We start from the raw sequence: 144,179 nt of genomic DNA on the forward strand, positions 1-144,179 counted from the left end.
CTATATTTCAAAATACAAGAGACAAGGCAGAAGATTAAAGGTCATAAAAAAGGTACTAAGAGATAAAGTAGGAGTGAAGGATACAGAAAGAGAAACAAAGGAATACTGAAGGACAGAGAGAGGGAAAAAGAAATAGAGGGAGAGCAAATTACTAAGAGGATAATGAGGAGGATAGATTCAGTGACAGAGAGCAAGAGAGGGAGAGAGAAATGAACTGAAGGTGAGTAAGATACTAAAGGAATGTGAGTTTTCAGAACTAATGGAGGAAAGGGAAGTAAGGAAAGGGGAGTTAGTGACAGGGAAGGGGGAGTGAGTGAGGGAGCATTCACGACAATGAGGAATGGAAGGTGAGTGAGAGTGAGTGAAGGGGCGTGAGAGAGTGAGGGGATAGAGGGAGTGAGGGTAACAGAGAGGGAGTGAGGGAAGAGGAGTGAGGAAGTGAGAGGTCAGAGGGAGTGAGAGAAGGAGTGAGTAAAGTGGAGTAAGGTGAGTGAGAGAAGGGGAATTACTGAGGGAGCAAAGGAAGGAAAGAAGGGGAAGGGGAGTGAAGCAGAGGAACTGGGAAAAGGTGACTGTAGGAGGAGAGTGAGGGTAAGGGGAGTTAAGGATGGGGAATGAGGATAAGTGAGGGAAGTGGAATAAGGGAAGGGAGGAGAGGGAGGGTGAGAGAATGGGAGTGAGGTTGAGGAAAGAGGAGTGATAGAGGGTGGATAAAGACGAGTGAGCATAAGACAAGGGGAGTGAGGGAGTGAGGACATCGAGGTAGTAAAGGAAGGAATGAGAGAAGGAGACTAAGTAAGGGAGCATAGAAAGGTAAATGAGTGTTCGTGAGTTAAAGGGAGTGAGTTTGAGGGAAGGGGGAGTGACACAGTGAGGGGATGGAGGGAGTGAGGGTAAGAGTGAGAGAGTGAGGGAAGGGGAGTGAGGATGTGAGAGGACAGTGGGAGGGAGAGAAGGAGTGAATGAAGTGGAGTAAGGTGACTGAGGGAAGGTGAATTACTGAGGGAGCAAAAGATAGAAAGAAGGGGAAGGGGACTGAAGTAGAGTGACTGAGAGCTGGAGAGTGGTGGAGGGGAGAGAGGGAAAGGAGAGTGAAGGAATGGGGAATGAGAGGTAGTGAGGGAAGTGGAGTAAGGGAACGGGGGTGAAGGAGAGTGAGAGAAGGGCAGTGAGGCTGAGTAAAGAGGGGTGATAGAGGGTGGAAAAAGGTGAGTGAGCGTGAGACAAGGGGAGTATAATACATATTACACAATACAAAATACAAAATAACTTGTACAACATGTTATATGGTTTATTTTTGCTGTTCTCAGAATATATTGAATTTCACTTAAAACAGTGAGTTCAATACTACTCATCATATGACAGCGGGCAAAAAAAACCACAATCAAAAAGATTGTGTTTAAAAAACCCATACAACGTTTCAATAAATAATGTAAAATTTAGAAAAAACATATCTTAACTCACTTTTGATCCACGTACTTCTCCATGAGGCCAAATAGTATATGGAAAGTGCTTTTCTTTGGAAATTACTCAATAGTATTTTTAAACTTCCATTTACCCGAGTTTCTGAAAGAAAAGCTCCAACATCTTTTACATCATGAAACAATAGTTATATTTCCACCTCTGGCTTACTCATGATTAACATTTCCTATAATACTGATATCACTCACTATGTGATACACTTACACTACCTCTGTGACAACTACAAGTTTTTTATTATCTTGATCAATCTCACTCACAAAGTAATTTTGAATAGAAGACTACGTTTTATTAACTGCTCCAATCTTCATAGGCCAATTACCTTTCCTAAAATTTTGGTTTTAAGAACACTAGGTAAGAATTTTGTAAGTCAGAAGGCAAACATTGTTTGAAAGTCAATTGAGTATCATTACAATTAGTCCAGCCTTTTGGACATTTTAAATAAGCTGTGTAATGTCCCGATGTTGTCGAAGGACCATCATGGTAAATAATTGCTGCAGTTGCAAAGGTTCTTCCTGAAATTGATAATTGAGAAGCCACAACATTTTTAATTAAAGTTGTCAATTTAGTTCCATCAGGTCTACATCGTTGGAACATTAAAATTACATACTGTCCATATCTTTGTATAAATAATGTTGATAGCATTGCAGATTTACATGGAGTACAGACCATGTTTTGATTTGCTTCTCTAACTAGATTATTAAAAGACACTGATTTGCAGTCTGGTAAAGCCAAATATATAAATCTTTCAGTGTCTATTGTAGTAGTACTTGAAAAGGAACAATTGTCGCAGTTATGCTGCCATTTATAAGAAAGGCCAAAATTATTTTCTACATCTATACCTTCATCTTGCAATACAACAAGCATATACATTAGAAATTCCTGACAATCTTGCTGAATTTTCTGTGAAAATTGATTTAGACCAGAACATATGTCTAATACATGCCAAATTTCAGAAACACTTTCTATTTTTGTTCTATCACTGCTACATTTCTGAAACACAGAATTCAACAAACAACAAAATCTTTGATCCTGATTTTCAACAATCTGTTCTTGTAAAGTTTGGAGAAAAAAACCGAACCCTGGGTGAAGCACTAAGCTACGCTCGCGTAGTTCGCGAAGTTTGCGCAATTTCGCACTACGCAAGCTGCACGTAGCACAGTGCGAACACACGTAGTGCAGCGCAGCAGTCATTTCTTTGCTTGTTCGCGTTCCTCAACGTCATGTTTGCGACCGTGAGCAAGCAAAATGACATCCCGGCGAGACTCTCAACGCGGGGAGGTCAGGTTTCTCATTGCGAGTGGTCATGCATGCTCGCGACCGCTCTCGATGAGAAACTACAAGTTCGCGTTGAGAAAGCTGCCGCTCGAGTAAAAATCTACTCGAGCGGCAGAAAACTACAGCTCGCACTGTGCAAGATGCCGTTTTCAATGATTGCACAGTGCCGGATGCTTGTTCGCACTGTGCAATCATTGAAAATGCTTCTTGCACAGTGCGAACATGCAACTACGCAGCTCGCGTAGTGCTACGTGAAGTTCACGTAGTGCGAAGTGCACTTCGCGTAGCTTTGCTTAGCGCTACTTCACGAACTACGCCCACCCTTACAAAAAACAACATTAACCACTACATTAGCATAGCAGTTGACACCAGAACTATTTTCAAATTGAAATCCAACAACATCTTTAACTGAATCCTTTTCCTTTCTGCTTACAATTACTGCTTCATCTACTTTTTTTCTTTTTGCTACAACTTCACTAGAATTTTTCTCATTTTTTCTTTTTCGGCCTACCACACGCTTTTCAAATAGAGGATATTGAGGTAAATTTGGAGCATACTCTCTTCTTAACCTATTATATTCTTTTACACAATTTAGATCTGCACTAATCTTTGTCTCATCAAATTCAATCAAGTACAATCCAGATAAAGTTCTGACTCGAGATAAAGCAACATATGCCATACCCTCCTTGAACACAGAACTTCCAATATTCACCAAAGCACCATCTACACTTAAACCTTGAGATTTATGAATAGTCACCGCATATGCCAAAGAAACAGGAAACTGTTTTCGGTGGACATATAAATCTTTCACAAGCAAAAATCGAGCAGAACAACGACTGATTTGTTGTACTTCTTCAATACCATCAAATTTAATTTTCATAAATTCAATTCCATCTCTATTTCGGTAATTCACAAAATCAACAACATGACCCATTGCTCCATTTACTAAACCTCTTTCCACATGTAAATTTCGTCGTAAAATTATACGATAATTTAAAGATGCACACAGAGTCTTTTCCAAACCAGCAGTTTTAGATATTGTCTTCTCTAAAGAATCCAATTTTGATTTAAACTTTTCTGACAAAATAATAGTTGCTTCTTGTTGGACCTGGGATCTCCAAGTCACATAGGGTAGCTTGGCACTAAATGGGAAGGCGTAATCCAAAGGCACATGCGTTAAGTTTGCGTCACACCCTGCAGCAACTCAGCGTCCATCCACTCAAAAACAACACTACACCAATTTTTAGGAAAATACGGGTTGCTTTATAAAATATTCTTTAGCAGATTCTTTTAACTTTTAGCATAGTCTCCCTGCAATACAGTACATATCTCCGTTGTCAATTTATGGGCTAAGCACATTTACACAAAGCAGCATTAATTCTTTTCGCCCTTCTTCAATACAATAACTCTGGGATAATTCTTGCAACTGGAGCATTGAATATGGATTCTTCAGCTTCAATTAAGGTGTACAGAATAAGTTTACTCCCCCGTGTGACAAGTTCGTACATTACCCTTGATGCTCCAAAGCTACTACAAGCAGCTGGCTTTCTGGATAAAGACAGGCAATAAAAGTTACATTTATCATATACCCATTTACGTTGTTCTTAAGTTACAAGACAATATTTGTCTCTCACAGAATCAGTTTCAGGCTCTAGTACTTTGATTAAAAGGGGACAACCTTCTCATCTGCTTCCCTCTTAATTTCAATACAGCCCTTTGACCTCGGCTTTCATGTACAGTGCATCACTTCCGTCAGTCAACCCTCCATTTTCTTTATGCTGCTATCTACCCTTCTACCCTTCCCACAGTATGAGCTCTCCTCCAGGAAGCCTCCCCTAGAGGGAACGACAGGTTATTTTAGGTGTCACTCACTCGTGGCGTCTGGACAGTCTAATTGCTACACAGTTCGAAGAGGAGCTGCCCCCAAAACCTGTTGTTGTCTGTCTGGCCCCTTTTTCATCTACCGACAGCCTGCCCGGCAGTCTTTGAGGACAGGTTCAGTGGGCTCTCCCCTCCCTCCTTTCACACCGAAGCCCTCACAGACTCAGGGGCTCCACTCTCCCCTCTCACGGTCTTACCGCGTTGTGTGGAACTCGACCTTCCTCCACTCACGCTCCTGCTGGAGCCTCGATACCCGGAAATCCCGGCTCTGGGTTGATCCCGACCCCCGTGCTGCAAGAGGCAAAGCAGCTTGCGGGGCCGGAACTATGCCGTGACTCCCTCGGTGCTCCTCGCAGTTCTGTGACCCGCCCTCCTCTCGTCCATCAGAGGGGGAGGGAACTTCGCAGGCCGGCCTCCTTCAAGGAATTCACTCGCCCGCGCTCACTGATCTCCGCAACGCTGTCTTCTCAGCTTACTGCCCCGCTGACCCCGGACAGGTCCGCCCAGCCAACTTCCCACCACAGGGGGGGGAGCCCAGGAAATCAGCGGCAGTAATCCGGTGACGGCGTCGCCACACGCCAATCGCTACCGGGTAAGTTTAAGTTCTTTTGGCCAAGGAGTCTTCTCGAGGAAGGGGCGAGGAAGGGTTTAACCTCACTACCTCCAAGCAGACAATTCAGGCGAGGTCACATACGGCAAGGGGGAGAGTAGGCGGAACAATCTCCTACTGAATTAGGACCTGCTCCCACTGACTTCCCCAGCCAATTAACTACGTTTTCATGAGGGAAGGTAAATGGCTTCAGGAGTCTATAAATAAAGTAGAGCTGCCAGGGCTCAGTCAATAGGCAGGGGGCTACGTCAGCACGGTAGGGCAGCTGACCCAAAGGACAGTCTATCTCCTAACAGTGCGCTTGCCTCCCCACACTAAAGCTTCACTCCTCGCTAGGCTCTCCTTGGTTCTCTGGTCACTACTCACCAACAGCTAAAATGGCCGCCCTGGTTCTGGCCTTATATAGGCTGGCCTCAGAAGGTCCAGAAGGGACCGGAAGGTTATGGAAGGTCCCTATTCTAAGCTATGGGTCCTGTCCTGAGGTGACCGTTATGGCAGTTAATAGCCACCATTTTGTGTAGCTTGTAACTCTAGTCAGGCAGGCGCCTAGGCCTCAGGAAAAAGGACTATGAGGGCAAAAGAGCATCTAACCCCTAGGTCAATACCTAAAAATCCAGTGGACATAAAAAAAATGAAAGGTTATAAGGGGCAAAAAGGGGACAAAATAAATAATTAAAAGGAGGGGCTACCCAAAGGGCAGACAGGTCTAACACTTCTTCATGATCTATTTTATCAATAGCTTCCAGTCTCACAATCTCTTGATTTTCTAACTTTAACATTTTGTTGTTGAAGATTGAACATTCTTGCAGAGTTGGCATCAAGCATATGACAGATTTGTTTTCAGGAATTTTCTTAAAAATATTCTCTGGGAGAATGTTTTCGTTTGGAAACAAATTTGAAACTAATCGTGCATGGAAAGCTTCTTTGCCATGCTCACTTACTTTTCCAATTATTACATCTTGTAGAATATTTTTATATTCTTCATCCTTTGCCTGTCGCATATTTTGAAGCAGTTCTGCATATTTGAAATGTAACCATATGTTAACATTTCCAATGCTTCCTAAGCACTTCCTGGTATCTTCATGCGTAAGCATTTTAAACACTGGTTGTCCTTTCACTGGAGTTAGCTGCAGTAGATCTCCAAAAACAATGATGTGTTTGCCTCCAAATAACACATCATACTCTGTTTTAAGAACTTCTTGCATTCTTAAATGCACAAAAGCAAGCATTACATTTGATACCATGCTTACCTCATCAATGATAAGAAGTTTCATTTTCTTTAGAACTCTTGAAACTTCACAACAAGCTTCTCCAGATAGCTTGTGGTATTGTAATTTATTATCATGCTCTACTGGCAGCATCAATAAATATGTAAAGTAATCCCTTTAATGTAATGTGGTGCCAACCCAGTTGGAGCGGTAACAACACAAGACAGCGATGACTCTGTTCTTTTCTGCAGATAAGTTGCAATTGCTTTAATCAGAAAACTTTTTCCAGTTCCTGCTTCTCCACTCACGTACAGTCGGACAGGTATAAATGATGTACATGAGAACTCTTTTTTCTCATGACATAAACCATGCTCAATCTGTTCTGTGACTACGTCATATATTTGTCTCTGCTCAACGTTTAGTTCTTTTTCTAAATCTTCTAAGTTAACTACATCCTCCTGAGCTTGTTCCATGGCTCTTTCCACTTCATCCATGGCAGTGGCAGCTTCAGTTTGAATAATGGGTCCTCCTAGTGGATCCTGACTCAATGAAGCAGAACTCTGACTGTCTTGAGAACTGTCTCTAGCAATCTCTGCTGCAATTGTAGCTTCTTGCTGTATTTCCTCGTTCAACATTTGCAGATAATTTGAAAAAACAGGACATTCTATGGTATCCTTGGTTGCATTGAACGTATCTTCATAACTGAGAAAATCTCCAAGTAGTTCCTCTTCTGTACGCCATGGCTTAAAGGGTTGCAAAAGAGCTAAATAGTAAAATTCCCTTTTGTCAGGAGATCCACAACTCAATTTTCGATGATTAATCAAATGGCCTTTTCTTTGTTTCACCAGACATCCTTCACATCCAATTACAGCATATACTCCTTTATTGATATCTTCTATGATGTTCCTCTTAAAAGTATAGGTTTGCAGAACTTCATAGAGACAAACGTTCTCAAGATGACTACTTCTATTTGGATAGTATGTATCCAACATGTTTGTCTTCAAAATATCTGTACTGTTTGGTTCTTTCTCCGCCAAATACTCTATTTCTTGTACAGATTTTAAAACCCGGTTTCGTGTTGCAGAAAGACCTAGACTCACCTAAATGATTGTTCTAGATTTGGCATATAGACTTGCTGATGACAACCGATCAGAACATTCATATGCTCCAATTTCTCGATGCGACAACATCTTCAGACTGTAACTGTATAATTTCTTACTTAGGCTCTTTTCATGTGAAATGTCCTCCCACATTTCCGTCTTTTCTGATTTTGTGATGTAAGACGTCACATATCGAGCCACAGCAATAGAGTTGTCAGCAACATATTGAAAATCCATGTTAGCATTCCACCTGGACAAAATGATTGGGTTGTAGTAATTTATGTATTTGGACTCTTCATTTCTTCTTAGGTTGTATGTATTTTTCGGTGATTTTCTGGTCATAGTATGTCGCTGAGAAGACATAAAATTGTTCACACTTCCTTTCGATGTTACTGGTCGTGGAAATGCAAAACGACATTTTGTGTAGAACTTGTCCTTGGATTTGTATTTTCGACGACAGTATTTTCCACACCGATGGATTTGAAAGCGTAAAACTTGATGTCTTAAATTGTTTTCTTCTGTACTTTTCGGAACAGCACATGTAGAATACTGTTCAATGAAACTCATCACTTTGTCATCCGAATCTGTTCCAAATTTGGGTGCATCTTTGATCCATAGCAGCATATGTAGGTGAGGAGCACCTCTTGCTTGATACTCCTTTCTCCAAAAGAAATCCAAAACCTCTCCAAGCGGAGGATTTTTTTTGTTTGTGATAAAAGACATCATAGCTTCAAACCTATGATTGAAATACCTGCATACATTAACTGGATCCAAAGACAACAGTTCTCCAGGTGTCTTGTATTCAATATTTTCAATGTTTGCATTTGCCTCTCATAGAAATTGAAGTCAGTCTTCCCAAGCATACTTAGCACACCTCAGAGTGAGGAACCATGTAGGAGTTCCTAAATTCTTAGCATATATTTCAATTCCCCATGACAACGGTACCAATACTCGTTAGTACCACGTTGACATGCCATGAGATTAATTAGGTGAGATTCCAAAATACTGTCTTGCAGTTTGACTTTATCCATAAAGTCCCTTGCCGAAAACATTTTGCAGATGTACTCCACTTGTCAGTATATGGTTCACTGCATAAGAAAGTCCAGACAAGTCACTCTCAAACAGTAGATGAAACAAATATGGAATGCATTGACGAAACCTTGGATCTTCTGCATATAATCTTAAAGTCCGGTATTCAGATGCAGGAATTTGAACAGGTCGGTCGTAATATCGTCCACCTTGACCTGTTGGAAATAACTGTGGAAAACAACGAGCTTCCAAACTTTCTTCCCATACACTAAGGGGACTTCCTTTTGCTTCTTTCATTTGAAACAAGTCAATAGCATTCCCCATTACTTCTTTGGAATGCAATGGATGAACACTATAATATTCATACATTTCTTCACTTCTAGAGACATGAACGTTTTCAATTTGCCCAGCTGAGAAATCACTGTCCTCTTCTACAGTTGTTTCCTCTTCTCCAACATATACATTTTTGTAGTAGTGATTATTTTTTACCAAATACAACGTTGCCTTTTTGACTTTCCTAACATCCACTAATTCTTGCCAGATGTATTTACTCTTTGTTGGAACACCATTAACTAGAATAACCAGAGGTTCCTCTTCTACTTTTTCTACACCAATTGTATCAATATTTTTCTTAAAATCTAGAGGCAAATAAACAACTCTTCCCTTTAATCCTCTCTGTAAATCTGAAGGAGGCAATTTCCCTGTCTTAGGCTCCATGCGAACAAGAGCCTGAAAAGGATGCACACATTGAATCAGAATAGACTCATAGGTATTTAAATCCATCAATTCAGAAGGAATTTCTACCAACTCCAGATTATTATGAACATCTCTAGCAGGCATTCTGTTTTCATTTAATTTATTATAACAATATTTACAAATACGTTGATCAGAACCCAAATCAAAACAATTTTTTACCAACAAATAAGTTGCAAAATCCTTCCACTCATCATTATTTTCCATTTCACTTTTTACATATAAATCAACTAATCCAGTCTGATTCTTATAATGAGTTCGTCAACAACACACACAAGAAAAATTAGGCCTTTCACTTGAATTGACCTTAAACTTTGTAATTTCATGTTCAAATTTTTCTGTACTTGAAATCTGTACATTCTCTTCCACATTACCTTCTATTACTGTATCAGTTTCTGCACTGTCCTCTTTTTCACAAAAGTAACAAAACGCAATTTCTTCACAAATGTTCTTCACATCTAATTCAGTTCCATGCAAAAGAGCACTGTTTAACTGTTTTAGCTTAAGTACTGGACTTTTTGCATAATACAACCTTCTCACTAATTTCCTCACTTTATTATGTTGCACTGCTAACATCCTAAAATGGTGAAAAACACTCTGACATACTTTTCTTGAAAGACAAGCCAGTGAATGCCCATGCAAACCTGTTTTTTCTCTCACTCTGCAAGGATCTAACTCTTGCAAAATCTTCATCTTTTGTTTTAGACTTTTCTTAATATATGTCCGTAAGAATTTAAGAAACAAATCAATTGAATCCTGTCGCACACTACAAATACTACTACAATTTCAAGTATACACTGGAGCCTTAGGACATCTCCCTAAAACTTCATCAGCTAACACCTCTTCTGCATTTCTAGGCACAATTTTTTCTTTTTCAACAGAACAACGTCCTTCACCTCATATGCTACACCACTGGTGTCAACTGCATGCACCAAATCCATATCCTGAAAGTAACTTTCTTCGTTAAAAAATGGCTCACAACTTGAACTATGCTTCCATTCTCCAGAAAAAACATCGCAAAAGTTAGTCCGATTAATTACTCTTTTCCACTTACATTTTGATTTGAAAACATTGATTACCTCATCTAGTGTACGAATTCTATTGATTACCAAACCGTATAATTTGTTTTTTACTTCAAAAGCCTGATCCACAATCTTCACTATACTTTTTTTTCTTGTAAAAAGCACTCTTCTTTTTATACATCTTTACATTTTTTAATAAATTTAAAACAATTCTGTTATAAAACATTCGTCTACGAATGTCAATAAATTGATTTCTCCGTCTATTGCTATAGAGAATATCATCTCCTTTTACAGGTCTAAAATTTTATTTACATATGATTTTTTTTTCTTTGAAAGAACATCTTTTTTTTTAAACATAGCGTTAATTTCCTTAAAAACTCCTTTGTTTGCTTACCAGGAGCATTCTTTTTCCCCCCTGAAGATTGTGTTTTGGATGAATCTTCTAATTGTGTTTTCTTGGACCATAAACCATGTTTATATATTTTTTTTTCTTCTTTCCTTCGTCGGCATATTCTTTTATCTTTCTATAGATGATTACAATCTGTGGTAAAGAAAAAATAACATATTATAGACCACTACTACCATACTACATAGCAATTACAATAAGTTAACGATATAAACACTAGTTTACAACATAACTAAGTGCAGTGCAGTACAGTTTTATTATTAATCTCACTCTCTGCCTGCACCATCTCACTCTGTGCCTGTGTCTCATCTCACTCTGTGCCTGTGTCTCATCTCACTCTGTGCCTGCCCCATCTCACTCTTTGTGTGTCTCATTTCTCTCTTTGCATGTCTCATCTCACTCTGTGCCTGTGTCTCATCTCACTCTGTTCCTGTGTTTCATCTCACTCTGTGCCTATGTCTCATCTCACTCTGTGCCTGTGTCTAATCTCACTCTGTGCCTGTGTCTCATCTCACTCTGTGCCTGTGTCTCATCTCACTCTGTGCCTGCCTCATTTCTCTCTTTGTGTGTTATTTCTCACTTTGCGTGTGTCTCATCTCACTCTGTGCCTGTGTCTCATCTCATTCAGTCTCTGCCCCATCTCTCTCTTTGTGTGTGTCATTTCACTCTGTGCCTATGTCTCATCTCACTCTGTGCCTATGTCTCATCTCACTCTGTGCCTGTGTCTCATCTCACTCAATGCCTGTGTCTCATCTCACTCTGTGCCTGTACCTCATCTCACTCTGTACCTGCCCCATCTCTCTCTTTGTGTGTGTAATTTCTCTCTTTGTGTGTCTCATCTTACTCTTTGCCTGTGTCTCGTCTCACTCTGTGCCTGTGTCTCATCTCACTCTGTGTCTTTGTCTTATCTGACTCATTTTTTACAAGGATCACACTGAGTGTCTGTGTGAAATAAGGATTTATATTTTCAAAATTTTCAATAATGTCACCTGTGTTGCTCACAGTGTGCATCTCTTAGCTTAAAGGGTACTCTGTGCCTATGTCTCATGTCACTCTGTGCCTGTGTCTCATCTCACTCTGTACCTGTGTCTCATCTCACTCTGTGCCTGTGTCTCATCTCACTCTGTGCCTGTCCCATCTCTCTCTTTCCGTGTGTCTCATCTCACTCTGTGCCTCTGTCTCATCTCTGAGCCTGTGTCCCATCTCACTCTGTGCCTGTGTCTCATCTCACTCTGTGCCTGTGTCTCATCTCACTCTGTGCCTGTCCCATCTCTCTCTTTCCGTGTGTCTCATCTCACTCTGTGCCTCTGTCTCATCTCTGAGCCTGTGTCCCATCTCACTCTGTGCCTGCCCCATCTCTCTCTTTGTGTGTGTAATTTCTCTCTTTGCGTGTGTCTCATCTCACTCTGGTAAATGTTTTATGGTAAAATGTATGTATTTAACATTTTTGACAAGGATCACACTGAGTGTCTGTGTGAAATAAGGATTCATATTTTCACATTTTTCAATAATGTCACCTGTGTCTGCTCACAGTTTCCATTTCTTTTTTTTTTTTGTAACTTTTTTATTTTAATCAAACAACACAGAAAACATAAGCAAGGCAATATAACAGTATACATGAAGCGGGTGAGTGCTCACGGAGGGCGGGAGATACACAGTAGTTTGATACAGGAGTCGTTGTACAGAGATGAGGGGGTCAGAAGCCGAAAACTAAAATCAGAACAGAACACGCTATACTACCTCAGGAATGTCGGGTCAGGGAGACTGGGGAGGACTAGGTATCTCCGTGAGAGGGGGCGTACAAATATCTCCCCGGTAGGAGTTCCATTGATCCCAGATTTTCCCCCACTTTCTGGGTCTGCCTCTCGCCACGTATACAGTCTTCTCTCTAAACATACACCAATCCATATTCTCTTTCCATGCCGCCACTGTGGGTGGTCTTTGGGACCCCCAGAGCTGCGCGATGTCTCTTTTTGCAATCATATTACCAAGGGTAGCCCATCGCAACTGTGACACATCATAGTCATTCGGTCCCCATACATTCAGCAAACATCGTCGGGCCTCTGGCAGCATCACAACACCCGTGACCTCATTCATCACCGCATGTATACGATTCCAGAAGAGCACCATCACGGGACATTCCCAAATTATGTGAAGGAAGGTACCAAGTAGACCACAACTACGCCTGCACAAGCCGTCCGTCGAATAACCCATATGGATCAGGCGAGGGCCAGTAAAATAAATCCGATGAAGGATTTTAAGCTGGACCAAGCGGAGACGGGCCGGGATTGCAACCTCTCTGGGGGAGGAGATCGCAGACTGCCAATCGTCATCGTCCAACTCAACACCATCAGCAATCCAAGTCTCTCTGAGGCGCCCGAGCAAGCTCGAGCGATCATTAATCATCTTTTTGTAAATCAGGGAAATAGTGCTATCCGGCACATGGCCATCTAATATACGATCCTCGAGGGGGGAGGATTCCGGAACGGCACAACCTACCTGAAAAACCGAAGTCAACGCGTGGCGGACTTGAGCGTAGCGGAAGAATTCTCTATCACTTAGTTTGTATTCCGCTTGCAATTCTGCGAATGTCTTTATCCTATCCTTCACCCAGAGATCATGTACTTTGCTGATGCCAATCATATCCCATTTCTCAAATCCTTTCGTCCTCCACAGGCAAACCAGACTCTCAGAAGCATAAAGCGGAGTCGCGCAGGTCAGTCGACCTTTCCAGCCCGTAGCCGCGGTCGCACTGTGCCACACTCGCACGGCGATCCCCGTCGGACCTGAAAGCTGTACGCGCTAGGATACAGAATAAAGTGCCCTATTATAATCACTTCCTGGTAGTAGCCATTTGTCCATTGCAAACGCAGGAGCCCAATAATACCGCTTGATGTCCGGAAGCGCTATACCACCGTTATACCAAGTAAGCGGTAGTTTCGGAAGAGCAATGCGCGAGCGCCCGTCCCATATCAATTGCCTCTGTAGGGGTTCTACCTCTCGGAAGTACCTCGATGGAATCACATCAAATGTATTCTGTAGTGCATATAAAAACCTCGGGAGGGACATCATCTTGAAGAGCGCAGCCCGCCCCAAAGGAGACAACGGTAATTTACGCCAACTAACTACGTCCGATCGTAAACGCTGCAGCGGGGGAAGTAGATTACGCTCGTAGCGGACCGCAGGGTCTAAGGATATAAAACCTCCCAGATATTTGAAACCGGACTGCGATACTTGGATAGGACATCCACGCGGTAGGAGGGGAACTCCGCCCGCAAGCACGTATATATGAAATTTGGTCCAGTTAATAACGAGGCCAGAGTTGTTCCGGAACGAGTTAAGCACGTTGAACAAAACATTTAACGATTTTTGAGGCGACATGAGGTACAATAAAATATCGTCTGCATATAACGATATGCGGTCCTCAAAGTGCGGGGCCCAACGTATACCTATCATCGAAGGTTCCCACCGCAACCAGGCCGCAAGAGGCTCCAATGCGAGGGCAAAGAGGAGCGGAGACAGAGGGCAGCCCTGTCGCGTGCCTCTTCCCAGGACAAAAGGCCCTGAGACCCGGCCATTTACCACAACCTGTGCCAGTGGTGTCTCATACAGAAGCTTTACCCAACTAATAAAGCCATCGCCAAAACCAAACTTTGCAAGTGCAGCCCAGAGATACGGCCATTCGATTGTATCAAAAGCCATCGTGGCATCCAGGGATGCCAAGATGGCCGGCTTACGCAATGACGTCGCCCTCGCAAGAACACCATGTAGGCGCCGCAAATTCAAGGCTGTATTACGATTCGGGATGAAGCCCGACTGGTCCGGATGGATCAGCTCACTGACTACTTTTATCAATCGATTTGCGAGTAAGCATGGGCGTAAAATCCGCTCCGATCGCGGATTTTTCGGATTTTCGGCAAATTCGCAATCCGCGAACTCTCGCGAATTTGTCGAAAATCCGTGAATCCGCTCGCGGCGGATTTTTTGCTTGGTTGCGGCCGCGGCGTGGTGCACGGCGTTCACTTTCCGTCATTAAGCGTTTGCCGATCATATTTAGCGAGTGCCGCGCCATTTTGGATCTTGCTGCGTGATCCCGCGGGAGTTTGGCGCCCGCGAATACGTAATCGGGGCTTGCCACCTTGCACAGCATACCTCGCGAGAGTTCGCAATTGCGAACACGTAGTTGCGGCGGAAAGGAACAATCTCGCACTCGCGAAATAGAGATTTTGCAATTCTGCACAAGAAAATCACCAGCAAACAGGATGAACCTTCAGAAAATTATGATTTTTATCAGAATCACTCCTCAGGTTGACATTTGCATGGCCTTTTTTTTTTGCAAGGAGTCCATTTTTGGGGGGGGGAGGAAGGAAGTGCCCCACAGTCTCCAACTTCCTGTTCCTGTCCAGCAGGCTCCTCCCAGTGCTTTGTCCATCTCCTGGTCACTTTCATTTGGATCTGGAGCTGGAAGGATTACTTTTTGTGGGTGCTGCTGGATATTTGGATTTGAGGCCTTTTTGACTGTCTTTGGATCACTTTTGGATTAGAAATCAACTTTCACAAGTAAGTTTGTTTGGGGCATTACAGTTGCTGCAAGTACAATTTTGGAACTTTTTCAGAACATTAAATAAATTATATTGTTGGTAGCCACAGTATCCAGTAGGACCAGGGTTGGTTAGGGGTGCATGATACAACTGTTTTGTTGAATTTAAACACCATTGAGGCCATGGATGGGCTGGGATTGTGCTGATTTTATTGTTTTTTGTCGTTTTTTTGGGGCTGCTGGTGGGGCCTTTTGCCAAGGGGTAGTGGTGCATGGACTGAGTGTGCCTGTAGCGTGGTCTCACTCTCTTTAATGTAAACATCATGGATGGCATTGGATTGTGGTGATTTCTGGCTGGTTTTCTGTTTTTTGGGGGTGTACTGTTGATGTGGACTGTGGCCATGTGGGTGGCCATCTTGAGTCCTGGCTGGTACAGGCAACATGTGCTTGGGGTGTAAGGGGCCATTTTGAAGAGAGGCAGTGTCTGAGGCCTGCACTTATTTTGCCTACTTTTCATCCATTATGCCCAGGGGTAGTGAGTGTTGCATGGGCCTAGTGTTTCTGAGGGGTGTCTTCTTGAATTTAAACACCATTGAGGCCATGGATGGGCTGGGATTGTGCTGATTTTATTGTTTTTTGTCGTTTTTTTGGGGCTGCTAGTGGGGCCTTTTGCCAAGGGGTAGTGGTGCATGGACTGAGTGTGCCTGTAGTGTGGTCTCACTCTCTTTAATGTAAACATCATGGATGGCATTGGATTGTGGTGATTTCTGGCTGATTTTCTGTTTTTTGGGGGTGTACTGTTGATGTGGACTGTGGCCATGTGGGTGGTGGTGGTGGCCATCTTGAGTCCTGGCTGGTACAGGCAACATGTGCTTGGGGTGTAAGGGGCCATTTTGAAGAGAGGCAGTGTCTGAGGCCTGCACTTATTTTGCCTACTTTTCATCCATTATGCCCAGGGGTAGTGAGTGTTGCATGGGCCTAGTGTTTCTGAGGGGTGTCTTCTTGAATTTAAACACCATTGAGGCCATGGATGGGCTGGGATTGTGCTGATTTTATTGTTTTTTGTCGTTTTTTTGGGGCTGCTGGTGGGGCCTTTTGCCAAGGGGTAGTGGTGCATGGACTGAGTGTGCCTGTAGTGTGGTCTCACTCTCTTTAATGTAAACATCATGGATGGCATTGGATTGTGGTGATTTCTGGCTGATTTTCTGTTTTTTGGGGGTGTACTGTTGATGTGGACTGTGGCCATGTGGGTGGTGGTGGTGGCCATCTTGAGTCCTGGCTGGTACAGGCAACATGTGCTTGGTGTGTAAGGGGCCATTTTGAAGAGAGGCAGTGTCTGAGGCCTGCACTTATTTTGCCTACTTTTCATCCATTATGCCCAGGGGTAGTGAGTGTTGCATGGGCCTAGTGTTTCTGAGGGGTGTCTTCTTGAATTTAAACACCATTGAGGCCATGGATGGGCTGGGATTGTGCTGATTTTATTGTTTTTTGTCGTTTTTTTGGGGCTGCTGGTGGGGCCTTTTGCCAAGGGGTAGTGGTGCATGGACTGAGTGTGCCTGTAGTGTGGTCTCACTCTCTTTAATGTAAACATCATGGATGGCATTGGATTGTGGTGATTTCTGGCTGGTTTTCTGTTTTTTGGGGGTGTACTGTTGATGTGGACTGTGGCCATGTGGGTGGTGGTGGTGGCCATCTTGAGTCCTGGCTGGTACAGGCAACATGTGCTTGGGGTGTAAGGGGCCATTTTGAAGAGAGGCAGTGTCTGAGGCCTGCACTTATTTTGCCTACTTTTCATCCATTATGCCCAGGGGTAGTGAGTGTTGCATACTTGCATGGCCCTAGTCTTTCTGTGGGGTGTCTTCAATATAAACATCATGGATGGCATGGGATTGTGCTCATTTTTCTGTGTTTTGTCGATTTTTTGGGGTGTATAACTGAACTGATGTTCCTCTGTCTTCCATTGCTTTTAGGTGCACAAGACTCAAGAGAACCACCAGTGCCAGGAAGAAGTCCTGCAGCGGTGTGTGTGTGCAGCATAACGTCACGCGACGTCACGTCTGGACACAGACAACTCTGCAACTCGTGCAACTGCTGCCTGCTGTTCTGACCTGCTCTGAAGAAGATGGCCCCCAAAAAAGTAACCCGTAGCTCCTCTAGCAAGAAAGGTGCCAGTAAGGAGCAGAAGAAGCAAGTTACCAAGGAGACTGGTGTGCCACCCGCCCCTTTTTTTGGGAGTAAAAAAAAAAGTATGCCTGCAGCAGCAGCGGGATCTGCTGGGGACCAAGCTGGCAGCAGCACCCCCGCTCCATTGGGCTCAGTGCCACCACCACCACCACACCAACTTAAGTCCAAGCCCTTGAGTGCTGCAGAGGCAGCCAGTATAGTTCTTCAATCACCATCGACCAGTGATGTTGGCTCATCGCAAGAAAGCAGCAGCAATGTCCCTCAATCAACACAGGTTGTTGTAGCTCATCTGACGAGTGTTGAACAACCACAGCCGCAACAACAATCACATGTGCAAGTACAAGCCCAAGTACATGTGGAAGGAGAGGCAGCGCAAGGAGATGCGCAAGCAGAGGTGCATGGAGGGTCACAAGTGCCCACAATAGTTGTTCCTCCCGAAGTAGGGGCACATCAGGAAATCGACAATCAAGGCGAGGTATCATTTGAGGAAGCCACTCCTCCTGATGATCCTTCATTGTCTTCCACACCCCTAGCAAGGAAGAGATCAAGGGTGGTGTCTACATCTTCTTCAAGCACACCTCCTTCTGATGATACGGATCAAACTTGGGAACCAGCACCACTGGCGTCTGAGAGTGAGGCACACCATGATCCGACAAAGGTAGTTAAGCGTAAAAGGAAGCTCGTCCAAAGTCTCAGAGTTATGGAGTGTGATGAGGCTCAACAAGAAGTGGCGGATACTGCTGCTGATGAAGACTCTGCCAACGACGACCCAGTCATCATAAAGGTCACTGCAGCCCCAGCGGGCATGCAGCAAACAGACATTTTGACCCTAGCCCGAAGAGCTGCTGAGCGTGATGATGATGATGTTGTCGATGAGGAGGCAGTGGAAACACCACAATCATTGGAGTTAAGTAGTACACCAACTCGTCCCGCTTCCATATTTCTTTCTGGCAAGAAGAGACCTCCATCCACCTCGACCTTAATTAGTGGCGGTGAAAGTGCATAACGTACAAAAGTTGGGCAATCCAGATCCTCCACTTCATCTGGCATTAGCTTCATGACCACCACCACCAGTATCGCCGCCTCCTCCAGGTCCCACAGACACTTCAAGTCCCCAGTTTGAGACTTCTTTACTGTTTGTCAAAAAAATCCAAAGTTTGCCATTTGTACCCTTTGTAAGCTTGCAGTTAGTCGTGGTAAGCCAGGTACCAACTATGATACCGGAGGCCAGAGAGGTCATCTTAGGAGACAGCACACTGTCCAATGGTTTGCGCACCTAGATGCGATCAAGAAAGGCCGAATTCAAGGAAACGTTGATGTTGCATCTGATGATGACGAGGAGGAAGAAGACGTGTCAAACACTTCCCTTACACCCAGTACCCCTGTCAGCAGCACACCCAATGTGAGGCACACTAAGAGTGTTGGAGCGAGTGAGACACCAACGCACAAAAGTTCACCAGCGAGCAAAATTGGGTCAACGAAGTCATTATCAGCCCGTAAATGCTTGGTCCAGGGCAACATTAGAACAATGCTTACTTCAGACGTGCCATATGAACGCAACCACCCACTGACGCGTCTGTATAACACTAAGCTGGCTAAAATGCTAGCTGTGGACCTTCTCCCTTTTTCTTTTGTAGAAGCGGTAGGTTTTCTAGAATTAGTGGCAACGCTCTGCCCTAAATGGAAGGTTCCTAGCCGGTTCTATTTTGCCAGAGTTGCGGTTCCAGCACTACATGAAGATGTGCTGGAGGCGATTGGGGCAGCTTTGCAGAAGAGTGCTGTTCACACAATACATCTGACAACAGACATGTGGACCAGTGGCGCAGGCGCTGATTACATGTGCATCACTGCACACTGGGTCTCTTTTTCAGGTGTTAAAGCAAAGCTAAACGCAGGTGTTGACCCGGACAAAGTTTTCAAAGCTGCTCGGAAACATGCAACACTAGCCATGTTTGGCTTGGAGAAAAGTCACACATCCCAAAACATTTTGGACGAGTTTGACAAAAAGGTCTTGAAAATGCTATCCCCAAAAAAACGCCAGATTGGTTATGTTTCCACGGATAATGGCGCCAATGTAGTTAAGGCCATGGCGCTGGGTCGCTATTTTAGAGTGCCGTGTTTGGCGCACTGTATCAACCTGGTAGTTCAAAAATTCTTGAGTGATAGAGACAGTGCAGCGTTCGCGGTAATGGCCACCTGCCGCAAAATGTGCAACCATTTCAGCCATTCTTTTAAGGCCCGGAAGCATCTGAGGAGGCTGCTACTTCAAAGTCGAATACCAGTGAAAGCACTCATCCAGGAGGTGGCAACACGTTGGAACTCAACCTTCTACATGCTTGAGCGTCTGTATGAGCAGTATACGGTACTCGATCACTATTTCTTCACAGAGGGTACATCTCAGAAGGAGGACATGCGGATGGGTGCGGCGCAATGGGACATAGTTAAAAGCCTGACAGACATGCTTCGTCCTTTTGAGTTCTTCACGCGTGCAGTCAGCCAGGAGGACTGTAATTTGGGAAAAGCTATCCCATTGTTGTGCATGCTGGAGCACCAACTGATGGCGGTGTCTTCTGAGTTTGAAAAAGATGAAAAAAAAAAAGACCATTTTATTTTGTCTGAGAAATTATTAGAGCGCCTACGTGGTGATGAACGTCTTCAAAAGATCAAGTCAGAACAGCATTACATTTGTGCTACTATTCTGGATCCACGCTACAAAAAGGCGCTGGCAGGCGAAGCATTCTTTCCTTTTGCCGATGCAGATGTTCAAAAGTACAAACATTGGTTAGCCTGGTCAGCCAAGAGGTTTGAAAAAGAACGGCAGGTTATTGAAGGAGAAGACAGTACATCAGCATCAGCAGGCCATCCCCAGTCACAAGAATCCACTTCTGCACCTGTGGCTGGGGCACAAGTGACCTCTCAGCCGTTAAAGACACCGGCAAGTGGATCATCTGCACCACACACAATGACAACACTAACAGTGGCTGCGGAGGAGGATTGGCTAAGTTTGATGGGGTATGGTTCTCGAAAAAATGTCACAGGCACAGCAAAAAGTAAGCAAAGTGGAGGAACCGTTGATGACCTTGAGTCGATGGTGCAGGACTATCTGAATGACTCAACAGAGGTCTTTCTTAATGATGAGCCATTGCAGTATTGGCATGGGAAAAAACAATTGTGGCCAGAGCTCTCCAACCTGGCTATAAACTATTTGTATTGCCCACTCGCAAGTGTGTCTTCTGAACGTGTTTTCAGTGCTGCTGGTGGCATTGTAACTCCCAAACGGAGCCGCCTCTCGCCCCAAAATGTGGAGCGGCTGACAATGATCAAGATGAATCAGCACCTCATACCACCAGATTACAAAGTACGAGAAAGCACGCCGCATGAAGACGAGGAGGACGGCAACGTAGATGAGGGGATTTGTTCTCTGTTCGGTGGCACTGACCTCATCCTGCTTGAATTCGCAGAGTATGATGACGAAATCTTCTTCTTATTCCCTGACACCGAGCCCTGAAAATGAGACAATGAATCAATAACTTTCTTTTTCGTCCTTATTCACTTTTATTCCTGTGTGTCTCTCTTTCTTTGTTTTGCACAGTTAATTTAATTCAAACTTTAATCACCTAATCCCAAAAACAAGACCATCAGCAGAACTGTCTTCACTTGTTTGCTTATTGATTTGAAGGTGCCGCAGTCTACATTCCTCAGGTTCACAAGTTCTGAAGAACATGCTCCTCTATCCTCCTCCTCCAGACTGTGATTTCCCTCAAAGCAGAGTGCTGGATTACGCCCAATGAAGAAAGACTCAGCACTTGTGGGGGTGTTCTACTTCTTTGCAGGTGAGTTGACGGATTTGGGCCCATTGCTGTGAAGCTCTAATAATGGATAAAAGTGTTTTGAACCAAATATGAGGTGGAAATTTCTTGCCGTTTTTGCTGACTTGCTTGCCTTTGAGGTGCTCTTTGGCGGGGTTCCGGGTGTTTGTGGGTGAGTTTTGGGGTCTGGGAGCACTGCTGCGACAGTCTAATCTTGATTGCATTTGCTTTTCAGGAAATCCGTGGTGGAAAACAGGAGTTATGATGATTGATGATGACCTAGCTGCACAGTGCGTTTGGACCGAAGGCCGAGAGATATTGTAAGTATGAGATTTAGCTTTTTCGCTGTCTGGGGGTGTTGTCGCGTGGTTTTTTGCGGGTGGGTTGGCGGGTCTTGGCTGGGGCATTCCTGGGGCATTCCTGGGAAGGTCTAATGCCGGATAGAAGTGTTTTGGACAAAATCCTTAAGGAAAAGCCTTTTTTTTGCTATTTCTTCTGACATCTTGCTCAATGTAGTGTTTTGGGGGGCTTCCTGCTGTTCGTGGGTGGGTTGCGGCCGGGGTCTCTGTCGAAGCACTGCTGCGACAGTCTAATCTTGATTGCATTTGCTTTTCAGGAAATCCGTGGTGGAAAACAGGAGTTATGATGATTGATGATGACCTAGCTGGTAGTAGCTGCACAGCGCGTTTGGACCGAAGGCCGAGAGATATTGTAAGTATGAGATTTAGCTTTTTCGCTGTTTGGGGGTGTTGTCGCGTGGTTTTTTGCGGGTGGGTTGGCGGGTCTTGCCTGGGGCATTCCTGGGAAGGTCTAATACCGGATAGAAGTGTTTTGGACAAAATCCATAAGGAAACACCAGTTTTGGCACTTTTTGTAAGTTAGGGTTCGTTAGGGTTAGCCCTAGCAGCAGGATTGCATGTGTTTCGGGGTGTTCTATTGCAACGCAGTTCTGGGGTTTTAGAGCACTGTTGGAGCGATGCTGGCTATGGATACTTTTGCTTGCTTGCAAGTGGTTTGAATACAATCCACGGTCTGTATTTGGGCCTACTGTTACTTTCAAAGTACGTTTTGTCTCCATTTTTCTGCTAGGCATCGTTTTTGGAGATCTGATTGGGGGTCTTCTACATTTTTGCGACTGGCTTTAGTAAGGGTCTTGGTGGGAGCATTGCTGGGAAGGTCAAATTTTGTTCTAAAACACAGTTTACAGTACACCTACCTTGAGGGGAAAGATCCGCTATAATATTTTGGCCATACTTATTTATCCTTAAAAAGGTGACTCAGACAGAGCACGCAATTTCAAAAATATTCTACTGTCTATTAGGGAAATCAAAGTGTGACTTTTTGCACCACACAGCGTGCATACCTTTTATTTATTTATCAATGGTATTGTAATAGCAATTCCTGTTTTCCGTTCAATAATTACAGGCCGGGTTTCAGTCAACATCCGCCAGGCAGGCAGTGGACAGGGTGTCTTCTGTCAGTGGTCACCAACATTGATGGACGAAGCGTGAGCTGGAATGGAGGAGTGCCGCTAATAAGAGGAATTGTTTGCTGCATGCAACTTACTTACCAAATTCAACAGGACAACTCCAACAACATACAGAATACAGATACAGTATCCATTGTTTTCTTCTATGAGTGTGACTGCATGTGCTTAGCTTTAGTTTGTACCCAAAGATTTCTTTATCTTCAATTATTGTTTGTCCAGGCTGTGCTTTTTTTTTCTTCTCTCAACAAAACCTACCCAAAAAGAAACCCCCATTCCCATCCATTTTCCAAACCCTAACCCTCTTCCCCCTGGCTGTGTTGTTTTGCTTGATGTCTGACTAAAATGACATCAATAATTCCACACACTTGCTGGGGAGGATAAGGTCATAGCAACAGGCTGGTGAAGGAATACGAGGATATCTTCTAGACTTACTCAGCTTCAGTACTATATCTTCTAGTAGTAGGAGCCAATGTCAAATAAATTCAACGCAAGTACTAGTTATACTTGCAAGCAAATACTTTACCATTTGTTAGGCTACATTATGGCACTGTTCTAGTGTACTGTCACCTGCTATATTCTCGATCGTACCGTAACCGTTGTAATGCTACAGTAAGGACAAACCAGGTTTCGTTTTCTTTTTTTCCATAGGCATGCAACTGCCACTGTGTCACACCACTAGTACCACCGCAATGAGGAAATTTCACCCGCCCAGGATTGCCAACGTTAATCCCCATTTCACGTGGAGCCAGCCCTGGGCCTAGCCCTAATTTCTAACACAAATTACAGGTAAGATAAGCGTTTGGTGGGAGGTAGTATAATGGAGTATTATTTAGGACTAGACGAGAGATTGACGGTAGTACTACTAAAGTCCTACGACTGTTCAGGAAAACAAACTTACTGTTACACCCCCGTCCCCCACCCACCAGACTGAAAAGCAGTAAAAAACAGGTATGGTCAGATAAAGTTTAAAAATGTATATTTATGTAGCCCTAACAAAATAATCTCCCTCAAGACCCACCCTAACCCCAACGATTGTCTTTGAAAAGTCCCAAAAAGAACCCAACTCCCAAATCCCACCCCCCAAAAGTCTCTAAAAAAAGGGCAAGGGACACTCCACTACTGGAGGGTGCTGGTGCATTTTGCGGCATGGGCATCATACTCCTTGCGGAGGGTGGCAAGCTCGAAGCGGAGGCCCTCCACCAAGTTCTTATAGTTCTGGACCTCCTGCTCCAGGTAGGACATTCGGACTCCTAGGCGGCGTTGGCGTGCCTTGCAGCTCCTGTGGGGGGCAGCTGGTCTTTCTGTTGCTTGGCGGTGGCGGTTGGCTTTGTTAGCCCGGCTCGGTCCCGCTGGAGCACTGCGCATGCTGGCGTCCCGTGGGGTCACGGAGGAGGATGCAGCTGTCCCAGTCGAGGATGTTGTTGTTGCACCGGTCGACTGCATGTCCTCCTCCTCCTCCAGGGCCACCAGCCGCCGATATTCGGCGACAGTGGCATCCAGCCTCCGTTGCCGGGCCATTCGTGCCTGCTCCCTCCGTGATGTCGATTTGGAAGGAGCAACTATATGAAGAAAGAAAGACATAGTCTGTAACCAATGCTCCTTAGCATTAATAACACAAAGTGATTGAGCCGAAAGTTGGGTCACAGTACAAGTAGCAAATTGAAAGCACAGTACATAACTATTGAGGACAGTATCTATGTAACCTCCCACTTCTGTATCCTTGCTCTAACATTAGTGGTAGTTTAATGAACAAATTCTACGACCACTATGGACTTCCATTACAGTCGACTATGACAGTACACCAGTCTTATTCTTCTTCTTCTCTCTTGTTTAGGAAAATTGGTACGTTATCTTATGCAAGCCGGCAGAATGGCAGCACAGTGAACTTGCACCCGAGAAAAACAGTTGCACACCATGATGAGTGAGACAGACTTGCGTTACTGTACCGGTCCAGTACATGCAGGTGGTGAAGCTATTACTTTTCTATTACGGGTGGCACTGAGAATACTCTGTTACAAGGGCTACTGCTTAATTAATTTACCTTTCACCCTACAGTGCAAATGAGTACTAGAAAAGGAAAATGAAGAAGCTAAATAATTTGATTATCTATCACTTCACATGGGACGTATTTGATAACATATGGGATGACTTTAGGTGCTTTGCTTAATATTGAGTGAACAGTGATACACCCACACATGAATGACGTACTACAACTAAACTAAAGTTATTAAGAGAGGTACGGAGTGTCCACCGTAATAACCAGATATATGCGGTGCTTGCAGTTGCAATACAAAGTACTGCTACTATTCATGGTAGTATTGGACACATTTACAATTTCTTTTCCTTGCCTTCCCTACACTGGAACGGACGTGCGGGTGCGGTGGTACATGCTCTTCAAGGTAACACTTAGTTCATCCAGCGACCATCTACTCTCTCTAGATACACATGTGCTATCTAAGAGTCAGAGAATACCATGCTCCAGGCATCCATTCATTCAAAGTATACGCACACATACAGTTTCTGTTTCACCCACCCAGGCTGCTGTCCTTCCACCCATCCTTGCTTCATCATTGACCCAGCCATGCACCATACCATATTCTTTCCTTCCCAGCCACCTCGGGGGCCAAGCAAACACATATCGTTCTTCTTTGCCAGCCATCATACAATTTCGCGTCCCACTTACTTACACCCTTCTTTCGCTTTTCGTTCATCCCATCCATCACGTTCATCTAAGAACTTATTGGGATTCTTCTCACCAAAAACTTCACAGCTAAGTCGAAGTACATTTCGAGGAGGCTACTACCTGGTTGATTTGTAATACACCCGTGCAGAAAGCACACTATGCAGTCTTCAATCTCAATAAGTAAGGAATATATAGCTTACCTGTTCCCGCCACCACCGTGCGAACCCCCACAGGACCGTCCGCCGGCTCTTGCACCGCCTCCTCCCCAGAGTCCTCCGAGTCCTCGCCCAACACCGCCACCTCCGCGCTGGCCCCGTCACCAGATGTTCCACCTACAAAGTACATTTAAGAATGTTAGAATACACCACTCACTACTATATAATATTTGGTCTAGGAGTAATAAATAAATGTTAAAAAAACAGAATACAATGTAATAATTTGTGACTGTCTACTCTAAAGTAAAAATGTCCCTTTTTCCAGGGAAGGCTGTTGTCTTGCTGCACTTTTATGCACAACTGATGAATGCTTGCTTTTTATTTTTAACACGCAGCACTTTTTCTCCTAACAGACAGAAGCTTGACTCCTAAGAACACGACCAGGATCAAGTTCAAACCAGGTGAGAGCTCGGCTCGACCACAAGAAATGTGTCCAATTAATCGTCAGCACTAAGCACTTTTCCGTTTTCAGTTAAATAGTTTTATGACAAAGTAGATTTTAATAAATGTGTTTACTTTTAATAAAGCTTTTAAACTTAAATAGACTCTGTGGTTTTTGGTCCTCCAGACTAGAGTGGATGAGCTAAAGGTTTTGGAATTTTTGCAAGCATGAGTGCCTCTGACACTTCTTGACTGTGACTCCGTACTCTTGTCCTGCGTACGATAATCTAGAGATCATTGGGGATCAATCATCGGTGACTTCGGGAGCTAAATGACTCTGCCACACTATCTAGTCAGTAAGGAGACAGTGCATAGAGCTATTGCTGAATAGAATGGGAGTACAATGGAATTGCCAAATGTCCAATCTTAGTTAGCTACACAGACAGACTAATAAGAATAATCTAGTAATACCACATGGAGTCATATTCGAGGCAGGATAAGAATTTATATCCAGTCTACAAGAAGATCAAAGACGATTTAGAAAAAATCGAATGAGGAACGCAAGGAAAAAATAGGTACTCTTTATTAAAATTTAAACTTACTGGGGCCAGCAAAGGAGCCCTCGCCTGCCCGATCCTGGCCTGCATCCTCCTGAACAGCACCCTCCTCCTGTGTCCTCTTGCCCTTGGGGGGAGCTGATGTACAACATGAAAGAAAGAAAGACCAGAAAACATGGATGAGATTTGTCAACCAAATCAAACATTTCAAAAGAACAATAACAAAATATTTTGGAGAAATAGCAAATAGATAGACAACTATTCCACGGGATCTATCTCATGTGGTATACTACGTTATTCGTATTGCCTGATTTGCGGACCGTTGACTTAGAAAGTTCCTATGTAACTCAATAAACAGACTACTAAAGAGGTTTGCCTAGGCCTGGCAGGCAGCAGTCCGCAGCACGCGAAGTGACAGACAAAGTCCATCCTGCTTGCAGATCAGTGAATACTCAAACTATCAATCCACCGACCACCGCCACTATTTCTTCTTATAGCCATGTGTCTAAAGGAAGGACTGGACTTCAGTCTGTTGGGGCTGATTTAGAAGTCCCTTGCGGCTCATTTTCCTCCATTGTTGCATGACTTTTGTGACGCAGCGGCAGAACAAAAGACTCGCCATGGTGTTGGTGCGGCATATATATGCATCACGTTGTAAAGCCCTGCGCCATCAGGGGGCGTTCCGGCGCAAGGGAGGGCGTACTTGCGCAGGAACGAATCCTAAAAGTGGCTGAGGGAAATCTACAAGATGTCAATCAGTCAGTTTTAGGACAATGATGCATGACTCAAACCCTGCGCGCTTGAAGCCGACGTACGGCTTGATGCAGCATTGGGGAGATAGGGTACCCCAGAGCATTGCTGGAGCAGCGCCATCGTTGGCACGCAACTCCAGCAATGCGCCGCCTTTACGGCACAGATGCGTAAGGCTTCTGTGACATTTTGGGCCAATGGGTGGTGGTGGCATGGCACACAATTACTGCCGCACCCCTGCTACTTTGCAGGGATGCGCCGGTAATTGAAAATATGACCCTTAGTGTCTAGCATTACGCAGTTCTTATCTTTACACTACACTCATACATAATTTCTCAGGCCAATGAAATGAACACAAAATACAAAACAAATAAGCATAGTAGCAAGCAAGGCTACTGAGAAGGAGAGCAGTGCACCTGAAATGCATAGAAGATTTTGAAATATAATTTACCTACAATGTAATCGGCAGCATTATTGCTCTTGGTAAAGAACAAAGATTTGCAAATGACAGAGCCGGATAAAACAGAGTAGTGATGAATAGCTACTACTACTCACCAAGCCCGGGGACCTCTACGCCGAGCGCGTCCAGCAAGTCCCGCTCCCGGTCCATGACATCTGTCCAGCGGTGGGTGGCCTGGTTATATGTGCGCCGGACCCCAGAGAGCTTAAACATGGCCCGGCACACCTTCTCCCACCGCTTCCGGCGCTCCCGGATGCCATAGCCGGTTGCGATCTTGCCGCCTCCCAGGATCGTCTTGGGGAGGCGGCGCTGGACGTGGAAGATGAGTGCGGCCACCTCCTCCGCGCTAAAGATCTCCCGTGGCACCACTTGCTCCCCCCTCAAACGCCCGCACGGGAGCCGGTCACGGGGTGCGGGACCCTTCCCCTTCTCAGGGTGCTTCCCGGCTCCCTTTACCATGGTCTGGGCAGAAATAAAGTTAAATGATAAAGAAGAAATAGAATAGTGAAGAAGAAAAGAAAAGAGTTTAAAATAGTAGTTTAAAAGTAACTAAAAGCAGCAGAAAACACAAAAATATAGAGCTAGAAAAATAGAGGGATAGATTAATAAGTAAAATAGATCAAATAAACTTCAAACAAGCAAAGGATGGCAGAGATTCAGAGAGGATACAGAAAGCATGCCCAGAACCATAGCAATGAATGAGAAACAAGATGGCCGCTCCCGTTCCCGACCGCGTGGGTAAGTTTGCGCGAGATTTTCCTCGCGAGCACGCGCGAAATTGTACTAGCGAGCAGCACACTTTGCGAGATTACACATAGCGGCCGGAAACGGAATTACGTCACGCAAACAAGATGGCCGCGCCCGTGTACGACCGCTAGGGTAACTTGGCAAACGTATAGCTACAAGCGCCTCGCGAACACGCACAAAATCACGCGAACATACACGTCGCAAAAAAAAAATTAGGGTATTCGCAAGCATTCGCGGCTTCCGAAATCGATCTCGCACGGATTCGCGCCCCAAAAAACGCGCGAAATTGCAGAAAAAACGATTTTTGTTAAACTGAAAGCAATGAGCAGGTGCAAAAGTTCAAACTTAACATTTGTAACATTCACTGTAGTGCTTCCTGAGGGGCCCCTCCAGAGTTTGCAACTATTCTATGACCCTGCTATGACCCAAACAGCAGGCTCATAGAATAGCTACAAGTAGACCATAAAGGTCCTGTGAATTTTTTTTTCACTGCAACAGAAAGCAAATTACAGATAAGGAAGGAAGCAGGTGCCAGCCAGACTGGAACTTTCTAAATAACTGACACATTAATCAACCCCAAATAAATTAATTCATGGCAGTTGAAGTAGGGGAGGTGTGCTTGCTTTTTTCACCCCCCATAAACTACAGTGATAAACAAACCTAATGGGTGGCAGTGAGGATGTACCAGAGGGTGGCATGGGTGTCCCAGAGGGTGGCAGTGGTGAAACAGAGGGTGCTTTGAACCTGTGATGATAAACCAGACGTAGAAACAACATAGTCGCGGCCGTTGCGAGCCGAAAAGTAAGTTCGCAATTGCGAAATTGTCCCAAAATCGGCGCGAACGCGCGCCAACACAAAAAACGGGAAAATCCGCAAATCCGCGAGAGTTCGCGTATCTTCGCGGATTGCGAATCCGTAAATCCGCAAATTCGTGTACGCGAGATCCGCTAGATCCGCCCATGCTTATTTGCGAGTAGCTTCGCAAGAATCTTAGGCTCAGCGTTTAGAAGTGAGATAGGCCTATAGGACGCACAGCTGTCCCGTGGCTTCCCCTCCTTATGGATCACCACTATGGTCACAAGGCGCTGATCACGGGGAAGGGAGCCTGTGTCCCGCGCTTCCAGAAACATATCACGGAGATATGGCGCTAGCGTGTCAGGGCGCAGCTTATACAGTTCAATGGGAAGACCGTTAGGGCCCATGGCCTTCCAGAGCGAATAGAGCGCACTGCGAGAGCTACCTCATCAGTCGAAGGCGCAGCATCCAGCAAGTCTCTGTCAGACTCAGACAAACAGGGCAACGCGATATCCCTTAGCAATAAATGGGAATCCTCCTCGGGTCTGTCAGACACCGGAGAATAAACTCCTCGAAAATATTCAGCAAAGCATTCAACAATGTCAACTGGATCGGTCACTCGCACACCATCCACTCTCTCAATCACTGGAACCACTCGGCTCGCCCTCTCCCTTTTATCCAGCCAGGCAATCAGCTTACCCGCCTTGTCACCCACATCATACAATCGTCCCTGTTGTTCCCTACTCATCATCTTAGCCGCGTCGGTAACTAGATTCTTATATTCTAATTGCTCAAGACTGAGGATGTGAAGCGCATCTCGGGTAACATTCTGCTCCAAGGCATTCTCCAACTCAGTAATTTCAGTCTCAAGGCGGACCATCGTCTCATTTCTAACTTTCTTAGCACGTCCAATCAGTGATAAGGCTTGTCCCCGGAAGACCGTCTTAAATGCCTCCCACAGCGAAACAGGCGATGACACAGACTCCACATTTTCAGCAAAGTACAAATCCAATGACTTAACCAGTTCAGCACGAGTTTTGGGGTTATGAAGATACCACGGATTAATCGGAGCCACCCTCCCTGCGGTACCAATGTTAGTATGTATCTGAAACCAGAGAAGGGAGTGGTCCGATATACCTCGAGCTAAGTGTCTAATCTCCCCAATCGACGAAGACTGGGCCGCCGGTATCAGGATATAGTCCAATCTGGATAAACTACCATGCGCGCCTGAGTGAAAAGTATACTGCGCCTGGTCTGGATGCATCAACCTCCAACAATCTACCAGCCCCAGCGCTTCCAAAAAGGCTCCCAACCAAGATTGTGCACTCGTGAGGTCCCTGGGGGGATAGCGATCCCTCCTCCCCGAGATCACTGAATTAAAGTCACCACCCAGTATCAGGATACCATCTGGGAGACCCAAAACAACACGTCCCAAGTCTGCAAATGTAGTGGTTTGTAGGCCAGGCGGGACGTAGACCGAAACCAGTGAGATAGTCTTCCCCTCCCACCTGCCTATGAGTGCAACATATCGCCCCCTAGCGTCTAGGACTATGTCATCAATTTCCAGGGGAAGAGAAGTCCTTATTAATATACCCACCCCTCTAGAACTAGAGGTGAATCCAGAATGAGCAGCAAGACAATATCCCCACCTGTTCAAAGCATTGCAAGCATTTCCAATCAAATGGGTCTCTTGCAGTAACACCACATCCGGGGAAAGGCGCCGCAACATCTGCAAGACCACTCCCCTCTTTATCCGGTCCCCCAACCCATTCACATTCCAGCACAGTAGTTTCAACCCCCTACCCCCCATCCGGACCCACAATGATCTCCCACCTCATAACGAGCACCACACCAAAGTCCAAAGTCATAGTAGTTTGTTGCCTTGAAATAAAAGAAAAACGAAACACCCTCAACACGTTCAACCCCCTCCCCCCTGCAATACCCCAGCGCAACTCCCCCCACCCTGCACCCCTGCATAGCCTCAAAAGCCTTCCCAACTTGCAGTGTGCCTGTCGCCCTAGCAAAAAACTAATCTACACAAAGAACCCCAGAGGAGGAAAGGGTCCTTCTCCCCCCGGCCGCCTCCAGGGACGCACTTGAAAGCAACGATCACAGAAGGCAGCATGTCGCAGTTGTCCATTGTGTCCATTGTTCGGGCCTCAGGCGCCATTGTTCATTCTTGTTCCGTTAGCCCCCCTTCCACACGACCTGTGTGTTCCTCACGATTGGCACGGGCAGGTAACGTGTCTAGCCAGTCACTTACTCCCTCCGGGCGATCAAAAAAGAGTGTCCGATCCTCATATTCCACACGCAACCGGGCCGGGAACAACATCGCGTACTTCAAGTCCATATGTCTGAGACGCCTTTTTACCCCCTGAAATCTCATTCTTTGCCTCTGAACGGATTGGGAAAAATCTGGATAGAAGTTGACTGAGGTGTTCTCGAACTGCGTAGGACCACCCGTCCGCGCAGCCTGCAAAATGGCGTCTCGGTCTCTGAAGTTAAAGAGTCCGGCGATGATCGGCCTAGGGTGGAAACCCGTCTTTGCTTGTCCACCCAGTACCCTATGTGCGCGCTCCACTGCAAAAAATGTACTCAGTCCCTTAGGGGTGAGGTGATTGAGGATGAGATCTTCGACACGAAGGTCAGTGGACTGCGAGCCAGAATCCTCCGGAACCCCAATAATGCGAACGTTATTCCGCCTTGCACGGCCCTCAAAATCCTCCAGATGACGAGCAAAGAAGTCGTTAGCGGATCGCAAGTTGCGCACCTCAGTTTGCAAATCAGACATGTCCGTCGTGAGACTAGAGGTCTTCAGATCTAGAGATTTGACCTTCTCATTTGTCTTCGCCAGATCCGTTCTGATAAGATTAACATCGATGGCCACTGTGTCTAGTTTCAGAGCCAGGGCCTCGTATTGCTGGCTAATAGATGACTTGATGCCAGCAATGGCGCCCATGACGTCCTTTAGCGTTAGATCCGCAGACAAAGTAGGGTCGTCCACCATCTCTTCCCGGACCTTAGGCGTGCCACCAGGGGATCCTTTAGGATGCGTGTAGCGGTCCATGACGTTTGTTTGTGTTGCACCTCCTCGGAAGGTAGTCTTGACTTTACGTCTATCACCCTCAGGCTTGCCTGACATGGCGGGCTGGGTGCCCCGAAGGGGCGCTTGAGATCTGGTCCAAATGGTTCCTCAGTGAGCACTCACGGAATCTCCAGAGACCGATCAAGCCAATGGAATTCCAAGGCCAGGCACTCGCGAGCCCCAGGCCCAGAAGTGAGCACAGGAGCCCGCTATGCCCAGTGTCAGTCTCGGGAAGGAGGAACGTCCGGCAGCAAAAACGAAACTGAAAGTAGATGTGGGCCACAATCTGGGTCTCTCCAGCCGATGTTCTGAATTACTGACCGGGCACAGCCGCGACGCAAGGTCCAGGCAGCGCTACGGGGTAGGCCGCAAAAGTACAGGGTGGCGTAACTCAGGAACCCGAAGTCCAAATCGATTCCGGAAAGCAGCTATTACATCAGCTGGGCTGTGTCTTCAATAACCCATCTTCAGATTCAGGATATGTTGCAGGATAGATGCGGGAGGCGGCGAGGGTCTGGGGAGCCCTGTGCTCACGCGGCCATCATGGATTCGCGCTAAGCTCCTCCCACAGTTTCCATTTCTTAGCTTAAAGGGTACTCTGTGCCTGTGTCTCATCTCACTCTATGCCTGTGTCTCATCTCACTCTGTGCCTGTGTCTCATCTCACTCTGTGCCTGTGTCTCATCTCACTCTGTGCCTGTGTCTCATCTCTTTCTTTGTGTGTGTCATTTCTCTATTTGTGTGTGTCTCATCTCACTCTGGTAAATGTTTTATGGTAAAATGTATAGCTTTAACATTTTTGACAAGGATCACACTGAGTGTCTGTGTGAAATAAGGATTTATATTTTCACATTTTTCAATAATATCACCTCTGTTTGCTCACAGTTTGCATCTCTTAGCTTAAAGGGTACTCTGTGCCTGTGTCTCATCTCACTCTGTGCCTGCCCCATCTCTCTCTTTGTGTGTGTCATTTCTCTCTTTGCGTGTTTCATCTCACTCTGTGCCTGTGTCTCATCTCCCTCTGTGCCTGCCCCATCTCACTCTTTGTGTGTCTCATTTCTCTCTTTGCGTGTCTCATCTCACTCTGTGCCTGTGTCTCATCTCACTCTCTGCCTGTGTCTCATCTCACTCTGTGCCTGTGTCTCATCTCACTCTGTGCCTGTGTCTCATCTCACTCAGTGACTGTGTCTCATCTCACTCTATGGCTGTGTCTCATCTCACTCTGTGCCTGCCCCATCTCCAGGGTGTGCAAAAAACAGACCATATATATATAAGCAAGACATAACATTCCTTTTTCATTTCAACACCACACCCTGGATCTTTATTGCACAGCTTAGAGCCTATTTGTGAACTAAGAGGCCTAACAGACATGCTGCCTAAGATTCTCTACTAGTACATATCCTAAAGCCTAACTGACTTCAAGAATACATGTATTCCCATATTTTTAAACACATCAACTAAGCAAATTATTCACCCAGATTCATTTAAAATCAAGCTTGACTCACAGTGTGATCTTAGGCACATGACCAGGATGTTACATGTAATCTACCATGTCTGTCTCTGCCTCCACTATGTTTGTTTGTGCGCATACTATCTCACTGTCTCTACTGGCAAAAACAGACCATATATATATAAGCAAGACATAACATTCCTTTTTCATTTCAACAGCACACCCTGGATCTTTATTGCACAGCTTAGAGCCTATTTGGGAACTAAGAGGCCTAACAGACATGCTGCCTAAGATTCTCTACTAGTACATATCCTAAAACCTAACTGACTTCAAGAATACATGTATTCCCATATTTTTAAACACATCAACTAATTAAATTATTAACTCAGATTCATTTAAAATCAAGCTTGACTCACAGTGTGATCTTAGGCACATGACCAGGAAGTTACATGTAATCTACCATGTCTGTCTCTGCCTCCACTATGTGTGTCTATGCTCATACCCTCTCACCATCTCTCACCATCTTACATTTTACCAAAAAGCATGTAGCATAGTAAATCGTTTTACACACAGAGCACAGCCCATTTAAATGACCACTACATTACAAGGCAGAAACCTGACTCATTTCCAAAATACATTTCCAATATGCACTATTCATTTTTTAGACAGCATTACATAGAAACATGAGACACAATGCAAGAATAAACAAGCCCAATATGCTTCTTAATCTTCCCCATAGTGCATACAGCACTCTATCTATATTAAATGAATTATTACTCACCTTTAAAAATGCTTTTGAAGATTTAGAACAGTATCAGTCACACACACTAGATTTTCTTAAGCAGAATCTCTGAAATGCACCTCAAACACTGCAACCACAAATGGCCCTGATTCCCTGTAATTCTTCACACATATCCCTTGACTTAACCAATCAAAATTCTTCCCACACTATTTCAAAACCAAATTGACATTTTAATTGGTTCTACATTTCAACACTTTCAAACTCACATAATATTCACCCATCCCCCCAGTGCTCATTCAGCCTGTTACCATGGTAACTCCCACCTAACTCAGCACACAGGTGAAAAGTTCATCATACTGCAAATGAACTCAGCAAGGGTGTTTGACCTCTCAATATACTAGCTAATCATGTGCAATATTTCTTTCAATGACTTTTTCTCAACCATTAAAATTACTTCTTTCAAAAAACAAAAGCATGCTCCCTAATTTTCAGTGGAGAATTTAAAAAAACACCAATCATTTCTTCTTTTTCAAGTGCACTGAATCTCAACCACTTTTTTCCATAACTCCTACTTTCAAACTGCCATTTCATTTCCACAAATTCATCTGAATACAACCACATCTACCTTCAAGATGCCTAAAGTCTGGATTGTGGGTCATAGCTTTGTTCACTGGAGTGAAAGATATGCAGCAAACAGAGGTATTTACAACCTTGATTTACCAAATGTGGATATTATGTGGATTGGCCAGAGAGGAGTGAGATGTCACCAATTGATACCATTGGTAAAATCCTTTATGCATCTACCACATCCTGACCTCATAAGTGTGCACTGTGGTGGAAATGACCTGGGCACTTTGACTGGGGTAGGTCTGGAAATGCTTTTAAAGGACATCTTTGGGCAATCGATGTCACTTTTTCCAAAAACTGCCTTGGTATATTCTAATATATGCCAAAGGCAAAAATGGAACTGGTCCAACCAATTATGTCCACAGATTGAGAAAGCAAGGAAACATGTGAATACATATGTTTCTGCTTTCCTCAGAGACTATGGTATGGGTTCCATATACCACAACAACTTGTGTTACAACATGCAAGGCATCTATAGGAGAGATGGTGTACATTTTATAGATCAGGGGAATAGAGTCTTCCTCTTGAATTTTAGACTCTGCATCGGTACCTACTTGTAGGTACAAAAACACCCACATAACACAACAACTCTTTTCAGAGCTACCCTACCTCTTAGTACTTTAAATTATTTTTTTACTCTAATTTTTTAAACTGTTTTTCCCCATGAAGCGCTCAGGGTACGCGTACCTGGAAGCGTACATGGGAACGCACCCAGCGCTTACCCTGCAAATTAAAAAAAAGAAAAAAAAGTTTTTTTGCCCTTCAGGGTTCTTCTAGGCCCCCCTCAGAAAACCTAGGGGGTCAGGGGGTATCTACCCTGCCCCCTTTTAATCATTTCCCCCTTTTTTTCACTTCTTGTGTCTCTGTTCTACCGAGACACAAGATGGCGGACTCTCCGGACTGTTTCGAATTTTGACAGACACCCGAGAGCCAATCAGCTTTCCGCTCGCGCACTTCCGTGGCACGCCGGGGGGGCTCCCCAGTACGCGTACCGGTGAGCGCTCGGAGCGCGCCTATAGATATATATGTGTTTTCGAAGTTAATTTTCGTAAAAACCACTGGAGCAATTTTCACCAAATATAGAAAAGGCACTTCTGAGTACCAGTCCCTACAATTTTGCAAAGTTTGGTGTAATTCCATTCAGCGGTTCGGGCTGTAGCCGTGTCTATTCGTCCTATGGAAATTAACATGGGGAAAACACATTTTGGGACCCCCCTTTTTTCTCGGCCCCCGCATGACAAATCCCCCCGAAACTTTCAGGGAAGAAGCGGAGCGGAGCTGGCCTAAATTTGGGAAATTTACACGCAAATTCCTCAACCGGCGCCAAAGTTATTCCCAATAGAATGTTGCAGATTTCCTATGGAAACTAGGTCCTAACTATAACTACCTACTGGCAACGGCCAGTAGGTAATATATATATATATATATATATATATATATATATATATATATATATTTATATATATTTATTTATATATATATATATATATATATATATATATATATATATATATATATATATATATATATATATATATATATATATATATATATATATATAACAGAATGATTATCGACTTGTTGACATTGTGTTTAAATAATAACTTGTTCCTTTTCAAGAACCAGATATATCAACAAGTGCAGGGCATAGCAATGGGGGCCAGCTTCTCCCCCAGCTACGCTTGTTTATTCATGGGATGATGGGAGGAGCTGGTCCTCAGGAAACAGTATGGTCACGTCTGTCAGAATATAATTTGTTGGCTGAGATTTATAGATGATTTATTCATAATTTGACGGGGGACAGAGGAAAGCGCAGAATAATTTATAACACAACTAAATGTGAATTATGTGAATTTGAAGTTCACATCAAACATTAGTGAGGAAACTGTGACTTTTTTGGTTGTCGAAATCACAATTCAGAATAATTCTATATCTACCACCATGTATCGCAAAGATACAGCGGGCAATACGTTACTGCACGCATCAAGCGCTTAATCTTGTCACCTGATAGACAGCATCCCCTATGGTGAAATGCTTTGAATAAGAAGAATATGTAACAGTGAAGCAGAATGTGAAAACAAACAAAAGGAGAGTAAAGCTAGTTTCTTGGAAAGAGGATACAAGACAAAAGTAGTGGATAGAGCCATAATAAAATCAAAACAAAAACCCAGAGATGAGCTATTAACTTATAAAAATAAGCTAGAGGTTGCACCAAATAATTATGTGGGATCACGGAATGAACCTATGCGACTCATTATATCATTCTCGAGACAAGAAAAATAGATTAGAGAATTATGAGACAGAGATGGCCCATAATCTTAGATGACCCGGTTATAGGGCAGAACTAAACTAAAAAAACTGCTATTTCGTATAGGAAAACTGCTTCCATGGGCAATGCCCTTGTACGTAACAACCCAGAAGACCAGGACATCGGCTCTTGGCTGACTGCAACAAAAGGGTTTTTTAATGTAGTAGCTGTAAGGCCTGCAAGTTTGGTACTAATAAGACAGAATATTGTACAGCTTTTAATAATGTTCCCCGGCCCATTACGCAACATTTGACCTGCAAGACTGAAAATGTGGTCTATGTTTTAGAATGTAGCTGCAATTTAAAATACATTGGATGCACCACACTTGCGTTACATAAGAGAATCCTACAACACACAAGTGCTATTACAAACAACGATCCAAGCTACCCTGTTACCAGACATTTTAAAGAATGCCATGAAAGCAATCTCTCACATTTTCAGTACTACGTGGTGGATACAATTCCACTAGACAAAAGAGGGGGCAACAGGGAAGCCAAACTGAGGAGACTGGAAATGCAGTTTATATTGGAATTAGAGACCATGCAGCCGGGGGGTCTCAACACATGCGAGGATCTCTACACATTTTTATGAAAAACACATTTTACATGATAAAGTTTTAAGGAAATACCTTTTATAATATATGTACACAAATTTATATATATACATATTTCTGACATATTGATGGCATGCAAATCCTTTTTCAAAAATGAATTCTTTTACTGATTCAATATTTTCCATATAACAATCATTGAATCTAAAGCTTTATTTTCCATTTGATAATAACACTGTAGATGAGCTTGAATTTGGTGAACTTCCTATTATTGAGATAGGAGTAATACTGTAAATATTTAGCACGTCCTCATAGATTTTCAGATGCATGGATATTAAATCCATTGTACATGGAAAGTTTACATGGCAATTTTATGGAACATTTTACCGATGATGGATGATTTTAATAATTGAGTTGTACATTTTAAGATATTATATGTATTTATATATTGATATATTTATATGTTTATTTAACTATATATTTATGTCTATATTTACAACCATGGGAATCAATTATGTAATGAATCTATCAATCCCTCCATATATTCTTGCTTATTTGCACGTGTCAATATTCGCACTCAATGTCCATACCTATATAGAGATGCTCCAATAGTAAGGTCAAAGACATTAAGTCAGAGGACTTGGTATAGATATTAAATGGAGGATATAGGTATAGATATATAATAACAAACAACAGTGGTAATGTCTCAATTCAATGTACAAAATACTGCATGAAAGTATTTTTTTCCATTTCCATTGGTAAATCTGACTGCACTAGCACTTTAAATTCGACAATGTGAATCCCAAATGCTGTCATGTGATAAAGGCAGGCGACTGCCGAAACGCGTTATGGAGAGATCTGTTGACGCAGTGAATAAATAGAAATTGCACTCACTCTGGGTCCACTCTCGTTTGTTGGCAGCAAGGCGGCGCAAAACGGAAAGCGAGCAGCTGACACACACACACACACACAAATATATATATATGATATTACCTACTGGCGGTCGCCAGTAGGTAGTTATAGTTAGGACCTAGTTTCCATAGGAAATCTGCAACATTCTATTGGGAATAACTTTGGTGCCGGTGGACAAATCTTGGCGAATTTCTCAAAGAAGATGGCCCGCTCTGCTCTGCTCCTTCCCTGAAAGTTTGGGGGGGATTCATCAAGCAGGGGCTGAGATAAAAGGGGGGTCCCAAAACGTTTTTTCCTTATGCTAATTTCCATAGGGCGGTCGAACTCACTTTTAGCTCGAACGGCTGAATGGATTTTCACCAAACTTGGCAAAATTGTAGGGACTGGTAGCCCGATGTGCCTTTGCTATGTCTCAAGATATGTGCTCCAGAGGATTTTGAGTAATTTGGGTTAAAAAAATATATATATCTAAAGCAGCTTACCCCTGAGCTTACCCGTGCGCTTACGGTACACGCACGTATGCGTACCGTACGCGTACCTCTAGTGCGCAAGCTGCATTCTGATTGGCTGCCAATGTCTGTCAACACTCCAAAACAGAAACTGTTGGCAGCCATCTTGTGCCTCGGTAAACTGAGGCACAGGAAAGCAGAAAAACAAACGTGTAGAACTCAAAAAGGGGGCAGGGTCAGAAGCACCCTGACCCCCTAGGCCTGCTCAGGAGGTCCCACAAGGACCCCCAAGGCAAAAAAAAAAAAAATTTCTAACAAGGCACAAGATGGCTGCCAACACTTCCTGGTTTTGAGTGTTGACAGACAGTGGCAGCCAATCAGCATGCCTTCCCGAGAAAGCTGCATGGTCATTGGCTGTCAACACTTAGAACCAGGAGGTGTTGGCATCCATCTTGTGCTAGTGTTGACAGACAGTGACAGTCAATCAGCATGCCTTCCCGAGAAAGCTGTATGCTCATTGGCTGTCAACACTTCTAACCAGGAAGTGTTGGCATCCATCTTGGGTCTTAGTAGACTGAGGCACAAGAAAGCAGAAAAACAAATGTGTAGAACAAAAAAAGGGGGCAGGGTAGAAACACCCTGACCCCCTAGGGCTGCTCAGGTGGTCCCACTAGGATATTAATATATTTAAATGTTATCCGCTAATAGAATTAGCATTTAAAAAACCTTGCAAATTCACTGAAAAAACTATAGGTTTAAGGCCTTTTATAGTTAGAAATTAGCATTTAAAAAACCTTTGAAATTCACTGAGAGAACCATAGGTTTCAGGCCTTATATAGTTAGGAATTAGCATAAAAAAACGTTTGAATATATAAAAACGTTATCCGCTAATAGAATTAGAATTTAAAAACCTTGTGAATTCAATGAAAAAACCATAGGTTTCAGGCCTGACATAGTTAGGAATTAGCATTTAAAAAACCTTTGAAATTCACTGAAAAAACCATAGGTTTCAGGTTTTATATAGTTAGGAATTAGCATATAAAAAAACCTTGCAAATTCACTGAAAAAACCATAGGTTTCAGGCCTTATATAGTTAGGAATTAGCATTTAAAAAACCTTGCAAATTCACTGAAAAACCATAGGTTTCAGGCCTTATATAGTCAGTGATGTCATTTGAGATGTCATCAGTGATGTCACTGACCATGTCATGAAGGATCTAATATGTGACATCATCAGCAGTGGATTGCGGGTGCGCGAAATATAGTTAGTACAACTAACTATATAGGAGCAATTTCAATGGTTTTGTATGAGTAAAATGTCCAGCTAACTTTAACACCACTAAAACTAATAGTTTTTTGAGGGAATTTCACAGGTTTTGTAAAAGCTAATTCCTAACTATATAACTCCTGAAACCTATGGTTTTTGGAGTGAATTTCAAAGGTTTTTTAAATGCTAATTCCTAACTATATAAGTTCTGAAACCTATGGTTTTTTCAGTGAATTTGCAAGGTTTTTTAAATGCTAATTCCTAACTATATAAGGCCTGAAACCTATGGATTTTTCAGTGAATTTGCAAGGTTTTTTAAATGCTAATTCCTAACTATATAAGACCTGAAACCTATGGTTTTTTCAGTGAATTTGCAAGGTTTTTTTAAATGCTAATTCCTAACTATATAAGGCCTGAAACCTATGGTTTTTTTCAGTGAATATATATATATATATATATATATATATATATATATATATATATATATATATATATATATATATATATATATATATATATATATATATGTATATATATATATATATATATATATATATATATACCAAAACTCCTTCAGCACCTCAGAAGTGGAACAATGCATTCAGTGTCGTGGCCTACTAGAGGATAGTAAATCCTTTTAATATTTCTACAGGCAACAGAGCCCACAAGAGGGTGAACAATTCAACTCCGATTGGAACCACAAGTCCCAGCCTGTATTGAGGAAATCACGTGAGGCCCACGAGGGGTATGTAAATGAGCAGGCTGTTATCGAAGCTATCTGCTTGGGTCGAAAAGAAAGAAATCCATGACTAAGAGGCACACAGGCTCGAAACGCGTCGGATGAGAACTTTGACACAGACACTGGAGTTTGCTTTCCTTGTTAATAAACCGTGAGGTTGTTCTGATGTCGAGTGCATTCTCGTTATTTTAGGCACTTTGGTGAAAAAAAGAAAATAAATAAATTAATAAATAATCGCACAGCAGCCCTGCCGTGGAGAGTGCACCATTTCCTGAAATGTAAAGGAAAGGCTGTGAGTTGGAACTGTGCCAAAACTCCTTTAGCACCTCAGAAGTGGAACAATGCATTCAGTGTCATGGCCTACTAGAGGATAACAAATCCTTTTAATATTTCAACAGGCAGCAGAGCCCACTGGAGGGTGAACAATTCAACTCTGATTGGAACCACAAGTCCCAGCCTGTATTGAGGAAATCACGTGAGGCCCACGAGGGGTATGTAAATGAGCAGGCTGTTATCGGAGCTATCTGCTGGTGTCGAAAAGAAGGGAATCCATGACTAAGAGGCACACAGCCTCAAAACGCGTCGAATGAGAACTCTGACACAGACACTGGAGTTTGCTTTCCTTGTTAATAAACCGTGAGGTTCTTCTGATGTCAAGAGCATTCTCGTTGCTTTGGGCACTTTCGTGAAAAAATAATCGCACGGCAGACCTGCCGTGGAGAGTGCACCATTTCCTGAAATGTAAAGGAAAGGCTGTGAGTTGGAACTATGCCAAAACTCCTTCAGCACCTCAGAAGTGGAATAATGCATTCAGTGTCATGAACTACTAGAGGATAACAAATCCTTTTAATATTTCTACAGGCAGCAGAGCCCACTGGAGGGTGAACAATTCAACTTCGATTGGAACCACAAGTCCCAGCCTGCATTGAGGAAATCACGTGAGGCCCACGAGGGGTATGTGAATGAGCAGGCTGTTATCGGAGCTATCTGCTGGTGTCGAAAAGAAGGGAATCCATGACTAAGAGGCACACAGCCTCGAAACGAATCGGATGAGAACTTTGACACAGACACTGGAGTTTGCTTTCCTTGTTAATAAACCGTGAGGTTCTTCTGATGTTGAGTGCGTTCTTGTTGCTTAGGGCACTTTGGTGAAAAAAAAAATATATACACACACATATATATATATATATATATATATATATATATATATATATATATATATATATATATATATATATATATATATTCACTGAAAAAACCATAGGTTATAGACCATATATAGTTAGGAATTAGCATTTAAAAAACCTTATTTTACTCACACAAAACCATTGAAATTCCATATATAGTTAGTTGCACTAACTATATATTGCGCACCCGCAATCCACTGCTGATCATGTCACATATTACATCATTCATGACATGGTCAGTGACATCACTGATGACATCACTGATGACAACATCCAGTGATTATGTGTTTCTGTAAAGTTTAAATATGTTTTACATATTGAAGAATGAGTGGATGTATAAGTGTCTGAATGAAGGTTTTAGTAGGTGCGTGATTGACTGTATGAGTGAGTGATTAAATGCGTCTTACTGAATGCACGGGTTAGTGACTAAACTGTCTGAAAGTGTGCATCAGTATGTCTGTTGTTGTGCAAGCTGCTTCATGTGTTGATCAGTAGCTATATAAGTAGCTATATGGGTTATTGATTGGTTGCACAAGTATTTGTATGGGAGACTGAGTGTGTGTATGGCTGGCTGGGAGGTGTGTGACTCTGTGCAGATCAATGTGTACTTGTATCAGTGATTCTATAAGAGAGTAAGTATGTGTTAGTATATGTTTAAAAAATGTAAGGTGTTCTGTGTTTAACTGTATAGATGAGAAAATGGAAGTGTGATTGATTCTTTTCAGGACTGACTAGGTGTGTGAGTAACTCCATGGATGAGTGGCAGAGTGTGAGTGTCTGTATAGGTGTATGAGTGCATATGATAGTGTTGTCAAGATGAGTGATTGTATGTATGAATGATTGTATGAGTGAATGTGTGTGTAGACATAGGAATCAGTGAGTGCGTATGTAGTAACTAGTATTGGTGTGTCAATGGTTTCAAAAATTATACTCTGTATTTAACACTGGGTGTAACGGAGGTTATATTAGAGTGTGAGGAGATGCATTGTATTATCACATGAATGATATCATCAGTGATGTGATCATTGATGTCAAGTGAGATGTCATCAGTGATGTCATTTGAGATGTCATCAGTGATGTCATCAGTGATGTCACTGACCATGTCATGAATGATGTAATATGTGACATGATCAGCAGTGGATTGCGGGTGCGCAATATATAGTTAGTGCAACTAACTATATATGGAATTTCAATGGTTTTGTGTGAGTAAAATAAGGTTTTTTAAATGCTAATTCCTAACTATATATGGTCTATAACCTATGGTTTTTTCAGTGAATTTTCAAGGTTTTGTAAATGCTAATTCCTAACTATATATGGTCTATAACCTATGGTTTTTTCAGTGAATTTCAATGGTTTTTTAATAGCAAATATCATAAGCTGTCGAATGTCAAGTACGTGGTAAGTGAAAACATTTTCGTGTTTATGCACACTGATCTGCTTTGAATGGTGCCCCCCCCTCATTTCTATTAGGAGTACTCTCTCTTTGCAGATAGTGAAAGGTAGTTAACGCAGGCCTTTGCCCCCGTTGTAATCCGTCGTGCCTGCTTCTCTCTCCATTTGATTGATTGTTATCCAAGTATTTACTGTTTTAGAATTAGTTCTCTTTGGTTCATTCTCTATTTACAAACAAACACAGATTCGCAATACTCTGTTTAGTCTTTGCAGATAACGAAAAATCGTGTAAAAAAAAAGAAAAGGAATCGAGCAAAATCAGTAGGCCACTAATGGGATCTCTTTTTGACCTCGCTAAAATAGAAACATTAGGAACAACCCCTCATGACAAATACAAAACTAGTGAGATGAACTGAACTCCACACAATGATGGCTGCAAAACAGCTCGGCTCCGCCACCCACCCCGCCCAAAATAACGATAAAGAGCGGCTGCCATGATTGGTTGCGGAATGGCCACGACGGAGCTACGAAATGATGCTGCTCTCATGCTAACCCCAGCTTCAGTCTGAAACATCCAGAAACACTGTAGACTACCAATTCGATCAGTTCCGGTAGCGCCCCAATGTAACCCGGTAGAGAAGAACTAGCCCTCCCCTCTTTGACTGATGGTTCTTGTTGCCTGTCCCTTCTGTTCTCATTTAACAGAACTATTTAGCCTGCTGAAAGGGGTTGTGTTCCGACCGCTGGTTGGTGGAGACATTTTGACTATATTCTGGACCTGCGTTGTCGCGTAATGCGTCATATGACGCGCCGCGTTAGCGCATCCGGAAGTCATCCGGGGCGCGCAGCGCGTAACGTAAGCATAACAAGTCATGTGACTTGTTAATAAAACTTTTCATTGGTTCATTTTACTTTTCTTATTGTAATGATGAAAGGCTTGGTCATATGACCTAAAAATTACGCTTTTCATTACTTCCGAACATTATTTTTTCTTAAATATATGTTATAATGTTCCAGACTAATGTACTTTCCCGGAAATTTTACAACTGTCCTGCAAGTAAAATATATTATTTTTTCGAGAAAAAGAGCGTTTCTTCGTCCCATGATGGAGCCGTTGAGCAAAAGAGGGTCGACCTGCTGTCTTAGTCGCCGATACGCCTGAATATGAGATTCTTATCGATCACTTTATGTTGCAGGAATAGAAAACACAACAGCCCTTGACCATTTATCTTTACTGCGTTCCTTCGTATTATACCTTTTACCCTTCATGTAATTGGTCTGCTTTATTTCACTTGCCTTTTAATGATTCTAAAACAGTGACTATTATTACAAACTTTACCAATGTATATACTACTACCATGTTTTCTTTTAAAAACCTTTATTGTGAAAATTTCATTATACAAATACGAGCCTATAACCACGTGGGCCGGCCACGGAGCAAACTGTAATCGTATGTGATGAGTAGACATTTACACTGTAGAGGAACGTAACGGGCGGGCCATTAGGTTGCAAGAACTAAGGTGTCTAACAGTTACGGAATCGGTGGACGTACATTTTATAATTAAAATACGACAGGGCCAGTTACAATAAAATTATCTAGATATACATTTGCGGGCAAGTACCATGGGTGACGTTAATTCGAACTTTCAACAGTACAGTAATCAATAACACATCAGAACTTAATATCAATAGGGATGTCGAAATATTCAATCAATTCTCGTCCCCGCCCGCCATGTGCTTCAAAACTGCATACGTATCTCGTGATTTCAAGGTTCTGCAACCAGTACACAACAAGGAGTTACGAGTCCCATTTATTCCGGCGCCATTTTGGGCGAGGACGGGCAGGTCCAGGATATAGTCAAAATGTCTCTACCAACCATCGACTATGATGATGTTCATATGCTGTATTTATTAGAGTAACACTCATCTGTCCACATGAAATTAATTTGCCACAATCTAAACATGTCATTTTAATCTTTCCAAAGTTCTTCTAAATATTTGGGACCGTTTCCCTTGCCTCTGAAGCTCTCAGTGCCACTTCTTTGATGAATGTACTAGCAGGTCAGGGGTTCTCCTCCAAATCTCTCTTTTATGCAGCACTATAATTAATTGGTGCCACCTCTCCATATGACGATGCATGGTATAGTTACCACAACTATATTTTTTTTCGGTTCCTCTGGAGAGTTCATCGTGGCAGATGAAGCGTGTAACGTACCGGGCATTTACCTTTTTTTGCATGTACAGGAAAGGAAAAAAAAATCGAGCGTCCGAGTTCTAAGGTGTCCCAGGGCCATTTTAGTGGAGGACATGATACAGCGATAATGCCCTGGATAAGGACACTTCCTTCGGGCACCCCACGCCGTCTTTCGGCGCAGCATTGTAGGATGGCCACACCAGTGCGGCAACTTGCTAGACACCACCTCGGTGCCATCCGGATCTCGGCGCCCCACTGCAGATGAACTGCCTCCACATGGAGAAGCGGGAGAGGCTCGTTTGCGCCGCCTCCCCCCCCCCCTTCGGGCACCCCACGCCGACTTTCGGCGCAGCATTGTAGGATGGCCACACCAGTGCGGCAACTTGCTGGACACCACCTCGGTGCCAACCGAATCTCAGCGCCTTGTGTTGTCTTCCATTCCGAAAATATTGTTGGCAGCATTTTGAAAGGAAAGACAAACAGCCGTTTGTGGCCCTCACTACACCGTTCTCCTAGTGAGTCTCACATTGTTACATTTAGGAAGAATGTTGAAGAGTAGTATGTTGAAAATCTGAAGCCATTGTTATACAAACTCTCAACCAGCCTTGGATGGAAAAATCCTGAAGAATGTACAAACTGAAAACCAGTTTTTCTCTGTATAGCATCAGCAGCAACGCTTGAGTCAGCTTTGTGTGAAGCCGCCATTTTGATTCAATCAATAGCGTCCCCCTGCACACATTCAGGGACCTGGTCGTGTCTTCAGGTCAAACGGATTGTGGGACAAGATGCACAAAGGAAAAGGAAAAAAGTTCCGCCGGACCCCGGGAGGTGGCCGCCTATGTCATGGGCGATCTTAGGCCACACCAGGGCAATAGTGAAGCTGCAGCAGGTGCAAATAAGCTTCAGACAGTGTTACAAGCGCTGCTCAGAACTCTCAACTATGACACCACCTCGGTGCCATCCGGATCTTGGCGCCTTGTGCTGGTTCCGGCCTATTCACACATCGGTCCGCTACTGACGCCACCTCACAGGCCAACGGGGCACCCCACGCCGACTTTCGGCGCAGCATTGTAGGATGGCCACACCAGTGCGGCAAATTGCTGGACACCACCTCGGTGCCATCCAGATCTCGGCGCGTTGTGCTGCCTTCGGCCTATTCGCCACAAGTGCGCACGCAACTCAGCTGCATAGCGAGTGAAACACCAAGGGGCGCCCCACTGCAGCCGAGGAACCTCCATCTTGGGGGCGACGCACAGCATCACATTGCTTTCCAATGCAGTCAGATCCTCAAACAGCCCCCACTGACTGACGTGAACTCACAGGCCAACGGGGCGCCCCACGCCGACTTTCGGCGCAGCATTGTAGGATGGCCACACCAGTACGGCAAGTTGCTGGACACCACCTCGGTGCCATCCGGATCTTGGCGCGTTGTGCTGCCTTTGGCCCCATTCGCACATCAGTCCGCTACTGACGCCATCTCACAGGCTAATGGGGCGCCCCACGCCGACTTTCAGCATTGTAGGATGACCACACCAGTACAGCAACTTGCTAGACATCACCTCGGTGCCATCCGGATCTCGGCGCCCCACTGCAGATGAAGTGCCTCTCAACTATGAAACCACCACTGTGACATCCGGATCTTGGCGCGTTGTGCTGCCTTCGGCCTATTCGCACATCGGTCCGCTACTGACGCCATCTCACAGGCTAATGGGGCGACCCACGCCGAGTTTCAGCATTGTAGGATGACCACACCAGTGCAGCAACTTGCTAGACATCACCTCGGTGCCATCCGAATCTTGGCATCTCAACGCCTAGTGGTATCTTCCATACAGAAAATATTGTTACGCTACCTTTGGCCCCATTCGCACATCAGTCCGCAACTTAGACATCACCTCGGTGCCATCCGGATCTTGGCATCTCAGCGCCTTGTGGTGTCAGTCAGAAAATATTGTTGCGCTGCCTTTGGCCCCATTCGCACATCAGTCCGCTACTGACACCATCTCACAGGCCAACAGGGCGCCCCACGCCGACTTTCAGCATTGTAGGATGGCCACACCAGTGCGGCAACTTACTAGACACCACCTCGGTGCCATCCGGATCTTGGCGCGTTGTGCTGCCTTCGGCCTATTCGCACATCGGTCCGCTACTGACGCAAACTCACAGGCCAACGGGGCGCCCCACGCCGACTTTCAACATTGTAGGATGGCCACACCAGTGCTGCAACTTGCTGGACACCACCTCGGTGCCATCCGGATCTTGGCGCGCTGTGTTGCCTTCGGCCTATTCGCACATCGGTCCGCTACTGACGCCGCCTCACGTGCCAACGTATTTTCTCCGCATTTTATACCCTATGCCGCATAACAGGTCATGTGACTTGTTTATAAAACTTTTCATTGGTTCATTTTACTTTTGGTTTCCTAATGATGGAAGGCTTGATCATATGACCTAAAAACAACACTTTTCATTGGATGAAAACTTTTTTTTTTCCAAACGATGAAAGCCCCACCTTGTTTCTGGATGTTTCAGACTGAAGCTGGCGTCAGCATGAGAGCACCACCATCTCGTAGCTCCGTCGTAGTCATTCCGCGAGCAATCATGGCAGCCGCTCCCCACCAGAAGCCTGCAGGAGTCGGGGCCCCCAAAACTTTTGATGAATTCTCAAGGCGGAGGGGACGCTTTCGAGAATGGGGTCCAAGACCTAGCAGACAAGCGTCCGATTTCCAAGGTGTCCCAGGGCCATTTCAGTGGACCAGGCCCAAAAAGGAAAGAGCCTGCCGCCATTTTGAGAGTCCTGTGACAGCCGCCTATCGCTGCACCGCAAGAGTGGGCGCAACTCAGCTGAATTGCGGCTTTTGACACAGTGGACCAAAAACGGACGGAATGGCAACTGAAACGGTAAAGGGGCGCCCCACTACAACAGATGACACTCCACCTGGAGAGGCCCGTTCACGCCGCCTCCCCCGGGGCGCCCCACGCCGTTATTCGGAGCAGCATTGTAGGATACCAAAACCAGTGCGGCAACTTACTGGACATCACCTTGGTGCCATCGTTCTGCTGCCTTGGAACTATTCGCACAACAGTTTGCTACTGAAGACCCACCCCCCGCGACGCCGTTATTTGCTGGGTGGCAACTTACTAGACATCACTTTCGTGTCATCTAGATTTCAGCGCGTTCTGCTGCCTTGGAACTATTCGCACAACAGTTTGCTACTGATGACTGATGACCCGCCCCACGCCGGAAATCTGGACGTTGTGCTGCGTTGGGACTATTCGCACAGCCGACCGCTACTTCGTTGTTTTTCCCTAAAAATGTTTATATGTTATTACTATTTTTGTTTTCTTGTATATATTTATAAATTATTAAAGTTTTATAATCTTACTACTTTGTCGGAGTGCTATATATTTTTAATGTGACACATAATTGTAAAAACTTTGATGTACAAAGAGTCATCCCTGGAATCTTCCGCTTCACGCTCGGTCCCCTCCCCAATCACAATACAGGATGGTTTTCAGATAATAGCAACGCTTCTGCTGTGACGGATCTCATCGAGTGTGGGCCTTGATCTACTATAACTCCTTTGAAGAGGGGTGAATCTTTACAGCTGTGGCCATAAACTACATCTGCAGGGCTAGCTGATACCCTAGGACCAGCCTGGACAATCGGACACAGAGGAAAAGGAGTGTCAGAGGGTGCAGTAGTGAATAGGGCGAAAGGGAGGTGTCGGGCGGGCACAGGGTGTGATTCTCAGGAAAGAGCAGCGCAGATGGGGGGAGGTTTATTACCCATGCATAAGACAGAGAGCGGGGGTGACCACTGCCTGGGGGAGATGCTTGCGAGGGTGGGGAGCCATGCTAAGGATCGACAGCGTGCACAGAGTGGGTCTGGTCAAGGCATCTAAAATGGCTGCCGTGCACGACAAAAGTGTGGCATTTGAAAAAAGACAAGATGGCGCAGACAATGTTTTTCAACACTTCCTGATTTCCTTCGAATCGAACGTTAACAGACGTTGGGGCATATTACCAAAGTTAAGCGATATTTATCCCTAACGATGCATTGCAAAGATTTTTTTACCGTCAGAAATTATCGCAGATAAACCTTGCTATTATCAAAGTTTATCGCAAATACGATAAAAACCGACCGCAATGCATTAATATCGCTGAAAACTCAGCGATATTCATGCATTACCGAGCTAATCCTCTTAGCCATGTTATCCACCTCCCATAGGATAACATGGCTAAGAACTGCTCAGGGCAGCTGTTACTTTTTGGAGATATTCGCGCTTATCTCGAATATTTCCAAAAGTTGATAATAGGAGATAGCGATGTTAGCGACTGTTTCCAGTCGCTAACATCTTGGCATGCCCACTTTGCATGTCATTAGTGATAAATATCACTCACATGCAAAGTGGGGCCCAAGATGGTCGCTATCTCCTACTAGCCGTCGCTAACTGGTGTTAGCAACAGCTAGGTAATACAGATATAATTTTATCTCCGCGAAGCGGAGCGCTGTTACAGATATATATCTTGTTTTTGAACGTTAATTTCTCAAAATGCACTGAAGCACATATATTGAGACCTAGCAAAGGCACATCGGGCTACCAGTCCCTAATATTTTACCAAGTTTCGTGCAAATCCATTCAGCCGTTCGATTATTATTATTATTTATTTTTTTTGCCCCGCGGGGCCCTTTTAAAACCTCCACATCAAACCTAGGGGATCAGCGAGGATCTACTATGCCCCCTTATGGTCATTTGCCCCTTCGCTTTGGCCTCCTCTTGTCTCTCGATCCTACCGAGAGACAAGATGGCGGCCGCTACGGACTGTTTGGAATGTTTACAGACACCGGAGAGCCAATCAGCTTCGCTTCGCAAAGCTCCGTAACGCGAAAAGTACGCGAAGCGGTGCGCTGTTACAGATATATATCTTTTTTTGAACGTTAATTTCTCAAAATCCACTGAAGCACATATATTGAGACCTAGCAAAGGCACATCGGGCTACCAGTCCCTACAATTTTGCCAAGTTTCGTGCAAATCCATTCAGCCGTAAGATTATTATTATAATTTGGTTTTTTTTGCCCCGCGGGGCCCTTTTAAAACCTCCACATCAAACCTAGGGGGTCAGCGAGGATCTACTATTCCCCCTTATGGTCATTTGCCCCTTCGCTTTGGCCTCCTCTTGTCTCTCGATCCTACCGAGAGACAAGATGGCGGCCACTACGGACTGTTTGCGGCCACTACGGACTGTTTGGAATGTTGACAGACGCCGGAGAACCAATCAGCTTCGCTTCACAAAGCTCCGTTGCGCGAAAAGTACGCGTCCTAGGCCGCTGCCCGGTCCGCGCTTACAGATATATATCTTTTTTTAAACGTTAATTTCTCAAAATCCACTGGAGCACATATATTGAGACCTACAAAAGGCACATCGGGCTACCAGTCCCTACAATTTTGGCAAGTTTCGTGCAAATCCATTCAGCCGTTCGGGCTAAAAGTGAGGCCAACCGCCCTATGGAAATTAACATGGGAAAAACGCGTTTTGGGACCCCCCTTTTTTCTCGGCCCCCCCTTGACGAACCCCCCCCAAATTTTCAAAGGCTGCTCAGAAACAAAATGTGCCATTTTCCTGAAAATTTCAGCCAATTCCGTCCACAAACGGCAAAGTTATTAGACATAGAATTTTCAAAAATCCCATAGAGAAAAAATCCTAACTATATATACCTACTGGCGACCGCCAGTAGGTAATATATATATATATATATATATATATATATATATGATTTACCAATCCAAACTGATATAAGGAAGGCACTGACTCCATGAATTTAACTCAAGAAAGAGTGTTTATTCCATCATGCTGCACAGACGCGTTTCGGCGGAAGCCTCCGCCTTGTTCACTTACTCTGCTGATAGTGACGCCTGTATATATACTAAATCACATGCTGACACATCTAAACCAAAGCTGTAACCTGACTGGTTGTCCGTTGCCATCGTTACCATGAGTCATAGCATATACTATTGATAGACATAGAAGAGTTTTTTTACTTTACAGGAATTTGTTTCCCCCTTCTTTCCAAAAACATTTAACCATATTGCTACCACATACAATGTCAGTTAATGTGTAAAATAGTAAAAGAACGAAAGAAATGCATTTAAATAAATGATTCTTCATTACGTGTATGGATTCGAAAAGCATTTCATACTATTAACCATATCTCGTAATTTCTATAGACACAGTCTTGTCTCGCACACCACTGCACAATTAAGTTCATTGTGCAGGCTGCAGATATGAATCACCTCCGTCATTTTTGTACATCTATACATCGTCTCCCAGTGGAGTAGGTGATCTCATATTTCTTAGCAACACTTTCAAATTCACTTACTGTTCCCATGTCTATCACATATATTTATGACATATTTTAGTTGGCTAAGTATCAGAGAAAATTCAAATAATAACATATATAGTACAAATGTATATACAATAATTATTGGACAGAGTTGTACATGGAATGGAATTTGTTGAGTGGGAGAAGTTTTTACTACTGGACTATAAATGTACTGTTAGAGCTTCGTCTGAATTAAGGCCATTGGGTATCTTTGAATCTAACAAGATAATGTATCTCGATTCCAGGCGTCTTAAAGCCAGTCTCCGATTCCCTTCTCTCGGATTTTTGGGGACACTATCTATTACAAAATAGGAAATGTGTTTAACACTGCCATCATGTAGTGTATTCACATGCCTGGCCACTGGATATGTGGGGTCATTGTTGGTGATAGCACGCAGATGTTGAAGAATCCTAATGTGGGCTTGATGGATTGTACTCCCCACATAGCGCTTTCCACAGCTGCACACCAGAACATATACGGCATACTCGGTCTTGCACGAGTAGCCGCCCCTGATGGTATAGGGTTTGTTCCTGAATGGCACTGTGACCTCTTTCATGTTCATACCCTGTTTACAGGCTTTGCACTTTGTGCATTTCTTAAACCCTTTTTGGGGCGGTGGCCACGTGGCAGCTTTTACCAATGTCGGAGCATTACATACTAATTGGCTGCGCATTGACTTTGCCTTCCTGAATGTTATGGAAGGTTTGTTGCCATTCAGGTGTCCTATCACCGGGTCATTTCTTATTAGTGGCCAGTGTTTTTGTAGAATTCTCCTCACATGATTATGATAAATGTTGTATCCCGTTATCATCCTAGGGATGTTAGATGTGGGCTTAGGTTGTTTGTTTTTATTCTCCAATTCTTTTACAAATAGCAGATCCTTCCTGTTCTTAGTTTCACATTTTTGTTCTGCTATTGCTAATGTTCGTGCTTTGCAACCCCTCTTGCTCAGTCTCTCAAACAAGTCAGCTTTAGCTTTTTCTACACCCACTGCAGTGCTGCAATTACGGGTCATTCGTAGGCATTCTGCGTAAGGGATAGACTCTTTGAGTTTTACTGGATGAAAACTTCGTGCGTGAAGCACTGCGTTACCTGCTGTTACTTTTCTATAGGTCCTAGTCTGTATTTTGTCGTGTTCCACATAGAGTTCTATATCTAAGAATTGTATCATCTCTTTACTAGTGGAGCACGTGAATCTCAAATTTAGAGCATTTTCATTTAGATCTTTCGCAAACGCCTGAGCACTTTCCATTGACCCTCTCCATAGGATGAAAATATCATCAATGTAGCGTTTATATAGCACCACATTTTTTGACAAACTCTCAGCATGGGTTGTCCCAAGTACTTGCTCCTCCCACCAGCCCATATGTAGGTTCGCATAGCTGGGGGAGAAGCAAGTACCCATGGCTGAACCTTGTAGTTGTTTGTAATGCAATCTGTCAAAAAGGAATGTGTTGTTGTTCAAACACCATTCCACCATTTGTATTATCATCATTGAGTGTTGGTATAAAGCTATAGGTCTTTTATTTAGATAGTGTTCCAATACTCTAAGGCCGTCTTTATGTCGGATGCTCGTATACAATGCTTGGACGTCTAACGTCATAAATACATACTCATCATCCCAATTGACATCATATATTTGTTTGAGAAAATCCCCACTGTCTTGTATGTGAGAGGGTAGATCTTTTACAAATGGCTGCAGGAAATAGTCCACATAAGTGCTGGTATTTTCGAACAAACTGCCAATGGCGGATATAATTGGTCTCCCAGGTGGTCAGGTTGGATTTTTATGTCTCTTTGGTATCAGATACAATTGGGGCGTAGTGGGATAGTCATTCTTCAGCAAATTAAATTCCAGTTTGTTAATTACGCCCATATTTCTCCACCTGTATAGTTCTGCATGATACCGTTCTTGTATTCCCACAATCAGATTAGGGCTTACCCTGCAATAGCATTCCTGATCCTGCAATTGTGACATTGCTTCCTCATTATACATTTTGAGTGGCCACAAAACTATATTCCCACCTTTATCAGACCAACGTACCACAATATCAGATCTTCCTTGTATTTTTGCAATCAAAGCATTGTATTCCAGTCTCCGGTTGGAATTTGTAGTGCAAAATTTTCTTGTGCTAACAAACGATAGTTCTTTTAAATCTTTTATCACATTTTCGGTAAAAAGGTCCAAACCATCTTTTAACAAAACTGGCATAAATACAGATTTGGGTTTGAAATGTGTTTGTATAGATTGATACGTATTCAAATTTGCTTGGTTGGCTATCTCACCCGGTGTCAATTGGCTTAATGATTCCTCATATTCTAGGGCATTCAGATCTCCCAGGGTTGCCATATCTGCAATGCTTAAAATACTCCCAATTTCCTGGCCAGGTTCCAGAATAATCGTTTTTTTGTTTGCACAATTTATGAAATATTTCTGTAGTTTTAGTTTTCGTGTGAATTGAAACAAGTCTATTCTGGTTTGGGCATAGTCAAAATTAGTGGTTGTGCAGTACGTTAATCCCAATGAAAGTATTTTTGTCTCACTTGGTGTTAGTTCTAAGTCGGTTAAATTTATAACCGTGTTATCCAGATTATTTGCAGAATCGTCTTCCATCATCGTTTCCTGTTCTTTCTGTATTTGGGCTTGCTTTGTTTTGTGGTGTCGCCACCTCCAGCGTCTGTTCTTTCTTTTTCTGCTTTTTGTTTTTTGCTTTGTTCCATGTTTCCTTTGTTCCAATCTGATCGTGAGGTTGTCCGAGGCCTTAAAGATTTGAGGCGCTGTAACCGAAAAAAAGCTAATTCCTGTGCTGGATTTGGAATAGGGCCTGTCAAACCCACGGAGCTGTTACTTTCTAAGTCTGATTCCACCAAAGTGCTGAGTTCTGTACCACTGGAGGCGGGTGTTGTCTCTAACCCACTAGCTGTCGCTGACAATTGCTGCCTCTTGATATAATCGAACTTCCTGCCAAAAGTGTATATTCACCCGTTTATGTAATCATTGCGGTCCCGCTGAAATTTTATTGCCTTTCGTTCTTTTATTTCTTCTTCCAATTTTAATAATCTTTTTTTGATTTCGTTTAGTGTAGTGGTTATTTCTTCTTTGTTTTCCCTTGCATCAAGATCTTTTAGAATTTCTTCGATTCTAGCAATCAATTTATCCCGGTCACTGGCCGCATACTTGATTAGTATCCTAAGCATGTTTTGTGATGCTTGTGCATTGTTATCAGCCCAATCTTGCAGCATTGCCGGGTCTGGGTTCTCGTAGGTCGGGGCTACTAAAATTCTTAGTCCTCGTGGCACCCTGCCTACATCCAGATAACGTCGTAGGGATTTAATCTCCCACCATTTAGACATTTCTTTCTTCCGTAGCTTTTCTAATTCTGCGCACAAGTTTTTGACACTGTTATCCTTGTCAGATACTGCTATTGTGGCTGGTTCCTTGCTTTTGGTAGATGTACTTGTGTCTGCATCTACGAATACATCCAGTGCGGCCTCCTCCCGCTCTCTGTCCCATTCCGCAGCCATGTTCACAGTTTAAGGAATTTTGTCTGTTGCTTGTGAAAATTCACTGCCCGTTATAAGTAGTTTCTCAAAAACGGGACTACCTCTCCCATAAACCTTTGCGGTATTTACTGACTCTGGTATCACAAACTTTCGCCATCTTACCTGAAAACCCGCAATTGCCCTCCAGCCTTCACAGGTATTCGGTTAGTCAGCTACCAGTCCGCGTCCAGAACACTCAGTCATTTCACAATTGCCGGTTTCGGGGGGCGCTGCGTTTCTCTCTCCTCGAGAGTTGAACCAAACAATTGTCCCAGTCGCACAGCGCTGCCAAATCGAGGAGGGTCAGTGTAGGGATTCCCAGGAACACGAATCCTTCATATGATTTACCAATCCAATCCAAACTGATATAAGGAAGGCACTGACTCCATGAATTTAACTCAAGAAAGAGTGTTTATTCCATCATGCTGCACAGACGCGTTTCGGCGGAAGCCTCCGCCTTGTTCACTTACTCTGCTGATAGTGACGCCTGTATATATACTAAATCACATGCTGACACATCTAAACCAAAGCTGTAACCTGACTGGTTGTCCGTTGCCATCGTTACCATGAGTCATAGCATATACTATTGATAGACATAGAAGAGTTTTTTACTTTACAGGAATTTGTTTCCCCCTTCTTTCCAAAAACATTTTACCATATTGCTACCACATACCATGTCAGTTAATGTGTAAAATAGTAAAAGAACGAAAGAAATGCATTTAAATAAATGATTCTTCATTACGTGTATGGATTCGAAAAGCATTTCATACTATTAACCATATCTCGTAATTTCTATAGACACAGTCTTGTCTCGCACACCACTGCACAATTAAGTTCATTGTGCAGGCTGCAGATATGAATCACCTCTGTCATTTTTGTACAACTATACAATGTTTCTTCCCCAGTGGGCGTGCTGTCCTGTTCCACGCCCACTGGGGAAGAAACATTGGACACTACAACACCCAGAAGGCTATGTATATGGCCACGCCCACCAGGGCAGGTGTTTGCAATTAAGGTGTTCCATATGAACTGTGCCTCCTGCTCTCTTTCATCACATGCCACTGAAGAAGGGAAAACGAAGTTCCTGAAACGCGTCTGGCGATTATTTTTTCACTGCTGTGAATTGCTGGCTTTTTGCCTGCTTGCAAGCTGTCATTAAAATCGTGAGCTAGAGTTGAACTTCCTGTGGCCTCTTCACTTTGGGCATCCTGTTTTGATGAATTAAAATCGGCCGGTCCTGGTCGAGAAGAGGCCCATCGCTGGTGGCGGATCCCGAGCTTGCACCACTGGGGTGTAAGACGAACAGGGAGGAAGCAGATTTGGCGCCTTGCAGGGTGGCACCTGATCGCTCCATAATGTCAGCTACAAAGCGGGGCAGACAATTGATGGCAAAGTGCAGCTACCCACTTGGGATTTATTTGGTGTTAATTTTCGGGAACAGGACAGCACGCCCACTGGGGAAGAAACATTGGACACTACAACACCCAGAAGGCTATGTATATGGCTACGCCCACCAGGGCAGGTGTTTGCAATTAAGGTGTTCCATATGAACTGTGCCTCCTGCTCTCTTTCATCACATGCCACTGAAGAAGGGAAAACGAAGTTCCTGAAACGCGTCTGGCGATTATTTTTTCACTGCTGTGAATTGCTGTCTTTTTGCCTGTTTGCAAGCTGTCATTAAAATCGTGAGCAAGAGTTGAACTACCTGTGGCCTCTTCACTTTGGGCATCCTATTTTGATGAATATATATATATATATATATATATATATATATATATATATATATATATCAAACAAATCCAAGTTACCACTTGTGAGGACGCCCACACGGGGGAATAAACCTTTGAAGGTGAGTGTGCGCCGCACAACCAGATTCGTGCATTTCTCCATTAATCTGCAGCTCCACAAGCTTGACTAAAAGAACCTCGCAGCCTCATGTTAACCATCTGTAATTGCTTTATTAAGTCCGCCCCAGTGGGTGTGTACTGGTGCCATGATTAGCAGTCCCAGAGCATTCTGGTATTCGTGGTGTTTAACAACAGCATACTTTCCATGTGGACGCTGCAAAGTTCCCTTTCTCAATGTCGATTAAAACCCCAGTGGGTAGGTAAAAACACACGGGCTGGTGATGTTGCCATAAAAACACTCACTGTGGAACCCTCCATTCTTTTGTTGGCGCCCAGGCTTCTGAACGCCAAAGATCCGCATTGCAGCAGCGGTTCGTCCTCGCGACCTGGCAGGGCCGCAAAACATCAAACAAATCCAAGTTACCACTTGTGAGGATGCCCACACGGGGGAATAAACCTTTGAAGGTGAGTGTGCGCCCCACAACCAGATTCGTGCATTTCTCCATTAATCTGCAGCTCCACGAGCTTGACTAAAAGAACCTCGCAGCCTCATGTTAACCACCTGTAATTGCTTTATTAAGTCCGCCCCAGTGGGCGTGTACTGGTGCCATGATTAGCAGTCCCAGAGCATTCTGGTATTCGTGGTGTTTAACAACAGCATACTTTCCATGTGAATGCTGCAAAGTTCCCTTTCTCAATGTCGATTAAAACCCCAGTGGGTAGGTAAAAACACACGGGCTGGTGATGTTGCCATAAAAACACTCACTGTGGAACCCTCCGTTCTTTTGTTGGCGCCCAGGCTTCTGAACGCCAAAGATCCGCATTGCAGCAGCGGTTCGTCCTCCCACACGGGGGAATAAACCTTTGAAGGTGAGTGTGCGCCGCACAACCAGATTCGTGCATTTCTCCATTAATCTGCAGCTCCACGAGCTTGACTAAAAGAACCTCGCAGCCTCATGTTAACCACCTGTAATTGCTTTATTAAGTCCGCCCCAGTGGGCGTGTACTGGTGCCATGATTAGCAGTCCCAGAGCATTCTGGTATTCGTGGTGTTTAACAACAGCATACTTTCCATGTGGACGCTGCAAAGTTCCCTTTCTCAATGTCGATTAAAACCCCAGTGGGTAGGTAAAAACACACGGGCTGGTAATGTTGCCATAAAAACACTCACTGTGGAACCCTCCGTTCTTTTGTTGGCGCCCAGGCTTCTGAACGCCAAAGATCCGCATTGCAGCAGCGGTTCGTCCTCGCGACCTGGCAGGGCCGCAAAACATCAAACAAATCCAAGTTACCACTTGTGAGGACGCCCACACGGGGGAATAAACCTTTGAAGGTGAGTGTGCGCCGCACAACCAGATTCGTGCATTTCTCCATTAATCTGCAGCTCCACGAGCTTGACTAAAAGAACCTCGCAGCCTCATGTTAACCACCTGTAATTGCTTTATTAAGTCCGCCCCAGTGGGCGTGTACTGGTGCCATGATTAGCAGTCCCAGAGCATTCTGGTATTCGTGGTGGGGTTCCACAGTGAGTGTTTTTATGGCAACATCACCAGCCCGTGTTTTATTACCTACCCACTGGGGTTTTAATCGACATTGAGAAAGGGAACTTTGCAGCGTCCACATGGAAAGTATGCTGTTGTTAAACACCACGAATACCAGAATGCTCTGGGACTGCTAATCATGGCACCAGTACACGCCCACTGGGGCGGACTTAATAAAGCAATTACAGGTGGTTAATATGAGGCTGCGAGGTTCTTTTAGTCAAGCTCGTGAACAAGCACTGTGTGTCTGAAACGCGTAGAGCTGCAGATTAATGGAGAAATGCACGAATCTGGTTGTGCGGCGCACACTCACCTTCAAAGGTTTATTCTCCCGTGTGGGCGTCCTCACAAGTGGTAACTTGGATTTGTTTGATATATATATATATATATATATATATATATATATATATATATATATATATATATATATATACATACATATATATATATATACATATATATATATATATATATATATATATATTCACTGAAAAAACCATAGGTTATAGACCATATATAGTTAGGAATTAGCATTTACAAAACCTTGAAAATTCACTGAAAAAACCATAGGTTATAGACCATATATAGTTAGGAATTAGCATTTAAAAAACCTTATTTTACTCACACAAAACCATTGAAATTCCATATATAGTTAGTTGCACTAACTATATATCGCGCACCCGCAATCCACTGCTGATCATGTCACATATTACATCATTCATGACATGGTCAGTGACATCACTGATGACATCACTGATGACATCTCAAATGACATCACTGATGACATCACTGATGACATCTCAAATGACATCACTGATGACATCACTGATGACATCTCAAATGACATCACGGATGACATCACTGATGACAACATCCAGTGACTATGTTTCTGTAAAGTTAAAATATGTCTTACATATTGAAGAATGAGTGGATGTATAAGTGTCTGGATGAAGGATTTAGTAGGTGCATGCCTGACTGTATGAGTGAGTGATTAAATGTGTCTCACTGAGTGCATGGGTTAGTGACTAAACTGTCTTAATTTGTGCATCATTATGTCTGTTGTTCTGTAAACTGCTGCATGTGTTGATCAGTAGCTATATGAGTAACTATATGGGTTATTGATTGGTTGCCCAAGTATTTGTATGGGAGACTGAGTGTGTGTGTGGGTGGCTGGGAGGTGTATGACTCTGTGCATAGATGTGTGAGCAGTTGATTCACTAGATGTATGGGTTCAAAAGTGCATGTGGAAACAGCTGTATGGGCGGTTGACTGTGTGCATGAGTGTATTGGTGAGTGAATGGATATCTCAGTGCTGCATGTCAAAGTAAGTACATATGTAAAACACAGTACATGTGAGAGTTGACATATATAAATAACTGTGCATAAGAGCCAGTGAATGTGTGAGTGGCTGTATGGATCACTGTGAACTTGTATCAGGGATTGTATAATAGAGTAAATATGTGTTAGTATATGTTTGAATAAGTAAGGTGTGTATAACTGTATAGTTGAGGAAATGGAGGTGTGATTGATTCTTTGCATGACTGACTAGGTGTGTGAGTAACTCCATGGATGAGTGACAGTCTGTGAGTGTCTGTTTACACTGAGTGTATCTAAGGTTATATTAGAGTCTGAAGAGGTTCATCGTATTATCACATGAATGATGTCATCAGTGATGTGATCAGTAATGTCAAATGAGATGTCATCAGTGATGTCATCAGTGATGTCATTTGAGATGTCATCAGTGATGTCATCAGTGATGTCATATGAGATGTCATCAGTGATGTCATTTGAGATGTCATCAGTGATGTCATCAGTGATGTCATTTGAGATGTCATCAGTGATGTCATCAGTGATGTCACTGACCATGTCATGAATGATGTAATATGTGACATGATCAGCAGTGGATTGCGGGTGCGCGATATATAGTTAGTGCAACTAACTATATATGGAATTTCAATGGTTTTGTGTGAGTAAAATAAGTTTTTTTAAATGCTAATTCCTAACTATATATGGTCTATAACCTATGGTTTTTTCAGTGAATTTTCAAGGTTTTGTAAATGCTAATTCCTAACTATATATGGTCTATAACCTATGTTTTTTTCAGTGAATTTCAATGGTTTTTTAATAGCAAATATCATAAGCTGTCGAATGTCAAGTACGTGGTAAGTGAAAACATTTTCGTGTTTATGCACACTGATCTGCTTTGAATGGTGCCCCCCCCCTCATTTCTATTAGGAGTACTCTCTCTTTGCAGATAGTGAAAGGTAGTTAACGCAGGCCTTTGCCCCCGTTGTAATCCGTCGTGCCTGCTTCTCTCTCCATTTGATTGATTGTTATCCAAGTATTTACTGTTTTAGAATTAGTTCTCTTTGGTTCGTTCTCTATTTACAAACAAACACAGAGTCGCAATACTCTGTTTAGTCTTTGCAGATAACGAAAAATCGTGTAAAAAAAAAGAAAAGGAATCGAGTAAAATCAGTAGGCCACTAATGGGATCTCTTTTTGACCTCGCTAAAATAGAAACATTAGGAACAACCCCTCATGACAAATACAAAACTAGTGAGATGAACTGAACTCCACACAATGATGGCTGCAAAACAGCTCGGCTCCGCCACCCACCCCGCCCAAAATAACGATAAAGAGCGGCTGCCATGATTGGTTGCGGAATGGCCACAACGGAGCTACGAAATGGTGCTGCTCTCATGCTAACCCCAGCTTCAGTCTGAAACATCCAGAAACACTGTAGACTACCAATTCGATCAGTTCCGGTAGCGCCCCAATGTAACCCGGTAGAGAAGAACTAGCCCTCCCCTCTTTGACTGATGGTTCTTGTTGCCTGTCCCTTCTGTTGTCATTTAACAGAACTATTTAGCCTGCTGAAAGGGGTTGTGTTCCGACCGCTGGTTGGTGGAGACATTTTGACTATATTCTGGACCTGCGTTGTCGCGTAATGCGTCATATGACGCGCCGCGTTAGCGCATCCGGAAGTCATCCGGGGCGCGCAGCGCGTAACGTAAGCATAACAAGTCATGTGACTTGTTAATAAAACTTTTCATTGGTTCATTTTACTTTTCTTATTGTAATGATGAAAGGCTTGGTCATATCACCTAAAAATTACGCTTTTCATTACTTCCGAACATTATTTTTTCTTAAATATATGTTATAATGTTCCAGGCTAATGTACTTTCCCGGAAATTTTACAACTGTCCTGCAAGTAAAATATATTCTTTTTTCGAGAAAAAGAGCGTTTCTTCGTCCCATGACGGAGCCGTTGAGCAAAAGAGGGTCGACCTGCTGTCTTAGTCGCCGATACGCCTGAATATGAGATTCTTATCGATCACTTTATGTTGCAGGAATAGAAAACACAACAGCCCTTGACCATTTATCTTTACTGCGTTCCTTCGTATTATACCTTTTACCCTTCATGTAATTGGTCTGCTTTATTTCACTTGCCTTTTAATGATTCTAAAACAGTGACTATTATTAAAAACTTTACCAATGTATATACTACTACCATGTTTTCTTTTAAAAACCTTTATTGTGAAAATTTCATTATACAAATACGAGCCTATAACCACGTGGGCCTGCCACGGAGCAAACTGTAATCGTATATGATGAATAGACATTTACACTGTAGAGGAACGTAACGGGCGGGCCATTAGGTTGCAAGAACTAAGGTGTCTAACAGTTACGGAATCGGTGGACGTACATTTTATAATTAAAATACGACAGGGCCAGTTACAATAAAATTATCTAGATATACATTTGCGGGCAAGTACCATGGGTGACGTTAATTCGAACTTTCAACAGTACAGTAATCAATAACACATCAGAACTTAATATCAATAGGTATGTCGAAATATTCAATCAATTCTCGTCCCCGCCCGCCATGTGCTTCAAAACTGCATACGTATCTCGTGATTTCAAGGTTCTGCAACCAGTACACAACAAGGAGTTACGAGTCCCATTTATTCCGGCGCCATTTTGGGCGAGGACGGGCAGGTCCAGGATATAGTCAAAATGTCTCTACCAACCATCGACTATGATGATGTTCATATGCTGTATTTATTAGAGTAACACTCATCTGTCCACATGAAATTAATTTACCACAATCTAAACATGTCATTTTAATCTTTCCAAAGTTCTTCTAAATATTTGGGACCGTTTCCCTTGCCTCTGAAGCTCTCAGTGCCACTTCTTTGATGAATGTACTAGCAGGTCAGGGGTTCTCCTCCAAATCTCTCTTTTATGCAGCACTATAATTAATTGGTGCCACCTCTCCATATGACGATGCATGGTATAGTTACCACAACTATATTTTTTTTCGGTTCCTCTGGAGAGTTCATCGTGGCAGATGAAGCGTGTAACGTACCGGGCATTTACCTTTTTTTGCATGTACAGGAAAGGAAAAAAAAATCGAGCGTCCGAGTTCTAAGGTGTCCCAGGGCCATTTTAGTGGACCAGGCCCAAATCCAAAGAACAGGCCGCCATTTTGAGAGTCCTCTTGCAGCCGCCTGTCGCTGTAGCATCAACAGCAGCCGAAACTCAGCTGAATGGCAACTGAAACGGTAAAGGGGCGCCCCACTACAGCAGACGAGCCTCCACCTAGGAAGGCCCATTCACGCCGGCTCCCCCCCCCCCCTTCGGGCACCCCACGCCGTTATTCGGAGCAGTATTGTAGGATGGCCACACCAGTGCGGCAACTTGCTAGACATCACCCCGGTGGTAACCGAATCTCAACGCCTTGTGGTGTCTTCTATTCAGAAAACATTGTTATGCTGCCTTCGACCTATTCGCCGCAAGTGCGCACACAACTCAACTGCATAGCTTGCTAGACACCACCTCGGTGCCATCCGGATCTTGGAATGTCAGCGCCTTTTGGTGTCTTCTCTTCAGAAAATATTGTTGCGCTGCCTTTGGCCCCATTCGCACATCGGTCCGCAACTTAGACATCACCTCGGTGCCATCCGGATCTTGGCATCTCAGCGCCTTGTGGTGTCAGTCAGAAAATATTGTTGCGCTGCCTTTGGCCCCATTCGCACATCAGTCCGCTACTGACACCATCTCACAGGCCAACAGGGCGCCCCACGCCGACTTTTACCATTGTAGGATGGCCACACCAGTGCCACAACTTGCTAGACACCACCTCGGTGCCATCTGGAACTTGGCATCTCAGCGCCTTGTGGTGTCTTCAATTCAGAATATATTGTTGCGCTGCCTTTGGCCCCATTCGCACATCGGTCCGCTACTGACGCCATCTCACAGGCCAACGGGGCGCCCCACGCCGACTATCAGCATTGTAGGATAGCCACACCAGTACAGCAACTTGCTAGACATCACCTCGGTGCCATCCGGATCTCGGCGCCCCACTGCAGATGAAGTGCCTCTCAACTATGAAACCACCACGGTGACATCCGGATCTTGGCGCGTTGTGCTGCCTTCGGCCTATTCGCACATCGGTCCGCTACTGACGCCATCTCACAGGCTAATGGGGCGACCCACGCCGAGTTTCAGCATTGTAGGATGACCACACCAGTACAGCAACTTGCTAGACATCACCTCGGTGCCATCCGAATCTTGGCATCTCAACGCCTACTGGTATCTTCCATACAGAAAATATTGTTACGCTGCCTTTGGCCCCATTCGCACATCGGTCCGCAACTTAGACATCACCTCGGTGCCATCCGGATCTTGGCATCTCAGCGCCTTGTGGTGTATTCTCTTCAGAAAATATTGTTGCGCTGCCTTTGGCCCCATTCGCACATCGGTCCGCAACTTAGACATCACCTCGGTGCCATCCGGATCTTGGCATCTCAGCGCCTTGTGGTGTCTTCTACTCCGAAAATATTGTAGAAAATATTGTTGCGCTGCCTTTGGCCCCATTCGCACATCAGTCCGCTACTGACACCATCTCACAGGCCAACAGGGCGCCCCACGCCGACTTTTACCATTGTAGGATGGCCACACCAGTGCCACAACTTGCTAGACACCACCTCGGTGCCATCCGGATCTTGGCATCTCAGCGCCTTGTGGTGTCTTCAAATCAGAAAATATTGTTGCGCTGCCTTTGGCCCCATTCGCACATCGGTCCGCTACTGACGCCATCTCACAGGCCAACGGGGCACCCCACGCCGACTTTCAACATTGTAGGATGGCCACAGAAGTGCGACAATTTACTAGACACCACCTCGGTGCCATCCGGATCTTGGCGCGTTGTGCTGCCTTCGGCCTATTCGCACATCGGTCCGCTACTGACGCAAACTCACAGGCCAACGGGGCACCCCACGCCGACTTTCAGCATTGTAGGATGGCCACACCAGTGCGGCAACTTGCTACACACCACCTCGGTGCCATCCGGATCTTGGCATCTCAGCGCCTAGTGGTGTCTTCTATTCCGAAAATATTGTTGCGCTGCCTTCGGCCCCATTCACACATCGGTCCGCTACTGACGCCATCTCACAGGCCAACGGGGCGCCCCACGCCGACTTTCAGCATTGTAGGATGGCCACACCAGTGCGGCAACTTACTAGACACCACCTCGGTGCCATCCGGATCTTGGCGCGTTGTGCTGCCTTCGGCCTATTCGCACATCGGTCCGCTACTGACGCAAACTCACAGGCCAACGGGGCGCCCCACGCCGACTTTCAGCATTGTTGGATGGCCACACCAGTGCGGCAACTTACTAGACACCACCTCGGTGCCATCCGGATCTTGGCGCGTTGTGCTGCCTTCGGCCTATTCGCACATCGGTCCGCTACTGACGCAAACTCACAGGCCAACGGGGCGCCCCACGCCGACTTTCAGCATTGTAGGATGGCCACACCAGTGCACCTTACTAGACACCACCTCGGTGCCATCCGGATCTTGGCGCGTAGTGAAGCTGCAGCAGCTGCAAATAAGCTTCAGACAGTGTTACAACCGCTGCTCAGAACTCTCAACTATGACACCACCTCGGTGCCATCCGGATCTTGGCGCGTTGTATTGCCTTCGGCCTATTCGCACATCGGTCCGCTACTGACGCCGCCTCACGTGCCAACGTATTTTCTCCGCATTTTATACCCTATGCCGCATAACAGGTCATGTGACTTGTTTATAAAACTTTTCATTGGTTCATTTTACTTTTGGTTTCCTAATGATGGAAGGCTTGATCATATGACCTAAAAACAACACTTTTCATTGGATGAAAACTTTTTTTTTTTCCCAAACGATGAAAGCCCCACCTTGTTTCTGGATGTTTCAGACTGAAGCTGGCGTCAGCATGAGAGCACCACCATCTCGTAGCTCAGTCGTGGTCATTCCGCGAGCAATCATGGCAGCCGCTCCCCACCAGAAGCCTGCAGGAGTCGGGGCCCCCAAAACTTTTGATGAATTCTCAAGGCGGAGGGGACGCTTTCGAGAATGGGGTCCAAGACCTAGCAGACAAGCGTCCGATTTCCAAGGTGTCCCAGGGCCATTTCAGTGGACCAGGCCCAAAAAGGAAACAGCCTGCCGCCATTTTGAGAGTCCTGTGACAGCCGCCTATCGCTGCACCGCAAGAGTGGGCGCAACTCAGCTGAACTGCGGCTTTTGACACAGTGGACCAAAAACGGACGGAATGGCAACTGAAACGGTAAAGGGGCGCCCCACTACAACAGATGACACTCCACCTGGAGTGGCCCGTTCACGCCGCCTCCCCCGGGGCGCCCCACGCCGTTATTCGGAGCAGCATTGTAGGATACCAAAACCAGTGCGGCAACTTACTGGACATCACCTTGGTGCCATCGTTCTGCTGCCTTGGAACTATTCGCACAACAGTTTGCTACTGATGACCCACCCCCCGCGACGCCCCTCGCCGTTATTTGCTGGGTGGCAACTTACTAGACATCACTTTCGTGTCATCTAGATTTCAGCGCGTTCTGCTGCCTTGGAACTATTCGCACAACAGTTTGCTACTGATGACCCACCCCCCGCGACGCCCCACGCCGGAAATCTGGACGTTGTGCTGCGTTGGGACTATTCGCACAGCCGACCGCTACTTCGTTGTTTTTCCCTAAAAATGTTTATATGTTATTACTATTTTTGTTTTCTTGTATATATTTATAAATTATTAAAGTTTTATAATCTTACTACTTTGTCGGAGTGCTATATATTTTTAATGTGACACATAATTGTAAAAACTTTGATGTACAAAGAGTCATCCCTGGAATCTTCCGCTTCAGGCTCGGTCCCCTCCCCAATCACAATACAGGATGGTTTTCAGATAATAGCAACGCTTCTGCTGTGACGGATCTCATCGAGTGTGGGCCTTGATCTACTATAACTCCTTTGAAGAGGGGTGATTCTTTACAGCTGTGGCCATAAACTACATCTGCAGGGCTAGCTGATACCCTAGGACCAGCCTGGACAATCGGACACAGAGGAAAAGGAGTGTCAGAGGGTGCGGTAGTGAATAGGGCGAAAGGGAGGTGTCGGGCGGGCACAGGGTGTGATTCTCAGGGAAGAGCAGCGCAGATGGGGGGAGGTTTATTACCCATGCATAAGACAGAGAGCGGGGGTGACCACTGCCTGGGGGAGATGCTTGCGAGGGTGGGGAGCCATGCTAAGGATCGACAGCGTGCACAGAGTGGGTCTGGTCAAGGCATCTAAAATGGCTGCCGTGCACGACAAAAGTGTGGCATTTGAAAAAAGACAAGATGGCGCAGACAATGTTTTTCAACACTTCCTGATTTCCTTCGAATCGAACGTTAACAGACGTTGGGGCATATTACCAAAGTTAAGCGATATTTATCCCTAACGATGCTTAGCAACGATTTTTTTACCGTCAGAAATTATCGCAGATAAACCTTGCTATTATCAAGGTTTATCGCAAATACGATAAAAAACGACCGCAATGCATTAATATCGCTGAAAACTCAGCGATATTCATGCATTACCGAGCTAATGCTCTTAGCCATGTTATCCACCTCCCATTGGATAACATGGCTAAGAACTGCTCAGGGCAGGTGGTAGCTTTTGGAGATATTCGCGCTTATCTCGAATATTTCCAAAAGTTGATAATAGCAGATAGCGATGTTAGCGACTGTTTCCAGTCGCTAACATCTTGGCATGCCCACTTTGCATGTCATTAGTGATAAATATCACTCACATGCAAAGTGGGGCCCAAGATGGTCGCTATCTTCTACTAGCCGTCGCTAACTGGTGTTAGCAACAGCTAGGTAATACACATATAATTTTATCTCCGCGAAGCGGAGCGCTGTTACAGATATATATCTTGTTTTTGAACGTTAATTTCTCAAAATGCACTGAAGCACATATATTGAGACCTAGCAAAGGCACATCGGGCTACCAGTCCCTACAATTTTGCCAAGTTTCGTGCAAATCCATTCAGCTGTTCGATCCTACCGAGAGACAAGATGGCGGCCGCTACGGACTGTTTGGAATGTTTACAGACACCGGAGAGCCAATCAGCTTCGCTTCGCAAAGCTCCGTAACGCGAAAAGTACGCGAAGCGGTGCGCTGTTACAGATATATATCTTTTTTTGAACGTTAATTTCTCAAAATCCACTGGAGCACATATATTGAGATCTAGCAAAGGCACATCGGGCTACCAGTCCCTACAATTTTGCCAAGTTTCGTGCAAATCCATTCAGCTGTTCGATTATTATTATTTTTATTTTTTTTTGCCCCACGGGGCCCTTTTAAAACCTCCACATCAAACCTAAACGGTCAGGGAGGATCTACTATGCCCCCTTATGGTCATTTGCCCCTTCGGTTTGGCCTCCGCTTGTCTCTCGATCCTACCGAGAGACAAGATGGCGGCCGCTACGGACTGTTTGGAATGTTTACAGACGCCGGAGAACCAATCAGCTTCGCTTCACAAAGCTCCGTTGCGCGAAAAGTACGCGTCCTGGAGCGCTGCCCGGTCCGCTGTTACAGATATATATCTTTTTTTAAACGTTAATTTCTCAAAATCCACTGTAGCACATATATTGAGACCTACAAAAGGCACATCGGGCTACCAGTCCCTACAATTTTGCCAAGTTTCGTGCAAATCCATTCAGCCGTTCGGGCTAAAAGTGAGGCCAACCGCCCTATGGAAAACTCAATGTTAAAAACACGTTTTGGGACCCCACTTTTTTCTCGGCCCCCCCTTGACGAACCCCCCCCAAATTTTCAAGGGCTACTCAGAAACAAAATGTGCCATTTTCCTGAAAATTTCAGCCAATTCCGTCCACAAACGCCAAAGTTATTAGACATAGAATTTTCAAAAATCCCATAGAGAAAAAATCCTAACTATATAAACCTACTGGCGACCGCCAGTAGGTAATATATATATTCCACCGGGTATGTTGCTTCGGCGGTTCCCTTCCTCACAGCGCTGGTGCCACGGGTGGTTACAGCTACCACCTAGTATAAAGACGTTTTCTTTACTCCACAAACGATAATACGTTCGGACATGAAGAGGCGGCACACCAGGAAAGCAGCACAATGATATATTGTGCAATTAAATCCAAGGACGACGCGTTTCGGCGTTAGCCTTTGTCAAGTTACTTCCTGGACCTCTAATTCCCTTAGAATTAGGTTGGAGTGTTACGTGACATAAAAGAAATACTTTCCACATTTGAAGAAATATAAATATCTCATATTCCTTATACCTTCTCGACAATTATAATACATTTCGAGATTGCAATTATTTGCATTGGTAATGTATTTCAGTTACAAATTTGCATATTAGTGCTTCTTGATTATACTGGATGCAAAATTAATTACATGTTATGATCGTGCTGTAAACACAAAAAGGAGACTATTCCGACGTGAGTTGCCTGGCAGTGCATTTACCTTATGAAAAACCAGTTAAAACATTGTGCATCGGTTTTTTATACATATCCATTTTAAATATTGCATTTTAAGTATTGCAACCATTTGTTTCATCAGCACCATTTTCCTGCTGTGTGAGAGCTAAATGCTTTTAAAGCTCCATCGCGCTATTAATAAAAGCCAATGTGTAATGTGAGGTGCAGCTTGCGAATAACGGACTGTAAGGATGTCAGATAGGGTAGTATTTTACTGAGCAATTGCTCTACAAATATTAAAAAGAGTGTTTATTCCATCATGCTGCACAGACGCGTTTCGGCGGAAGCCTCCGCCTTGTTCACTTACTCTGCTGATAGTGACGCCTGTATATATACTAAATCACATGCTGACACATCTAAACCAAAGCTGTAACCTGACTGGTTGTCCGTTGCCATCGTTACCATGAGTCATAGCATATACTATTGATAGACATAGAAGAGTTTTTTACTTTACAGGAATTTGTTTCCCCCTTCTTTCCAAAAACATTTTACCATATTGCTACCACATACCATGTCAGTTAATGTGTAAAATAGTAAAAGAACGAAAGAAATGCATTTAAATAAATGATTCTTCATTACGTGTATGGATTCGAAAAGCATTTCATACTATTAACCATATCTCGTAATTTCTATAGACACAGTCTTGTCTCGCACACCACTGCACAATTAAGTTCATTGTGCAGGCTGCAGATATGAATCACCTCCGTCATTTTTGTACAACTATACAATGTTTCTTCCCCAGTGGGCGTGCTGTCCTGTTCCATGCCCACTGGGGAAGAAACATTGGACACTACAACACCCAGAAGGCTATGTATATGGCCACGCCCACCAGGGCAGGTGTTTGCAATTAAGGTGTTCCATATGAACTGTGCCTCCTGCTCTCTTTCATCACATGCCACTGAAGAAGGGAAAACGAAGTTCCTGAAACGCGTCTGGCGATTATTTTTTCACTGCTGTGAATTGCTGGCTTTTTGCCTGCTTGCAAGCTGTCATTAAAATCGTGAGCTAGAGTTGAACTTCCTGTGGCCTCTTCACTTTGGGCATCCTATTTTGATGAATATATATATATATATATATATCAAACAAATCCAAGTTACCACTTGTGAGGACGCCCACACGGGGGAATAAACCTTTGAAGGTGAGTGTGCGCCGCACAACCAGATTCGTGCATTTCTCCATTAATCTGCAGCTCCACGAGCTTGACTAAAAGAACCTCGCAGCCTCATGTTAACCACCTGTAATTGCTTTATTAAGTCCGCCCCAGTGGGTGTGTACTGGTGCCATGATTAGCAGTCCCAGAGCATTCTGGTATTCGTGGTGTTTAACAACAGCATACTTTCCATGTGGACGCTGCAAAGTTCCCTTTCTCAATGTCGATTAAAACCCCAGTGGGTAGGTAAAAACACACGGGCTGGTGATGTTGCCATAAAAACACTCACTGTGGAACCCTCCATTCTTTTGTGTGTTACGTGACATAAAAGAAATACTTTCCACATTTGAAGAAATATAAATATCTCATATTCCTTATACCTTCTCGACAATTATAATACATTTCGAGATTGCAATTATTTGCATTGGTAATGTATTTCAGTTACAAATTTGCATATTAGTGCTTCTTGATTATACTGGATGCAAAATTAATTACATGTTATGATCGTGCTGTAAACACAAAAAGGAGACTATTCCGACGTGAGTTGCCTGGCAGTGCATTTACCTTATGAAAAACCAGTTAAAACATTGTGCATCGGTTTTTTATACATATCCATTTTAAATATTGCATTTTAAGTATTGCAACCATTTGTTTCATCAGCACCATTTTCCTGCTGTGTGAGAGCTAAATGCTTTTAAAGCTCCATCGCGCTATTAATAAAAGCCAATGTGTAATGTGAGGTGCAGCTTGCGAATAACGGACTGTAAGGATGTCAGATAGGGTAGTATTTTACTGAGCAATTGCTCTACAAATATTAATGTAAAGTACATATCCCTATTTCTTCTAACACTTATCGATCTGCTATGGAGCAGGCATGAACCACAATGTCACGAGGGAGGGCAAGATGTAAGTCCTCCACATCTCAAAAATGGGACTATACGAGGATCATGAAGTATGCAAATTGGATTGTACTAAGTGAGAAGTTATGTGCAGGCAAAAGTGTAATGTGCATAAACAAATTATGTAAATATACTTGAGTACCGGATAAAGATTATGAATTATGATCATGGCAACGGCAACCATAAGACGGTTTATATTAGTGGCTCCACAATTGTGGTATGAGACACACCAGTATCCCTGCTGGGAATCCTATTGCCATGGATCAACATAATCTATTAGATTCCCATTAAAAGTGAAAAAATTGATCGAAAAATTAAAAAACAACACATTAAAACCAGCATGGAATGCATGATAATCTGGGGAAAGTTATTACAGCTATTCAGTGTACACTGAGCTAACGGCCTATGTGTGTGGCCAGTTCTTCACCACTATTTAATCCTTTTGGAACCTTGCTGTCTAATTCTACAATCAATCTGGACTCAAGGATCCTAAGTTGTTTTTCGCGATCCCCTCCCCTTACATGTTTAGGTATCCTCTCTATGCCAAAAAACTGCAGGCTGTTGTTGTTACTATTATGATGCTCAAAATAGTGACGTGCCACTGGATAGTTGTAATCATGATTAGATATGGCATGTAAATGCTGGAGGATTCTCTGTTTCAGGGGAAGTTTTGTACTGCCTACGTACTGGAGCCCGCATCGGCATTTCAGCACATAGTGAAGTCACTATTGCATTTGATGGCATGTTTTATGGCCTTTTTCTGATGAGTGCGTGTTCTGTTTTCTTTACAGTTCCTACCATTGTGGCACGCTTTACAGGTGCCGCAATTGGTAAATCCATTAGGTTTTCTAAGCCATGGTGCATCAGTGTCTTCTGTGGGGTAACTGTGAACTAACCGATCTCGTAGAGATCTTGCTCTTGAGAAAGTGATTTGTGGGGCAGCTCCTATGTGTTGACCTATTATAGGGTCTGCTGCCAACAGATTGCAATGTCTTCTCATTATTCTCTTTAGCGCCCAGGCACCTCTGCTAAATTGGGTTATCATTCTTGGTGCTTGGCAGGTCTGCTCAGTATTTGTGCTAATTGTTCCCTTGCCTGATATGAACAGCAACTCATGTTGGGAAAGACCTTCCATTTTGTTTTTTGCTTTGCACAACGTGTCTTCCTTATAGCCTCTTTGTCTAAAGCGAATCAGCATAGTTTCCTATTCTTTCTGATAATTTTCGTCAGTGTTGCAGTTACGGCGTGCCCTCAATAATTCGCCGTAAGGTATACTCTGTATTAGGGACACAGGGGGATGACTTCCAGCATGTAATATTGCATTCCCTGCCATAGCTTTACGGAACAGACGTGTAGTGATGGTGTTATCTTTTATTTCGACTGCAATATCAAGAAACTCGCAGTACTAAGGAATCATAGTGTGAGTGAACTTTAAATTTAACTCATTCTGCCCCAACCTCTCAATGAATACGCTAGCTAGGGATTCTGGACCACCCCAGATAAAAAAAAAGATCATCAATATATCTGATCCATACAAGTATGTGATCAGTATATTTTGTCATACAGTCACTCCAGACAACATGTTCCTCCCACCAGCCCAGACTGACTTCCTCCACAGACTACATGATGTGCAATGGGAAGAGGGATATCTGATGATCAGTCTTGATGTCTGCTCGTTGTACATGTGTATTGACCAAGCGAGAGGAGTAGCAGCTTGCATGCAGTATTTAAAGAGTAGACACATTGATTACACTACACACAACAACATGCTGGATGATATTTTGTCTACAACAAAACATCTTTATCCTTGAAAAAATTCTGTGCCGGCAATGCAGTGGGATGGCCATGGGGACATGTTTCGACCCCAGCCTGGCAAACCTTTTTCTGGGCTGGTGGGAGAAACATGTTGTCTGAAGCGACTGCATGACAAAATATACTGATCACATACTTGTATGGATCAGATATATTGATGATCTTTTTTTGATTTATGAGTTGCGGGGGGGCACACAGTCCCCCCCAGAGCCCCAGGGACCACCTCCCCGGGGTTAATTGTTAACTGTGTGGGGGCCTCCAAGGCCCCCCCAGGCCCCAGAGAATTCCACCCCAGGGCTTTACACACCAAGAGGAGCGTCAGTCCGCGTGCCTTGAGGCACTTGCCTCTGCCACCTGTGGCTGACAGGGCAGTGAGGAACTGTCAGAGTGGTACCCGCTCAGGCCTACCCTCCAATCAGGACCAGTGAGAAGGCGGGAAGCTCAGGACCTCTGTTTCGCGAGATCTGCAGCCCTCAGGGGCACTGCTGACGTTCAGGCAGTGACCATCCTAGTCGACATGCTCCAGAACACTGGCTGATGATACAGTGCACGAGAGGTACATGACATGGGCTGTGAACAACACTCTGGGCCACGCGTCAGTTAGTGTCCATACGGGCAGGTGCGTGAATGGATGGTGATAGTCATTGCTGAGCGCACACCGGCTCCAGGAGGGGTCACAGCGCTTTACCGCTTGCTGCACGCTGACAGGCAAAACCACGCAGCGCCGCTGGGTTCCTGATGCTGTAATTGGACTACAGCTCCCAGCCTGCTCTGCAACCACACCGCTTCCTCTTTCTGTGGAAAGCGCCAGGAGGCGCACAAAAGGGAACAGCTTCCACAGAGGAGTGGGGGTCATTGCTGAGCGCACACCGGCTCCAGGAGGGGTCACAGCGCTTTACCGCTTGCTGCACGCTGACAGGCAAAACCACGCAGCGCCGCTGGGTTCCTGATGCTGTAATTGGACTACAGCTCCCAGCCTGCTCTGCAACCACACCGCTTCCTCTTCCTGTGGAAAGCGCCAGGAGGCGCACAAAAGGGAACAGCTTCCACAGAGGAGTGGGGGTCATTGCTGAGCGCACACCGGCTCCAGGAGGGGTCACAGCGCTTTACCGCTTGCTGCACGCTGACAGGCAAAACCACGCAGCGCCGCTGGGTTCCTGATGCTGTAATTGGATTACAGCTCCCAGCCTGCTCTGCAACCACACCGCTTCCTCTTCCTGTGGAAAGCGCCAGGAGGCGCACAAAAGGGAACAGCTTCCACAGAGGAGTGGGGGTCATTGCTGAGCGCACACCGGCTCCAGGAGGGGTCACAGCGCTTTACCGCTTGCTGCACGCTGACAGGCAAAACCACGCAGCGCCGCAGGGTTCCTGATGCTGTAATTGGACTACAGCTCCCAGCCTGCTCTGCAACCACACCGCTTCCTCTTCCTGTGGAAAGCGCCAGGAGGCGCACAAAAGGGAACAGCTTCCTCCGCGTCGCGGACGCGCGCGGACGGCCCCGGGCGGAGCCCGGGCAGAGGGCGGGCCGTCTGTGGCCGTCAGGGGACGACAGAGGACAGGACAGGCCATATCCTTTGGCTGCCGTCATGGGGAAACGTAAGCTAATGAGACAGGATAACGACAAGGACGGTAAGAAACCTAAGGTGGCTAAGAAACAAGACACCATAATCTCTTATCTAACTTCTGCTGTGGGAGCCTTAAATGAGGAAATTGCCATCGCTGAAAAGGAGCTTGGCCTTGATTCCAGGGATTCTTCCATTACTGTCTCACAACATGCCCCACTTCTAATCAGTGCAGCCCCTGTCCCCCTTGAGCCTGTTATTGCTATTGTACAACCACCTCAGGCCCCCATACCATCAGTAGTATCATCCCTTACGGCACAAGAACATGACTGTGGCCGGTACCCCCACAAGAACATAAACGTACGGGGGTAAAGGCAAAACACAGGCTTACAAAGAAAGGTCACATTAAAAACAACAAGCCTACTTTGGACCCGGACCTGGCCGATTCAGTCGTTCCATTTGATGCAAGGGCCATGAACTACATGGCTGAATTAGTGGAGGGGATGTTTGAGTCCCGCCTAGAGCCGGCCCTTGTTGCTATTGCTAAAGATATTGTGGATACTCTTAACTCCTGTGTACACAGACTACTGGACAAATGTAAAAATCTTGATAATTTCGTTAAAGAGTATAAAGCACAAACTAATAGGACATTGGTCCAGAAGGATCGGGGGACCAGACCCAACATTCTTTCTGGGCCGTGTGTAGCTAATGAAACAGTTGTGAGTCAGATTTGTGATGACGCTGTGGGGTCTAGAGAGTCTAGAGAATCTCAGTCATTCCCTGGGGGTTAGCAGGGTATGCCCGATAAAGTACTACCTCAAGCAGGTGACATGAAGACAAGCTCACCACCGTTTCCCCCTAGCAAACCTCCCCAGAATAGGAACCGCTTTTTGCACCTTCCTCCTGATGCGGCCCCTCTAGTAGCTGTCTTAACTGGAATTCCACCTTTGAGACCTGGTATGATAGAAACTGATCACGATCTATTGGCTAGGACTCAAAATTGGTGCTCTCAATTCTGTAGTGGGGGAAATGACATTTCTAAGAACATCATTTCTGCAAGACGGGCAGAATGGGTAGGTAGACGGCGTAAATGCCTATCTGGGGATTGTGTGGTTATCAATTTTAACCTCCCTAATGTTGCAAACAGACTGTTTTGGGACGGTTCTGAACTTAAAGGTACTTGTATTAGACCCTTACCACTGGGTTATTTCTATCCACCTGACATCTATCCAGTTAATCACTTGAATAGGCTGACCCTACCACCTACGTGTTTTACAGGGAAGCCTTACACATCCAAATATTCCTATCAGGCAAGACAGACTGAGCTTAGACAGGGTGGTTGGATTACAGTGCAACATAGTAAAAACCCGCCCCCAGTCAATGATTCTCTTATACCGACCACTACAGAAAATAGATTCTCAGTACTGACCGATATGGATTCTAATGATTGACTAAATAATCATGTTTCAAGTAACGGGGATAATAGACAATTACTAGACAATAATACTTCACGAAAATTTTTAAGTTGGAATATTGCAGGTTTGCATAATAAATGAAATGACCCATCATGGATTAATTATATTCAATGCCATGACATAATAGCCTTCCAGGAAACATGGGACCTAGATAATGATTTCTGTTTGGATGGTTTCTCTTTCTTTTGTGTGAAGGCAGTTCCAGGCCGGAGAGGCCGACCAAGGGGAGGCTTGTTACTACTGGTCTCTTTGGACCTAGTAGGATCTTTTAATAGACTGGAGTTTGCATCTGATAATATATTGATTGTAGAATGGGGGGGTTTAACCCACACCACCATCCTGCTGATCAATTTTTATAATGTCATAGAGAAAGAAGTATGCAACTCTAATTTTATGGCTCTAGAACGTTTTTTAAATGAATATAAAAGTTTACATAGCACTTCTGTCGAAATTGTGGTGATGGGAGATTTTAATATTCACCCATGCAGATGGGATTGCCTGGCGGACCAGCAGATGGGTCCTGCTGGATCCCTTGCTGTACATTTTGAACATACCCCACAGGGGGAAGCCCTAGAGGCTCTATTAGCGAGTCTTAACCTCTTTGAGGTAGATGGGTTTAGGGGCGAAGAGAGATTAATAACATTTAAAACGAGGGAATCCGGCACAGTCATAGACTATATATTTGTCTCAGTTGGTCTGATCCCTGTAGCCACCTCATATACAGTTGAGGATTCTGTATATAGTGATCATAACCCCCTAGTCATGACGATAGATCTAGGAGATATAACTATTAGACGCAATGCCGGTGGCATAACTAAAGACACCCTGAAACTCAAAGATCAATCCAGAAGACTTAACTGGGCGAAAGTAGTCCCTGACTCATTTATGCTGGATTTACTTTCCAAAGCAGAGACAGACTTTACAGTCTGCCTTGATGAAGCGGCCGATGGTATCAACATTATTGATTCTTTTGTATCTATTTGTAATAAGATCAATGAGGGCCTAAAAACTAAAACTAAATCCTTAGCATCCAACCACCCACGATGGTTTGATGGTAATTGCTCTAAAGCCCATAAGGCCTTATTGCACGCCTTGAAACAGAAACCGAGGAACAGGGAGGCAGTAGTTAGTCTGAGGAGCGCCTATAAGCAAGCCATTGCCTCTAGAAAGAAGGATATTAAAAACACAGCTTGGCATGACCTTAGTTCAACAGATACACTGATGGATAGTAGTAAATTCTGGGGCATAATTAATCATTCGTATTTTTCCTGTACAGAGAATGCTGTATTAGACTGTGTAATCGCAGATGATTTGTGGGTTGCACACTTTAGTAAGATCTATGACTATGAGGCCACGGATACACTCTCGCCAACTGATTTTACATCTATTAATAGTCCCCGAATGTTACACTTTGAAGTGGCTGATGTTGAAAAGGCAATTATGGATACATCCAAAAACAAAGCCCCAGGCCCAGATGGGGTGCCAGCTGACCTTTACATGACAGAACCAACTTTATGGGCTAAGGTGCTCACTAATGTTTTTAACTCAGCTGGTACCAATGGTTTTCCCCCTTCATGGTCTACATCAACCATAATACCGGTGTTTAAAAAAGGCTCGAGATGTGACCCCTCCTGCTACAGACCGATCTCCTTAATCGACTCTGCCGTCAAAATCTTGGGCAGAGTGATTCTTTCAAAACTGGAGGATTGTCTGAAAGACGGAGGGGTTCTCTCTAACCTTCAATATGGTTTCTGTGCTAAAAGAGGTACATTAGATCAATGCCTCAACTTGCAAATGCTTATTAGCAAGTATACCCAGGCGAAAGAAGGCATGCTCTACATGGGGTTTATGGACTTATCATCAGCCTTCGATCTGGTTAATAGGGGGAAACTGTGGGCAATTCTGAAAAACTTGGGAATTGACCCTTGTTTAGTGAATTTTTGGGATACTCTCCACCAAGGACTGAAGGCCAACATTCGTGTAAACAGGGAAGGAGGATGCACCCGTTATTTCGACTCTAAGCGGGGCGTAAGGCAAGGGTGCATCTTGGCCCCTCTACTTTTCACACTTTATATAAATTCCATTGACAAACATTTGATAAAAGCCACTCAGGACATTCCGCTGGTGGGAAACTCTGCAGTCCCGGTCCTGCTCTATGCCGACGATGCGGTATTGTTGGCACGTACAGGACTGGGGCTGCAGAGACTTTTAGATTCCTTTGGTGGCTTCATGGAATCGTTAGATCTGAGTGTGAACAGTAAAAAGTCCCACGTCATGGTGGTTGGAAAGCGCCCAAATACATATAGAATACAGTCTTTCTCTTGTAATGGTGTTGCCTTGTCAATTGTCCCCGTGTTTACGTACCTTGGTGTAATTTTTGATCTAAAGGGAAGCTGGGCCCCCCAAATTAATGCTAAATGCCTTGCAGTTGCCAGATCATCATCTGCTTTAATGGACTTTGTTAAGCGGTTAGGATCCAGGCCTATGGAGGCACTCTTATCCATCTATAAATCAAAATGTATATCTATTGCACTGTATGGGGCTTCATTATGGGGATATTTGCAACAGGAAAAACTGCAAAAAAGTTTTTAAGGAATCTCTTAGCAGTTCCCCAATCAACGCCTGTTTATACTATTCATACCGAGTTGGGACTGAGCTTCATCTCCGACCTTATTCACTTAGCCCCTATAGCGTGTTGGGTTAAGACATGGACCAACAAGGAGATCTCACTGAACCATGCCATCCTAAAAGATGTAATGGCACTTGATAAAGCAAATAAAATACCCTGGCTATGCTATATAAGAGATGTCTTTGCCAAACTGGGACGACCAGAGCTTTTTCATTCCCCGCACTTGTTGCAAAAAAATGATTTGAAGTGGGTGAAGACAAACTTTTTGAGGATGGTAGAGCAAGAACGAGAACAGCTGGAAATGTGTAAACCCCTTGTGAGAGCAAATTATGTTCTGAAAACTACTTCACAAATAGAACCATACCTCAGAATTGTTTCCATCCCACAGCATAGACATCTCCTGATCAGATTTAGACTGAGCATTGTTCAATACACTTTGGGTATCTCTTGTGTGTGGGGGAAACCAGACCTTACACCTCCTTGTAGCTGTGATAGTGTCTCCCCCCAAAGCCTTTTGCACTTTATCATGTTTTGCCAGTACTTTTCGGATATCAGGAAGCGACATTTACTGCCTATACTTAGAGAAGCGGGATTCACACAGGTTAAACCAGCACTGATGTTCTTACAAATGTTAAGTACACCGAGGGAGATGTTTGGGGTTGCAAGCTTTCTGGTGGCTGCTGTACGTAATAAGAATAGGAGGTATGCCCTTATGCAATTGGAGATCTGATTATACCCCTTTTTTTTCAACGTACAGATTATATCCCTCTGTTAATGAATTATGAGATTTTTTATCTGTGGTTGACCGCATCACCAGCACTCGATTTTATGTCTTTTTATCATGTACAATACCGTATACCATGTAAGATTATATCTCTTTTTATGTATTTTTTATCAATTTTGTGTGTAATATTATTGTGTGATCGCTTTTATGATTTTTATTAATCGAAATAAAGTGCTATTGACTTGACTTGACTTGGATGGTGATATTCACATTGCACTGCAGCCCTAATTTTGTCTGAAAAGAAACAAGGAAACCCACAAGGTAAATAAGGACCTTGGGTATCAGATATATATTTGAACAATGATCCTTATATTGTGAGAGTTTAAGAAAGATAAATATAGAGTGGAATCAGAGCTATATTTGGAGTGTCCAGCCGGACAATCAATTTAATTAAGCAATAAATTCAGGAAAATACTGTGAACAACACAACAATATAGTGGGACACAATCCTGCATCCTACAAAACACATGACATTTACAAAACAAAAAAGAAATTTCAGGCAAGAATGTAAATTGTGGCAAGCTTAGTACAAACAGTCAATGCACTCCTTTTAACAAAGTGGATACATGTGCATGCTCTTTACATGGGTCGGCGATGTTTTGATCCTTTCAAAGCCATAATAATAGGATCATCATCAGGACAGTGAATGGTACAAGCCTGAGTTTAAGAATTTGCCTGTGGAAAATTTGGAAAGGGGGAAGAATTATAGAAAGCCTAATACTAAATGTTCTTCTTAAAACATACTGCGTGTAGACCGTGTTGAACATTCCAGTGGGTGGAGCAGGCATGAGCAAACATAATGCCTTAGGCATGATAAGGAGCAGAGTGTGGTTGCGATCGGTTTGGGATGCATGCTTGTGTAGTGGTGTGATAACACGGGGCATGTTGTGGTTTGGAGGTGAAAATAGGCGTTAACAGCTGCGGGGCTGAAAAATAGCTCAAGGCCATTCATCAAGTAGATCGGCTTATTTGTGTCTAATACACGTGCATGCTTACATTGTTGAAAGTGACGACAGAAACTCAGATGTCGGGCGGCAATTAAGGGTCAGCATGCAAGAGATGTGCTCATTGCGGAGACGGCATAAATTACTCGATGCCCCACACTTAGATCAGAAGTGGTTTGCATAAATATAGTAATCTGGTCGTTGGACTGGCCTTGGATCTTGAGAGAATCACAATCCAGACACAAGGGGCTGTCCAGGAAATAGGGAACAACGCACCATGTAGCAATCTGGCGGGCCCTAATTTTGTCGACACAGATATACATTATCGAAGATATAAAATGCTGGGGAGGGTGGGGGGGGAGTCGAAGAGAGAGTTGCAGGGTTGTCCCCAGACCGGCTGTAATGACTACATTACTTTGGAAATGTAGATTTGGCTATGATCTATGACAGCTTTCATCCCAGACAACTCAAAGACAACCTCCCATTCGGACAAATCTTGCGACTCGACGAAATTGAACGGAGAGGGATGATTATAACATTCAAGCAAAAGATCTATCTGAAAAACTGATAGCAAGACAATATCCCAAATACCTAATATCAAAGGCTAGAAAAAGAGCTTCTAACAATCACAGAGAAGCACTTATCCTCTGTGGCTGGCTGGTTATCACAGGAACTAAAGCCAATGAGGAAGGGACTTGTTTACCCGAAACGCGTCTGGCTTATGTGTTATGCAGATGCCTTATTCTCTCTGCTGTCTGCTTGCAAGATGTCACCAGTAAAGATTTGAATTACTTACCTGGCGGCTGGCTTCCTTCCTTTGAGGCTAACTCTTTGTTTGAATACATATATATATATATATTTGCCAAATTTGGTATAATTTCGTTCAGCAGTTCGGGCTGTAGCTTTGTCTAAAGTTTCCTATGGAAATTAACATGGGGAAAACTCATTTTGGGACCCCCCTTTTTTCTCAGCTCCCGCTTGCCGAATCACCTCAAAACTTTCAAGACAGGAGCTAACCTGAACGGGCAACTAGTTTTGAAAATTTCACAAACCGGTACCAAATTTATTGGGAAAAGAAAAAACGCTTTTTGAATAGAAACGAGGTCCTAACTATAATTACCTACTGGCGACCGCCAGTAGGTTATATATATATATATATATATATATATATATATATATATATATATATTCACTGAAAAAACCATAGGTTATAGACCATATATAGTTAGGAATTAGCATTTACAAAACCTTGAAAATTCACTGAAAAAACCATAGGTTATAGACCATATATAGTTAGGAATTAGCATTTAAAAAACCTTATTTTACTCACACAAAACCATTGAAATTCCATATATAGTTAGTTGCACTAACTATATATTGCGCACCCGCAATCCACTGCTGATGATGTCACATATTACATCATTCATGACATGGTCAGTGACATCACTGATGACAACATCCAGTGACTATGTTTCTGTAAAGTTAAAATATGTCTTACATATTGAAGAATGAGTGGATGTATAAGTGTCTGGACGAAGGATTTAGTAGGTGCATGACTGAATGTATGAGTGAGTGATTAAATGTGTCTCACTGAGTGCATGGGTTAGTGACTAAACTGTCTTAATTTGTGCATCATTATGTCTGTTGTTCTGTAAACTGCTGCATGTGTTGATCAGTAGCTATATGAGTAACTATATGGGTTATTGATTGATTGCCCAAGTATTTGCATGGGAGACTGAGTGTGTGTGTGGCTGGATGGGAGGTGTGTGACTCTGTACAGATCAATGTGTACTTGTATCAATGATTGTATAAGAGAGTAAGTATGTGTTAGTATATGGTTGAAAACGTAAGGTGCTCTATGTTTAACTGTATAGAGTAGAAAATGGAAGTGTGATTGATTCTTTACAGGACTGACTAGGTGTGTGAGTAACTCCATGGATGAGTGGCAGAGTGTGAGTGTCTGTATAGGTGTATGAGTGCATATGATTGTGTTGTAAACATGAGTGATTGTATGTATGAATGATTGTATGGGTGAATGAGTGAATGTGTGTGTAGACGTAGGAATCAGTGAGTACGTATGTAGTAACTAGTATTGGTGTGTCAATGGTTTCAAAAATTATACTCTGTTTTTAACACTGGGTGAAACAGAGGTTATATTAAAATGTGAGGAGATGCATTGTATTGTCACATGAATGATATCATCAGTGATGTGGTCATTGATGTCAAATGAGATGTCATCAGTGATGTCATTTGAGATGTCATCAGTGATGTCATCAGTGATGTCACTGACCATGTCATGAATGATGTAATATGTGACATCATCAGCAGTGGATTGCGGGTGCGCAATATATAGTTAGTGCAACTAACTATATATGGAATTTCAATGGTTTTGTGTGAGTAAAATAAGGTTTTTTAAATGCTAATTCCTAACTATATATGGTCTATAACCTATGGTTTTTTCAGTGAATTTTCAAGGTTTTGTAAATGCTAATTCCTAACTATATATGGTCTATAACCTATGGTTTTTTCAGTGAATTTCAATGGTTTTTTAATAGCAAATATCATAAGCTGTCGAATGTCAAGTACGTGGTAAGAATTTTTTTTTTCGTGTTTATGCACACTGATCTGCTTTGATTGCTGCCCCCCACCCCTCATTTCTATTAGGAGTACTCTCTCTTTGCAGATAGTGAAGGGTAGTTAACGCAGCCCTTTCCCCCTTTGTAATCCGTCGTGCCTGCTTCTCTCTCCATTTGATTGATTGTTCTCTTTGGTTCATTCTCTATTTACAAACAAGCACAGAGTCGCAATACTCTGTTTAGTCTTTGCAGATAGCGAAAAATCGTGTAAAAAAACAAAAGGAATCGAGCAAAATCAGTAGGCCACTAATGGGATCTCTTTTTGACCTCGCTAAAATAGAAACATTAGGAACAACCTGTTGAAAATAGCAATGCGTATGTACATAAGCGGCGTTCATTTGTGTTCACAGTACCCCTTGTTGATTGTTTCAATCGAGCATTGAATTGTTCGATGTTAATTCTCTTAAGGATCTTCTCTACCTGCAAACGAGGAAGAATAGGAATATTCTCTCTCCCTTTGCAGATAGTGAAGGGTAGGTAACGCAAGCCTTTAACACGTCGTACCTATTTCATTCCTCATTGATTGATTGATTGTCCGAACATTGACTGTTTGGGAATTAGTTCTTTTTGGAGGTATTCCCTGTTTGCAAATAAACGTAGGAAAATCTTTGCAAGTAGTGAAAGGGTACGTAATGCGGACCTTTCTCCCCCGTTGTAATCTGTCATGCCTATCTACTCCCCACTGATTGATGCACCTGTTTCACCCGGACCATTTACTAGACATACGTCATCTGGCCCGACCAGAGAGCACCCCTAGTGAAAAGGACATATGCAATAATAACGAAGTGATCACTGTATCCTGTTAACAGAAACTTTAGCATGAAACAACCTGGAAAGAAAAGAATAGGAAAACGAAAATCAGTAGGCCACTGATGAACATGAACTTTTATTAAACAACGAACAAAGAAACGATAACATAACGTAATGATAAAACCTATTAATGTCCTAGAAACAAGAAAACGTTAAAATATGCCAGTGGTGAGAGACCAGAAAAACAGTAAGAGAAACCAAATCACCCCTCGCTGTCCCACCGCCTGCCACGCCAAAAAAATCGATAGACTAGGGAAAATGCAAGTCAGTAGAACATCCGCCCCCACTCTGGAAACTTCCAAGGTGGGGCAGGGTTCCGGCTACGCCCAGCCGGGAGCAGCCCATATAAGGCAGGTCCTGCTGCCACGCCTCGGCCAGGAGATCCTAACGTAGGGTGTAGCCGGAGGAGAGGCCGAGACCAACGGGACCCGGCCAGGGGATTGCCTTTACAACGCTGAACAGTTGCAGGGGGGGGGAATGTCTCCTCGACCCTCCCCTCTCTCTCCCAGTCCGGCCGCGGTGGCCCTTGAGAGTTGCAGGTAGTCCCGCCACATGCTCTTCCGGTCCGGCCACCAACGGTCGGGGGGCCGAGGCCGACGGAATCCGGCTGCAGCCGATAAACCAAGAAACCCGTTCATGGGGCCAGAGCCAGGGGCGTCCGGCCGACATCCACCGGAAGCCCGGCCCGAAGACGGACGGGACACTTCTTTCTTTTATAATGGCTGCGACAACACTGGGGGGGGATGTCTTGCACATGCCTCCGACCCCCCCCTCGTCCTCATCGCCTGGTCCGGCCATAACAAATCTCAAGCGAGACGCCGTGGGGTGCACTGGGAGGGAGAGACGGTGCGAACAGGCCTCTCCCGCCTCCCCAGTGGAGGCTTCCCAGCTGCACCCTCAGCGGTCCAGGCGCCCGGAAAAGAGTTCTTCCACTGTGGCCATGCTGCAACGTCTCGCCCGGCAGGGTGGAGCCCGTCCGCTCATTTGACCCCGCGATCGCCAGTAGCTACCGAACTCTCAAAATGGCGGTCGACCTGGCAAGAGCGGGCCCAGCATAAAGAAATGGCCCGGTCACTGGTTGACTCCACCACCGTAGTCCTCCACGACCTTGAAGATTCTAGAGGAGCCGCGGGAGTCTCCCACCCCCGATGGGGAATGACTGCCATGATCACCCGTGGAGTGACGAAACTGTATCCGCGGGACGTCGGCGCCAGCCTCACTTTGAATTACTAGAATCCTGCAGACCTCACTTCCGGTGAAAGCACAGTGTGACCCGGTAGGAAAAATTGTTGCACCCCCTCCCCTTTTTGACTGATAGTTCAAACCACCGATCCTTTCCTTTGCCCTTTTAACGGAACTTTGGACTGCCTCCCCCTCTTTTACATTTTCTAGAGAAAACAAAACATTAACCACTACATTAGCATAGCAGTTGACACCAGAACTGTTTTCAAATTGAAAACCAACAACATCTTCAACAGAATCCTTTTTGTTTCTGCTGTGACCCTGCTCCAGCACAGGCATTGTCCCCAGCAGTAATTCTGCAATGCCGGTAAGAATAGCTGTGGTGCCTACTGGACTCACTCACCCCCGCGGCGCCCCACGCCGTTATTTGCTGGGCGGCAACTTGCTAGACATCACCTTCGTGACATCCAGATTTCAGCGCGTTCTGCTGCCTTGGAACTATTCGCACAACAGACCGCTACTGACAAGAATATTTCATTATTGGTGCTGTCAATTTCAATAAATCTATTGCATAATTCAAAAGAAATTGCCACGGTCTCTTCGTTGTTTAAATGTTTTTACTGTTTTTGTTTTGTTGTATATATTTATATGTTATTAAAGTTTTATATTCCTACTACTTTGTTGGAGTGCTATATATTTTTTATGTGACACATAATTGTAAAAACTTTGATGTACAAAGAGTCATTCCTGGAATCTTCCGCTTCAGGCTCGGTCCCCTCCCCAATCACAATACAGGATAGTTTTCAGATAGTAGGAACACGTGTGGTGTGACGGATCTCATCGGGTGTGGGCCTTGATCTACTATAACTCCTTTGAAGAGGGGTGATTCTTTACAGCTGGGGCCATAAACTACATCTGCAGGGCTAGCTGATAGCCTGGACAATCGGACACAGAGGAAGAGGAGTGTCACAGGGTGCGGTAGTGAATAGGGCGAAAGGGAGGTGTCGGGCGGGCACAGTGTGATTCTCAGGGAAGAGCAGCGCAGATGGGGGGAGGTTTATTGCCCATGCATAAGACAGAGAGCGGGGGTGACCAGTGCCTGGGGAAGATGCTTGCGAGGGTGAGGAGCCATGCTACGAATCGACAGCGTGCAGAGAGTGGGTCTGGTCAAGACATCTAAAATGGCTGCCGTGCACGACAAAAGTGTGGCATTTCAAAAAAGGCAAGATGGCGCAGACAATGTTTTTCAACACTTCCTCATTTCCTTCGAATCGAACGTTAACAGACGTTGGGGCATATTACCAAAGTTAAGCGATATTTATCGCTAACGATGCTTACCAACCAATTTTTTACCACTAAGCATCGTCAGAAATTATCGAAGATAAACCTTACTATTATCAAGGTTTATCGCAAATGCGATAATAAACGGCCGCAATGCATGAATATCGCTAAAAACTCAGCGATATTCATGCATTACCGAGCTAATACTCTTAGCCATGTTATCCACCTCCCATTGGATAACATGGCTAAGAACTGCTCAGGGCAGGTGTTACTTTTTGGAGATATTCGCGCTTAGCGCGAATATCTCCAAAAGTTGGTAATAGGAGATAGATATCTTGCATGTTGTAATGCAAGTTATTGTGGTATATGGAACTCATACCATAATCTCTCAGGAAAGCAGAAACTGATCCTTTTGGGACCGCCTAAAAAGGCCTAGGGGGTGAGGAGTACTCTACTTTGCCCCCTGTTCACGTTCCGAACTATTTTATTTTACTCTCTTCTGTAATTACACAAAATACCAGCGATAAGATGCATCGGAGACACACAGTGAGAGAAAGGAGGCCGGAGATGAAGAAGACATGTCAAATACACATTGGAGATAATATAGTGGCAGAAGGGAAGTAAATATGAGTAAACTTACCATGTAACATAAAAATGTTGCACTCTATACTATAAGTCTCATTTTATACTACAATCACTTCGCTACAACCTCATAAATTAAAAATAAAAATAAATAATGTCTCAAACAATTTTTGATTTCTAAATATAAATTTATTCTTCAGAATTTTCTAAATTTGAAACAACTAGTAACATGTCCTCATCAGTAATTTCCTCTTCAATCATCTCATCTGGAATCTCCTCATTAAAAGTCTGCAATGATGATTCTTGTAACTCTATGGTCTCCAAACACTCGATAAATTCGCCATCAAGAGATTGATCAAAAAAATCATTCAAGTCATCTCCTCCTTCTGACAATATTTCATTATTGGTGCTGTCCATTTCAATCAATGTAGTGGAATCATTCAAGTCATCTCCTCGTGACAATATTTCATTATTGGTGCTCTCAATTTCAATCAATGTAGTGGAATCATTCAAGTCATCTCCTCCTTGTGACAATATTTCATTATTGGTCCTGTCCATTTCAATCAATCTAATGGAATCATACAAGCCATCTCCTCCTTGTGACAATATTTCATTATTGGTGCTCTCAATTTCAATCAATGTAGTGGAATCATTCAAGTCATCTCCTTGTGACAATATTTCATTCTTGGTGCTGTCCATTTCAATCAATCTAATGGAATCATACAAGTCATGTCCTCCTTGTGACAATATTTCATTATTGGTGCTCTCAATTTCAATCAATGTAGTGGACAATTCAAAAGAAATTGCCACGGTCTCTTCATTGTGAGCCATTTTATTTTGAAATTGCTTGCTGTAAATTGCAGAAAAAAATAATCACTTTCATTTATCGTTTTTAGTAATACATAATATAAAACTAACTTCATCAAGTATTTAGTATAACAGAAGGACTGCAAATAAATAACAGAAAACATTTTTCAAATTATCTTCAAGTGTACAACATAGTTCCCCTTACAAATTAACAACTCACCTTTTTAAAAGTAGCAGAAGTGTTAGTACTGTGTAAATCAAACACCAGAAATTCACCACCAAAAATTCCTCACAAATGTACCTCAGACAGTAGTATCACAAAATGGCTGTGGTTTCCTCTCATTTGACATATATACATAACCAATTAACTTTCATCACACACAAATACAAAACCAAAGTAACATTTTAATTGGTTCTAAATTTCAACACTTTCAAATGTGTTTTCCCCATGCAATTTTCCATAGGACATTTACATATGTCTACAGCCTGAATGGCTGAACGGAATTACACCAAACTTGGCAAAATGGTACATCAAACCTAAGAGGTCAGGAAGGATCTACTATGCCCCCTTATGGTCATTTCCCCCTTCGCTTTGGCCTCCTCTTGTCTCTCAATCCTACCGAGAGACAAGATGGCGGCCGCTACGGACTGTTTGGAATGTTGACAGACGCCGGAGAACCAATCAGCTTCGCAAAGCTCCGTAACGCGAAAAGTACGCGAAGCGGAGCGCTGTTACAGATATATATCTTTTTTTGAACGTTAATTTCTCAAAATCCACTGGAGCACATATATTGAGACCTAGCAAAGGCACATCGGGCTACCAGTCCCTAATATTTTACCAAGTTTCGTGCAAATCCATTCAGCCGTTCGATTATTATTATTATTATTTTTTTTTGCCCCGCGGGGCCCTTTTAAAACCTCCACATCAAACCTAGGGGGTCAGCGAGGATCTACTATTCCCCCTTATGGTCATTTGCCCCTTCGCTTTCGCCTCCTCTTGTCTCTCGATCCTACCGAGAGACAAGATGGCGGCCGCTACGGACTGTTTGGAATGTTGACAGACGCCGGAGAACCAATCAGCTTCGCTTCACAAAGCTCCGTTGCGCGAAAAGTACGCGTCCTGGGACGCTGCCCGGTCCGCTGTTACAGATATATATCTTTTTTTAAACGTTAATTTCTCAAAATCCACTGGAGCACATATATTGAGACCTACAAAAGGCACATCGGGCTACCAGTCCCTACAATTTTGCCAAGTTTCGTGCAAATCCATTCAGCCGTTCGGGCTAAAAGTGAGGCCAACCGCCCTATGGAAAACTCAATGTTAAAAACACGTTTTGGGACCCCCCTTTTTTCTCTGCCCCCCCTTGACGAACCCCCCCCAAATTTTCAAGGGCTGCTCAGAAACAAAATGTGCCATTTTCCTGAAAATTTCAGCCAATTCCGTCCACAAACGCCAAAGTTATTAGACATAGAATTTTCAAAAAACCCATAGAGAAAAATATGCGCTGTTACAGATATATATCTTTTTTTGAACGTTAATTTCTCAAAATCCACTGGAGCACATATATTGAGACCTAGCAAAGGCACATCGGGCTACCAGTCCCTAATATTTTACCAAGTTTCGTGCAAATCCATTCAGCCGTTCGATTATTATTATTATTATTTTTTTTTGCCCCGCGGGGCCCTTTTAAAACCTCCACATCAAACCTAGGGGGTCAGCGAGGATCTACTATTCCCCCTTATGGTCATTTGCCCCTTCGCTTTCGCCTCCTCTTGTCTCTCGATCCTACCGAGAGACAAGATGGCGGCCGCTACGGACTGTTTGGAATGTTGACAGACGCCGGAGAACCAATCAGCTTCGCTTCACAAAGCTCCGTTGCGCGAAAAGTACGCGTCCTGGGACGCTGCCCGGTCCGCTGTTACAGATATATATCTTTTTTTAAACGTTAATTTCTCAAAATCCACTGGAGCACATATATTGAGACCTACAAAAGGCACATCGGGCTACCAGTCCCTACAATTTTGCCAAGTTTCGTGCAAATCCATTCAGCCGTTCGGGCTAAAAGTGAGGCCAACCGCCCTATGGAAAACTCAATGTTAAAAACACGTTTTGGGACCCCCCTTTTTTCTCGGCCCCCCCTTGACGAACCCCCCCCAAATTTTCAAGGGCTGCTCAGAAACAAAATGTGCCATTTTCCTGAAAATTTCAGCCAATTCCGTCCACAAACGCCAAAGTTATTAGACATAGAATTTTCAAAAAACCCATAGAGAAAAAATCCTAACTATATATACCTACTGGCGACCGCCAGTAGGTAATATATAAGGAAAAAGAAAAAAAGAAAAAAACTTTGAGATTGCAACAACAGAGGCATCTGATGAGGCAACCGCCGAAACGCGTCATGCCAATACAAAATAAAGAATTCCTTTGAAACCCTGCCGTGTCCCCTCATCCTTTTCAACGGAGAAGGTTAGCTGTGGATATATATATATATAATTCACTGAATAAACACAGGTTAAAGTAACATTATAGTTAGGTGAATATGTCTGTGATAACACTAAAGTTTTGAACGAAAAAAACCACAGAGATTCTCCAGTTACAGTTAGCGGTGTTAACTATGTCTTCGCACCCCCGCCATGCAGTGCTTATGACCACACATAAGCCATCACTCATGATATGTTCTATGACATCATTCATGATATCACTGCTAACATCTCAAATGACATCATTGATGACATCACTGATGACATCCTCCAATAAGTTTTAAAGTTTACATAGCGGCGGAAAATTACTATATTGCTTTTCTATATAATTTGGTACAACCTGTGTTCAGATAATCGGTATAAGTCTTTACAAAACACATGTGCTCCTAATGCACCATTAGTGGGTAGAGGTATGCTTCAGAAGACCCCAGAGAAGTCCCCACTAATCATGAACTCACCCGTCACAGGCAAGCATAGTTTTCCTACTATCTGCCTCCACCTTGGTCCATGTGCGTTGGCCCAGCCACACTAGCAAAGTTTCCCAAAACATTGTATTACCTTACTTGGTAAAGTGTACGCCATACTGAAGAAAATAAGCTCACCCTTGATGCAACCATGCTGAATAGACAATAAACAGTTGTGTGATGGAACCACGCATGCATTTACCATGCATGCCTGAGCCACGCATTCTTAACAACACAAGTCTTAACCACAAATATGATATTACCACGCATGCCTTCACAATGAATTTTGCATTGTTAAGGTATGTATGGTAAAGGCATATCCATGGTTAAGACTTGACATGTAAGTCTTAACCCCCTAACACCTTCCCTGAGTCCTAAAACTACCACACCCGCCCCTAAACCCTAAAACTTACCCTGACCTCCCCAGAGCCCTAAAAATGGCCATGCCCCCTCCCTAAAAACGACCCCACCCCTCCCCTCAGGTCTAAATGCTACCCTGCCATCCTAAGCCCTAAAAAGTATTACGATCCCTGCCACCGACCTGAGCCCTAAAATGGCCTCCAAAGCCCCGGACCTGACACCTAAAACTACTTTCATCCCTCTTAATACACAAATCCCTCCCCCAGCTCTGAAAACGACCCTCCAGCCCTGAAGACGACCCCAACCCCCGCCCTGAAAACTATCCCGAACCCTACCCAGCCCTGAAAACTATCCCTAACCTCCCAGCACTGAAAACAACTCTTACCCCCCAGCCCTGAAACCTACTCGAACCCCCGAAACCCTGAAAACTACCTCGACCCTCAAGCCCTGAAAACTACCTCAACCACTAACCATACAAACTACCCCCCGAAACCCGGCCCCAGTCCCACTTACCTCACTGCGTCACGTTCTCTCCCGATCCTTCCTGCAGCTTGGCTGCTACCTTCTTTTGCCAGCCAGCTGCTACCAGCTAGACCGCACACTGCCTTAACCACGCATATGTGTGGGTAAGGCATTTGCATGGTTAAGGCAAACATGGTAGAATTTGCATAGTCCAAACATGCGTGGCAGAGGCTATGGTGTTCTGACTGTTTTCCCAATAAGCTGTCTGTGTTCAGTATCTTACAACCTTCCTGTTTAAATGTGTTGCTGACTGATTGAGGGCCTTGACCGACTTACCACCTCTCCAGGTCATCCTTGGGACAATGTGTGATCATACTATTATGGCTCCCAGGAACCTCCTCAAGGGCCATCCATTTCAGAGATAATCAGTTCGAATAAGTCTTTGCGCCCTACATCAGCCAAATCATTGCCTCCATAATGCACGATTACAACATCCGGGAGCAAAAGCCACCGGGGCAGTACTCTGTCCAATTCAGTACTCAAGTTGACTAGGCACAGGCCTCCTTGTCCACTGAAGGTTTCCTGGAAAGGTCTGTTATGCAGCGATGGTGTCCCACCACATAACAGACCTTTGCATGCCTTACGTAGGAATGACCTAACACCAGCACTTTTTTAACATCTCTTGCACCTGCATTGACAGTAGGCAATGAAGTATCAAGGAGCTGCAACACTTTATTATGCCTTCCACATGCGTTGATAGGAGAATACTGTAAAGGACTAGGAAAGTTTATCGCCAGATAATCACAACATATTCAATCTCACATATCGCTTATACCAATCAGATTTCCATCTGCCTATCCTTTGGACCAACTGTTCTCCCAGGCCAATGAATGCCATTGTGGTGGATGTATTGATCCTAAAGGAATGAGGGCTGTACTCTACAGGATCTAACACTGCTGACACCACTGTCATATTAAGGACTTTTGCAAACTGAAGCTTTGTGAGTGGTGTCTCATCCTTGTGAAAAAACAGGGGCGGTGAGCCATAAAACCTCCAAGTTCCCCAAAGGTTTTTCATCGTCTACCGGGTATATTTATTTATTTATTTTATTTTATGCGATTTTTAAAGCGCGCAAATACCCAGACGGGTGTCTCGGCGCTAAGCAATTTGTTTGGTAAAATACAGAGAGAAAAATAGGTACCAAGCAAGCCTATATATTTCTGAAATGGGAATAAAATATAGAGTTTAGAAGCAGTAGTTATTTGCACATCTCTAAAATTGTAGGTACCGATATAAGCATGTAAATTAGAAGTAATTTTTCAAAATGACTTATTTTTTACAAATTGTCTTACACTTGGATGGCATAAATGCAAAGAAGGTCAATTGGTAATAGCACTTGGTCTACTATTCTGTGTTCCCCTAAGTCTCCCGATAAAAATGCTACCTCACTTGTGTGGGTAGGCCTAGTGCTTGCGACAGGAAACGGCCCAACACGCAACGTGGACACCACATTTTTCCAGTGAAAAATTACCCTTTTTTGCAACCTGCCTAGCTGTATATTTTGGACCATAGCTCAGCTGGCGCTATAGGCACTATTAGAAACCTAGCAAACCTGTTCAGTTTTTGAAATCTAGACACCCAGGGAAATCCAGGATGGGGTAACTTGTGTGGCTCTCACCAGATTCTGCTACCCAGAATTCTTTTCAAGCCTCAAACTTTGCCAAAAAAAACTACATTTTAATTACATATCTGTGATGGAAAGTTCTGGAATCTGTGAGGAGGCACAAACTTCCACCCACACAGCATTCACCAAAGTCTCCCAATAAAAATGGTACCTCACATGTGTGGGTAGGCCTAGTACCCGTGACACACAACAACCCAAAATGCAATGTGGACACATCACATTTTTCCAGTGAAAACTAACCCTTTTTTCTCAATGTGCCTAGCTGTGGATTTTGACCCTAGTTCTGCCGGCACCTACCTAAGGAAACCTATCAAACCTATACATTTTTGAAAACTAGACATCCAGGGCAATCCAGGATGTCTAGTGTGGGTGACTTGTGTGGCTCTCACCAGGTTCTGTTACCCAGAATCCCTTGCAAACCTCAAACTTTGTTAAAAACAAAAACACATTTTCCTCACATTTCTGTGATGGAAAGTTCTGGAATCTGCATGTATCCACAAACTTCCACCCAGCATTCTCTAAAGTCTTCAAATAAAAATGGTACCTCACTTTCCTGTCGCGGGCCTAGTGCCCGCGACAGGAAACTTCACAAAACGCAACATGGACACATCACATTTTTCCAGTGAAAACGGACCCTTTTTTTGCAATGTGCCTAGCTGTGAATTTTGAACCCTAGGTCAGCCGGCACATAGGAAAGCATAGTAATTCTATACATTTTTGAAAACTAGACACAGAGGGAAATTGACGATAGGTTGACTTGTGTGGCTCTCACTAGGTTCTGTTACCCAGAATCCCTTCCAAGCCTCAAACTTTGTCAAAACACTGATTTTCTTAACATTTTTGTACTGGAAAGTTTAGTTTGTGGGGAGCCACAAACTTCCAACCACCTAGCATTCCTCAAAATCTGCAGATGAAAATAGCACCTAATTGTTCCAGTGAAAACAGACCCTTTTTTTTCGCAATGTATCTAGATGTGTATTTCTGATCCTAGCTCTGCCGGCACCTAATGAAACCTAGCAAACCAATACATTTTTGAAAACTAGACAGCCAGGGGAATCCAGGATGTGGTGACGTGTGGCTTTTACCAGGTTCTGTTACCCAGAATCCCTTGCAAACCTCAAACTTTGTAAACAAAAAATACATTTTCCTTATATTTCTGTGATGGAAAGTTCTGCAACTAAGTCCCTGCCACTCCGCATTTCCCAAAGTTTCTAAAAATGGTATCTCACTTGTGTGGTTAGGCCTAGTACCCGTGACAGGAAACAACCAAAACGCAAAATTGACACATCACATTTTTCGAGTGAAAACTGACCCTTTTTCAATGTGCCTGGCTGTGAATTGGGACCCTAACTCTGCTGGCACCTTAGGAAACCTAGCAAACCCATACATTTTTGTAACCTAGACATCCAGGGGAATCCAGGATGAGGTGACTTGAGTGGCTCTCACCAGGTTCTGTTACCCAGAATCCCTAGCAACCCTCAGACTTTGGCAAAGGAAAAATATTTTCTCACATTTTTGTGATGGAAAGTTCTGGAATCTGTGGGGAGCCACAAAATTCCACCCACTCAGCATTGCTCAAAGTCTCCCGATACAAATGGTTCCTCACTTGTGTGGGTAGGCCTACTGCCTGTAACAGGAAACACCCAAAATGCAACATGGATACATCACATTTTCCCAGTGAACACTGACCTTTTTTTTGCAATGGACCCTAGCTCTTCCAGCACCTAAGGAAACCTAGCAAACCTATAAATGTTTTGGAAACTAGACAACCAGAATCTCTTGTGAACCTTAAACTTTGAAAAAAATACATTTTCCTCACATTTCTGTGATGGAAATTTCTGGAATCTGCATGGATCCACAAACTTACAACCAGCATTCCTCAAAGTATCCCAATGAAAATGGTACCTCATTTGTGTGGGTAGGCCCAGTGCCCGGTACAGGAAATGGGCTGAATCTCACTGTATAGACTTCAAAATTATTGATTACAAAAAGCCCTTGTTTTGGGAGCTAGTCAGCTGTGTTTTTGATTCCGGGCTCGGAGGCCTTCTCGGGAAACCTACCAATCCCGGACATTTCTGAAAACTAGACACCTGGAGCAGTCCAGTGAGGTGTGATTTGCATGGATCATCCAACGTTTTCATACCCAGATTACCCTGCAAACCTTAAATTTAGCTGAGAAAAATCAAATTTTTCTCACATTTCTGTAATGGAAAGTTATGAGATTATCTGTCTGACACAAATGTTCTGCCACCCAGCATTCCCTTAGGTCTCCCAATAAAAATGGTACCTCACTTGTATTGGGTGGACCAAGTACCCGTGGCATAGAAGGGACCAAAGCATATTGAGGCGACTTCAAAATTATCTATCACAAAATTACCTGGTTTTGCAAGGGGGCTCAGCAGCCATCTCGGGAAACCCACCAATCCCAGAAATTTCTCAAACCTAAACACCCAGAGGAGTCCAGGGATGTGTGGTATGTGTGAATCCCCTGACTCCCTTGCAAACCTCAAGTTTAGATATAAAAATCACATTTTCTTTACAATTCTGTGTGGGATCTCCGTGTCGGCACAAATGTCAAAAAGCTGATAAAGGTGGGGCCTTGGTAATGATCAACAAAGCACACTATGAAATGAGAACAGATCACCGATGTAACTACCTACATGAAATTAAAAAACAATCCCACAAGAGAATTTGCCAATTTATTGAAATTCTTAGTAACTAAAGCATACGAGAATGGAACAACTAAAGAAAAAACAAAGAATTTTTTGATCAAGCAAAATCCGAAGAGTCCTTTGTTATACATGGTCCCAAAAATTCACAAGGACGAATAAGATCCACCATTTCGACCAATAGTTTCAACTTGCGGTAGTGTACATGAGCCAGTAGGCCAGTTTATTGACAAATACCTGCAGCCGAGTGTAAAAAAAATGGGGTCCTACATAAAGGACACCCAAGACTTTCTTATTAAACTCAAAGAAATCAAATTGGAAACACAGACCAAGTATTACTTTGTACAGCAGACGTAAAATCTCTATATATAAGTCGATCCCACATTCTATGGAATTAGAAACAATGGAACATACACTGACACGCACTAATTTGGAAATCCCAATGCAAGTATTCCAGATGGAGTTAATACACTACACACTGTATCAGAGTTACTTTAAGTGGCAAGATGAATGGTATCTCCAGCTCACGGGAACATCCATGGGCAATTGCACAGCGCCGGCGTACACAAATTTAGTAATGCAAAGATTCGAGAAAGATCACATCTTAACAAATCCAAGATGTAGAGATCACATAATAGCCTACCTTCAATACATCGACGAGATATTTATGGTATGGAAAGGGTCACCGGAAGAAGCAAGAATGGCTTTAGAAGCATGGAACATGATAGATGTACGAATACAGTTCACTAGCGAAATATCAGAGACACAAATTACCCTTATGGATGTTTTAAATACAAGAACAGAGAGTGGCTTGGAAACAGAAATCTACCGTAAAAAAATAGATAGAAACAACATACTGCAGTTTCACAGTCAACACCAAACATCATTACAAACGCATTCATCACGATCTCAAATGATGAGAGTGAAGAAGATTGTATCAAGTCCCATAAAATCTGAGCAGAGACTAGAGGAAATGGAACAGAGATTCAAACTAAGAGGGTACCCTCCGACTATTTTGGAGAAGGCCAAACAAAGTTGTACAACCATGAGTCAGGAGACACTTCTAAGAAGTAAAGAAAAAACAGAAAACACCAGAATGGTGGCTGTCTCAAGATTTTCTACATCTAGTTACACCTTCAAAAAAATCATTCATAAACATTGACCAATGCTTACCATGGAACCGGATTTCAGAAATATATTTTCTCAAACACTGATCTTTGCTTACAAGAGAAACAGAAATATTGGTGAGATACTGAAACAAAAGCGTAGAGCAGTAAGGAACGTCAAAGGGACATTGCCATGTATGAACTTTAACAATTGTAATGGCATAATCAGAGGCACCAAAGTCATTCATCCAATGAAAGGGAATGACATTAAACTACAGACCACAGCCACGTGCGACACTGAAAACATAATTTACCTACTGAAGTGCCCTTGTGGCAAAATATACGTAGGTAAAACTTATATAAAATTCAAAACAAGAATCAACGAACATAAATCGAATATAAGAACCATGAACACCAAATCCACAGTCGCAAGTCAAGTCAAGTCAAGTCAGAATTTATATAGCGCACTACATACCCAGAGGGTCTCAAGGTGCTTGAGGAAGGGGGGGAGGATTACTTATCAAATATCCAGGTTTTGAGCTGTTTTCTGAAGGCTAGGTGGTTTTGAGTAAGGCGGAGGTGGATGGGAAGGGAATTCCAGGTTTTGGCCGCTAAGTAGGAGAAGGATCTTCCCCCATGGTGGTTTTGTGGATGCGCGGAACAGCGGCGAGGGCTTGGTTGGACGAACGCAGCTGGCGGGTGGGGGTGTAGAAGGAGAGGCGCGTGTTGAGACAATCAGGTCCAAGTTCGTATAGGGCTTTGTGTGCGTGGGTGAGGAGACGGAACGTTATTCTTTTGTTGACGGGGTGCCAGTGAAGGTCTTTCAGGTGAATGGAAATGTGGTCTGTGCGGGGGATGTCTAGTATGAGTCTGCCTGAAGCATTGTGGATGCGTTGGAGTTTTTTCTGCAGTTTTGCGGTGGTACCGGCGTAAAGGGTGTTTCCGTAGTCCAGACGGCTTGTAACCAGTGCGTGGGTGACCGTTTTTCTTGTTTCGGTGGGGATCCAGCGAAATGTTTTTTTGAGCATGCGTAGGATGTTGAAGCATGATGATGAGACGGCGTTGACTTGTCTGGTCATCGAGAGTGAGGAGTCCAGGATGATGCCCAGGTTCCGTGCGTGGTTCGTCGGTATGGGGGCTTTTCCTAGGGCCGTTGGCCACCAGGAGTCGTCCCAGGCGGAAGGGGATGAACCTAAGATGAGGACTTCCGTTTTGTCCAAGTTCAGTTTCAGACGGCTGTGCTTCATCCACTCGGCTACTTCTTTCATCCCTTCATGGAGGTTCGTTTTGGCGGTGGTTGGGTCTTTTGTGAGTGATAGGATCAGCTGAGTGTCATCCGCGTAGGAGATGATGTTGAGGTTGTGTTGATGTGCGTTGGTTGCGAGGGGGCTCATGTAGACGTTGAAGAGGGTGGGGCTGAGAGATGATCCTTGCGGGACGCCGCAGATGACTTCTGTGGCCTCTGACTTAAAAGGGGGGAGGTGGACTCTCTGAGTTCTTCCAGCGAGGAATGAGATGATCCAGTCCAATGCTTTTCCTTGAATTCCAATGTTTCTGAGGCATTGTATCAGGGTGCTATGGCAGACTGTGTCGAAGGCTGCGGAGAGGTCAAGGAGGATGAGGGCAACTGTGTCTCCGTTGTCCAGTAGTGTTCGAATGTCGTCTGTTGCTGCGATGAGGGCGGTCTCGGTGCTGTGTTTGGCTCGGAAGCGAGACTGTGAGGAGTCGAGTGATTTGTTTGTTTCGAGGAAGGCGGCGAGCTGATTGTTGATGGCTTTCTCAATGACTTTGGCAGGGAATGGGAGGAGCGAGATGGGGCGGTAGTTTTTGAGTTCGGTGGGGTCAGCTGTGGGTTTCTTCAGAAGGGCGCTGAGTTCAGCGTGTTTGCAGCTTTCTGGGAATGTGGCGGAGTTGATGGAGCAGTTGATGACGTCTCGGAGATGGGGTGCGATAATGGAGTCTGCTTTGTTGAAGATGTGATGGGGGCATGGGTCTGTAGGGGATCCTGAGTGGATGGAGTTCATCAGGCGAATGGTGTCTTCTGTGGTGATTGGGTTCCAGTCGAAAAGGTTATTCGGAGGAGGTACAGGTTCGGAGGTGAGTGGGGTGGACAGGTTTGCGGGTTGGTTGTCAAAGCTGTTATGAATGTCGGCGATTTTGTCATGGAAGAATGAGGCGAGGGAGTCGCAGAGGACATGAGAGGGGGTGATGTCGTTAGAACTGGTGGTGGGGTTGGTGAACTCTTTGATGATGTTGAAAAGTTCCTTGCTGTTGTTGGCGTTGTTGTTTAGTCGGTCTTTGAGTGCTGATTTCTTGGCTGTCCGGATTAGTTGGTGGTGTTTGCGGGTGGCGTTTTTGAAGGCGGCTTGGGTGATAGTGTTTGGGTCTTTTTTCCACGTTTTCTCAAGGGAATGACAGAGCTTCTTGGATTTCTTAAGGTCATCGTTGAACCAGGGGGCGTTCTTGCTTCCTTGCTTGATTTGATGTTTTTTCAAGGGTGCTAGTTTGTCGGCGGTTTGGGTTAACCATTGTGTGAGGTTGATGGCGGCTTGGTTAGGGTTCGTTGGATAGGCAGGGGTTTTTTGAAGAAGCGATGTGGAGAGCTGGTCTATGGTGATTTTGTTCCAATTTCTTCGCAGAGTTGGTTGAGGGTGGTTGTGGATCGTGGTCTTATTGTAAATGAAGTGGATGCAACTGTGGTCCATCCAGTGGAGGGGTGTGGTGTGAGTGAAGGAGATATGCTTGCTGGAAGTGAAGATGGGGTCGAGTGTGTGACCTGCATAGTGTGTGGGGGTGTTAACAAGTTGTTTGAGTCCGAGATTGGCGAGATTGTCCAGAAGGGTGGTAGTGTTACTGTCGTTGCTCTTTTCCAGATGGAAATTGAGGTCTCCCAGTAGAATGTATTCTTCCGAGGGGAGGGCGTGTGGGGTGATGAAGTTGGTGAAGTCTTCGCTGAATTTTGTATGGGGTCCTGGTGGCCTGTAGAGGAGGGTGCCTCTGAGTGTGGTCTTGGGGTCGGTGTGGATCTGGAAGTGAAGGTGTTCGGCGATAGCGAGATTCTCTTCTGAGCTGGTTGAGACGCGGATGGTGTTCTTGTGGACGATGGCGATGCCTCCTCCTGTTTGAATGTTGCGGTCCTTACGGATGATCTTGTAGCCGTCTGGGATGGCTATGGTGATGTCTGGAGCTGAAGAGGCATTCATCCAGGTTTCTGTTAGGAAGGCGATGTCCGGAGAAATGGTGTTGAGTAGATTCCAAAGGTCGATGGCGTGTTTGTGAACCGAGCGGGTGTTGAGAAGGATGCATTTAAGGTGGTTGGTGTTGGATCTCTGTTTGGTGTTTGTTGGTTTGGTGTGGGTCTTGATGCAGGTGAATTTGCAGGAGTGGCAGCTGAAGGGTCCATGGATGTGTCCTGGTGCTGTTTGGGCGCAGTTAGGGATTCGGCCGGGGTTAAGTGCTAAGAGGGCGGAGGCGTCGTATGTAATGCGGGAGGGATGGGTGATGCGGGGACCAGGGGGTCTGGCGCTGGGCGCGGTCCAGGCGCTGACGGGCGTAGACGGGCTTACCTTTGGCGCACCTTCGGCGCGACCGCTGCGCGCGAAAGCATCTGTCATATGTGGATGGTAGAGGGGGAGGGGCGAGGGCGGGTCAGCTGGGAGGCGGGAGCGGGGGTGGAGACTCGGGTAGGGAGCCACAAAAACCACAGTGCAGTAAACAAAATGGACGCAGGCCAAAAGCCAAATAGGATTGGGGCGCAATCGGTAACAGCGCGGTGCAAGTGGCAGTGGAGCCGGCACAACCAGGCAGCAATCAGCAGTACACTCGGCGCAGCACTGCTCAAGATTCTATCAGGCGTTTTTCAATTAAAGAGCTACGATCCAAAAAGCGCTTCTAAATTAATTAATTATTTGTTAATCAAGCGCTACGATGTACTTGCGGTACTTCGTGCAGGCAGGCGAAGGCAGCAGACAGCAGTGTAGGAGTCTGGCAGCTCGGGAAACACACTTTATGGAGGCTAAACACAACATATCTCAATTAAGCTATCTCATTTTGGAAGTAGTTGAAAAACTGGAAGGGAGAGGCAATAACAAACATCTCCTCAGAAGAGAGAACTATTGGATGATGAGATTACAATCATGTAAACTTTATGGTCTTAATGAAAGAATAGAATATTCTTGTTATTTATAGAATATCACTAACATATGTATCATTCTGTCCCAAAGAAATGTATAGTTGCCAAGATATGACAAAGTTGTGAAGAGATGTATAGCTGCAAAACAAACTGACTGACACACACAGTATTCCCAAACAGAACGTGACACACACTCGCGATACATGAATCACCTCATATATCTATTCACATATAAGTTTTGTTCCAAACGGACCTTCTTTTATACGCAATAGTTATATCATTCGTATACTTTTATAGCTTACTGTTTTTGCTTAGACAGTTGAGTTCTCATGTTCAATATGTCAGCCACACCACCAGTGCGATGATTAGTCCGTCATTTATCTTAGTGATCAACCTCACCAATATGTACGATGATTAGTCCGTCATTTATCTTAGTGACCTACTCCACCAATATGTCCGCCGTACTACGACACGTTGAAAAGTCTGTTATTTATCTCTGTGAGCTATAGCATGGTTCACGGAACGATTGACCATAACCTTTTACAACATGGCCGCCATACTCATTTGCTGAGCAGAGTCCTTTTTCAATATTTATACCATAAACACACATGAGATTCTCACCGCGAGAATCAAGCGAAACACGGAAGAACATCACGGAGCTGATACTTCTATTAGAAGTAAGTGTCACCACAGAGATTGACTGACTTTAGAATAAATATGGGCCAAAATTCAGCAGTGATTTTTCATGTACTTTCATTTTGCATTACAGTTTGTCCGACTCGACAATAATAGACGATTTTTTTGAAGACTCGTAAGTAAACTTTAGGATCGGGCACACAATATCTGTTGATAAACCGGAGTAGGTGCAATCCTCACATCACTTACAATTAGGAGTCACAGTGCGGAGACGCTTTCACAGTTTCACTACAACTATTGGGTAAAATTGTGGGCAACACCAGGTGGAATGTATAACCTACACGTGTGTCAAACACAGGAGCAACTGTAAAGTATATAGTTATAACTATATGTTATGCGAACATGTGTTATAAATAAAAGTGTGTAATTCTGTTCGCAGAATAGCTCCCTGATGAAGAGCATTTACTGCTCGAAATGCATTGGAGCATGGGACATTATAGATATGAATAATGTTTCGAAATGATAGATGCTTATTTTACAAAACAAACAATGTAATGAAGAAAATTTAAAGTTTAGGAAAATTTAATTAAAAACCTAAGATTGAATCATCACCAAAAGAGTTGGAATTATTTTAACATCCTCTTAGTAGGAGATATAAAGGAGTACATACAGGGGGATACAACCAATGACATTGGAAGCACAACTTTTTTTGGCACAAATGACTTACCATACAGGGTTCCCCTTGACAGCTGGCTAAAAATTATACCTTACTTGTGTGGGTGTCCAATGCAGAATTGCCTAAAAACGTATTTAAAAAAATATTGTGCTTAGAGTTTGCTGTGCTATCCCCTCAATCCCTATGTTTTTGGCCCTTCCCAGTCACAGGACCTTGGCCAACCCACACAAGTGAGGTATCATTTTACTTGGGAGACTTAGAGGAACATTGAGTGATAGGACATTTGTGCCTCCGTGGTGACACCAGGCAGAAATGAAAGGAAAATTTGAATATTTTAGCTGCATTTGTGGTTTGCAGGGAATTTGGGGTAGGAAAACATTGTGGGATTCCCCTGGGTGTCTAGGTATCAGAAAGGTGTGTGTTTGGTAGGTTTCCCTATATGGCCACCAAGCTCGGGTCCAAAAACGCAGGTCCCCCCTTGCAAAACCATAATAAGTTTTGGGCACTTCCCTGCTGCGGGTCCTTAGCCCACCCACACAAGTGAGGTACCTTTTTTTATCGGGAGACCTATGGGAACTTTCCCACACAGAAATTTTAGAAGAATCTGATTCTTTCTTCTAAATTTGAAGTTTGCAGGGGATTGTGGGTAGGGAAACTTTAGGGGATCCATGTAAGTCACACCTCCTTGACCTCCCCTGGGTGTCTACTTTTCAAAAATGTCTGAGTTTGGTAGGTTTCCCTAAATAACTGCCGAGCCCCGGACTAAAAATGAATGTGCCTCCTTGTAAAACCAGGTCTTTTTGTGATAGATAATCTTAATTTCTCCAAAATACGCTTTAGGCCCACCCACACAAGTGAGGTACTATTTTTATTGGAAGACCTGGGGGAATGCGGGGTGGTAGGAAATTTGTGTCAGCCCGGTGATCCCACAACTTTTCTACACAGAACTGTGAGAAAAAGGTGTTTTACTTTCAGTTAAATATGAGGTTTGCAGGGGATTCTGGGGAGGAAAACTTAGGGTGATCCATCAATTCACACCTCCCTGGATTCCCCCGGGTGTCTAGTTTTCAGAAATGTGTGGGATTAGTAGGTTTCCCTAGATGGCCACTGAGCCCGTGATCAAAAACGCAGGTGACTACCTCGCAATACAAGGTCTTTTTTTAATCGATAATTTTGAAGTCCTTACAGTATATTTTTGTCCATTTCCTGTTGCGGGCACAAGGCCTACCCACACAAATGAGGTGCCACTTTTATTGGGAGACTTAGGAAAATGCTGGGTTTGAGGAGTTTGTTGCTCCCATTAGACTCCGGAATTTTCCATCATACAAATGTGAGGAAAATGTGTTCCCCCCCCCCCAAGTTTGAGGTTTGCAAGGGATTCTGGGTAACAGAACCTGGTGAGAACTACACAAGTCACCCCATCCTAGATTACACAGGGTGTCTTTTTTCAAAAAATGTAAGGTTTGCTAGGTTTCCATGGGTGCCGGCTGAGCTAGAGCCCAAAATCGACATCTAGGCACATTGCAAAAAAGGGTCCGTTTTCTTTAGAAATATGTGATGTGTCCATGTTGCGTTTTGGGCCATTTCCTGTCACAGGCACTAAGTCTACCCACACAAGTGAGTTACCATTTTTATCAGGAGTCTTGGGGGACTCCTGGGTAGCTGGAAGTTTGTGCATCTGTGCAGATTCCAAAACTTTCCAATATAGAAATTTGAGGAAAAAGTGTTTTATTTTTTAAAAGGTTTGAAATTTACAAAAGATTCTGGGTAACAGAACCTGGTGAGAGCCAAAAAAGTCACCTCATCCTGGATTTCCCAGAATCTCTAGTTTCCAAAATGTATAGGTGTGCTAGGTTTTTCCTGAGGTACCGACAGAGGGAGGGTCTAAAACTCACAGCTAAGCACATTAGGAAAAAAAGGCCAGTTTTCACTGGAAAAATGTGATCTGTCCATGTTGCATTTTGGGCCGTTTCCTGTCCCGGGTACTAGGTCTACCCACACAAGTGAGGTACCATTTTTATTGGGAGACTTTAGGGAATGCTGGGTGGGTGAAAGTTTGTGGATCCATGCAGATTAAGGAACTTTCCATCACAGAAATATGAGGTAAATGTGGTTTTTTTTCATAAAGTTTGAGGTTTACAAGGGATTCTGGGTAATATAACCTAGTGAGAGCTACACAAGTCACCCCATCCTAGATTTCCATGGGCGTTTAGTTTTAAAACATATATAGGTTTGCTAGGCTTTTCCTGATGTGCCGGCAGAGGCAGGGGCAAAAACTCACAGCTAAGCACATTAGGAAAAAAGGGTCAGTTATCACAGTTATACTAGAATCTGGTGGGAGGCACACACGTCACCCCATCCTAGATTCCCCTTGGGTTCTAGTTTTAAAAAATGCACAGGTTTGCTAGGTTTCCATAGGTGCCAGATGTGTGAGGGCCCAAACTCCACATCTAGGCCCATTGCGAGTGTGCTTTCTGCCGCCCTGTGCTGGCAGATCAGGGCTATTGGCCGGATATGCCCCCAAGGGGGGCAGAAAGACTGTGGCCATTTTTGTGGAGGTGGAAGCATTGGTATGCCCATTCTGGGCAGTCCTTACCCCTACGTATACAAAAGCCAGCAGAATCCCTGGCACCTACTGGGCTTTCTTGTGTCCCCCCCCCCCCGGAGTGGTGATCAGGGCCTATTTCCCCCATTCTGCCTTCTGTGGGGGGGGAAGAATGCTTGTAGAATTTTTTGGGTGGGGTGGCATTGGCAAGCGCAATCTGTGCAGCGCGCAACCCATAACATTGAAAAAAAATCCCTGGTGCCTAGTTGCCTTTCTGACCCCCCCGGGGAAAAATAAGGGGCTATTGCCCCATCTTCCTCTGGGGGGGGGCATAAAGGTGCTGCCAATTATTTTGGGGGTTGCGGGCATTGGCATAACCATTCTGGCCAGCCTCTACCCATATGTATAAAAAAATGATATGCCTGGTGCCTAGTGGGGTTTCTGCCCCCCAGGGGCGGGTCAGGAGCTATCACCCCATCTGCCTCCTGAGGGGGGCAGAAAGACTGTGCCATTTTATTGGTGAGGTGAGGGCATTTTCATGCCCAATCTGGGCAGCACCCATCCCTGAACTTTGAAGCAAATAATCGCCGGTGCCTAGTGAACTTTGTGCCCCCCAGGGACAGATAAGGGACTATTGCCCCATCTGCCTCTTGGGGGAGCAGAAAGACTGTGGTCATTTTTTGGGGGGTTGGGGCATTTGCATGCCCATTCTGGACAGCCACCACCCCTAGGTATAAAAAAAATCCATGGTGCCTAGGGGCTTTCTGCCCTCCCCCGGAGGGCAGATCAGTGGCTATTGCCCCCATATGCCTCCTAGTGACTTTGGAATTTTGTAGGGGGGAGGGTGGTGGCATTGACATGCCCCTTCTGGGCAGTCCCACCCTGAAATATAAAAAATAATGCCTGACTTCTAGGGGGCTCTCTGCCCTCCTGGGGGCAGATTGGGGGAACTACCCCATTTGCCCCCCCAGGCAGGCAGAAATATTGAATATTGAATATGCCTATTGCTAATGGGGAACAAGGATCCTTGCCCATGGGGCCACTCCCCCCTCTCTGGTGGCTAGTAGGTGGATCCATGCTTGGGGATGACCCTACTGGGGTGATCCCCGTGCAGAATCTACTAGGGAGGGTTGCCATTGGAAAGGGGCAATTTGCATGCTGGGACTTTTCCTCCCATCTTTAAAGGTGTAAATGTCATATTGTAATTCCCAAAATGGCGTGAACTGTTGGCTAAAATAACAGGGCTGGCCTAATTGAAGGTGTTTCACAAGAAGTGCAGCCACTTTGCAGTCTCAACGTATTTAACAATTCAAACATTGCAGTTATGTTCAATTATCCCATTTAAAAATGCATTCACATACACACTTGCCAGCATTGTATTGGCAGTCTAGTCTCCTTAAAGGAGACCACAGTGTGATCTTTAATTAGGAATGGAGGGTGGGAGAATGAGGCTGGGGTCTTTCAAATGGTTATTTGGATCCCCAACTTCGCACCTACTCCCAGCCAATTCATAAATGACAAAGAAGGTACAGAGTGGCTTCTTTCATTAAAATCACTGCACAGTTTTCAGCATGATATATGTCTGTGTTCCTCAGGGGAATAATAAATAATACTCCTGAACAGAACCTATGATCTCCCAGACATCAATTTCCACAACCCCTCCCCCATACCCCACAGGAGCTGACTCATTTGGAACCCTTTCACCCAAACATTTTGTCAATTATTTTGTCCACATCAATAATGGCTTTACAGTTAAGTTATTCATTTGGAATCTTGTGACCTTGGATATGACAATACATGCAATATTTATACTATTAAAAAGAGGGGTTTGCAATCCTATTTCTATGTTTTAGATGTATAGTATCATCAATCAAAAAATTGCATGCTTGGCACAAGCGATCAGTGTAGGAAATCAGGATGGATGTGTTTACAAAGGAAGCACTGAAATGACAAGTTTCAGATAAAAATGCAAAATAATAAAAATGCTTAGAATTAAAAGTTGGGGCAAGGGATACAAATCCTGCAGAGATTTTATAACAAAAAAAATAAAAAATTATTTGAATGGTCTAATAGTAATATTAACATAGGAAATACCTCACTTTTCCTTACAATACTTCATCAGTTGATAAAACACTTTCAAGGAAAGGGATAAGGAGATATAAATTAGGGTAAATACCACATGGTAAAAGTTGTTCACAGTTGTTTAAATTATTCCAGTGAATTACAATTAACCCTGGGCGGAGATGGCAGAGCGGGACTATGCGGAGGTCCATGGCATTGGGAACAAACTCTGTGAGACTCCGCTCTGCCACCCGCCTCCAGCTCCCCTTTTAAAAATTAATTACACATTATTTAAAACCAAAAGAAACACTTACCTGTACTGCGGCGTCCCCAGGCTGCCTCCTTCACTTCTTCGCCGTCTTTCTCGTACGTTGGATGATAATTACAAAAACTGCACATGCGCACGAGCATGCACATTTCTTGCGAGAAATGTGTGTGCACCCTTGCATGCGTATTTCTTGCGAGAAATGAGCTCACACGCAATTTTCGCAATGATCACCCAACATAAGAGAGAGATGACGAGGAAGAGGAGGAGGGCAGCCAAGGGACGGCACAGTACAGGTAAGTGTTTTTTCATTGTTTTAATTAATGTCTAATTAATTTTTTTTAGGGGGTGGAGATGGGGGCTGGCCAACTCCACTCCCCTGTAGAATGTGCGGAGATTTGCCTACTCCACTTTCCATGGAGAATGCGGAGTAGGCAATCTCCGCACACTCCACTGGCAGAGCAAAGTTCTCCACCCGCGCCTTATTACAATGCCTTCCTTTGGACCTACAGAGTGAACCTTTTTAATACAATTATAGTTTATTGGCAAAAGTGAATTGCAAAGTCACTTTTATGTTACAGGTACTTGCAATATAAAAGAGCAGCATAGTTTGAGCCAACAGAAAATCTCATCAAAGGCTCTGCAGAGAGTCTATAAAGGATCTGAAAATCTTTCTCACTACTCTAGAAAAATGTGCTAATGTAACATTTTAATATCTATCACTCAGGTAAAATGTTGCATTCTTCAGTTTTCTCTGCTACTCATTGTGACTTGTCATCAAGGAAACAGAACAACTACTGTCTTCTCAGAGGTGCAGGACAAAAGGCTTATAGACATTACATGCTAAAACGGAACATTTCATAAACATTGTGCAAGTTGAGGTTAGGTTCCCACTGTTCATTTTTACTACAAGACAAAAGTTCATGGTTACGTCTCTACATCACACAGATGAAATCATGCCATTCTCACACATTCTCAAGGGTGAATTTTACTCTTGAAGAAATATTTTATGGAAATGTAACTACACAATGTAATACATTATTGTATTCCATGAAAATATCTCTATCTGAAGGTCGAAATCTAATGTTTTCTATTAGTTCATCTTGAGTTAACCTCTTCTGTGCGTTGGACGGCCCCTGGTAAAATGTGCGCCACATCGCAGTGGTTAACCATTTTTGTCTCATTGAAAGTCTTTCATCTTTCGTTACCGACACTCCTGACCTTAGGTCAGAGAGAAGGAAAAGGAAAAAATGCATTCAGAAATCTTTCTAACTACATTATGCAGTTATGAAAGCCTAGTGCTCTCACTTGCCTTTTATGTGCGACTTTTCATTTTGAGGCCTATGAGTTATTTCTACATATTAATTGCATTAATTTCTATTTATTAAAAATACTTTAGCAACCTTCCCCATCACCAACCATCACATAACATTCACTGATTAACTCGCAACTCACTTTCATCTTAAGTTCAGGCTTTTCTTTTTCGTTTTAGGTTTTCCCTCTCCTTTAATTTGTTGTATTCTTTCTTAATGTGGTCACTTATTTCTAAATCTTTCTTTATCTGTTTGTATGTTTATCTATTCTTTTTCTTTTGCAATATGATTTTGATATCCTTATACACTCCTAATGAAGTCACGAAACAGACAACTGTAATGAATACAGGTACCAAAATAGCTTTGACAATTCTTCCTCCTGTTGTTGCAATTCACTTGCCTATCACAGAAACTCCCTTTGTGAAGCTTTTTTCTATACTAGTGGTTTCTAATGGTTCCAGGTCAAGTTTGACGTCTGAAATATTAGTTGTGTATTATTTGATTTTCTTACTCTTGTGAGGTATGTATGTGCAACAATGTTCTAACTTTACAATTTTACAGACTCCACCTATGTCTGCAAGCACAATGTCTAAAGCATATCTATTTTGTAAAATCATTGATCTAACTGCCAGTAATTGTGTATTTGTAACTAGCAAAGCTCCAGATGTGCATGTTGCAAGCGTGTCCACTATTTTTGAGTTTTCTAATCTTTTCTTCATTCAGTAGCACTCTCACAACTAGAGTAATAGCACAAAAAATATCTTTGAGTAGTGGTGTTTCTTCATTTATGCTTCTAGTATGCCAGTGTGCAGGTGTCATTGTTAAAGCATTTAAACTATTAACATGATACATCTTAGGAAACAATAAGCCTAAATAACAAATACACTCCCAGTCAGTTGTTTTTTTGAAATATGCATTGTGTCCACAAATGAAATAAACTCCAGGTATTGCTGCATTGTCACCCTGTAAACTCTGCCATGTTCCTCCTGATAACTTAAATGTATGTTCACAGTTACATTTCCCTATATGTCTCTTTCTATTTTGAAATCTTATCTTAAAAACACATACTGTACCTTTTTGTCTTTTGTTCAGTCTTAACCTGGGATAAGTCATTTTCTTTCTAACCTCATCTTCTTCCTTTTTCCATGCATCCTTTAAAGCATCTTCATTCTGATTTTTACTACGTGCAATATGTGCCCTTCTTTCTTCTAACACGATGATACATGTCTTCTCTAATGGTCTCATTAAGCAAGTTAAATTATTTTCATAAGCCATAACAGTGTAGGAAAGGTCTAAAATAATGCCAATCATTGTCCATCACTTTAGCTTGTGGGTGTTAGTTAATTTTGTTATAAAGGTACTTCGATAGGATCATTTCATAGTTATAAGAATAATATTCGAAGGCAAGTGACCACACATAACAATCCTTAGCATCCATAGCATGTGTATACTGTTGCACTAATCTAGAATAAATGTTAGTTGAATAATCTTTTTTTAACCAAACTATAAATGAGGCCTTCAACTTATCATGTGAAAATATTTAATTAAAATACAGATTTATCTTTCTCGGGGGTAAAATGTATAACCTATATTATTGCCATGGCTATTACTACTACTTCTAAGAAAGTAATCTCTGCAATAATCCTTCATCTAGTTCTTGTTAGAATGCACTTTTTATCAGAAATCAGATATCTTAAAATGATGAGTGTAGCAGCAAGTTAGTATCTTTGTTTTATTGCACAGTCTTTATTTTTCTTCGGAATTCAGTTCGTTTCTTGCAGCTTTATTTACAACAGACTTCGTATAGTTTTCCTTAACCCTACGCTGTGTTTTCTAAAATGTTGTCCCTACTCTTCTACTGCTATTCTTCTTAGCAACTTGTCAGTCTTTATTTCAGTCTATTTGTACAGTTCATTCGATTAGTTTTTCAACAACTGGGTTTTGTTTCAAAAAAGGCCTTTTCAAACTAAAAAGTCAATAGTTTCAAGGGGGCTCAGGCAATTCTCTGTTCTAGTCAATCAAATCTGATATTGGGACATTTAGCACTTGGCTCATGTAGTAGGTCCATTCAAGTGCAGAATATCTTCGGCTAGGTACTCTTAATCTTTTGGATCTCTTTGGTACTCATCACTTTCGGTGTCACTTATACTACTCAAGTCTGTTTCTTCTGTGATTGTACGTGGTATTGATCCAATTAACACACATGGTTTCAACTTCTTTCCATCATAGCTTCTTGGCCATTCAGCTTTTAAAGTTCTTTCTGGTCTCGATATAGTGTTTGTTCCTTCTCCTGGATCTGCTTGTTGCTCTGGAAGTATCTTGACTGTCACTTTTGCTGGTATATTTACTCTTCTTTCTACTCCAAGTGGTCCAATGCCACTCTGTGTGATATTCAGGTGCCTCACAATGTTCTTTATCAATCTTTAGCCATTTATGCGCTATGAGGCAATCATTGATGAAATTGTGCCATCAGTGGCATGCAAAGTATGTCTCCAGTGCAGATATGGCATCCTCCCAGTTAAAACCTTTAGTTCCAAATGGCATGTTGAGAGGGAGGTTGGACGACCAGTGCCCGGCATGTGGAGAGGGAAAAGAAATGCTGCAACACAAATTGTTTTTCTATCCACAGTACAGTAGGCTTTGAGCCAAGTGGATTGTCCCCCTCTGTAAGAATTTAGGCGCCAGAAGTCACCATGGTGCCTTTAGAATTTTGAGAACAAGCACAAACAGACTCCATGAATTTTGCGTGGCAAAACTTCATATGGCCTTCTGGATGAGGCGTACTAAGTCCCAACAAAATTATGTTGATGTGGGGTCGAGGTGACTCACCTCTCATGGAGTATATGGTAGGGGTCAGTGGTTATGCACTTGTAATTTAGAATCTAAATTGGACTTTCTGTTTTTATATCATGTGAGATCTGTTTTTGTAAGAGATGAACCCGCAGATAACTGTTTTAGCTTGTATAAGTGTTTTTTTACATATTGGTTTGATTTAATATTTGTATTTCTCCTCTTGGTAGCAGTTGATCTGCTTTTATGTATTTTCAACCTTGTTTTTTATTTTTTCTGTGCTTTACTGATCTGTGTGATCGAAATAAAGTATTTGAAGAGGATATTTAGGAGTTGGACATCTTCACCTGTCTGTGGTTCTTCACTCTGTTTTCCTTGCTGTTGTGCAACTTGCAGTACATATACAATCTGCTTATCTTGTGGTAGTGAAGTCAACAGTGTTTTTGGTTCTGGCTCGGAGAGTAATATTTCTTCATAGGGTTCTCTTGTTCCCAGGGTAAGTGAAGCATGTACCCAGTTTGGCACTCTAACATATTTAACAAGAGGTTTCTGACTAAAATCACCTGGTAGGGTCCTTTCCACCTTGGCACCAGACAGGACTTTTTCACATTCTTCTTAATGAGTACCCAGTCCCCTGGGTTCAAGTCAGGGCTTTACTCTTGATGCGAATTCACAGTGACAGATTCAACCTGTTGAGAAACAGAACGCACCACATCTTTTGCAGTAATTGAGTTCCATGCCATCTATTACGTTCATAAGTGCATTTGCTGGTACAGCAGGCAGTCTCATAACCCTCACATCAAAATCTCATAAGGAGATAAACCTGTCCTCCTGTCGGGTCTAGTTCAAAGGCTCATCAACACCAAAGACAAAGCATCAGGCCATTGCGGTGTAGTGGATGCACAGATTTTTGCCAATCAAGACTCTATAGTTCAATTCAGCTACTCTAATGTCACAGAATTCTAGTCAATATCTACAATGCAACTTCTGCCCAGTTGTAATGCTGCACACAACATTTTGAGGATCTCATTCAGGGCCGGACTGGGAACCGAAACCGGCCCTGACAAAGGGCTCGGCCGGCCCCCCACCCCCACCCCAGGGGGTTGGGGTTGCGGCCGAGCTCCTTGCCAGGGCCGGTTTTTGGATGATTTTGTTACAGGGCCGATTTTGCAGCTATGCTGCAAAAATGGCCCTGTAACAAAAACGGCCCCAGGGGCCCAAAACTGGCCCCCACCTGTGCGGCGCACCAGGGGATTGCCCGTGCACGCTACGGTCAGTCCGCGCTTGATCTCATTATTAAAATTAGTTCCTGGATCAGACTCCAGAGAAACCGGCATTTTGTACTGCTGTACCAGTTTAGCTCTACTGAGACTGTCATTTATTCATATTAGGTAGGCTTCCACCCTTTGGGAGAAAATGTGCACTATAACCAGGACATTTTTCAGCCCATTACAAACAGGCATCTTGATGAAATTCATCTGCATTCTGTAGAAAGGACCATCTGGTGTTTGATTCCTTACAGTCATCTGTTGGCATGTTACACAACAGTGACATAGATCTTCTCCAAGCACCCTCGATCTGGAGTTAAACCAATTCTGTCTAAAGGACCTAACCATTGCATCCCTTTCCAAATGTGTGGGGCCATGGAAGTGTTGTGTTATGGGAGATTACAAACTGTCTGGTAACATTGGTCTTCAATCTGCTGAAATACATTGCATTTTTTCCACATCCTGCTCTGATCCAATCCTGCTGGTCTACCTCAGTGACATTTTCCTGCAAGCTGTTGAGTTCTTCCCATGTGTCAGCTATAGCCATCAACATTGAAAGACAGTGTCGTCCTAAGACTCATCTGTGAATGTTCCATTAAATATGCAGGCCACTATGGCTACGTGTTACCTCATCCGCATATCTATTGCCGACTGTGATATAAACATTGGCACTTCTGTAAGGCTCCACATTTAACAACAGCAATTTCAGTGGGGAGTTGTAACATATCCAATAACCTCCTTACATGTTGAGCTTTTCTGATGAGTGAACCAGATGATGTAATGAAACCTCTTTGTGACTGTCCAAAGTCGTGGACAACACCAAAGCCATACTGACTATTTGTAAATATAGTCACTCTCATTTGAGCTGCTAAACTGCAGGCACTGATAAGGTCAACCATTTCTGCAACTTGTACTGAGGTTATACCTCAAAGCAAGGAAGATTCAACAATGTCTTGGATTGTGCAGACAGCAATAAGCTATTCTCAGCAAACCATAATTTGCTCTTGAGCATGAGCCATTCACAAACAGTTCATAATTGGGTACTTATTAAAGGCTCATCTTTTATGTCGGATCTTGGCTTGGTGCATTACTCCGTCACATCCAGACAGTCATGTTCAAAATCATCAGAACTTTCAAAATTTTCTGGAAGAGACATCAAAGTGCTAGGATTTCAAATCTGACACTGTTTCATCATCACGTTGTCAAATGCAAGAATTTGCTGCTCATATATAGTAAGAAGGGAACTCACCATGTATTGGGTTTTGGTCTGGAAAGCAAAATCTCCACTGAATGAGGGACCATAACAGTTATAGGATGACCCATCACTAATCTTTCACAACTTTTGAGACTGAAACTCACCACAGCTACCGATTTCAGAGAACCAGACAAGCCTGGGGGGATGAGATCAAGCGGACGCGCGCGCAGCGGACGCACCGCTGGCACACCGAAGGCGCGCCAAAGGCAAGCCCGTCTTCGCCCGTCCACGCCTGGACCGCGCCCAGCGCCAGGACCCCTGGCCCCCGTCGATGCCAGCCCACACGACGGACCTACGGCGCCGCCACCCTCAACGCACTCAAACCCGGCCGGAACCCCGCCTGCTACCGAGCCACCCCGAAACACACCCACGGACCCTTCACCTGCCAAGCCTGCAATTTCACCTGCCTCCGGACCTGCACCGCACCTGAAAGGCCAGGAACCAACAACAACCACCTCAAGTGCATCCTGCTCAACACCCGTTCCGTCCACAGACACGCCGTCGAACTCTGGAACCTCCTCGACACAACATCACCAGACGTCGCCTTCCTCACAGAAACATGGATGAATGCCTCTTCAGCCTCCGACATCGCCATAGCCATCCCGGACGGATCACCCAGAGGGACCGCGTCAATCAGACCGGAGGAGGCATCGCCATCGTCCACAGGAACACCATCTGCATCACGACCAACTCCGACGACACCATCACCGCCGCCGAGCACCGCCACTTCCAGATACACACCGACCCCAAGACCACCCTCAGAGGCACTCTCATCTACAGACCCCCGGGACCACGCACACAATTCAGCGAAGCCATCGCAGACTTCATCAGCCCGCACGCCCTTACCTCCTCTGACTACATCCTGCTAGGGGACCTCAACTTCCACTTGGAAAATAACAATGACAGCAACACCACCACCCTGCTGGACAACCTCGCCAACCTTGGACTCAAGCAACTGGTGAACACCCCCGCCCACTACGCCGGCCACACGCTTGACCCCGTCTTCTCCTCCAGCAAGCACATCTCCTTCAGCCACTCCACCGGACTTCATTGGACTGATCACAGCTGCATCCACTTCAACTTCAGGAGAACTACGACCCACCACCACCCACAAAAGGCCCCCAGAAGGAGCTGGAACAAGATCACCGCCGACCAGCTCACCACCTCCCTCAGCCAGAACCCTCCCGCCAGCGCAACGGACCCCAACGAAGCAGCCCGCAACTTCACACAGTGGCTCACCGACTGCGCCGACAACCTCGCACCTCTGAAGAACCCACCCAGCAGACCCGGTAGCAAGAAAGCCTCGTGGTTCACCAACAAACTCAAAACATCCAAGAAAAACTGCTGCACCCTCGAAAAGGCCTGGCGCCACGACCAGACCACAGAAAACATGACAGCCCTCAAGAACGCCACCCGCAAACACCATCAGCTGATCCGCACCACCAAAAGGACAACATTCAAAGAACAACTGGACAACAACAGACACAACAGCAAGGAACTCTTCAGCATTGTCAAAGAGCTCTCCAACCCCAGCGCCGGAAACATCGACATCACCCCATCGCAAGACCTCTGTGACTCACTCGCCTCATTCTTCCACCGCAAGATCGCTGACATACACAACAGCTTCGACGCACAGACCACGCACCCAACCACGGAACCAACGCCCCCACCACCACCCTCTGCAACTGGACCCCGGACAACACCGAAGCCACCACCCGCACGATGAACACCATCCACTCCGGATCCCCTACCGACCGCTGCCCCACCACGTCTTCAACAAGGCCAACTCCATCATCGCACCCCAACTCCGGGACATCATCAACATCTCCTTCACCCCCGCTACCTTCCCGGAGAGCTGGAAGCATGCCGAGCTCAGCGCCCTCCTGAAGAAACCGACAGCGGACCCCACCGACCTCAAGAACTTCCGCCCCATCTCGCTCCTCCCTTTTCCTGCCAAAATCATCGAGAAGACCGTCAAGAAACAGCTCGCCGCCTTCCTCGAGACGAACGGATCCCTCGACCCCTCTGAGTCCGGTTTCCGAGCCGATCACAGCACCGAGATCGCCCTCATCGCAGCCACCGACGACATCAGATCCCTGCTCGACAACGGGGAAACAGCTGCCCTCATCCTCCTGGACCTCTGGGCAGCGTTCAACACAGTTTGCCACCGCACACTAATACAGCACCTCAGCAACACCGGAATCCAAGAGAAGGCACTGGAGTGGATCATCTTGTTCCTCGCCGGAAGAACCCAGAGAGTCCGACACCCCCGTTCCGATCCGCAGCCACCGAAGTCATCTGCGGCGTACCTCAAGGATCCTCGCTCAGCCCCACCCTCTTCAACGTCTACATGAGCCCCCTCATGGCCATCGCACGCCAACACAACCTTAACATCATTTCCTATGCCGATGACACCCAGCTGATCCTCTCCCTCACCAACGACCCCGCCAGAACCAGCCTACATGAAGGAATGAAAGACGTCGCTGAGTGGATGAAGAACAGCCGCCTGAAACTGAACTCAGACAAGACGGAAGTCCTCATCCTGGGATCATCTCCCTCCGCCTGGGATGACTCCTGGTGGCCCCCTGCCCTGGGCACCACCCTCAAGCCAACAGACCACGCATGAAACCTGGGCTTCATCCTGGACTCCTCCCTCTCGATGACCAAACAAGTCAACGCCGTCTCCTCATCCTGTTTCAACACCCTGCGCACGCTCCGAAAGATCTTTCGATGGAGCCCCACCGAAACCAGAAAGACGGTCATCCAGGCACTCGTCACTAGCCGACTGGACTACGGGAACACCCTCTACGCAGGAACCACAGCCAAACTACAGAAAAGACTCCAGCGCATACAGAACGCCTCCGCACGACTCGTCCTGGACATCCCCCGCCACAACCACATCTCCACCCACCTGAGAGACCTGCACTGGCTCTCCGTCAGCAAGAGGATCACGTTCAGACTCCTCACCCACGCACACAAGGCTCTCCGCGACCTGGGCCCCAAGTACCTCAACAACCGCCTCACCTTCTACATGCCCACCCGCCAGCTTCGATCAAGCAGCCTCGCCCTCGCCACCATACCACGCATTCGCAGAGCCACCGCCAGAGGAAGATCCTTCTCCTACCTGGCGGCCAAGACATGGAACTCCCTCCCCATCCACCTACGGCGGACCCAGGACCATCTCTCCTTCAGGAAGCAACTCAAGACCTGGCTCTTCGAGTAGTAACGGACCCCTCCCCCCCAGCGCCTTGAGACCCTAGCGGGAGAGTAGCGCGCTATATAAATTGTTGATTGATTGATTGAAGGGTAATTGAAAAGCATGCTACGGGCTTCTAGCCTCACCGTGCATCTGTGTAAACACACTGAGAGGGTGCAGACGTTCTTCTCACTGCAAAACAAAGTACATCTCTTGGTATAATCTGGAATTCCTAGTGCCGAGGCATGAAAGAGACTTTCCCTCAGTGCTAGCAAAGTATTAATGCATTTGTTGTCACATGGAAGTAGATCAGGCACATCTTTGTTCACAAGCTTTAAGAAAGGTTTTGCCAGCAGAGAAAAGTTTGGTATCCAGTGTCTACAGTAGCCAACAATTCCCAGATAACATTTGACTTCTTTGTGCGTTTTAGGAGGATCCATTCTTAAAATTGCCTTTTCTCTCTCTTGTGATACCAAAGGGGATGATGGACGGAGCGCTTGAGCAAATCAAACACTCAACCCCAGTCAACTGATCTGAGTTTAATCCATCATCATTCTTTAACTCACTCCACCACCCCAGTTCAGACATGGCCATATGCAAATCAGTCTGACCCTGTGCCTCATGGGAACAGCCCAGCCCGAACTACCAAGCCATGTCTTCCCTGGACCGGAAACAAGCATCCTGGGACCAGTTTTCTCTCTCTTGTGACATGTTAGAATTGGAGTCTCTAGTTGGCAGAGGTAAGAACCCCGTCCAAGTGGGGGCCCATTACTGTAGACAGGGTAAGTGTAGAACAGACTAAGGGGTGTTGGCCTTGCTATCGGGCGGAAAAACGCCTTTTTCTGCCTTGCAGCAGCCGGAAACACGTCTGCCATATTAGTATTGCATATTAGTATTGCAAAACATAGGTCAAATCCCATCCGCCGCTGAGCAACGCGCACCGTCATCAAAGTGCGCCCGCGGCAGTGAGAGCCAATGGAGACTCTCCGTCGTGCGGAAAGACATACCCTGTCAGCCGAACTGTGGAAAGGCAATGGAAGCACAGACACAACAGGACTACACAACCTCATCACTCAGGAACACAACTCACACAACATACCACAAATCACACAAGAAGTGCACCATCACAGAACTACACTGCCACATGAAACCAACCACAGATGCATATGAAATCAAAAATGAACAAACACTACAGGACATCAGGGGATGCACATCAGGCAAAGCCAAGGTCACATATACACAGCACTGTATGCACAACAAGCAGTGTGTGCACACCAAGCAGAACAGTCACACACAGACATGACTGACACAACATCAACACCCACAACACAAATCAGCACAGCAAAAACACAACAGCACACCCAGGAAGTGAAGCAATACCACAGCCAACACACATAGATCCAACACGACAACAACAGATGCACCACTCTGGGATACAAGAGCAGAACCATCTTGACCAGAGCAGGGGACAGCTGACATCAACGTTAACTGACTTGCATGCCAGTAGTAGACATGTAAGGGGTGTACCATACACAAATAGATGGAGTGCAGACCCACAATGGGTAGGCATAAGTGGCACACATAGGGGGTGGCATCACACTACACACACCATGCCATACAGGAGGACAAAGGCACCATGTGCCTGCAATGCATGAGAAACACAACCACAATGGCAGTGTGGAGCAGCAGGGCTACACAGTCTACACAAACACACTCAAGACACATGGATGATCAAACAAACACAACACTGATGTGCAAGTCACACACTTTGCACACTCATAAGTGACTAAAACAACAAGGAGGAGTCAGACAGAACAGCATGCACACACCAACAAACTGCACAGTGCACAACAGACAACTCACACATGTGCATACAACCATATCCACATGGCAGAACAATCCAAACAACAGGCACACAACTCCTTGGTGACACATGTGTGTCTTTTACAATTCAGGGGCACAAACACATCCACACCCCCTTCAAAGTCATACCCTTCACCCTGCACACCTCTTGACTAACCAAGAGCACACATATCTTGTCGGCCATGGGACCAGGACTAAGGGCCAACACAAGATGACCATACACATACATAGCCGGGTACAAATAAAGGAATAACACACATACATGATGACATTGCCCAGCTTGCATGCAAACCTGTGCACAGCATCACACCATGTGCTGGCAGTGTCCCCCCCAACCTGACATGTGAACAATGTAGCCAACAATAGCAAACCACTAAAAAGAGAACTGCATGACAGGTAAAATACCCATCACATATAACACTAGTATGAGTGTGAATGAACTGAAGACCCTGTCACCCCAGTTTAAAAATGTGATGCGGCCATAGAGCTTGGCAATGCTTGAGTGACACATAGAGCATGGGCACAGGCAACCAAATGCACACACCAAAATAACTTTAATCAGCAAGGACTCTGACAAAACAGACAGCAGGGGTAACTGTCTTTATTCACATATTGCATAGACGTGACAGTGGAATAACAGTAGACAAGAGCAAGCTACAAAATGCTAATCATATACAAGAGAATCTGCACAGGCAAACTCCAAACAGGAAGGCCAGTGTCCATGGCAGGGTGGACAGCAAGTACATGAGAGGCTGCATAGGGGAGACTCCAACACAGCAGAGCTACAGGGCCAGTGGCCATGGCACAGGTGAGAGTACAACATCAGAATTGGAGCGCCACTGCACTCCAGATCCAGGTGCACAGCTGATATCATGATTGTCACACATATTTTAAATAACTTTTTCCTTTTCTTTTCCAATTAATCCAATAATAAATCCATGTACTCCATGACTTTAAATTCATTCCTTTTTACTATCATTGTTCTTCCCACACTCGATTAGCCTGCGTTTTTATCACTTCTAATGCCGCGGATATGCCACTCCAGGCCTTTTTCCGGGCACGCAAAAAACATTTAACATTTTCACAGCAACGTTTTCTTACTTTATAGTGCACCCCTGAAGAAGGGCTGTGTACAGCCCGAAATGCATCGGGTAAAAGACTCACTTACATATGAGGATGTTTTATGTTTTTTCACAGGGGAGAGTAAAACACAGCAAAGCAACATGGCCAGTTTCCATGGCACAGGTGAGAGTACAACACAGCAGAGCAACAAGGCAAGTATCCATGGCACAGCTGAGAGTACAACACAGCAGAGAAACAGGGCCAGTGTCCATGGCAGGTGGCACAGCAAGTATATGAGAGGCTGCACAGGGGAGACTCCAACACAGCAGAGCAACAGGGCCAGTGTCCATGGCACAGGGGAGAGTATACCACAGCAGAGCAACAGGAACAGTGTCCATGGCAGGTGGCACAGCAAGTACATGAGAGGCTGCACAGGGGATACTACTGAAGAACTGGGTTTTCAGAACCCAGCGGCGCCAGGGACACGCCCAAAGTCTTCGGGTTCCCCTGTCCTGGTATACAGAGACACGGAATACTTCTAGGTGGCGTCAGAGATCAAATTTATTAGCTGCAGCTAGTAACAGTAAACAAAGCAATACAACGCGGTGTACAACTCAGGAGACTGCTCAATTTTCATAGAGCAAGACATCACTATTTATGCACAATTCGCTCCATTACATATGCACACCCACTGCGGCAAAATCTGACGAATGAAAATACATTTCCCACACATTATTACATTCCAAAAAGCTCACTTTACATCGTACCAACCCACAAATTAATTATTAGGACTGTCCCAAATTTGATTACCAAAAGCCGGACAAACCCATAATTGAAAGCACTACCCATGTAATGAAAAGTCGTAAAGAAAGAAAAAATTCAGATGCTGAGTAAGATAAGATATGTGCAAGAAACTAAAAGTTAGCGATATCCTGAACATTGATTGGCAATTTCAGACAACGATCAGTTAAATAAATTGGCTTCGTGGAAGGGTCAATTTCAGGTGACGGGGTCAGCATCTTGCAGTTCACTCGCAAGTCGAAAAGGCCTAGTTAATACGTACATGAACAACGAAGCCCATGCAACTTTGTCCCTTCGTTTACCTCCACGGCCTACGTGAGGGCAACACAAAATGGCGTCACGAACAACTTAAACAAAATGGAGTCCGGTCCCGAGAACCATGGAACCTCACTCCAACACAGCAGAGCAACAGGGCCAGTATCCATGGCACAGGGGAGAGTACAACACAGCAGAGCAACTGGGCCAGTGTCCATGGCACAGGTGAGAGTACAACACAGCAGAGCAACAGGGCCAGTGCCCATGGCACAGGGTAGAGTACAACACAGCAGAGCAACAGGGCAAGTGTCCATGGCACAGGTGAGAGTACAAGACAGCAGAGCAACAGGGCCAGTGTCCATGGCACAGGTGAGAGTACAACACAGCAGAGCAACAGTGCCAATGTCCATGGCAGGTCGCACAGCAAGTACATGAGAGGCTGCACAGGGGAGACTCCAACATAGCAGAGCAACAGGGCCAGTGTCCATGGCACAGGAGAGAGTACAACACAGCAGAGCAACAGGGCCAGTGTCCATGGCAGGTGGCACAGCAAGTAGATGAGAGGCTGCACAGGGAATAGGCCAACACAGCGTAGGAACAGGACCAGTGGCCATGGCAAAGTGCAGAGTCAGGACATGAGAAGCTGCACAGTCAAGGGCAGAACAGCAGTGAATGACAAGGCCGGTGGGCATGGCAAAGTGCAGAGTGAGTACATGAGAAGCTGCACAAGCAAGGGCAGAACAGGAAGGTCTGTGGGCATGGCAAAATGCAGAGTCAGGACATGAGAAGCTGCACAGGCAAGGCCAGACAGCAGTGAATGACAAGGCCAGTGGGCATGGCAAAGTACAGAGTCAGGACGTGAGAAGCTGCACAGTCAAGGGCAGAACAGCAGAGAATGAGAAGGCCAGTGGGGATGGCAAAGTGCAGAGTGAGTACATGAGAAGCTGCACAGGCAAGGGCAGAACAGCAGTGAATGACAAGGCCAGTGGGCATGGCAAGAGAAGAGTCAGGACATGAGAAGCTGCACAGTGAGTGTTTTACTGTACCTTCCCATGGCCAGCAACACACCCAGGTGGTAAACAATGGGCAGGACTAGCACACCTGTATGAGAGACAGGTATATGAGGGGAATTACCACTCACTCTTGGCTGTCAGGGGACTTGGAGCTGGCTGTGTGTCGGGGACAGCAGGACCACTTGACTGGGGAGAGAGAGGCCCAGGTGATGTAGGACTATCAGTGGCTTGACAAGCTGGAGGGCTGTTTTGACCAGGTAGTGTAGTTGCACGGGGAGGTGGAGTCATGCAGACCTGTGACACAGTGTGGGTGGGAGAGGTTTAGGGGGGCCTTCCCACTTCTTGGGAATTTGAAATTCCTTCCCTGTACTGGGGTCAATGTGAACTGGTGATGACACAACAGGCACACACACCAACAGACCCTCATCAGGTGCAGACACTGGCACTCCCTCTGGTGACGTGCTGGATGCTGTGGAACGCTTTCTCTGGCTACGCCTCTGGACCACCTTCCCCATTTGCCAGGTGTACCCCCTACAGTGCCCTCCTTGTTCTGTTTGCCAGATGTCCCCCCTACAGTGCTCACCTTTGCCTGTTGCCAGGTGTCCCCCCTACAGTGTCCTCCTTTGCCTGTTTGTCAGGGGTAGCCCCTACAGTGCCCTCCTTTGCCTGTTTGCCAGGGGTAGCCCCTACAGTGCCCTACTCCAACTGCTTCACTGGGCTTGGAATTGGAGTGGATGTGGTGGGGGAATGTGGCCCTGAGCCCTTCCTAGGTGTACCCTTGCCATACAACACCTCCTCAGAGGGCATATACACTGCACGCCTAGCTCTGCGTGAAGTTTTAGGGACAGGAGAGTTCTTCACTGCTGATGCCTCTGAGGCATGTGAGCCTGATGTCTGCTTCATTGCTTTTCCTGCCTTGCTCTTCCCTGGCGGGCTCTGGTATTTGCATTCTGGGGTGGCTCTGCTCTTCTGTAGGGATGGTGTCTGTGGGCGGGCTGCTTGGGTTGTTTCTGCTGGGTGCTTCTTGTGCTGTATCGTGACTGTGACGCATGGGAACTGTGGTCACTATCATCCAGTGTGGCCACTGACTGGGGGGTGGACAAAGGCACTGGAGCAGGAATGGGAGTATGTGCCTGTTGAAGGGCAGACGTCACTGTGGACGACAAATCCTGGATTGTACGGTTTAGCCCACACACGTCAGAGTGTATGACCTCCATGTAGGCAACCAACTTGCCTAATTTTTTGTCATGGTCACTGAAGGCATTGAGCAGGGCTGTCTGGCCCACACAAATCTGGCGTAGGAGCTCTACAGACTCAGCACTGAGGGCAGCAGGGGGGACAGGTGCAGGCTCAGTGGTGCCAGTTGTGAATCTAACTCGTCCCCTCTTACGTACACGGGCAGCACCAGAGGAAGTGGATGGGAGGCTGGCCACTGGCCACTGTGTGGTAGAAGATGATGCAGAGTCCCCATTCCCTGTGCCTGCCAACATGGATGCATCACTGCTGGCATCAGATGGTGTAGTACTTTGTGTCTCAGGCAGGGATTCCTCCTGCATACTCCGGTCCCCCTCTGATGCGCTGGTGAGCTCTGTGTCACTGGGCTCCTGTGCAGCTGTAGTGCTACTCTCGCCACCGCTGGTTTCTGGCTCCTGTTCCTCCGTGTCCACTGGCGATTCTGCATGAGAAAGAGATGCAGGGTTGGGTTAGTGTCATCAGCAGGTCAAAGCAATTCAATCAATGCAGTACAGGAGATGCCCAAATCAACATGGTGACCCCCACACCCTGCAATCATATTGCAGCAACACACTACATAGTCCACAAAAGTGCCTGTGACCCTGAATATCTGCCATGACTGAGCCATGTTAAAGCCACACAGCACAACACCCTGCCCGTGGATGAAGTGTAGCAGACACACAACTTGCTCTGCCCACACCTAGGGACATGATGTGGGCACACCACTTATTACCACTGACAGACCTTGAGGGAACAGGAAGGGACAACACACACACCTTTTAGGACATGAAAGTCCACAATGGCAAGTAGCACATACCAAACACCATGTGGTACTCTGGGGCACATTGTTGTCAGATGTGTGGGCCTCAACGATCATGGTGCATGCAAAGTAGGCATACATGAAGGCACACTCAAATAGTGGACACTGCTGTTCACCCCCTAATAGATTCCCAACACTATCCCAATGCCTAATGACAATGTAGATCCTAACATATCTGACTATGGGAATGCACAGCAGGGAGGATTTGTAAGGCCAGTTTGGCCCAATGCATGACCCTGGCACCCATCCCAGCAGCCACTCACATGACACAGCACCACCCCACGAACATCACATCGGCCACCGCTGCCACAGGCCCTGTACACATGCATCCGCTCCCAGCCAAAGTCACCCTCCCCAAATACTCACCACTGCCTTGCTGCCGATGCTCCTTCAGACTTGCATCCAGCTCAGGATGAGTCACTGCCAAGATGCAGCCCATCAGTGGTGTCATGCTGCGCCTTGCCAAATGCCCAGTGCGTGGTAGCAGCCCCAAGGTCATCTCTACCACATTCTTTGTCGTCCCACCTTTTGTGGCAGTGGGTGCGTCATCAGTTCGATACCCCCACGGCTCACACCTTTGCTGCAATGGCCCTCCACATGGCCTTACGCTGGTGTACCTTGAGCTGCAGGCATGATAGAAAAGAAGGGGAAATGATCAGTGACACACTGTCATGTACCAACATCTATCAGTACAGTAGCAAGACACAGACTAATTACCAAATGTAATCTCCCTCCATCCCAAACTGGGGTACACATCACAAGGGCACTCTGCATGAGCCAAGCAGATGTGATTGCATGCATTTATGAGGGCGTACAGGGTCCCTGATAATCTCACACACATGCAGGATGACTGCACTGAACTCCCTCTGTGGCTTGCACACATCTCCAGTCCTCTGCATGTTTGGTCACTACATTCATCACATATCGACCTGTGTATGTGCGTAGAATCACTGTGTGCATGACTGGGCAGCTTTCAATGAGCCTGTCCTGTGAACATATGTGTATGTCATGTGTGTGGCATCGGGATACATGGACTCACCAACAAAATATCCATCTACACAAGTGTGGTCGTGTGCAATTCTACAGGGCTGAGATGGTGCACATGTTTACTTCAGTGTGAATGAACAAGAGTAGGGACACAGTAAGTGCAGTGATGTGGTCTCGTTTTGGTGGGCGGGCACTGGGCATAGCCCCTGGGTTCACACTGAATCGGACAACAGGGGCACACAGAGACAATCAGCCAAGCAATTACTGTCCTGGCACCTGCATGTCCAACATCCTGTGGCTTTGTATGGCTGACAATGTAACACACTCCACTCAAACATACAACTGCAGCCCTGGAGACAGCATGTTTGTCAATGTATGATACAACCCCACACCCTCAGGCATATACTACAGCAGTACAACTGCATGTATGCTCCTCCCTGCCCTACCCCTCCCTTTACGATGACTTACCACACCATTGGGGGCACCATACAGCCTTAGGTACTGTGTGAACACCTCGTCTACCATGACAAAGTGATGACAGCTCTCCATTTTTTTGCTACTGGTTCCTTCCAGGAGACCGTGGCCAGCGCTGCAGGGTTGTCTCAGCCCATGTTCAGCTTGGTGCTGAGGGATGTTCTTGCAGCTATGATGATCTATAAGGACAGATACATACATTTCCCCAGGGGAGCTGAATTGGCCGGTGTGAAGGGACACTTATATCCGCTTGGGGACATCCCCCATGTTGTTGGTGCCATCCATTGCACACATGTCGGTCTGGTGCCATCACAGGCGAGTGAGCAAATTTTTCGCAATCGAAAACATTATCACTTGATCAATGTGCCGGTGGTGTGCTTGGTAGATATGACCATATCGCATGTGTGTATCAGATTCCCCGGCTCGGCCCATGACTCGTACATCCTGAGCAAGAGCATTGTGCCCCGGATGATGGGAAATCTGCTTCCCGAGCGTGCTTGGATTGTGGGTGAGTATGCCTAGTAATATGGCGTGCTGTGTGTGTGACCTGCTGCCCTCTGCCTGTGCAACATTGCATTGTGTGTTTGTCATTCCTAGGTGACTCTGCATATCCCAGTCGTCCATGGCTGCTGCGCCCACTACGTAATCCCAGGACCCCGGCTGGTATCAGGTACAATGAGGCCCATGGCAGGACCCATCGTGTCATTGAGCGGACTTTTGGCCTGCTCAAGTCAAGATTCCGCTGCCTTGACAGGACTGGAGGTGCACTGTCATACTCGCCTGGGAAGGTCTGTAAGGTCGTGTGGCATGCTGTATGTTCCACAACATGGCCATTCACATCCATCCCCTGCTTCTGGATGATAATGAGGACCCAAGGCCCCCGCCTGCCCAAAAGGACCTGAGTCCAGTGATGACAGTGGAGAGGAAAACTGAGTTGACATGCGTCAACAGCTCATCATCCGCTACTTCACTTGAAGGTGGGTGATGAGGTACAACTTGTACATTGTCTGGTGTGATTGCTGTTGTCGTGAAGGGCTATGTGCAGATGGTACAGATAGGTACATGTAAAGTCACCTGTGTGTGGAAATGTGGCAGTGACATTTCATCTGTGAACGTATATGGGACTCAGTTTGTTGACACTTCTTGCACCTTGTGTTGTCTGCCTGTTGACTAGATGGTTGGTGTAGTGTACTGTCTGTGATGCCACACTCACACCAGTGACTGTTGTTCTGTTGTGTCTCCCTAGGTGCCTTGAAATTATCCAGGCCTACATACTGTACATCTTTTGGATACATTATGGACATTTTGAACACAGTAAATATTGCACTAAAGCCAAAGCTGAACCAATTGAAGTGTGTAAGGTATTTTATTTACAAAATTGACATGTAAGGGGAGCGGGTAGATTTACATGAAGGTATTGATGGAGCAGTGAGTTGACAGTCATGGTAAATTAGATGAAAGAGTAGACACCACATAGATGTGGTGACCCAGTCCAACAGACAGGTGCCATTCACAAGGCAGTATGGGGAAGGACAGTCCAAACAGTCAATGCAGTGGGAAAGAGAGTTGCCATCAGGGCTGGCTCCGTGACTGGCATTTGGCTGGTGCTTTGCCTCCAGAGACTCCTGGGCTCTTCTTTGGACGCCCCCTTGGTCGCTTGGCCGGGGGGACCCTGCTGCATGGCCAGCGGTGTCTGAGGACTCACCCCTCTCTGTGGCCGCAGGGGAAGATGGTGCACTGTCATCCTGCAGCACAATAGAGGGGGCGGAGGTGTTGTTTGGGACACAGTCCTGTCCATCAGTAAAGCCACTTGCTGGCCCATGAGGTCCATCATTTGTCCCATGCGGGTGTCAATGGACCTCATCAGCAGGATGAGCTCAAGTAATAGTTCTTCAGACCGGCCACTTTGTCCCTGGACCTGTTTGTAGGCCCCGATGACTCTGGTGAAGTGGTCCAGGGATGGTGTCCCAACCTCCTGAGGTCTGGGGTGACCCTGGACCTCCCACCTGCCCTGCTGCCACGGACCTGTTGCCTCACCACTGTGAGTCCACGCACACTCTCCCTACCGTCCACAGTTGTTGGTGTGGGCTGGTCATCCCCTGGGACAGGGAGGGTGCTACAGGTGGCACTGGTGTTGGTTGCGGTGGTGGAGGCGGTGGAGGCACAGACCGTAACTGCAGGGGTCTGCTGTGCAGTTGTTGTTGCAGCAGATGTGGTGGTGGGGAGGATGGGGGCCTGGCACCTGTTGCTCCCTGGCACCCTAGATGGGCAGGCCTGGAGCTCATCGTCCAGAGAATCCTGGGAGCCTACATCCGAGAGTCCATGTACCGGGTAGAGACTGGCTCTGCTGGGCATTGTTGTTGTCCTCAGCAGTGAGTTCTTGGTCACCTGTGGATTAGATGGGAAATGGTCAGTGTTGTGCACTGTGCAAGAATTATGTTAGCTGTGTGTCCTCTACTGTCTGTACACTACACAATTGACTGATCTTCACTATTTTTTGTAAGTGCAATACTGTGCCTCATTACATGATGCAGAGGTACATAAATTACTCGTACATGTCAGGTATCGATGCATTGCATGCAATTGCTGCTATGTGTAATGATGCAGGTCCCCCACCCACAAACAGCCAGCCCAGGGAAGATGGCTACCTACCTGTAAGTTTGTTTGGTGAAGAATGCAAAGGCTTCCAAGTGCTTGTGGGAGGGAGGGAGTGCTCCATGCTGCTGGGGTGTGGGACAGGGGGCATGGTGGGAGTAGGAGGACAGGCCTCCCTCCCACATATAGGCCTCCCATGCACGATGGCTACCTATCTGTAAGGTGAGGGTGAATAATGCAATGGCTTTCAGGTGCTCCTGGGTGGTGTGGGGGAAGGGCTCCATCTTACTGGGGTGTGGGATAGGGCGCATGGTGGGAGTAGTAGTGCAGGCCGTCCTCCCACAAACACCCTCACTGTGAAAATGGCTACCTACCTGTAAGTTTGTTTGGTGAAGTATGCAATGGCTTCCAGGTGCTCCTGGGTGGGATGGAGGGCTCCATGCTGTTGGGGTGTGGGACAGGGGGCATGGTGGGAGTAGGAGTACAGGCCTCTCTCCCATATACAGGCCTCCAAAGCAAGATGGCTACCTAGATGTAAGGTGAGGGTGAGGACTTTCGTGTGCTCCTGGGTGGTGTGGGGGGAGGGATCCATTCTGCTGGGGTGTGGGACAGGGGAAATGGTGGGAGAAGTAGTGCAGGCCTCCCTCCCTCACTGTGAAAATGGCTACCTACCTGTAAGTTTGTTTGGTGAAGTATGCAATGGCTTCCAGGTGCTCCTGGGAGGGAGGGAGTGCTTCATGCTGCTGGGGTCTGGGACAAGGGGCATGGTGGGAGTAGTAGTGCAGGCTGTCTGTGCTCATGCTCCCATGGTTATATTGCTAGCTACGTTTAAGGTACATGGGAGTGGGTGTCTGTTGGATCTGCGAGACAGGTTTTTGTGGGTGTGTGGTGCAGATGGATGTGAGATGTCTGGTGTGGTGTGTTTTTTTGGATGTGCAAAATATTGCATATCAGTGTGTTGGCTGACATTTGTTTGTACTTACCAGCCTCCTCTCCCCCGTATACTCCTGTGAGACTCTCAGGATGCAATATGGGACTTACCTTCTCCTCCCATGGTGTAAATGTTTTCTGTGGGATGGGAGGGCCACTGCCAGTCCGGTTAGCCAGCTCCCAGTTCTTGCTCCTCCTCTCTTTGACAACCCTCTTGAGATCATGCCACCTCTTCATGATCTCCTTCTTGGATCGCGGGGTGGACCCTACTGCATTAACCCTTTGTACTATCCTTCCCCACATTTGAGTCCTTGTGGCTAATGGTGTCTGTTGGACCAGTCTACCAAACAGTTGTGGTTCCACTCTGACTATCTCATTTTCCATGACTGTCAACTCACTCTCTGTGAATATGGGCATTTTCTGTAAGGCTATGGTGTGTGCTGTTTGAAATGTTTGTGGGTATAGGGATGTGGGTGGTGGGGGTGGTATTTTTGTGTGAGGTGTGTTCTGTGCTGGGGATTGTTGATGCTTGTGTGATGGTGGTAGTTGTGGGTGTGCTGTGTTCTCTTGCCTCTCCTGTCACATCAGGTGGATGCCCTTCTCTTCTGGAGTGTTGCAAAGGATTGCGGTCGGTGAAGGGGTTGGTTTTATACACAGCTGTGTGGGTGTGTCCAAATGGGGTTTTGCTGTCAGGTGTGTTGTGGGGGCTGTCCTGGGAATTGTATGTTTCTGTTTGGCATATTTCATTTTCATTTGGATGTGTTTTGTGTATTTGGGGTAATTGCAAACACAACAGTGATGGACAGAATGTGGATCAATGTCACACATTCACCCCAGTCAAAAGATCTGGGCCCAAATCCATCGTTTTTCCACTCCACACCACCCTGGGTTAGACAATGGCGATATGCAAATCAGCGCTGACCCTGTGCCCCATGGGAACAGTCCAGTCCGAACTACAAAAGCCATGTCCTTCCCAGAATGGAAACAAGCATCCGAGGACCGGCCCGGTTTCGAGGTAACACCTCTCATCAGCCCGGCTAGCTTGACTCCAGTGGTGTGGAGTGCCTGGGACTCACGTCTGAGCATCCCCAGTACACTTAGAGCGGTAATTGCAAACACAACAGTGATGGACAGAATGTGGATCAATGTCACACATTCACCCCAGTCAAAAGATCTGGGCCCAAATCCATCGTTTTTCCACTCCACACCACCCTGGGTTAGACAATGGCGATATGCAAATCAGCGCTGACCCTGTGCCCCATGGGAACAGTCCAGTCCGAACTACAAAAGCCATGTCCTTCCCAGAATGGAAACAAGCATCAGAGGACCGGCCCGGTTTCGAGGTAACACCTCTCATCAGCCCGGCTAGCTTGACTCCAGTGGTGTGGAGTGCCTGGGACTCACGTCTGAGCATCCCCAGTACACTTAGAGCGGTAATTGCAAACACAACAGTGATGGACAGAATGTGGATCAATGTCACACATTCACCCCAGTCAAAAGATCTGGGCCCAAATCCATCGTTTTTCCACTCCACACCACCCTGGGTTAGACAATGGCGATATGCAAATCAGCGCTGACCCTGTGCCCCATGGGAACAGTCCAGTCCGAACTACAAAAGCCATGTCCTTCCCAGAATGGAAACAAGCATCCGAGGACCGGCCCGGTTTCGGCAGGTCTTAATAGCATGACAGAGCTATCAAAAGCTTGAAAACTATGTTACCCAGAATGCAATATACAGGTTCAACAAGAGACTGTTTCCTATTGGAAAAAATCAAAAACTACATTCCCAAGGTTTCCTGGGGAGAAAACATATTAGTTTGAAACTCATGGATGAACTTCATTGCTGGCCAAACGGAGGCAGAAAGACACCAGGAGACGAAAGCATTTGCAGTTTAACCAAGTTTGAATGTAGGTAAGCCCAAAATGATAAGAGAACAGATTACCGCTAAACATATAAATGCCAAAATGAATAACCGCGTTCTGTAATATTATTGCAGAGGACGCTAGTTAATTTAAAACAGCGAGCGCCGCTACAGAGAAGAGGTGGTCCAGTGAGTGTTTGAAATGCCGAGAGCACATTAAGCAGAAAATGCCCGGCAAAAAAAGGTACAAAAAGCTAAAGCCTCAATACATTTTAACAAAGCATGACAAACATCACATCCTACAAGAGTATGATTAAGCATATTTATTATTTGCAGGACGTTACACATTATTCCCCCATAAACTAGCAAAGGACCAAAAGATAAAGATTAGGTAGGAGACAACTGCCAACAATAGAAATATCTAAATATAGCAGTAAAAAATGCTGATAGTGCTCTCTGTCCCTAATAGAATTCCCACTTACTGAGAGTAAGCTTCTCTTGGTGAAGCGTATAACTTGAAGAGAAGATTAATAAGAATCCTCAGGTAAAGAACTTGAGCAGAATTAATGAATTAATGAAAATAGTGAATTTAAGGTGATATGGAAAGAAGCCCCTTGTAATAATCGTTTTATGTAACACACCCTTACAGAAATCACCATTGTTACTAAAATTCAAATGCCCTGATGAGATTCCTGGTACTCAACGCCCAGGATTTGAAACGCGTCGGCACATGAAAATACAGAGGAATGATTAATAATTATAATCTGTGAATAGAGAGAACATCTCCATTTTCCACAAAATAACAACTTTCCCTGTATTATTTTGGATACAGGATATAGACACTAAAGGAGTCTCCAGGATCATAATTGAGAGTGTATTATCAATTGTGATATATGTATTAGATGTTTTTCTTAAACTTTACATTACATTTATGTAAAATGTGAATGTGATTTATGTTGTATAGCACATTTATGCTATATTTATTTATGTTTATTAACTATTTTTTGTAAACAAGGTTGTACAGAGTTTTGATATTACCAGACACTTGTCTTCTTCACACTGAAAAAAAGTAGCGAAAAACAAAAAATCTACTGAAAATAAAAAAGTTTAAATAAAATACCAGTTAACTGAAATTAATGGGTTTGACTATTCAGCAAAATTATTTAGTTTATAAAGAACGTAAAGAACAGGCTCATTCCCCTTTTTCAAAAATATATTACAGCCCTGCTTGTGCCTTGCCCCTCGGGCATAACTTCCCTTTTTTTCTTAACTTTCTAAAAGTGGCATTTTCAGACCTCCAATTTAACAGCCAACTCACTAAAAGATGTGTTTTTAAATTGTGTGTCCAGAGATACCAACCTCCAATTTGCTATCTGCTCCCAATTTGAAGGTAAACTTGTAAAGTGTTATAGGGTAGCTCCAATGCTAATCTATGCAAAAGATAGGCCTTGCTATAGCGAAAAATTAAATGAGCAGTGTTTCACTACCAAGACAGGTAAAACTTAAAAGCACATGTCCTACCTTTTAAATATACTGCAACCTGCCCATGGGGGTACTTAGGGCCTACATTTTGGGTGCCCCACATATATTAAAAGGGAAGTTTGGGCCTGGAAAGTATGTGAACTTGCCAGGTCAAAATGGCAGTTTACAAATGCAAGAGGCAAACCAGTAGTTGGAGGGTCCAGGGACAGTTTAACGACCAGCATAGATATGAACCCTAAAGAGAACTAGAAAATACAGCAATGTACCTGTGGGTCTCAACAATCACCTGGCGCCTAAGCGTCCTATATTGGAGCCTAAATAATAAAATATATGTTCACAAACGTGACCTCTCAATGGGAAGCCCTATTTAAAGGACGAAATCCCATCACTCACCCAAGGGTGAGATGCTTTATCATCTGGGATCTACTCTCGGCTGTAAACCTAGTACAGTCGAGGGCTACAACCCCCTCAGCTACGAGGGAGGAGCTCAGGGATGTTTTAATGAGTACCACTGGATTCACTAAGATCCGTCAGATGAAGAGCTAGCCATCATACACAGTGATGGGTGCAGTGCTTCGTGAAAAGATGTAAAGTGGGTTAAAACTGGCTACTATGAGAAAACTCCTTTAAAATCTATCTCATGGTGTCAGGGATGAAAAAACAGTGCTCGTGCAGTTTGAAAGAAAAACTGCCATTATCAAATATATGAGGGTCGGTCTACATGTTTCTGCTTTTGTGACCCAGAGTATCAAGCATTCCTCAGGACCTATACATTTTAAGCTACTGCAATAGTATAAACAGTATATCAAAGTAACTCTGAATAAAAAAATATATAGTTACTGTTCAATGGAACAGATACAACCTTACACAGCAGATCTACTAATTCTGGACTGTTAGGTTTGTCAGACTCTTTATGTATGGGTAAATCGCCTCACCTCTCCTGGCAACTGCTCAGGACGTGAGGTCCCGTTCTGTCCGTCGGTACCCCGAGCTGCACTGAGCCATCGCGGTTTACAAATGCATTCACAGGCTCTGCAGTGGCAGGCCTGAGACAGGTTTGAAGGGCTACTCATGTGGGTGGCACAATCACTGCTGCTGGCCTACTAGCATTGGATCAACAGGCCCTGGGCACAGGTAGTGCCCAAGACCTGTAGGGTCTTAGTAGTAAATCAAATATACCAATAATGAAGAAAACAAATGCCATCACATTTTAGACACAGAGCACATGCACTTTAGCACTGATCAGCAGTAGTAAAGCGCCCAGAGTACTAACAACTGCAAAAACAAAGTTCAGCACACAGTTAAAAACAGGAGGTCAGAAGGAAAAAGGCTGGAAAAATCATGCCAAAAGATGCCAGGTCTAACATGAAACTTTTCTCGTTCATTTTTCAATTATATGTCCCAGATATTGGACTTCTTTTTGGCAGTATCCAATTTACTCGGGGATACTTTATATCTATTTTCAGCAAGGTGATTTAAGAGTGCCATGGTGTCTTGCTTACAGGCTTCCTTTGTTTCTGATGCCACAAGTCAGTCATCAATATACTGAACAAGGACTGCGATGCAAGGCATTTAAAATTTCTCCAGATTTTTCTTTAATATCTGATCAAATATTGATAGACTTTGAGTATACCCTTGAATGAGTGAGAACAGAATGAGAACAGAAACTGGCTGTACTCAAATAAAGGACTTGAGAAGAAAGCCTGACAAAGGTCCACAATAGTTAGCCATTCTGCTGTGCACGGAATCTGGTATAATATGGTGGTTGGATTTGGTACCACAGGACAACACAGGATTACAGTTTCATAAATTTTTCTCAAATCCTGAACTATTCCTCATTTGCCATTTTGCTTCTGTGATCCCATAATCATAGAGTTGCATGGACTCACGATTATTTCTCACAAAATCCCTTTTTGCAACATGTCTTCAATTATTGGTGTTATTCCAGTTATTATCGCTGACGTCAAGTGATAAGGTGGTGTTCTTGAAAACATTGCATCAGGCTTGACTGGTTCTACACCTTTGATTAGTCCAATTTCTTTTTCAGTAAGATCACATACTTCTGGATTCACAGTTTCTCTTTAAATAGGGGGGGTGGCAACTCTTCTACAGTTCTCAAGGGTAAAGTCCTACTGCTTCTTTTTGTGTCAATTTAGATTCTATGTTCTCATTATGTTTTTGAAATTCTTATGGGTACAATAAATTGTACAATTTAACTTACACAACAAATCCTGTCCCAATAGGTTTACAGGACTCGAATCACACACACAAAATTGGTAATTTTTCTTCAAATGAACCTATTTCTACAGGTACTACACTGAAATAGAATTTGTAATCGGCTTGTTTGTAACTTCTACAACTTAAATATTTTTTCCCGGAAGGGGTAGGTCTGGGACCTCCACTGTTCCAACAGTGGAACAGGAACCACCGGTGTTAATAGGAAATTGCACTTGGTGGTCATTTACCTCTCCTTCTACAAATGGTCCACTCTGGTCAACCTCTAAGACTGCATCAAGTACACAATCTATCTTCCCTCTCAGACATCATCATTGAGGCTAATCTCAACCTTGATCATAAGGAATTGCTGATATACATTCTAGTTCTGTGCCTGAAATGTATTTCTATTTATTCTGGGCATCTGATTCATGTTCATTTTAGTATTACCGCATTCACTTGAACGATAAGGGCTTTATTGACTGACATTGTTGAAATCTTGGCCTACATAAGTAGTTGCACTTGTTGTACAGGAATATTCTGCATTTTAACATGATTCCCTCCTTGCATTTGATTATCAGCATTGATTCTATCCAGATTACGCCTACACTCACACTTCCAATGCCTGATTTTGTTAGAAAGATGACAAGGAGTCATTTTCTTCAGCATTGCAATAGTTACACCTGTACTTGGATGAATCTGAACTCCTTGACCTGTCCCCCGAATGCAAACCATACCTCCTTGAAACCCCAGATGACCAACGCTTTGCATCTCATTCTGGAAACCCGAATTTAAAATTTTTAATTGCACTCACATTTCCTACAAAAGACTAATTCTAACAACGTTCTGTGCCAGCTTCGTCTGTGCCACGAGGAATTTCCCTTTGTTTTTTCTCTGCTCCATCTCTTGTTCATCACTACAGTACTATGCATAATTTAGGAACTCAGCTAATGCTCTCCATGCCACTGGAGTCAAGCTAGCCTGGCTGATGAGGGTGATGCCCCAAAACCGTTCCCAGGATGCTTGTTTCCAGTCCAGGGAGGACCTGGCCTGGCAGTTCGGGCTGGACTGTTCCCATGGGGAACAGTGTCAAGAATGATTTGTATATAGCTGGGTCTGAACGGGAAAGGCATGGGGAGCAACAAAATGATGGATTTGGGCCCAGATCGCCGTACTGGTGTGGATGTTTGACATTGTGCAGCATTCGGTCATCAATTGTTATTTTTGTATTTGTCACACGGAGTGGGATGGTGTGCCCATATGTGGGTACTGTGCTCTCCATGCCACTGGAGTCAAGCTAGCCTGGCTGATGAGGGGTGATGCCCCGAAGCCGGTCCCATGATGCTTGTTACCAGTCTAGGGTGGGCTGGCGTGGCAGTTCGGGTTGGACTGTTCCCATGGGGAACAGGGTCAAGACTAATTTGCATATGGCTGGGTCTGAACTGGAAAGGCATGGGGAGCATACAAATGTTAGATTTAGGCCATATTGCTGTACTGACATTGACATTGAGCAGCATTGTGTCCATCCTTTGTTCTTTTTGCATTCACTTGCCAACAAAGCACATTCTTGTCTGACTTCTGTCTTTGGGTTGGCACTGGCAGAATCCTCAAACCATGGACGAAAGATCCCATCCTCAAACAAATTTGTCTCACCCTGTGTTGTTCGTGTTGTAAAGACAAGTCGCGTTCCTTCCCCTAATGAATGAATAGTCTGTGGTGTTATCTATACAACAATATGTGAATTCTGTGAAATCGGAAAAAACCCTGCCACTGGCACTCCTCCAACAGCTCCTTCAGCTATTACCTATGGGAAACAATTCTTTGGAGCATTCAGTATGCACATCTATACTGGCTGTGTTGTGATCCCCCTATCAACGGGTACTGGTGTATTCACAATGGAAGCAGTAACACCTGCAGGTATTACCATCTGAACAGTCCCTGTTTTGACTGGTACATTATTTAATAACACTGGTTTTGCAACGGGCTGTCTTATAACAGGCTTTATAACAGTGGAGCATAAGAGTCGCATTAGGAACCGTAACACAAACTCCTCACTAGCTAAACATTGGGTAGAAGCCAAACATACTATTCCCCAACTTAGGTACACAGTTTTAGAACGCATTGTACACATTCCAGGAATGGATTTTAATACTCTCCTAGCCAGGAGGGAGACTCATTGGATAAAGTCTTTAGGAACTGTGATCCCGGGAGGTCTAAATGACCATTATGAATTATTATGTTTTCTTTAGTAATACATGAATTTCTATCAGATTGTAAGGGAGTACACTGAGATTCACTTCACACATCTTTAACAACATAATCACAAAAATTGCATGACTCTGCACCTATAGGCACTGTTCTTTTGGGCACATTTTTCTCCAGACCAAGTATTTGGCATGCACACTTCTATTTTTAGCAGGATTCTTTAGAGATCCACTTACGTTCATGCTATTGCTTTAGCTTATGGCTCATTTTTAGCTTCTGATTTTTTTACTATATTTTTATTGCACTTTTTCATTGCGCTTTTCTTTTTCTCGTATTACTAATAGTTTTTGTGAGTAGGTTTTCCATTAGTATTTATCTAGAAGCTACAGCTTGTAGAGCATGTTTTTCCACTTTCCTTGCATTATCAACCTGGTGCACGGAGGTCTATGTGAACGAATTACGCTACTGGAAGTCCGTTTTTAGTGTTTTAGCTTGCCTTCAAACATCCGGCGAGTTCCGTACCACGTGATCAGATGGGCGGACTCGCGTCTCTGGCTTCACACAGGGTGTCGGCGTTGGCGGCAACAGGTCGGTGTATGACATTAAATCCGACATGTAAAACCAGTATAGTTTTTGGAATTTAGGTTTAATATACTTATTGCATGATTATATTTTCATTGTAGATAGATTTCCTATGAGTCTAGAATAGCGGATTGGCACTTTTTGACAGTACAGGCGGTAAGCTCTTTTTTACTATCCACAGCATGTTAATTTTCTTTACAAATTCCACACCTTAGGTTTAAACTATTCCCGTCCGTTTATTTTCAGGATACGGGACTGGTACCAGTATCAGCGCCGGATAATCGGTTTTGGTGACGCCATCTGGGCGTTTTTCAGTTATAGTACGAAAACTTTTTATCGAGCATGCAGTCATTTATTTAGATCTTCTTCTTGGTGATAGTCTCTATTCACAACACCGCTATCATTCCACTTGGGACACTTTCTATATGCATGATACTTACAGGACTGTCTGGCTTTGCACCTCTCAGATATTGAGCATATACACTCTCTTCACATGGTTGTTTTAATATTCACAGCAAGGGGCACTTCTCCTCAGTCATGGGGTTTTCTTTCTCGGTGGCACTCCCGAGTGTTTTCTTGAACATTGTTTTATTCATGTGAGAATTCGATACAGTCTCTTTATGTTGCTGTTTTGTAGATCTCGTAGAATCTGCACTACAAGACGTCGACATTCCACGAACTTTGTACCCTCAACCTCATTTCATTAATCCCCTGACGAAGGGTTCATTTTGCAACCCGAAATGCATTGGGACTCCGGATATTAATTTGGTGTAATAACATTCATGAGATTGTTTTCATTAGTGCATACAGCAAGTGATTTGAAAATATGATGATTGAATATTTTCAGCTACTTTTGCTAATACAGAATATGAATGCAAAGTAATGTACCTTTGTATTACTTGTTTTTGATGAAGATGTTATTTATTGATAATTAATGTGTATGGTTTATGCAGATGAACTAAGGTTTAACATTCACTTTGAACTTTTAAAGGCTTAACGCCTAGCAGCTGTTACTCAGTAGGGAGCAGGGCACGCACCCTTCACTCTAGAGAGCACGCTAAAACTTTCTAAGGAGATAGAAATATATCTTTATAATTGAATACGGTTGTGAAGATCCACTCTCAACAAGAACATTATAACAGGCTTTGTCATTACAGGCTATGTTACTACCTGGTGTGCCTCTACATACTGAATTACAACAGACTATTTCATTGGCAATGGTCTACAATTTGATATTCATTTGGATCAACAGGGGCTGTTACCACTGTCGCATTATTAGTTGCCATTCTATCAATATCAGTCACAGGGTCCAGATAAGGCGGTGGATATCAAGCCAATATTTCGTCCCAAACGTCATCTCCTGAATCAGTATCTGGTTTCATTCCCACCTTTGTCTCTTTTCCCCTTTGGCCTTTTTGGATTTCTTGGGTTTTTCAGATTTCTCAATTGTAATTGCAGGAAGTAATCTATTTCCCTCCACTTTGGCCTTTCTCCATTCATGCTGTCTTTCATCCCATGCATCATCTGCTTAATTATTCACAACTCGCTTTATTTGCCTTTAGTATTTCTCTCTCTCTCTATCTCAAGCCATTGTCTACCGACCAGTTAAGGCTTGTAGGTCTAGGAGGTGGCTTCATATCACAAAGTGCCTTTCCCAATCCATCAAAAATTCTAAGTTGAAATATCCCTATCTTGGAAAACTCAATGCACCCTCTTTCTCAGTGATCTTGCACCATTGACATGATTATACAAATGTGTGTAACCCTTCTCAATCCTCATGTGGTAAGCAGACATACCCTAAGGAGGTGCCTCTTCACCTTCCTGAAAAGCAATAGTCACATGACCTCTGATTAAATCCTTCATTGCTCGAAATATTTCATGATTTCAAATTGAATTCAATAAATGGCAAAATATAAATCTTAAATGTTTTGTTTCTGTTCTGTACATGTAAGCCCTTCTCCCAATCTTAGCACAGCTCTGTAAGCCAACCTCCCAATAGCAGCACGACCCTTCACACGACTCATCCAATCTCAGCATGGCATTTCCCACTAACTGACCAATACCAGTGCGGCTCACCCTCCTTTACAATTCCTCAGTGCACACACAAAGCTTCAAGTTTACAATATCAACTCAACCTAAATTGACATTCTGTGTCTGCTTCTTCTAAAGATATCAAAAGAACAATTCAACAACCGGGATTTACAGGGTTTTTTGACACCTTCTGACTTTTTTCAATCAGAAGAATTCGACGCACACCAGTGAAATGAAATGCATTGTCATCTTGCACCTCAGGTTTCACTAACACTGATCAATATTAGTACAATCACAACAAATTGTTACTGTCACTGTCTCAATTGTGCAGTCAAGGACATATCAATGTTTAGCAGGCAAGAATACCAAAATCAACTGTATGTTTCTCTATCTATCTTAGACTACTACTTAGTCTGAGAACTTCTTTTTATCTTCTTCGGCAAAAATGAATAAACATCAACAATTCACAAGCTTCAATAATTCATTCAACACAGCAATGCTTGCGCAAATCACAAATCATAAAAGCCTTCACAATTGTGACGCATAACCCTATTGATACTTACACCTCCAGTTCAGACTCTGCATCTGCCTTAGTACAACTGCTGTCTATCAATCTTCATACTTAGGCTTTGGGCAAATGGGCATTGGACATTAACCTATGTATCTTGGGGACATTTTTGCTTTTGTAGTTCCTCTTTCTCATTATGAAAACTGTCCTCTCACTACCAACTTTGGTGGAGCAGGGACTTTAAATAAATATTTGGTTTAGGGTATCAATTTTATTACTCATTTGGAGCAAAGTTCCCCCTCATTACTGGGCCCTGGGTCAAAAGACCCTGGACATAAGAAGAGAATTATTCAGGAGCTGCAAATCATATCAATCTACATATAACAGTTCAGTTATCATTAGTTGGAAGTCTTTTAGTCAGTATCCTTTATTAATAAGTACTCAAAATATTCATCAGTAATACAGTACAAAACAATTGCATAAAGCGAGCTCCATACAAGTAAATCTCTATTCTACGTCTAGGAAATGGGAGGAATGTATCTTTAGAACCCATAAAGAGTTCCAAACAGAGAGGTGAAAGCACAGCGCTTTAAGCAATTCCTAATCGGTTAGCACTTCCCATAAGGATAAGTTCATGAAATACAGAAGAGTCTCAGAGGAGCATAGATTCAGGCAAGGGAAAAGAATAGGTCTCTGTGAGAAAATCAAAGAAAATATCAGCAAAGGGCTCTGTAGAGGTCTAGAAAGTGTCTGAAGTATCTCTCTCACTACTCTAGGAGAACGCGTTAACATAACATTTTGATATCTATTACTAAGGTAAAATACTGCATTCTTCTCTCTTCTCTGACAATCATTGCAAGGTGTCATCATGGGACCAGGAAAGCTTCTGTCATCTAAGCGGTTCAGGACAAAAGGCTTACAGACATTAAGTGCTTAAACAAAAGATTTCATACACATTGTGGAAGTCGACGTTAGGGTTCCACTGTTCATTTTTACTATAAGAGAAAACAGTTCATGGTTAGGTCTCTACATCACACAGATGAAATGCTGCAATTCTCACACATTCTAACTTGCCAATTTATCTCATGCAGAAAAAGTCTGCGGAAATTAAACAACATAATTTAGTACATATTGTATTCTATGAAAATATCTCTATGGGAAGGATGAAATTTAATATTTTCTATTAGTTCATGTACAGTTCAGCATTTTTGTATCATTGAAAGTCTGGCATCTTTCATTACTGACATTCCTGATCTTAGGTCAGAGAAAAGGAAAAGGAAAGAATGCATTCAGAAGTCTTTCTAACTTTATTTATGCAGTTATGAAAGCTTAGTGCTCTGACTTGTATTTCCTTTGTGGCTTTTTATTTTGAGGAATACAGGTTATTTCTAAATGTTAATTAAGTGAATTCCTATTTATGAAAAACACTCTAGCAGATATATGAGTTAAATGCGGTCTTTAAAGAAGCTCTCAAAGAAAATGTAAAGTTGACCACAGTTAAAATTTCCACCATGACTATGTTTCACTCTAGCATGATTTACTATCGTGGAAATATCGTGAAAGTAACATTTGCATTACTTAGAGTGAAGGAGACATATCATGGGTGGTGCATGGGCATTCCTATGTAACAATCCAAGGATTCTAACATTAAACCCTATTTACTAACTTAGGAGACAGGGTTTAGCGTCAGAAAACTGCACCCATTTTAAGTAGGCACAAGGAAGGAAAAATGCTTTTATTTCTCCTTCCTTTTCTGACTTTGTAAGTGTGCTGCACTTTACAGCACACATACAAAGAGGGAAAAGGGTTAAAGTTAGTCTAAGCATTGTATTTTGTACTGGAAGACTATCCCTCCAGTACAAAACCTATGCTTGACTCATGGAGACATCCTTGCACTATGGCGTAAAGGTGTCTCCGTGAAGCACTGCAGCTGATTTCCGCATCGGAGCTAGGACAAGGGGAGGAGAGTGCAATATTTCTGTAAATCCGGCACTCTCCTCCACTCTCCGTTTCACACAGCACAGTATCACATACCTGAATTGGTACTGATGTAGGCCTTTATCAATTGGCTTCAACAGTTAAATAAATCCTTCAGTACACTCGGTCTAAAGTTATAGTTCAGTACTAAAAGGAAGAAAACAATATTTTGAATATTTTTTGAATCCTACTATTACTTTGGACCCTTTAAATGGCATTATTGTACTAGAGAATAATTTACAATGCCCATACATGATATGGGACTTTGTACCCACGGGTATTCATTAGTTGTTTAACCTATTAGAGAGACATTTTAATGTATTCTAAAGGAATATTTCTAGTATGTTTTTTTCGTTCTTAAACAGTTAAACTGTGAATATTGATACCTTGTAAATGAATTCATCTTTTGTAAAGCAATCTTGTTTAATTGCAAATTTCTAGTTTGCATCATCAATCAAATCGGATGTACTGCAAGAAAATGTATAAAATAAGTATACTGTATGATTGAACTCTTATGTCTTTTTTATAAATTTTTTTTAAAAATTCACATATTTTCCTATTCATCCCTTACCTTTATACTTTTTTTGAATAAGCATGTCTTAATTCAAGGCTGGCTCTAATAACTCTTGTTTAATCCATCCTCATTCCTCACTTTCATGAACTAGAAAAGATTTTACAATGGTTGTTTTAGCGTTAAAAAAAATATTTTTTCTCCATTTTAATTTATAATTACATTGCTGTTTTTGCTGTATGTCAAGGTTGGATATGTCTTACCTTTAGTAAAAAAATGTTTGTCTTGTCATTCTTCCCACTTTCTTTCAATTGTGGTGTGTGTCCTTACTTATTGGACCATGAGCTAAGAATTAAAAACAAACATTAGTTTAGAATTGTACTTTCCCTTTGGTTTTTATTAAAAAACAAACTGCCCCTAGTGTTCCTGCCAACAAAAT

Source organism: Lissotriton helveticus, chromosome 2_1 (genome assembly GCF_964261635.1).
Source record: "Lissotriton helveticus chromosome 2_1, aLisHel1.1, whole genome shotgun sequence".
In the NCBI taxonomy this organism is placed as follows: domain Eukaryota; kingdom Metazoa; phylum Chordata; class Amphibia; order Caudata; family Salamandridae; genus Lissotriton; species Lissotriton helveticus.